The sequence below is a fragment of the Eleginops maclovinus genome, chromosome 8, assembly GCF_036324505.1.
Source record: "Eleginops maclovinus isolate JMC-PN-2008 ecotype Puerto Natales chromosome 8, JC_Emac_rtc_rv5, whole genome shotgun sequence".
Classification (NCBI taxonomy): Eukaryota; Metazoa; Chordata; class Actinopteri; order Perciformes; family Eleginopidae; genus Eleginops; species Eleginops maclovinus.
Genome location: NC_086356.1, coordinates 13,732,789 through 13,853,260, shown reverse-complemented (window position 1 = coordinate 13,853,260; position 120,472 = coordinate 13,732,789). Strand labels below are relative to the sequence as shown.

At 39.8% G+C, this 120,472-nt stretch overlaps 9 protein-coding genes across 19 annotated transcripts; 4 read left to right on the top strand and 5 right to left on the bottom strand.

The window, feature by feature from the left end:
- The first annotated feature begins 478 nt into the window (after window positions 1-478).
- Window positions 479-7,060, top strand: LOC134868115 (prolactin-releasing peptide receptor-like). Of its 2 annotated transcripts, none has more exons than XM_063889006.1 (3): window positions 479-626; window positions 3,435-3,901; window positions 5,263-7,060. In XM_063889006.1, exons 2-3 carry the CDS (start codon window positions 3,462-3,464, stop codon window positions 5,894-5,896), a joined length of 1,074 nt encoding a protein of 357 aa, XP_063745076.1. In that variant the 5' UTR covers window positions 479-626; window positions 3,435-3,461; the 3' UTR covers window positions 5,897-7,060. The 2 variants fall into 2 exon arrangements, with proteins under 2 accessions (XP_063745076.1, XP_063745077.1); XM_063889007.1 differs by having other exon boundaries at window positions 510-626; window positions 3,440-3,901.
- Window positions 7,061-8,080: 1,020 nt separating this feature from the next.
- On the bottom strand, window positions 8,081-11,253 carry brf2 (BRF2 RNA polymerase III transcription initiation factor subunit). The gene is made up of 4 exons (XM_063888874.1): window positions 10,928-11,253; window positions 10,646-10,705; window positions 10,218-10,539; window positions 8,081-9,074 (listed from the first exon to the last, which is right to left on the bottom strand). Exons 1-4 carry the CDS (start codon window positions 11,073-11,075, stop codon window positions 8,243-8,245), a joined length of 1,362 nt encoding a protein of 453 aa, XP_063744944.1. The 5' UTR covers window positions 11,076-11,253; the 3' UTR covers window positions 8,081-8,242.
- Window positions 11,254-11,971: 718 nt separating this feature from the next.
- LOC134868430 (calponin homology domain-containing protein DDB_G0272472-like) lies at window positions 11,972-25,916 on the bottom strand. 2 transcript variants are annotated; one of them, XR_010166285.1, is made up of 6 exons: window positions 25,459-25,916; window positions 18,274-18,695; window positions 15,727-17,749; window positions 13,580-14,428; window positions 13,059-13,216; window positions 11,972-12,861 (listed from the first exon to the last, which is right to left on the bottom strand). XR_010166285.1 is itself a non-coding variant. In XM_063889553.1 (6 exons), the coding sequence occupies exons 1-6, from the start codon at window positions 25,818-25,820 to the stop codon at window positions 12,655-12,657; spliced, it is 3,978 nt and encodes a 1,325-aa protein (XP_063745623.1). In that variant the 5' UTR covers window positions 25,821-25,913; the 3' UTR covers window positions 11,972-12,654. The 2 variants fall into 2 exon arrangements, 1 of the variants encoding a protein (XP_063745623.1); XM_063889553.1 differs by having other exon boundaries at window positions 13,059-13,173; window positions 25,459-25,913.
- A 1,057-nt stretch (window positions 25,917-26,973) lies between these two features.
- gpat4 (glycerol-3-phosphate acyltransferase 4) lies at window positions 26,974-36,229 on the bottom strand. Of its 3 annotated transcripts, XM_063890358.1 has the most exons (15): window positions 36,026-36,229; window positions 35,124-35,202; window positions 34,947-35,020; window positions 33,989-34,058; window positions 33,597-33,894; window positions 33,069-33,143; window positions 32,827-32,916; window positions 32,628-32,721; window positions 32,385-32,500; window positions 32,016-32,071; window positions 31,835-31,920; window positions 31,630-31,758; window positions 30,690-30,769; window positions 30,239-30,354; window positions 26,974-27,370 (listed from the first exon to the last, which is right to left on the bottom strand). In XM_063890358.1, the coding sequence occupies exons 3-15, from the start codon at window positions 34,971-34,973 to the stop codon at window positions 27,336-27,338; spliced, it is 1,272 nt and encodes a 423-aa protein (XP_063746428.1). In that variant the 5' UTR covers window positions 34,974-35,020; window positions 35,124-35,202; window positions 36,026-36,229; the 3' UTR covers window positions 26,974-27,335. The 3 variants fall into 3 exon arrangements, with proteins under 3 accessions (XP_063746428.1, XP_063746426.1, XP_063746427.1); XM_063890356.1 differs by having other exon boundaries at window positions 34,947-35,202; XM_063890357.1 differs by having other exon boundaries at window positions 34,947-35,202; window positions 35,897-36,211.
- LOC134868945 (protein FAM200A-like) lies at window positions 27,363-30,235 on the top strand. The gene is made up of 2 exons (XM_063890355.1): window positions 27,363-29,686; window positions 29,825-30,235. Exon 1 carries the CDS (start codon window positions 27,602-27,604, stop codon window positions 29,681-29,683), a length of 2,082 nt encoding a protein of 693 aa, XP_063746425.1. The 5' UTR covers window positions 27,363-27,601; the 3' UTR covers window positions 29,684-29,686; window positions 29,825-30,235.
- A 770-nt stretch (window positions 36,230-36,999) lies between the features above and the next one.
- cabp1b (calcium binding protein 1b) lies at window positions 37,000-66,848 on the bottom strand. 6 transcript variants are annotated; one of them, XM_063889062.1, is made up of 8 exons: window positions 66,703-66,848; window positions 66,374-66,602; window positions 40,454-40,484; window positions 40,204-40,347; window positions 39,914-40,023; window positions 39,483-39,557; window positions 39,309-39,381; window positions 37,000-38,458 (listed from the first exon to the last, which is right to left on the bottom strand). In XM_063889062.1, the coding sequence occupies exons 1-8, from the start codon at window positions 66,750-66,752 to the stop codon at window positions 38,433-38,435; spliced, it is 738 nt and encodes a 245-aa protein (XP_063745132.1). In that variant the 5' UTR covers window positions 66,753-66,848; the 3' UTR covers window positions 37,000-38,432. The 6 variants fall into 6 exon arrangements, with proteins under 6 accessions (XP_063745132.1, XP_063745130.1, XP_063745133.1 ...); XM_063889060.1 differs by lacking the exons at window positions 66,374-66,602; window positions 66,703-66,848 and adding exons at window positions 41,325-41,492; window positions 50,972-51,738; XM_063889063.1 differs by lacking the exons at window positions 66,374-66,602; window positions 66,703-66,848 and adding exons at window positions 41,325-41,492; window positions 44,164-44,763.
- A 56-nt stretch (window positions 66,849-66,904) lies between these two features.
- Window positions 66,905-75,157, top strand: ggt5b (gamma-glutamyltransferase 5b). Its single transcript, XM_063889058.1, has 12 exons — window positions 66,905-67,193; window positions 69,096-69,223; window positions 69,308-69,403; window positions 69,881-70,076; window positions 71,138-71,298; window positions 71,419-71,565; window positions 71,721-71,851; window positions 72,626-72,813; window positions 72,895-72,986; window positions 73,067-73,176; window positions 73,267-73,377; window positions 73,609-75,157. The coding sequence occupies exons 1-12, from the start codon at window positions 67,021-67,023 to the stop codon at window positions 73,753-73,755; spliced, it is 1,680 nt and encodes a 559-aa protein (XP_063745128.1). The 5' UTR covers window positions 66,905-67,020; the 3' UTR covers window positions 73,756-75,157.
- Window positions 75,158-76,736: 1,579 nt separating this feature from the next.
- On the bottom strand, window positions 76,737-90,141 carry ggt1b (gamma-glutamyltransferase 1b). 2 transcript variants are annotated; one of them, XR_010166250.1, is made up of 12 exons: window positions 89,918-90,141; window positions 88,229-88,427; window positions 87,481-87,611; window positions 87,258-87,347; window positions 86,550-86,742; window positions 86,259-86,419; window positions 85,687-85,836; window positions 83,395-83,531; window positions 81,179-81,366; window positions 80,961-81,088; window positions 78,569-78,897; window positions 76,737-77,923 (listed from the first exon to the last, which is right to left on the bottom strand). XR_010166250.1 is itself a non-coding variant. In XM_063889059.1 (11 exons), the coding sequence occupies exons 2-11, from the start codon at window positions 88,387-88,389 to the stop codon at window positions 80,579-80,581; spliced, it is 1,344 nt and encodes a 447-aa protein (XP_063745129.1). In that variant the 5' UTR covers window positions 88,390-88,427; window positions 89,918-90,141; the 3' UTR covers window positions 80,379-80,578. The 2 variants fall into 2 exon arrangements, 1 of the variants encoding a protein (XP_063745129.1); XM_063889059.1 differs by lacking the exons at window positions 76,737-77,923; window positions 78,569-78,897 and adding an exon at window positions 80,379-80,583.
- A 4,228-nt stretch (window positions 90,142-94,369) lies between these two features.
- On the top strand, window positions 94,370-119,846 carry lrrc75bb (leucine rich repeat containing 75Bb). Its single transcript, XM_063890369.1, has 4 exons — window positions 94,370-94,865; window positions 99,701-99,829; window positions 102,661-102,773; window positions 117,641-119,846. Exons 1-4 carry the CDS (start codon window positions 94,590-94,592, stop codon window positions 118,242-118,244), a joined length of 1,122 nt encoding a protein of 373 aa, XP_063746439.1. The 5' UTR covers window positions 94,370-94,589; the 3' UTR covers window positions 118,245-119,846.
- The last annotated feature ends 626 nt before the right edge of the window (window positions 119,847-120,472 follow it).

Sequence of the window (120,472 nt, the reverse complement as noted above, 5' to 3'; positions counted from 1 at the left end):
ATTTTTCTTTAAAAGCTATTTTTCAGCAAGTGCTTTACATAGATTTTGTTATGAAAAAGGTTTTGATACGGATAATTTGGTCAAATTTTTATGAGGAAGGAACATTTAGATTTTGAAGTTGAAACTGCTTGTGACTAATTTATCTTCTTTTACTGAGCCAAATTGTCAAGCTCACAATAACTATTTAGATTCATATATTTGACGATCAACGACAAAGCTGGTGACATACTTGTGAAAAAGCTTGTGACAAAACTTGTTTAAAAGCGCAACCATAATTAGCTCCATCCATAATTCATTTTCAAGGCACAAGTTCTGAAAAATCTGTGCATGCAACAAACAGTGTCTGCACATTTGAACATTTTTACTCATCCTGACAACCAGCTTATCAATTATGGATCAAACGTCTTCATCAAGTCCAACCTAGACATTTATCTTTTTCGGATCCCTCTGCAATATCATTGGCTAACTGTCATTTTCATAGACATCTCTCTCCCCCCCTCCCCCTTTCTCACTCACTCTGTAATACAGCAGCAGCTTCAGCTCACTCACTGTGCAGTAGCGCGCGAGGAAGGTCCGCTGTTTTCGTACTCAAACACACTCAACTCATCTGAGAAACACCAACACTGGTGAGTTATTGTGTAATTATCACTTGTCATTTATTTATATGAGATGTTTATGTTATTTTGCATTGTTTAGTTCTAAACCTGTGCATGAGTCCTTTCTTCAAGACAGAAGAAAATAAGTCAATAGAAATCTTACTGGTAGAGTAATAAAAATAGTGAATCTTTTCTTGACATTTACAACAACAAACAGCTTCCAGACTGCTTATGAACATCATTGTTCCCTATTTGCATGTTATTCTGGCAAATAGTCAGCGGTTCATTATGTAAAGGAATGAAGTATTTGAACACTCTGGGTAATGCATAACTACTTCAAAATTCCCCCATATATAGGCTTGTATAATTAATCTGGACTATGCAAATCACTTGTGAAATAAATATAAGGGAGAAAGCTTTAAATAATGAGGGAATAGACTCTGTAAGCACCTACTCCAAAGGGAAGTATGTTATTGCTGTACTGTAACATCCAAGTTAATCACATGCTGTGATTTGATTGGAGAACAACAACCAGGAATATATATCGCAGTTGAGACTGAGTTAGGCCCCTTTCGTTACCCTGCTTAAAGGCAAGGAAAATAACTTGCAATCTGCACTTGGTCCATACTTCAGTTTCTAAACCATTTTAAATGAAAATACTGATATGGTTCATAAAGCTGAAAGCATTCAATTTCTTCAGATATGATTACTTTTAAATCCAATTTGATCCGTTTTTTTTTTTTAAATAATTGTTTCTCGGATTAATAACATTTGTTAGTCTATAAGAAGAGAACGGTAAACACAGCATCATCTTAATAACTATGTATAATACATACATGCGCGAACACACAAACACACACACACACACACACACACACACACACACACACACACACACACACACACACACACACACACACACACACACACACACACACACACACACACACACACACACACACACAAGTGAGAGACATATGGAATTGAAGGAAAAAAACAATAACAAATGAAAGTGGGCCAAACCACTGAACAGCTCCTGGATATTTAAAAAATGAACGGACTGCATTTATAAAGTGCTTTTTCACTTTTTAAAATTCAAGATAGCAATTATTAATTCACACACATGTATACATGGCATATTTATTCATGCAGAGAAGTTGACACCTGCTCACACACCATCGGGAGCAATTTGGGGTTAAACATCTTGCCAAAGTACAACCACGGGGCTGGAGATCAAACCACAGAAAAACCAAAGTTGAATGAGATTCTTCATATAAGAATTTGTAGAGTAGTTTATTAGTTTTCTGTTATTCTATTGATGTAATCTGACTCCCCAGGAAGCATTGCATGTGATAAAATATAAAGGCATCACTGTGCTAAATGAGTTATCACGTAGTTAAAGACAGTAAACATAGTATCTTAAAACGTATTTCACATTGTTTTGAAGCAGCATTTTAGTTTTGTTTAGTATATACTTTTCTGCATAAATGTATTATTTATTCTTTATCTTACAATTGAAATCTGAAATACATAGGAGAGTGTTCTCATTCACAGCCAAGATAAAGTTTAAGAAGCTTTTTTTCTGTTGTTGCTTAAAAAAGACTTTTCAGTCAAATTCCAAACATTGCATCAGCACACTGGCTTCAAGCTTTGAGGTCATTTTGCATCAGAGAATTAACGTTTAAATATCTCCTGCCAAAGGGAATATGATGTAACAAACTTACCTTAAAATATTAAAATTGAAGTTTTGACCAAGTGAAGTCGCCACTCTTCTCCTATGTAGGGATAAAGTAGAATCGATCGAAGTAAAGCATTTTCTGATGTTGCACTAGTTTAATGCAATTATCCATGTACTTAATTCTCCACACACCTTCTATTATAACTGTATAAAATGTTTCAAAATCAAGAAAGCCAGTCATGTAACATCGTTGTAAACAGACATCTCTAAACGCAGACACTAGTGACTTGACATTTTCCATTTACACAATTACACAATCGTAGGATGCGAACTGTTGTGTTGCTCATTGTAGTTATTCCTTTGCCTGTAATTATATGCATGCGTCATGTCTTACTGCGAGAAAGCACTGTTGGTGGTAAAAGCATGCTTATTTAATAATGCATTTTTGAAATGTCATGAAGTTGTTTACAGGTACATTTCCATTTGCATGCATCCTAGCATTTAAATGTCCCCCATTACGCAACAAAAAGAACACCTTTTAATGTATTGAATACATAAATGTGTCTCCCCTGTGTGGTAAGAGACTCGGAAAGTTTCATCGAAAAAGGTTGTCTTTCTTTGCTTTCTGATCCAAGTATGTTAAAGTCACTCAACACATGAGTAAGCAAGGTTTCAGGTTCACACTTGACATAGAATGAATCTTTGGTGTCATTTGTGGGTTGTATGGCATTAGCAACAAACCGACCACGGTAAGCCCCGCCAGTCTTACCTGAATCACCTTCCCTGGCACGGAAACGTCGAGCTGCATGCACAAAGTTATAACTTTGGCCTCTGGCTGTTGCTGTTGCTCAGGGTCGGATTTAGGATCATGAATTAACCATTGCCTCGCTGAGTTTCTGCTGGTGAACATTGGGAAACGAGAGAGCCAGAAAAACTTCCTCTAAGGGGCGTGTCCAGCAGTAGCAGCTCATTTGCATTTAAAGCTACAGACACAGAATCAGCACTTTGAAAAGGGGTTTACAACATGCCATAATGCATATTCTGTCCATCATATATTGTTGTAATACAGTATAATCGTGACCTTTAATACTAGTTTGACATTTGGAGAAGTTCTCTTTTGTCCTAACAGCTGCAAACATGTTCTAATGTGTTTTGGACAGATCAGGTACCGGCAGAGTTTTGCTGAAATGGAGGGAAATCACAGTGCCATCACTCAGCCGCCTGAGTCCGCTGAACAGACAGGTGGACACGTTTACGAGGTTGCGGTTCAGAAAAGCTCCACCAACCTCAGTTCCCAGTTTGCAGATGTGGCTCTGCTGCAGTCGTTCAAGTCTCTCATTATTCCCTGCTATGTGCTTGTCGTGGTGGTGGGCGTCTTCGGGAATTATCTGCTCCTGTATGTCATCTGCCGAACCCGCAAGATGCACAATGTCACCAACTTTTTCATCGGGAACCTGGCCTTCTCTGACATGCTCATGTGTGTGACCTGCGTCCCTTTCACTCTCGCCTACGCCTTTAACCCCCACGGTTGGGTGTTTGGCGGCCCGATGTGCTACCTGGTGTTCCTCATCCAGCCGGTCACAGTCTATGTTTCAGTCTTCACGCTCACTGCTATTGCTGTGGACAGGTGAGCGGATTTCTCTGTGCTGAAGGACAGGTGCAACCCAAATAACAAGGAACATTTGGAATATTTACCTTTCAATTAGCTTTAAAAACGAGTTTCTCTGCTGGTTTATAGGATTTCTGGTATTGCACTGCCATAGTGGCCGAGAATTTCTTGAATGACAGTGGTAACCCTTAAGTGACCATCCTGATTAGATAAAGGATAACAAATAATAACACAAAAATAATGAGATCCCCTCTCCATATCTTTTTCCCCCCATTTAAGTACCGTGTGATTAAAGTGAAGATTAATGCAATAAATTAAACAGTTCCAGGAAATGTAATAATTGAAAATTATTTTTAAATTTATAGTAACTTAGAAATGATGGAGATATGGAGATAGATTGAAGAATAACTATATGTGTCACTACGTAATGTATTAATTGCTATAATGACTCATCATGATTCAGTGCATGCTTTATTGTTCGACGCAACAAAATCCCCTTATGACTCAATATGAATAAATGATTAGGTTTTTGTTAGCTCATGTATCGGATGCATGTATTAGAATCTTTGATTAACATTCTAATCATACATTAATCATTCAAAAATACACAGCCCCATAGGCTACTGTAATCAAACTCTCATTTATGTTTCATAATGTGTCTAACGGGCTGTTTTAATCCATTTCTGAAATCATAAACAGATACCAAATGCAAAATAACTGTGTGTATGATGAATGGAAAAAATCCAATTATCCTGCTGTATATTTTGCGCAAAGGAGAAAAAATCAGGTATGTGCAGAAACAGATCTCTATGATCACTGTACTGACAACTCATCAGCATAAGTAAAGGTTTCTGCAGTTTTGCATGTAAATTGTAGAGTTCTCATCCTTCAGGGATGAAGCGAGCATCATAAATGGAGGCTTTTAAAGCAACAGTTGCAAACCTGTCTTAGCTTCTTACTGCCCCACTGCTTTCTTATACGTACACCTCATCTCAAACCTAAAAGTGTTCAAATAAAAATGATTTTATGATATATTTTAAGGTAAGTAAGGTGACATTTAAAGCTCTGTTTTTAATTGCTTTGGTTGCCTTTATGGTACGCACAATGTACTGCATATCCCCCAATGAAAGATGTAATAATACGGCTTTTTATTAAGAATATCATACAGGTTTGTTTTTATTTACTAAACATAGATGTAATACTCTGCTTTGACTACTTGTTTAACTTTAGCTATTCATAAGTTCTTTGAAATTTGAATTTTCATCAGAATTGTGCTGCAGGAGGTCATGATAAATCCTAAATTAATGAATCCATTGGATCATAAGTAGTCATGCGTTTCTGTGCTGTTATTATTAAAGACGGCTCTTTCTTTACTGCAGATATTACGCAACAGTTCATCCCCTGAAGAAGCGTACCTCTGTGGCTACCTGTGCCTCGGTCCTCACTGGCATCTGGCTGCTGTCTTGCGGGCTAGTGACTCCAGCCATCACACACACATACCATGTAGAGTTTAAAGAGGAAGGCTTCACCATCTGTGAGGAATTCTGGTTGGACAAAGAGAAAGAAAGACGTGCTTATGCATACAGCACCCTGCTGGTCACGTACGTCCTGCCGCTGTCAGCTGTCTTTGTGTCTTATCTCTGTATCACTGTCAAACTGAAGAAATGTGTTGCACCAGGCCACAGGACACAAAACCAGACAGGAGCTCAACAGGCTCGAAAGAGAAAGATCTTCCGCCTGGTTGCCCTCCTGGTGACGGCCTTCGCAGTGTGTTGGCTCCCAATTCATGTTTTCAATGTGCTGCGAGACATAGACATCCACCTCATTAACAAGCGTTACTTTTTACTCATCCAACTGCTGTGCCACTTGTGTGCCATGAGCTCATCCTGTTGTAACCCCTTCCTCTATGCATGGCTACACGACCGCTTCCGCACCGAGCTACGAAAGATGTTCAAATGCCATCGTCGCATTGGAGTGCCGGCGAATAACTGTGCACCAAGTGTGGTCTTGTAATTACCTGCTGAAGAGAATCCTTTGCTATTATATCAGTGTAAGTAGGTTGCTCATCTGGAGTGCAAGTGGAGTCTTTGGTAGGTCAAACTAAAGCAACTGGTAAAATCGACGGAAGCTTTAAATTCAGACATTATTCATGTTGAGTATAAAGACGGTCTTTTGGCCAGGGGTGGCTCTTGAAAAAAGGTCAATCTGTTGGGAAACATAAAGGGGTTCAGTCATTTTGAAGGTTATCTCCCCATTATAGTTTGAGATATTAGGAGAACAGGCGGGATTAACCTGGCTAAATGAACAGTACAGAAAAGGTCTTACTCTGAAAAGCTATAAATACCATTAAAAATTGTTAGAGAAACCTGCACTTTTTTGTACATATGCTGCACATTAGAGATGTGATAAATATGTGAAAAAGCTAGATGGGAGTTATGCATGATGAACTCAAGTGTAGTTTTATTGGATATAAATAGAAAATGAACCTGCCAGGTAAGATTGTGTTTAGATATGTTCTGTGCAGATGTGATTCTTCCACCAGGGCACAGAATTAATCCTGGTGTGCCTGTGTAATACATTACATTCATTAACCTGCACCCCTGGGCTTTAATTTTCTTTAAGCCTGTGGTTGATGAATATGCTCCACGACATTATAATTGAGCTAATTATTTCAGAAAGCATTGTAAAATGGCTGTATCAAATCTGTGTTGGTTGAGTCTATGTTACCTGCCTCCTTTCTATTGCTTCTTGAGATTGTATCTAATATGTGCAAGACTGATTTCCATTTCCACTATCTTCATTCCACTTCCATTATTTAGTTTATGTGACATCTGTCATGCCTCGTCTTCTGTATTCTGTTTCGATATCTGTCTCTACCTGCAGACACATGGGACAGATTTATCTTTGCAACAGTGGTAACTCAACAAATACGTTTTTAAGTGCTACCGTCACTCAAATAATCAAGTCTCATCTACAGTGCTACGGATGTAAAACACATGTGCCTTCATGTTTGCTCAATTCCCATCAACATTTGCTTTATGAAGTTATTTAAGTGTTGAGTGCACACTGAACAGGATGTACTGTATACCACATAATGCTGTAAATTGTGTAAATGATTTGTGTGACATGCTAAAAAGACATGTCATCCTGTACTAACAATACAGTGGAATAAAGAGACAGATGTACAATGACCTCTCTTCTTCGATCAATGTGACCGCACGAGTACATTTAATTATATCTGACTTGTTCAGTGTGGTTTCCAGGCAGGATTTACTAATTAAATAACGGGGATGACTGAAGTGTTTTATGCATATCCACTAGACCAGTTTAGGACATTGAGACAAAGTGAGAATTTCTTGATTGTTTTAGCAGGCTAGGTTCTTGCCAACAATGACGTTCATTTCCTGCAGATGAATATTGCAAATTTTATTGAGCCTGTGAAAAGAGTCCCACTCCGTTCCTGTTCATCAAATTAGAATATACACAAGGTGAGTATTTCCTGAATGTCAGCTGCATTTATTATTTCCTGTACTTTTTACGCACAGGGGCTGCATTTTAACATTGTAGAGCATTTCATTGTCGCACTTTTCTTAGAATTTGTCAATGTCATCCCAACCTCTGGAATTGAAAGGAGGTTTTTACTCTGAAAAGATGGATCTCACAGCACAATCATTCAGTTATTATTCACACTGTCATGCAGTAATTTCGTGCAAATTCGTAATGGAGAACTAATATCTTTGATGTTTTTATGCGTTATGAAATGACTCAGATATTCAATCTACACAATAAGGCTTCATTAGAGGCTCGGTATAATAGAGCTTTTTACAAGTTTACATCTTGATTTGTCATAGCTAAAATGGTACGCTTTACTACAGTAATAACATGACGAACATGATGGCTCTGTCCTATTCAAGTGTCCCAGTTAACCATGCCAGGATGCTATTGAGCTAACAAGCACTGCACAGGACCCCGGATAGATTCAGCAATAAGTAATTGCTGTTGCTTTCCTTACGGTCACATTCCAAAATGTGTGTGAAAAAGGCCAATGTAAAGAAAAAAAGGCATCCTACATTGTTGACATATACTTCCATATCAGGCAATTTGATGAGGATGGTCTGCAAAACCAAACAATGTAAAAAATATATATGTATGTACACTTCCTTTAGAAATAAAATAATGCCCAAAATCATCTTTTTTAACAACTTTATTCGAAAGTGCACCAGCAGCAAAAGCAAAAAACAGAATGAGGTATAAACTATATTAAATAGGTTGCAACGTCTCTTATCGTGAACCAAAAGTAACATTTAATTGAATTACCTGAATCCTTATTAGCACAATCTGATTTTTAAGCAGAGCGGGTTACTTTTTCTCACTCTCAGACAACACCTTCTGTGTCAGAGCAAACTCCCGGGCTTCCCGGGGAGTACGGATATACGAGTCAATTTCACTATCTGAGATTTCCTCATCACCAGTCACATCTTTGCACATGGGCTGCTCCGCTCTCCTCCTCTTTGCATGCACCACACACGGGGGAGCAAACAGCACTCTCTTCCCCCAGTTAGGTGCTGGACCTTGGCTCTCCTGAGAGTCAGTGTTCACCTCTGGCACTGTGTGTGGATTATCATTTCCATCTCTGGGTCTCTGGGCGCTCTCAGCATTCAGTTCACATTTTTCTGCAGGGGATTCATTTGAATTTGGCTTTGCATGCTCAGAGACTTGTGAAGAAGCAGACTCCTCAGTTTGACAGTCCTCACTGCTGGCCTCACACTCTGCGAGCATAGCTTCCTCATGCGTTCTCAGGGCCCTCCTCAGCAAGGCGAACCTGTGCTTTAAAATATCATCCAGCTGCCGCATAACATTGTCAGGCGTCACCGCTTCCCTGATCCAAGGAATCTCTCTACCCAGCTTGCAGAGCACCTCCTTCAACTCAGCTATCCTCTTCATAGCAGGCTTCAGTTTATTCACTTTGGCAACCTGACAGAACTTGTCCAGAGTGAATTTCAGGCGTTGCTTGTTGGGTTTCAAGGACTGCCACGACAGATAGATTGACGCCATCATGATGGGGGTGGGATGACGGCCAGTCACGATCCAGGTGTCTGCTGCCAGCTCCGCCAGGGCCACAGCACGTTTCGTCAAGTCCCTTGAGTCTTCTGCCAGTTCTTCAGGAACGTGAAGGGAGCTAATTTTGTACCTGAAAGAAAATGTTCTCATTAACTATAGAACTAACCTTGAATGATTTTAGAAACGCATCATTTAAAGAAATTAAAAACATGTATGATTAAAAGCTCTTTTACTTAGAAAATGAAAGCCAAAAAACGTAGTCTAAATAAATACATGAATACTGTAGGCTGGGCGGTCATATAGACTCTACAACAAGCTTTAACAGTAGTTTAACTACCAGGCAATTTTCTATGAAATGACACTTGTGTGTTGGAAGGAGCAAAAGAGAACAACTGCCGAAGCTCTGATGAGTCAGAATCAGCAGTTTTTCTTATCCGTTGCTATTGCACACTACACAGGGATTAAGAGAGAACACAATCTTCTGAGTAAAATGTTCAAGTCAAGTTACATTCCCACAACTACCATTTGTAAAACCAACTACAGAGGAGATATTAGTCCACGATATCTGCTCAACAAATCACACAAAATTTGAAAAATAATATAAATAAAGTAAGTAAAAAAAGAAAGAAAAAGAAAACAATTTCCCGATTTGGGATAAATGAAGTATTTCTGAAGAGATTTCAGCACATCCAACACTTAACCTTTGCTGCTGGTCTTTAAAAACAGCCTTGAGTTGTGAAAAGACTTTAACCTGTACTTTATTTTTAATACACGTGATCAATAGTGTTTTGAGGGAAGATGCTTTTAAACAGACCTATCTCCAGTTTGCTTGACATCATTTCAGTGCTGCTTTCAATCTATAAAAGAAATGCTTTTACTTGGTTCAATCTTTTAGCCTTACGAATAAACAAGTGTTTCTGTTGATATAACAGAAAAATAACAAATGTTTTAGTTTTGAGTATTTATAGTCTACTGTATATTGTAATAATATGTGTTCATTCTATATTTGTAGATTGCATGGTAACCTTCACCCAAGTAGATTATAGGCCCTTGCAAATCAACAACCTATAACCTGGTAGGACAATTCCCAAGACAATAACACCTGTCAACCCCCACCCATCGGATCTACCGTTATCTCATACAGGGCCTCTCTGGAATCACATTTTCTCTAATCCTGGTGTACAGAGTAAAACAAATAAGGGCGATTTAACTATCCTGTTGTGAATCAAAATCTCCCCCTCAAACCATTCTGATCACACGGTCCTTCACTTACTCCTGACTGTGGGCCTCCATCACATCATAGATGTTGAAGACAGGAGCCTCGATGTTGAGGATCTTGATCATCTCTTGGTAAACCACTCCCACCATGATCGGGTCGGACTCCAGCAGACAGCCGATGGTTCCCATGGTTATGGGCCAATTGAGCAGTCTGCAGCTCACAAGCACGCAGCAACCACCAAGAACCTCTTTCTTCTGGAGGCTCACTCTGATGAAATGTTCATGCTGATAGGATTGGTTGTAATAGGTCCGCGAAAGTTGCTCAATCGCGCAGTTAACTCTGAGAATCCGACAAATGGCCTTAACACGCTGCAGACCTGTAGAGGTGTTACAAAGATATGTGCATTTGAGAGCAGCAGGAGCACCTGTAAGGAGCTATAACAATATCTCTAACAAGCAAATGCTCCAAGAGATGATTCTCACCTTTAATCAGGTTCAAACACGGCTTTCTGGATACCTCTGTGGTTCGCATGTAGCTGATTTCTGTAGTGGAAAATGTATATTAAGTTTGAATAAGTAAATAAATCAACACACTACATTCACAAAACAACAACAAAAGTAAATCACCCACTTCTTTGATAGTTAAAGTAAATGTATATGCAAAAATGTCAGATATTGACCTTTCCAGCGTCTCAGATATGGTTTTCACTGTATAATTTCACTAGGCCTTATAGTTTCATATTTTTTAGCGGCCGCAGTTGATACCTGTATCTCCGGTATAGTCGTTGCTCAGCACTCCCTCCGACACCACCGAGCCGCAGTCCACGCACACCCGCTGGACCTGGCAGTACAGGTTATCATCCACTATGTTGGAGGAGCCGCAGCCCGGGCAACGTGTGAGAGCAGCAGACATACTTCTGATGCCTCCGTGTGCAGTCAAGACGAACACCTCTATATTAATCTGTGCACCTGAAGCACAACAGTCGGCTTGACATACGCATGGACGAAGCTGCTTTAATCAACCGTTCAACAAACGGCGGGTGCGTAAAATGTGTCCGGGTTGATACACACGCTTGGATGTTCGATGGTTCCGCCTGATCCTGATACAAATAAGTAAAGGCAAGGGAGCTTGTCTCTTTTTGACATAAGTCGGTTTTGTGCACAGGAGGGACAAGTACTCAGATCTTGCACTTGAGTAAAAAAAAGTTCCACAGTGTTGAAATACTCTGTTTCAAGTCCAGCAATTAAAGTGTTACTCAAGTAAAAGCACAACAGTATTAGCATCCAAATATACTTCAAGTATCAAAAGTAAAATTACTCATTATACAGATTGACCCATTTCCGAGTCTATTTTATATGTTTTGATTAAAATTATTAGCGAAGCTGGTAAAGATGCAGCTTGTTTTATCTACTTTCTATACTACAGGGTAGCTTGTGAATTGAATCCAGGTGTAACTAAAGTCTGATTTAAGTGTTGTTTATATTTCACATTAGAAACCAAATCTGTAAATAGTACTAATAAATAAAGTACCAATAAATGGAGTGGAGAAAAGTATACAATTTACCTCTGAATTGTAGTGGAATAGAAGTACAAAGTCGCACAATGTTCAGCAAATTTGATCATCTGCAGTGTATTTTGTTTGGAAAAGTAACCTCCTTCAATGTGTTCATGCAATTTGAAATTATTTATAAATCCTGTGCTTTAATAGCTTTTTTTTGTTTTTTGCAGATTTATGCTAATGATCTGCCTTATTTTCTCTCTACTATGATACAGAGAAAGGTTCACTTTATCAATTAGGAAAAACAAAGTTTGTTTATCAGAACTATTTATTTCATTCTGCATATGTTGATAACATATATCAGTACAGCAGTTCAGTGTACATTATGTTAATAGTACAAGCAGGGTAAAGTGCATTTAAGAGTTAGTAGAAACATGTAAACTTTGACATTGACACAAAATAAACATTATCTGCATACCAGGTGCATAGATCTGACAGTGAAATAAGGCTCTTATTCATAACGGAGATAACTGGAAGGTGTTTTTTAAACTTTATTTATTTATTTTTCAAATGAAATACAGTAATTAAGTTTGACATATAAGCAACATTAGACATTTATCAAAGAATCTTATGCTCAACATGAAAACATTCATAACAGATATTCATTCATTAGTCTTACATACTGCAGCAAAGTTTTAAAAACATTACTAAATATTTAGAAAAATGTAAAATGTCTTTGTACTCATTATTATTGGAGAAAAGTTATATAAAAACGCAATAGCTTCTGCAAGATGTCCTTTACAAAATATATTTTAATGTTCGAGATTTATCTGCCAGTATAGGGAACATGAAGTCCAAATTTCAAACCTTGATTCTCCAGCTACCTTTTATAATTTAATCCACAAGAACATCACATTTTATTTTTTGGTAATGCTAGATTACTGGGTCTGAACAGAGAAGGGTACAGATGGAATAAAGTGTCAGATGTAAATCCTAGGCAGTTTTCTTCGCCGAGTTCAAGGACATGAGAATACTTGGCTGCTCCTCTATGATGCGCACAAGCAAGTTGTCGATGTACTGCTCAAGCTCTGATATCTTTTTGTCTCTCTCTGAAAGCTGGTTTTCCTGTTTGAGCACAAGGGAGATGAGTTCCTCCTGAGTAAGCTGAGAGTAGGGCCCTTTCAGACCAGGGGCATTGACCTGTGTGAAGACAAAACATGGGGTTATCATGCATGTATATTAAAAATCATACAGAAGACACAAAACCCAGAAAGAAAATTCAAAGGATGCTGTTTGATGAACCAGCATTTACATACAGTAATTCAGAGATGTTCCTTTGTTCATTAAAATACCTTTAACCACCATATACTTTTAGGTTACAACAAAGAAAGAGATACCTTGGTTTGCTCCTGATCTTCACATCTGATTCTTGAGGATTTGGTATCTCTTTCCCCTTGAACGACTGAAACCGACTGCTGTTCCAGAGCATTAAGGGGTTTCACAGGTTGAAGCCTTCAACGACACAATCAAAAAGAAAGAAAGATGTAGGCACTGGCTGATGAAAGTGAAATGAAATTGAGTATGGATGAAAGTAGAAGTCAGTTGAAAAGCGTCATCAATTTTGGATCTACAAATCACTAAATAAACTGAATAAGATAGTTTGTATTAATGCTCAAATCTCATTGAGCCGCAGTAACTCTATCAGACACAACCCAGCTAATGGAACAAGCAAATATGGATGAATATGAATGATGAATTAAAGTATGAATCATAGAAAAACTCAGCGTTAGAAATGTGGAGAGTGATGAATCTGTTTCTTATGAAAGACACAACATTCCGAGCAAGTGGTGTGTGATGTATAATATATGAAGATATGGCTGCGTTTTATAAATATTCTGTTGAGGAGCTGAACACTCACCTGCGTAAAGGTACAAGAGGCCCGTCTTTCTTCTCACCTGCCGCCTCCCCAATACTCTGCACTGTTGCAGGCTGAGACTCTCGAAGGTTAGCTTCCTGGATATGCAGAGCATTTTTGGCTTCTGACTTGGGGTCACATGGTGCTGTAACATGGTCTCCTTCTGTTTTTTGGTTTATTAAAGTGCTCAATTTGGCAGCTTTCTTTGCAGAGGGTAGAGGAGCACGGGCTTTTGAAGATTGGGTTTTAGTTTGAGAGGCAGCATCTTTATCAGCAGCTTGTGACGCTACTGGAGGCTTTTGTACTGAACCAGTTTCAGCAGAGGGCACTGCTTCATCTTTGGCTGCAATATCATCTTCATCGTCCTCAAATGGATTTAAGCCATAAGCGATTGGGACTTGTTTTGCCACAGAGATGCATTTATGGGAATTGTTGCCATCAGAAGACAGGGTTGTCTTGGGTTTAGATGATGGTTCTTCTTCCACAGATGGAGGTCTCAACGGTGCAGGGCGTTTACTGTGTTTGGCTTCATTTGATGTTTCTTTGGTGGCACTACTTTGTGTCAAGCTCCGGGTGTTGTTTGTGTCTGTGGAAGGCCTACTAAGAGGAGCAATCATTTGCACCGAGCGCTGAGGGAGAACACTGACGGTTTTGATGCCTTTGTCTGAACTCTTCTTGGAAATGTGTGCCAGTTGTTGTGCAGATCCATTCTGCTCCTTCTGACTGGGTCTCTCTTCATGATTCCTTCCTGGAGGCTGAGGAGCAGGCCTCCTCTCCCGCTCAGTACTAATAGGATCCTTTTCATCTGTAGAAATAGCCTTGCTTCCCACCAATGGTGCAGCAGATTGAACCCTGAAAACAAGACACGTATAACTTTAGCAATTACTGGGGTGTCATTGGAGTGACAAAACACCTTTTCTAGTATGGTGAAAAGGATTTTAACATTATTAAATCTATTAAAAACGTGTGCTTCGAAAAATTAAAGAACTAAATGAAGGAGAACACATTGTTCTTATGAGCAGTGTTTAGTAGAAGCAAACCAATGTAGTAAGATGTGGTTATTTATTAAAGCATAAATAATTTTCAAATATCAAGAAAATCACATCCTGTAATCCCTGGAAAATTATCTCAGTGATTATCCATTGTATTCAAGTAGTTTACACTCCCGCTTCATATGTCAGCTGCTGAAATGAGGCAAGACTGTGCAATGAGTCATCTCTTATGTTGAAACATAAATTACCTAACACGCGTATGCATCTGCAAGCTCATACCAAAGCTAACACGCACAGCACAAAGCTATGCAATGTTCATGAGGGTGTTAGGTTGCGTTCAAAAGAGAAGTGCTGAAAGGAGCTGCTGTTCTGACTGAATAAAAAACAGAAGATAAACTACAATAACACCTCTGCACATGTAAATGACTTCATATCATTTTCATCAGGTAATATTCAAAATTCACCCTTCCCTGTTCTGTTCCTTGTTTTGTTATCTATAACTAAGGCAGGTTAAAAGGGGCTTTCATAATTTCACAATTAGATTTTGTGCCTCTACTGTGACTGTGGATTAGTTTGTAGACTAAAGATCTTGTAGAGCATGTACTGTATTATGCTCATTTTCATATTTTGTGCCTCTACTGTTACATGTTTCCATGCTTTAATGGTTATAAAGGTATTAATTTCTCTCATACTGCCTGTGCTGCAGAACCTCGCTTCACCCTCTGTCTGAAACCAGAGCCCAGCCTGCTCTGATGGTTAGCTGGCCAGCTCTGTTGCGATTGGTCGATCCCTTAAATAAGTCCCACCCATAAGCCTATCTCATACAGTTTGTCGGAGTGATAACAGAAGTACAAGTGTTCCAGTACTGTCACTTTATTACTCATGTAAACAAAGTGCAGTTGAGGCGTTTCAAGGGGTGGGAGACAAACTCATATGGCATGAATTTTGGAATTTCAGCCTTTGCAGACCATTTACATGTACAAAAACCTACATAACAAACTACAGGAATGGGAAAACCGCTAAATACTAAACCTAACATAACTCCATTTGCCCTGAAACAACCACAACCTCCACCATTTCCCATAAGTGTATTTCAATTCAGGTTTCAACAATTGATGATGTTTAAGAACATTTTCAAATGCAGCGTGTAAATCTAACCTCTCCTTGATGGTTGACATCTTGTCTGTGCTGCTGTCTGGTCCAGCCGGTGAGACTAGATCCTCTTCAAAGGGATTAGTTGAAAAGTTTGTATCAAACGGATTGGAACAGACTTCTACAGGAATCTCCACAGCCACTTTCTTTCCGGCAGCTTTGTGTCTGTTTTGAGTTTCATCCTTCTTCTTTTGTTTTTCTTCCTGTGTTGCCTTCTCTTCCTTCAGCTTCCTCGCCTGCTTTTCTTCTCTATCCTTCTGAGCGTTCTCCTCCATCCTAATCCTCTCCTCTTCCTCTCGTTTAAATTTCTCCTCTTCCTCAATCCGTTTTGTTTCTTGTCTAATTTGTTCCTCTAACAGTCTTTCATATTCTTCCTTTTCCTTCTTAGCTCTCTGTTCCTCTTTGTTAATCCTTTCCTCTTCATCCCTTTGCCTTTTTTCTTCTTCCTCAATCCTCTTCCTCTCTTGTTCTTCCAGTTGCCGCTTTTCTTCTGTCAACTGCTTGTACTCTTCTTCTTTCCTCCTCATCTCTTTCTCCAATCTTATCATTTCCTCCTCCTCCTGTTTCATTTTTTTCATTTCTTCCTCCTCTCGTCTACATTTTTCCTCATATTCTTCCTTTTCCTTCTCTTCTTTCTTTATTCTTTCCTCTTCCTCCCTTTGCCTCCTTTTGTGTTCCTCATGCTCCTTTTCTTCTCTTCTCAGCATCTCTTCTTTCTCTCGCTGTCTCCCCTCTTCTTCAGCCTTTTCCTTCTCCCTCCTTATCCTCTCCTCTTTCTCCTTTCTTAACATCTCCTGTTTGATTCTTTCTTCCTCTAGTCTTCTCTTTTCCTCTGCTAATGTACACTGTTGTTCTCTCCTTGCTAACTCCTCTTCCTCTTTTCGTCTCCTCTCCTCCTGAGCTCTTTCCTCCTCCATCCTAATCCTGCCCTCTTCCTCCCTTTGCATATTTTCCTGTTCCTCAAGTCTCTTCTTTTCCTCCTCTTGCTTTCTCACCATCTCCTCTTCCACTTGTTTCCTCTTTTCTTCTTCAGCCCTCTCCTGCTTCCTCCTAATACTTTTCTCTTCCTCCTTTCTAAGTTCCTCCTCTTCAATCTGTCTTTGTTCTTCTTCCTCCAGTCTCCTTTTTTCCTCTGCTAATTTACACTCCTCTTCTTGTCTCCTCGCTCTCTCCTTTTCTTCTCGTCTCGTCTCTTCCTCAGCCCTTTCCTCCTCCATCTTAATCCTCTCCTCTTCCTCCTTTCTAACTTTCTCTTCTTCGATCCTTTCTTGTTCCTCTTTTCTCCTCCTTTCCTCCGCTAATCTTTCCCTCTCTTCTTCCTCTTGTAGTCTTCTCTCTTCCTGAGCTCTTTCTTTCTCCTCCATCTTAATCCTCTCCTCTTCCTCCTTTCTAACTTTGTCTTCTTCAATTCTTTCTCGTTCCTCTTGTCTCCTCTTTTCCCCTGCTAATCTTTCTCTCTCTTCTTCCTCTTGTCGTCTCCTCTCTTCATGAGCTCTTTCTTCCTGCTCCCTCCTAATCCTGTCCTCTTCCACCTTTCTAACTCTCTCTTCTTCCCTTCCCTTTTCTTCCCTCCTTTTTTCTTCCTCTTGTCTGTTCTCCTCTGCCAACCTCTCAAGCTCTTGTTCCTGATTCCTAACCCTGTCCTCTTCCTCTTGTTTCTTACGTCTTTCTTCCTCCATCATAATCCTTTCTTCTTCTCCTCTTTGTTCCTCCACATCCTCTTTTAGGTTTTCTTCTTCCTCCTCCTCCTCTGTCCATGGTGAATACTGCCTCACGGCTCTCAGTGAATCAACAGATGGTGGAGAGCTTTCTGGGACATCCTCCATGGACCCGTGTCCTGAGCTGGTTAGGCTGAAGTTTGATCCGATGCGAGACGTCCGGGGCGGAAGATCCTCACAGTAAACATGGCTGCCATTGATGCACAGATTACTCTGTTCAGCAGCAACGTGTTTCTGATGACTGGAGGAGGAGTCTTTACTGTCCGAGCTGCCTGAGCGCTTGTGTATCATGAACTTGAACTTCTTTTTACCTGGAAGGGGATGAGAAGTTAACAGAGAAAATAAATTAATACTAGAACCGCCAATAGGGTTAATTTTACCCCCTTGCTTTTTCAAATACATGTAACTCTGTTAAAATAAAACCCACACATCTCTAATTTCAGGACTTTTCCTAAAATATATTGTATATTAATCAGTTAATCTAAAATTACTAGTTTACATATACGTATTCATTATATTGTTTGTAGAAGCGAACCATTTATTAATTTATTGTAAAATGTATCTGAACATTTTGATCCGTTATGATACAAGCGGTAGCAATTTTTAAATTGCCCCCATTATTTGAGTTTAGATCATTTTTCTTTTTATGTTATATGAAATGATGAAAATGAACAAACTAAATACTTTTAAAAAATGACATCCCTGAGAGTGCTGACACTGTTGCGATAAGTGGCCAAAATGCCCCCCCTCTGCAGTTCAAGGAGGTAATAAGATTGGCAGTTCTATTATTAAACAAAGGTGATGGCGTAAATAAAGATAAACAGTTGCTTCTCACCTTCAGACGAATCCACGTTCAGTCCAGACGACTGGCTGCCGCTCAGCGAGGAGTTCTTCGCGGGCAGAATGGACATGGACTGAGACATGTTCCTCTGCAGGTTGGACTTGGTAGAAAACAAAGACTTCATCTTGTGTTTCTTCTTTTTATCCTCCTTGCCCGCAGTAGCCTCACCGCTCCCCTCCTCCTCGCTGTCTGTCAGGACTTGACTGAAGGACGGCACCACGTTAGACGTAGCGTCGGATTCCTTTTTCTTGCCGCGAACTTTGTCCTTGAACTTGCCGAGACGAGATTTGGATTTGCCGGCAGCAGAGAGGTCGAACATGCTGGCCGTCATGTTGTTTCTCATGAACTGGATGTCCACAAGAACCTCTCCTCTGTCTTTGTCGGCCTTGCCAGTTTTGTCTAGCAACTTGAACCATCTGTAAAAGAAACAAAATGTATAAGTAAAGATACAAAAAAAATAATAAAAGGTATTTTAACAGATAATCCCCAAATCAATTTTTTTTAATGGGCAAACATCATTAAGAAAAAATCACAATTCTATATATTATTTTAGATTTCTTTTTGATGGAGGTTAAAAACGTTCTTATATGTGAAAAACTGTTTTTGAGGCTACTTTAATCAGTAGGAACAAGTCACAAGCCCAATATTCACTCATCTATGCTAGCTTCAGTTTTATTTTCTACTAATAGTAAAACCTGTAGGTCATTTAACTAAACATATAACCAAAAGTCTTTCAATCAAAATGGAATATTTTAAAAATGTAATGTTCCACATACTGAAGGAACAAGATGCCATAGAGGAAAAATGTTTTGTTGGAGTATTTTTTCCGCACAGGCTGTTTTTCACCATAATGTAATACACTTCATGTTGATTTCTGCAGCTTCTTTGTGGAAACTATGATCAATCCAGTAGCAAATGGAGAGTGACTCAGCAGTGACTCTAATGTTTTTGCAAAGTCTTTGAGTAGAAATGGCAAACTAACCAAGAAGGAAAGTTTGAAAAAAATATAAATAATGTTCTGAGCGAGGGAATGAATGCTTTTATTGTGTTTACTTTTTTTGCACCAACATTGGATAACCTTTTCCGCTGAAGTTGCACAGAAGAAAATCATAATAAGTATTACTTTAGAATCAGACTCGTATATATAAAAAAAAGGGTAGATTTATAACTTAGCAGGCTCTCCGATAGCTTGTTACACTCAAGCCTTGAAGATATGCGTAATAAAATCGACCTTCTGCATTTTCTGCACGTTTTCAGAGATCTAACCCTGCAGACAATCAGTAGACCAGTTGGCTCTTTGAAGGAGGGAATTTTAATCCAACAAGCTTAATTTCCATTATCCAAAAAGCTAAAACTAGTCAGGGTTCCTCGGGAAAAATCCTTTGTAATGCCCAACACCTTTTGATGTAGCTTGATAGTAAAAATAGCATTCAAGGAACCCAAAATAAACATTCATTACAACCTGAAACTAGCAATCTAAAATTCAAGCTTTGTAATAACATGTAAAAAACCTAAACAAACTGAGTAAACATCCACGGAGACCTGGTTGAGTCAACTTCTGCATCTGTGTCATGGTCCAGAGGGTTCTCAGAAAAAGCAGAATACTTTAAAAGAACAACGGAAAAGAGCAGTCAGCATAAAAAGTGCCAATCAGGCAGAAATCTGAGGTCAGCTCACCGCTGAACAAACAACTCCAACTGAAATCTGGATTCCTGGGGAAATTAGGAAATGAGGAAGGGGCCGTGGGTGCAATTCTGTGTGTGTGTGTGTGTGTGTGTGTGTGTGTGTGTGTGTGTGTGTGTGTGTGTGTGTATAGAGCATTCTTTTGTGAAGCTTCATAACTGTCCTTCCTTGCAATGTAAAAAAAGAAAAGGTACTTTAGCATTTTGGTAAGAAATATGGGTTTTGAGTCAGAAAAAGCATGACACAACACTGGGCTTGTCTAAATGTTGTATTTCTTTGTGCATATTTTTGGCATAAACTTTACCCCCTCTAATTTTCCCATAACACCCCTCTCTGTGTCTTCCTCTCGCTGATACGGAATGAGATCTCCTCTCCTCCTCCTCCTCCTCCTCCTCCTCGCACAAACATAAGGAGGGAAATGTCTTTTCCTGGAAGTTGTTAAATGGGTGCGACTGCTGTCAGCACTTCTGCCTCCTACTGATGATGAGTAACAGAGCTTGACATTAGAAATATAACACCAGAAATCCTCCATGGTTTGGATGATGTACTTCCTTCTAACAAACATTGCTAGATACATATTGCATGTTTTCCTCATTCAAATCGAGACAGTGTTTGTTGTTATCTCATGCACGTTGATATATTTATGTGGTATGAAGTTACGAAAAAGAATGTTTCATCCAGTCCCTCCGAGGCGTCAAAACATCCGTTTGAATAGGCTAGTTGTCAAAGAACAGTTAAACAATTCAGCCAATATGGCCTCAAAACAAACATTATAAACTGATATCTGATGCTTCACAGCAGTTTGCTGGTCTGTAGAGTCTATATTATTATTGATAGAGCTACAGAAAAATGAAGATTCATATAAATGATGACTTCAAAACTGCATTAAAAATCACAAGATTGATGTGTAATGTTTGTGTTGGAAAACAAAAACCAGCTGACTGCTGTGGCTAAAACCCCTGAGCTCTGTAGAATTGGGTTATCATTCTAATTGGAATATTGATCACAATTAAAGTCAGTGACCTACAAAAAATATTGATTATAGCCTCAAGGACTTTTGCTCAAAAGTTGAGTGTCAAAGCATTTTCTTGAACCTGGTATCTGATCTGAAGCTTTTTAAAATTGACATAAATTAAACTAAGCTCATATTTCACCCTCATTTTAGCTTCACCTGAAGTAAAACTCTCCTTCTATCCATATCAAGATCATACATTTTTAATTTTAACACCCACAATTTCTATTTGAAATATTTTTACTGAGAAGAAGCATACAGGCAATAGTAAAGACTTATTGTGGGTGGAAATCATGCTTCAGAACATCCAACAATAACATCTAAAATGTCAAGCCAAATGTATAAACTCCAGCTCTTTCCAACTCAACTCTATATAAAGTGTCATAGAGCTGAGAGGAGTCTGGTTATTCTGAAGTGTTTAAGTATGAACAACCACTTTCACAAAAGTCATGTAATCCATTCTTAATTAAAAAAAGTATTGATTATAGTAGATTTCACCCCACAAATGACCCAAATGATGATTCTGGATAACCGGTAATTAAAAAACAAACAATTGTGTGCGAAATAAAAGTACACCATAAAGTATTTGTATAAGTATGCAAAAATGTGTCTTAGAAAAGGGATGAACTTTTGGGGAAAATATAAAATTATAACAAAAATGATCATGTTGTATGCGTTGAAATATCTGCCGCAACACAATATTTAATATAATACTGAATTGCATTTTGACAAACAACTTTGATATATTTCAGTACAAATAAAATGTTATCATTGTGCCTAATATAGCATCAATGTATTGTACAAGAAGAGGGTGACTACAAGTATCACATAGTATGTAGTATCATTTATGCATACATAAAAACGATATAGTATAGCACAAAGTGGTATAGTATAGTTTAAGCAAAGTATATCAATTGTGTATTTTACTTTCAATGTACTTCTATGGCCTGTAACACACTAAAGTATTTTAACGCAACAATATGAAGTCCTATAGTGTGCTATACCATAACGTGAAGTGTGTTTACAACCCTGACCTTTGAACAACTACTGCTGCAGCCGGCACATGCCACAAACACAAATACATCCCTTTAGGAAATAATGAAGAGAAGAAGTAGCTAGTTCAGTTTAAACAGAAGGGAAGTTGCAAAAGTGTAAGGGCGTTAACTGGCTTGGGGTAGTAAATGTTGTGCAGGGGGAGGAATAAACTGTGAAAGTGTCTTTCACTTAAAAATGCCTGGAGGATGAAGATGATAACGCCTTTAAACTCAGAAATCTGTCCGTGAACCCTGTGAAGAGAAGAAAGTGTTCTTTTCTGCTGTACAGACACAAACGCAAGAGGATAACGCATGACTAAACATTTTGTAAAATGTATTCTCCTTTCTGCACACACACATCCTTCCTTGTGAAGCCTGAGCAACTGATAAGACAATGCGTGGCTCAGGCCTTATCATTGAGCACAGCTGTGTGAGTGGGAGGAGAGCCGAGTGAGTAAAACAACGCGGCAGTGATAATGTTCAAGGACCAAAACTTTTCAGGGCTTATTGTATCAGCCCGCAGGAAGTCAGTGAACCAAAATGAAGGACTGTACAAAGAAATTCCTTATTTTCACCCAAAATCCATCTCCCGCATCCAAAGGAAAGCAAGGAAAGATGAACTGTAAAGCGGCTTCAAACGACCAAATGCTGTAGACAATCTGAGAAGTTCACACCACATGTTTCTTAATGGGGCGAAGCCTGCGAGCTAATTCAGGCAGTTAACTCAAGCACACATAATACATTTGCACATAACGCCGCTTGCCACTATACTGCTTCTAATAGATAACACATAATAACACTCACTGACACGTGAGTTGTCTGACTGAAATTTCTTTACACTAATTATTCTAAAATCTCAATTTTAGTCTCAATTTACTGCATTTCTGAACAAATGGGGTCACTCTTTTCAGTTGACATGATTCACAGCGCATTGGCTATCAGGCCTAACATTAGCTTTTTGTATTAGAGGCAAAACAGTACATTTCATTCTGTTTGTTATCTGCTTTAAAGATGTAGGAACAATGATGCCTTTGTAGTTAATAGTGTTTTAAGTTAGAAAACAAAAAGTACTACTCCCTTAGCTATTTCAGTACATTTGTTCATTTCCTTCTGGGATGTCTAAATATTTCCAAAGTCTTTTGAGATGTTTGTAGTGCCTTCTTTAGAAAGCAACACATATTCAAAATGAGTGAAACTTGGTGGAAAAAAACAGCTTTCATTTAATCCAGCACCCACCATGTACCTTAAACAGTGGAGCTGTTGTGCAGGCAGCTTATGTTTGTCCATCTGAGGTCAGCAGTACAGACACAGAGGTGTTACTCAGAAAAACTGACCTCTCTAGAATGTGTCTGTTGCCATCACTGTTTGCTTTTCATAGATAAAAACAGTCAGGAATGCAAGGCTGAAGCTGGATTTAACCCTCTGAGTCAAGGTGCACAGCTCACAGAGGGCTACTGAAACATCAACAGAAAAAAACATGCATTTTTATACAATGATTTTTGGACGGACACGTTGCCAAATAGAGCAGATGTGATGCACACACTACAAAACCAGGCACGATTAAGCATGCAGCGTACAGCCAGGTGAGGTTCAGCTTAGCATGCTAAAGAGTTGGACACAGGCCAGGCCCGAAAGCAGATTGATATGAAAAGGCTTGTGGGGCCAAAAGCATTTTTAAAATCACAGCTCACTTCATGCTCTCAGGTCTGATTTGACTATGGATTTTTCACTCAGACGGAAGTGGTTTGACTGCTTGCTCTGTTTTTATAAAAGGTTCATAAAAAGGGTCGTTTGTCACAATCAGTACAGGAAATCAATATTGTTTTATGCTGTACAAAACATGAGCAGTAATGAACATCAACTGCCTCATTACAATTAATCCAATGACCCAATACATCAAACAGAGCTGACAGACCTCAACAACAAACAACCCTGGAAACTGTGTGTGTGTTTAGGATTTTATATAATACCGGTCACACGGCACAGACTAAAATTCTCAGAAACAGCTTAGCACAACAAAAATGTCTCACTCCTACTGAAGTAAAGACATGGCTGAAAGCATTTCTAATTTTATCAATGATACCATGAATTTAAATTTCTTTGAGAAACTTAAGAGCATATTTGAAAATATGTTAATGCTTTCGAGAGCACCATTAGTGAGACCTTACAATATCACCAGCAAGGCCTGTGAACACTGTGCGGCTTCACCTTCCTGGCTCGGTGTGAATGCAGCATTATGAAAATCTGAATGCTTGATGTTTTTATCTTAGCAATTACAAAAACATGCTTCATTGGGCAAAGTGGGGTGGAGTCTGGGTCTTTTTCTTGTAAATTCAGTCAATGAAAGAGTGAATCTTTTGACTGAAGTCTTTCGTCTGAGTAAGTAATGCTGATTGGCATCCATGAAGGCTGCTGCCGAGGGAACAAATCCCCTTAAGCTGCATCGTAGCGAGTAGGCAAAATTCATAAATCAAAGCCACCAAAGTGGGCCTGTGTAGTGATGCGTGGCTATGTGTATGTATGTATGTATGTATGTATGTATGTATGTATGTATGTATGTATGTATGTATGTATGTATGTATGTATGTGTGTATGTGTGTGTGTGTGTGTGTGTGTGTGTGTGTGTGTGTGTGTGTTTAATACCTACAAATATCTCAGAGGGGACTCTCTTCCAAAGCATCTTAATACATTCACAAATTAAGGCAAATATATTCATATGGGAACCCTAATCTACAGTTTTCACAGCTGCTGAATAATTAATATGTTAGGTTGAAAAAAAAAGGTTTGTAATTATTAAAAGGATTTAATAGGGATCATGGATTTTTGTCCTGCAAGAACACAAAGCTTCTGTATGACTGACAGAACCAACAACCAGGAGGTGTCCCCATGTGGGCAGCTTAAAATCAAAGTCTTCATTTAAACCCCCATGATTTCCTCATTTACCTCAGTAACATCTGCCCAAAAAAATGCAAATTGCATATGCAGAACCCACTTATTTACATGTAGTGGATTGGGAAACCCTATGAAAAAGTTGTATTCGAATGGATTTTTAATGAATGCTTGAAAAAAACTATGGCAGAAGTTTTGTCACTCAACAACAAAACCCACACAACAGATCAGATGTGTAAGTGCTTGTGTACTATGTTTGTATAAATGTGGATGGATCAGGTGTCTGTTACAGTTATTGTGTAGTGTAGGGTAGTGTGGCGTAGAACAGAACACGTTTCTGCAGTTGCTTCCAGTTCCTTTAATGAGATTATTTATGGTTTTATGAAATTTCAAATTTTTGGACTGTCTGAGATCTTGGGAAGGGAAATTGTACTATTCTCTGAGAAGAATCACAAAATAACAACTATAAAATAGTTGGTTTCAGATCCAGCCATCAGTTTATTTATATTTCCAATACCTATTCAAACAATGACCCTCTAACTTCCTGCAGTGTGCACTCACTCGGTTTTGTTGCGGGTCTTGTCCTCGCTGAGCTCCAACAGGTTGATGACAGCCTGTCCCAGGAGTTTGTCCGGTCCCACCAGGGCCCGGTGCAAGATGTGGACATGCAGCGTGCCCCGCTCCGTGCCTCCTCTGCCCGCCTGCAGCTGCAGCTGCGGCGGCGGCAGGTCGAAGGCCGCCTCCTCCTTCCACACCGGGGCCACGCTCTTTTCCACCACCGAGGTCTGGAACTTCTCCTTGCCCACTTGCATGATAGCGTACGCATCATTGGTACCGTTTTTCCCCTTTATCCGGAGGCCTCTGGATTGGAGTACCGTTACCTGGACGCTTGTGGGACACCACTGCAGATCCGCTAGAGACATGCTGAGTTGCTGGATCGATATTGCAGAGAAATGAACTCCAAGACGCGGTGAAGTGTATCATGGGTTCACCGTCAGACTGCACTGAAGCGACTGGAGGAAAACTTTTTCCTGTGAGCTCCGGTGACTTTGAGGAAACAGCTGATAGGGCGTGGTTACACCGAGAGGGATCCTTAGTGGAGACGAGACACTCCTCCAGATTAGCAGATTACATGAAACCAATTTGACGCAATGCGTGGCACATTAACTCCACAACAATGATTTACTGGGCCGACAGGCAACGATGCTTGTTGACAGCTGTCAGAGTGCATCAACTGTATTCAAATGACTGATTGATACGGGTAATTGACAGTGTATAATCTGCACGTCATTGGATGGATTATTCTGGTCATCAAAGACATATTTAAGCACATTATTCTTTACACATTTACTGTCAGTTCCATTGTCTTCAGTTTAAAATATTTCTTGAAGGTAAGCTAAAAACATGAGACGTGTGATCCAATTGACACGTGGAGATAGGGCAGGATACCTGACAAGCCTGTGACAGTTGATAGGTTGTATTCAGTTTCACAAGCAGCTCCCGTTGGAATCTTAATCAGGCTGCAGTGCCAGTGTCTGCATCGATTTCAGAATCAGGACTGAATGCCTTGATACATGTGCAATGTGTTTGTTATTTTTTCTGTTTAAATCAGTTAATAAACTCGTCTTTTAAGAATTGTTCCCCTGCATTTAACTCAATATACCCTCAATTCCCATGAGTTTGATTTACGTGTTGGTTTTTCAAGCCAAAATATGTGATGCAGTTTATCTCTAACAACACCGACTCCTGCTGTTGTGAAGAGAGCAAATGAACACATTGCTACAATCTAAAGCTTGAATCCTTCATAAACTATTGTAACAACCTGAGACAAACCATGACATGTTTAACATGGTGTGTCAGGCCTGAAAAATGTTTGGTCTCACTTTCACCTCTCCTTTGGTTTTAAGATTAAGGGCAAAGACACTTATAGAGCCTTGAGCCAATTAACAAGGTGACTCACGAATGTTGGCACTGCCCGTGTCTGACTGACGTAATGACTGTAGTACTTGATACTGAACATTTTTAGACTTTCTTTAGATGAGGATTTGTTTTAATCAGATATACAACAAGCTCACATTAAAGTAAATGAAGGTCACCATCAGACTTTAGTCTATATTCAATCTTTTTTAGAACAAAGACATGACCTTTAAGGTTCTGCATGTCTTTCAACGTTTGAGCTTTCTGTACCGTAAGTGCAACCATTATCTTAGCTTCAATCACACAAACAATGAAAATAAATATACGTTTTACACAAAAATATGAAAAAATAAAAATATTTCCTCCAGTCTGGTAAAAATAACAGTCACAGTAATGATATATATTAATATAGATTTCTACTTGTAATTCACATCCACCATCACGGTATAAGACGTAAGACTCTTTATTTATAATGGCATATATTCTCCGTTTCCTCATTGTTCTTTTGTAGGATCTGGATTTCATTCATCCTCTTCTGGATTTTCATCCTTTAAATCAGGGGTTTTCAACCGGTGGTCCGCGGACCCCTGGTGGTCCGCGGCGGCATTGCATGTGGTCCGTGACAAGAGCCTATGTTGATCAGTTCACCATTGTTTTTTTTTAATATAAATTCGCTTTGATATTTCAACACATTTCCAGAATACCGTTACATATCGTGAAAAATATGTTTAAAATAATATAAAGGAAATTCAAGCTGACAGAATGTAGCCTTGCGCCTATCCAGTCTATGGTAGCCTGTGATTCGCTAATGGTAATGAGTTGCGTCGCTAACCTCACTTATTATTCATTACGTACAGTCTTGCGAGCAAAGTTGACACACATTTATAAGCATAGCCGACGAGAGTATTTTAAGATAGGTTGTAGTACAGCAAACATTTGTTACATATGTACTAGTCTAGCTATATATCTAGCACCAATGGATCGTTTTGTAGTGAGGAAAGTGCCAGAGGGACAGGCTGCCATGACAGAGGGTCAGGCTGCCACGACAGAGGGACAGGCCGCCACGATAGGGCAAGGACAGGCTTCCGAAGCGTCAACTTCGCAAAAAAGACGAAAAAGAAAATACAATGAGGAATATGTTAAATATGGATTCACAGTGACGACAGACAGAGCAGGAGAGGAGGTACCACTGTGTTTCGTATGTTCAACAATTCTCTGTAATGAAGCTATGAAGCCGTCGAAACTTACGCGGCATATGGAGACGCATCACGTCCACTTGAAGGCCAAACCCGTTGAGTACATGCAACAGATGTTGCGTGATTTCAAAGGACAGCAGGCTACCATGAGGAAGAGTGCAAAAATAAATGAAAACGCACTGAAAGCATCGTATCTGGTCGCTCTCAGGGTTGCAAAAAGTAAGAAGCCCCATACCATTGCAGAGCAGCTTATATTGCCAGCAGCCATAGATATGTGCAGAGCTATGGTAAGCGAAGAATGTGCCAACAAATTAAAAACTATTCCGTTGTCAGACAACACAATCGGAAGACGAATTGGGGAAATGGCAAATGATGTCAAAGACCAGCTGATGGCAAAACTTCAGACAGTTCTGTTTTCCCTTCAAATCGACGAGACGACAGATGTTACTAATGATGCGCAACTGTTAACATTTGTGCGATACGAGGACAGTGGCACTATGTGCGAGGAATTTCTTTTTTGCAAACCACTGCCCGGGCGAACTACCGGTGTAGAAATATTTAAAGCACTGGACGATTTTTTCACGGAGCACAATATCTCGTGGCAGAGGTGCGTTGCATTATGCAGCGATGGGGCCCGAGCCATGAGTGGCAGCAAGACTGGACTGTTTGCGCATGTAAGGAGGGTGGCTCCGGGGGTAATTTGGACACACTGCCTGATTCATAGAGAGGCTCTCGCCTCCAAAGATCTCAGTGTTGAGCTCAGTGGTGTGTTTGATGTCGTTGTCAAGACGGTCAACTTCATAAAACGAAACGCATTGAATACACGCCTGTTTTCATCCCTATGCCATGACTTGGGAAGTGAACACAGCTCTCTCCTTTATCATTCAGAGGTGCGTTGGCTGTCTCGCGGCGCTGTGCTCGCCCGTGTGTTTGAACTACGCGGAGCTATCTACGAGTTCTTGTGCGAGAAGCATTCTGATCTGGCTTCCAATTTCAACGATAGTTACTGGTTAACTAAGCTGGCGTACCTCACAGATGTTTTTGCAGAGCTGAACAAGTTGAACAGCTCCATGCAAGGGAGAGATGCAAACGTCATGCAGCTCTACGAGAAGCTCGACGCATTTGTGAAAAAAATGTCAAAGTGGATCGAACGAGTGGAGAGCAATAACTTGGCGATGTTTCCTTCAGTTGAGGAATACCCTGACAGCACTGACATCAACGACACTATATGTGAGCATTTGAGGAAGCTTGTGCGTCAATTCGCAAAGTACTTCACTGATTCGGAAGAGTGGCGCCGTGACAGCAAGTGGATCCTGCTCCCATTCAGTGACGATGCATCAGTAGGGTCAAGTCTGACGGCTGTGGAAGAGGATAAGCTGATTGAGATGTCCACAGACTCTGTCAGGAGGCATATGTACGACACACAGCCCCTTGTTAAATTCTGGATAAGTTGCCAGACAGAATTTCCACAGCTTGCTGCAAAAGCAATGAGGTGTCTTTTGCCCTTTCCAACCACATACCTGTGTGAGAGTGGTTTTTCTACACTGGCGTACTTAAAGAATAAGTACAGGGCTAGGCTTGATCCAGAGAATGACATGAGACTGTCTCTGTCTACCATTTCGCCACGAATAGACAGGCTGTGTGGACTTCACCACGCCCAGATATCACACTGACAGGTAGGCCTAATTCTCCCATGTTTTCACTGTTACGACCCTGGCGGGTTTAGGCCCCGCCCTGTGTTAATGGTAAGCCTGTTCTCTCTCCCTGCTTTTCTCAATCTCTCTCTGCTTTTCTCAATCGCTCTGTCTCTACAGCAGGTGATTGGTGACAGGTCTGTCCTGGCTGGGTTATAAAAGCCCTGACCAGCCAGCAGTTGAGGCTGCCTTGGTCTTCATTTGTTGGATTTTGGTTCTCCGGTGTTGTTTTGTCACACACCTAGACTGACTTTGCATGACATTTTTAGTTACTTTTCCCAATACTGAATTGCACAACACTTTATTATTCTTTATTCTTTCTTTAAAATAATCTTTAATTTAATTTAATTTAATAAATCTACTTTTATTATTATAAAATCTGCGTGGCCTCTCTTTCATGTTTCATGCATTGAGCTATGCATGTAACACCAAATACACACGCGCACGCGCAGGCACATCAGTGGGCCGCGGATTGCTTTCTAGTCCGAATGGTGGTCCCTGGGACAAAACCAGTTGAAAACCCCTGCTTTAAATGGTTGTCGTCGCCTTGGTCCCCCTCGCCCTGCTCACCTAGAAGAACCTTACTGTACAGTTTCTGCTGCTCTTCTTTGAAAACATCTTTGACTTTTGCTCGTTTCAGCCCTCCATCCCTGAAAAGAAACAGGTACGAAAGTAAAAGGAGAGTCACACACGTACTCAACACTGTTATCAGTGTTTTCCAGAAACAACAGTTTCTGTTAAAGCTATGAACTAAAAACAATCTGTTCTGGAAATCAGCCAGAACTGTGTTTTTTTTTAGGCTGGGCTAATTTTAGAAACTGTTTGTGTAACGACAAAGCTTTAGCTAAACATGCTGCTTATCTCAATGAACTAAGTGAAAAAGAAAATGGGCATTTATGTAACAGTCGTGAATGATAGCAAGCATTTTCTTTCTTTTGCTATTTATTTACACTACCTTTGGATGAAAACTTGGCTAACGACTCACCAAATCAGATCCACCATTCCTCCTTGTTCAGCTATGGCTGCTTTCACTCTGTTTGCAAACTGCACCGCATCCTCCCCTTCCTACACAAGGACAATACAAAACAACAGGCTAACAAAAGAAGGGTAAAGTATTCCAGTCAATGAAATAAACAATAGATCATCTGAAAGACCTATCACTGAAGTTTAATCTTTCAAAGTCTTCATTGTCCTCTGCACAATAGCCAAAGCCTAGTTGTTGGCCCAGGCTCCTCCAACAATGCAACACAGAATATTATAGAGAAAAAGCAACCTAAAATAGAGGGAGACAATGGTCAAAAGGAAATTATGGTGCATATGGGAATAAGCAACAAGTAAACTGTATATATAATATAAACACAGTTCATTTTTAATTAAGTCCTGTATATTGTAACTAAATGAATGCTAAAAGCTACACACATTTGTTGCTGAAAATGCAGAAAAAGTTGAATATTAAAAAAAAAAGGTGTCTGAAGCTGCTTTCAGCTACAAAAACCTACTAAGTGTGTTGCAGGATTTAGCGGAAAGATGCAGAAAAGTGAAATCATTTTTAATAAAAAATGTTAAAGCTCAAATGCATTGCACTGACTGTTGGAAATGTAAAATTGACAGAGTAGGAAAAATAGTGATAAAGCATAATAGTTAAAAGAGGTATAAACAACAAAATGTATTGCTGAATAATTTAATAGTTAAATGGTTTCTGTAGCTGAAAGTAGACTGAAGGGTGAAGGGGTACATCAAATGAGCACAGTATTATACTATAAGTACAAGTAGTAGTAGTAGATCTAGAATAATAAACCTTATCCTGAACTTCTTGTTTGGATACAGTGATATTCTAGGGCTTTTATTTTGAAAAGACATCCCTCTTCCTGCGCTCTCTGTAGAACAGCATTCACACAATAATTAGTTGTGACATAGACTTTCACCTCTCTGTTCATCGGTGGCAGGTACCAAACGCTGCAGACAACGGCCCAGCTGCTCATCATCCTCAGCAGATAATACACCATGCCAAACTTACTGCTGTTCCAGAAAGCATCCCCAAACCGAGGATCATACTGCAACATGAAAATAAAGTTATATAGGATGGCAAAATTAGTAGAAAGGAGATAAAGCACAAAATAAAGTTCCTACCTTTATGGCAACTGGATAGACTGTGCAGGCAATTTCAAAGCTGCCCTTTTTGAACATCATCACTGATGTGTTGTTGATGCAAGTACCTGCAGCAGCCATAGCGTGAAGACTTATTGACACAATAATACACAATGCTATGGGCTTTACACGTATACAGTATATAAGATGTACATCATCATACCCTCAGGGAAGATCAGGATAGGCTGTTTCGTTTTGTCAGCAACATGATCACTTAGCCTGAAAGGGCAAAGCATAACATATCAATACATTTTTTTTTTTAAAGACTCTTGCCATTAACCTCTAAGCTACCAGCTAAATTATGTTCAATATTAACCACTACTTGTATAGCAACCAAAATCAGTATAAATGTATACCCTGTGATCTATATCTAGGTAAAATATTACCTGAGTTGATATAAATTGCAGGAAATGTCATTATCTGCATGTGGTTATATTCTTCAATGCCTATAAATGCAATTTGTATCAACAGGAAGCATGTGGAGAAACGGTATGTGTCAGAGCAACACAAACACTGAGAGATGCACTGGTACCTCTTGGCCACTAGGTGTCGGTCTTTGACTTCTGATCGTTCGAACCAAATGTGAGGAGAGGATTTGACCATGGCTCGTTGCATCATTCCCATCAACCCTCCATGTACCTGGCCGACCTGAGAGACGAGTTCAGCACAAGTTCATCTCAAAAACAACATTTCTACTTATCTTTAATTCGTCATAATCATTTACTCTGAAAACACACACATTCACTCACTCGCAGAAACACACACACTTTTCTACCATAGAGTAGAAGCCATCATTGGCCAGGATGATGACATCAATGGGTGTTGTGTGATTGGACACACAGATCCCTCCATTCTTTGGTTTGTTCTCTCTAGAATACGATATGAAAAGCTGTGAATATTACAGTTTGGATGATTATAAAGTTATAATGTTCTATCTTAACTGGTTTGGTTTCTTAATATTAAACATGCTGTACCTGTTATGATAAGTGATGATTGCAGTGAGAGCTCTCACACAGATGCGGTGACACATCAGATGAATCTTCTCACTCAGGTAGAACCTTAACCTAAAAATACAGCATAACAACAATTACTCCCCCCCTGACATTTTAAGCTTTCACTTTGGTCCCAATAGATGTCTCATGTAGCTTTTGGTCATTTAGTTTCTGCCCTTGTAATGTTGACCTTGAACTGTTACTGAGAATTGTGGGAAACTTACTCTCTATTTGGTAAAAAGCCCAGCAAAGTAGTCAGGGCTACAAGGAGACCAATGCCAGTGACTGCCAGAGTAACCCTGCAGAAGAAAGCAGAGCCTATTGTTAGATCTGTAAAGAAAGGTGTGTAGCTTTATTCATGTTACCTTTGTATTTTTACACAGTTGTGGGTAGGCCACATTACTATCATAAGCATTAAACTGTTTGTAGAATGAAATTGTAGTGCTATAGTAGATGTTTGCATTTCTAAAACTCACAAAAGGCTTGTATCAAATGAAATATATTCCAATGGGATTGATCACTTTATTCATGTGGATGATTTTGTTTGATTTCCTTTTTTTCAGGGTGATGAGATCAGAAATATGGCGACTTACATTTACAGCTAATTCGAAACCTCAATAGAAACTTAAAAAGTAAAAGTTATTGGGTACAGCCCTACATTATAAGACTGAACTAGTTGTTAGCCCCTTTTCACGATGAGATGTATTTTATAACTTCCTCGACCCCATGCCCTGCCTGTGTGCTGCTCTGACCTGAGAGGCAGCAGCACTCCATAGCGGACGAGGACTCCGAGGCCCCAGATGACGGTGAGTCTCAGACTGATGTGACGGAAGTTGTAGTTGCTGCGAGTCAACAAGTTCCAGCTATCCAGTTCCTGGGAAGAAAATCGCTTGGTCACCTCATCATCCAGTATGCTCTCCACACCTCTCCGGCAGAAGAAGAAGATGTCGGCCATCTCAAATTGTGGCTCTGAGTGCGGACAGCGGGCAGAACCACGGAGCTCCTGGAGCTCCTGCTGCAAGGACGTTGGTGGTTTTTTGGCTATGATTCCTACAATGGGAACAAGAAGAAGACATGTATTTGACATAATCATCAAAATGATACAGCAGTTATGAGTGAGAAATATAAAATATAACATGTTTACCATTGCTATATGGTTTATAGAGCTGCTGATTCTTCTCTTTTGCTCCTATCTCCATTCGTGAGGTTGCCCACTGTAAGAAAAACACATTTGTATAACTTGAAAACAATGTTACATTTTTTAAGATGAGAGATTCATAGAATATATTTTTCAGATGACTAAACATTGCAGAGATATTTCAGAAACATGATGTGGTCCAATTTCAGTTTCACGCTTCGTCTGATGTGAAATAGGTCACCATTTTGGCCTCTGGGACACATGGGGGAGAAAAGAATCCTCTATGATGTGTGCGTGGAATAAAAACACCAAAGAGTGTTGTGGAATGGCTGTAGCCCATAAAACACAAACTATTCACAATTACTACATACATAAACTCCTACACAATCAACTATATCCAGACTTGCTGCATGAAGCAAAGATAGTTGACACTACTCAATGCATAGAAGCCCTGTAAACAACATAACTGATTCGGTGGTGTAGATAGGTACAAAAAAGAAAAAAGAAAAGCCAGCTTGCTCTACTATTGTCCATCTGGCAATAGTCCTTAACAAATCTAATACAACCTTTGGGAAATTAGTAAAACAGTTAGCAATCTAGTTGCAACCGCAGTACTGTCCCTTATTCTAGTGCCAAAGGGAGTTCTTACAACTCCCTCAGAAACTGAAGGACCCCAGGGGCAGGGCTTGAGGAGAACTCCTTTTGTTCTATGCAGCACATCACAAAAAGTCCTCCAACAATAGATAATAATCGTCCCAGGGGTCGAACTCCCTGCAGTCTCCACAGCACCCTCAGATAACAGTCCCATGGCTAAAAGTGTGTTGCTCCCAGCAATGTGCCCTAAACCACAATCCCTGAGGAAGAGGAGGCAGCAGCATCATGGCCTCTGCCTCTTACAGCCCCCTAATACTTTGATTATGTATCATTCTAATAACATGGTGCAATACACAGAGACCAAGCTCACCTCAAAGATCTTGAGAAGTGTCCTCATGTATAGTCTGCGGATACCAAAAGATATTCCAAGTACGGCCGGCACAATTATGAAGACAATTAGAAGAGTCAACCAGGCAGTGATGAAGACGCAGAGACATCTGCACAGCAGGTTCTCAACAGGAATTGTAAACCAAGCCATGCTGCTCACAAGGCTCCTGGTCAGTCTGAAGAGACGCCGTCCGAAGCCCACAGTGGAACGTACATTAGGAGAAACTCATTGTCGGCGTCTGATAAAGATAGATCATAACATTAAGATTAGTCAATATCAAGATTAAAAGGACAACAATTATACCCCCTTTCAGGTGACCTCTGCAAAACTGTGATTGATTTATCGCTAAAACAATATAATTATTTGCTGTTGACCAATAATGGGTAGGATATTAGACACATAGTTCCACTCATATATTATTCAATGAGACATAATACTATTTAATCCAGCATCAGGGTCTACAGTTTAATGCTAAAAAATCATGATGTCCTTGGTAACCCCCGCCCTCCATTTCATTGTATTTATCTATTTATCGGAGGTCCTTTGTCAGGGAGTCTCTTATTACCAGGGAGTGTCTTATTATGTTGAATTTATTATGTTGAAGTTTATAAAAGGTTGTAAGAAAACTACATTAATATTGTCACTTTCTATGTATTGAATGATAAATAAAAAAAAACCTCGTATAAACCATGTAAACCTCAGAGCAGAGGGATTCAATTGACACAGAAAGGTTTGATAAAAGCTAGTTACTCTTAATAATTGAACGTTATGGTACAACAAGCAGTGCTATCTAGCTACAACCCTTCACAAATGATCATCTGCATTACTGTTATTCTAACATTAATTAGAACTACCAGCAAACAGCTACTGTTTTCTATGCTTCATCACTAGTGTAGCCTACTAGCTAATGTAAATGGGACACGTTAACTTACTCTGCTGCTGTATGCCTTATTTAACAGCAAGTTTCCACGAATTAGTTTGGTAACAAGCTAGCAAGATAGCTGCTAGGTTAATGAAGCTTACTTTGACCAACGGCTAACGGCTAATATTGTCTTAGCTACCTGGTAACGGCTTTTACCGTCCCCCGGTTTTAACGGTAGTATGGTGGCGGAGGAGTGAGGTGACAGACGGTCGACAGGTACAGCAGGTGTTTCTCCATCAGGACAGCCCCGGCTGTAAAATCGGTACATGTATTCGTGTGCAGCTGCTGGCTTTATTTACAGGCTTACCATAGCAACATGACAACAGGTGACCAATGAGAGCCGCCGTCACTGCACTGTGGGCAGGAAGTGCACAGTAATCTGATTACAGAGGGGTGGTCCAAAATGATCTTTCAGAGTTTACATTAAATGAACATAACCTGCTGAATGTCAATTTAATGCGTTCACTATGGAAAAAGTACCAAGAAGACAACAACAAAAAAAATCATTTTTTATCATTTTACTGACGCTTTTATCCAAAAAAATAACTTATTATCATCACATGGACTAGTAGCCTATCCATTATTACTACTAATAAAAATTGATGATGCGCTTGGCATTTATGTTATGAGTTACTTATATCACGTTTACATAAAAAGACAAATCTGTGAAGAAAAAGAACCTTAAACAACAACATTGCGTGCAAGCTGTGAGAGGGTGAAGATGTGTCCTGTTTCTGTTAACTTTACAAAATGAGTCATTAAAGAAAGGACTGTGTGTTTCTATTATTAAGAAGACTTGCCAGAATGTTTTTGCCTCTTTTGTAGAAATTATTACCATGAAAGTTTGATGAAGCTTTTTCATTTTGGCTTTCAAAACATCAAATCTCTTAAAAGGAATGTTTTAATATTGCTGAATTTAACATTACTGTATGCCTGCTGTATTAAACCCACATGGTCCAACACTTTATTCACTTAACTTGTCCAATATGATTGTCCATGGAAATGAATAGATACCTGTCATACAATCGAAACCTTACCTTAGAAATGTTTACACGAAAGATAGACATCCAACCTGGTGATATGTGTCCTCCATTTTATTTAAGACAGACAAGCTCCAATAAAAATCTTTATTTAATCTGCTACAAATGTCAGTTGATTCTTGCATGCATAGTTTCACACACTTAAGACAAGTAAAAACACAAAGTAAGATTTCCCTTTGGAAGAATGTCTCAACATTATAACATGCATATGCCCCAATGTCCATTTATGAACAGTCAAACTATAATTGAGCTGCCCCATCACCCTGGAAGGGCCTTTCAAGCTGCCATTTCAAAATATAAAATCCAATGGATTGTATATTTCTAAAATGCACTGTATACATTTAATACACTGAATAGACTCATATTTTTCTTGTAAACTTTCTTTGGCTTTTTTCATAAAGAAGCAAAAGCGGCTTCTTCACAAGTATAGATAATGATGGCAGAAGGGTAAAATGATATTAGAGTTTATGCTAGGGGCAGTTTAGTGGATGAGGTTGATTGCTCAATTCATCTTGAGGTATTAAAGTTAAAAAAGTGAAAATCACTTCAGGATTGTTTAGACTCACGATACCCCAATAAACAGGCAAAGTTCATAAAGCTCTCTGCAAAAAAATAAAGCATAAAAATAACTTGTTTTTCATGTACAGTTTAGTTTTAACGCTCTGTGGTAGATACTCTGTCAAACTTTGTGTATTAATGCGAGCAGAACTCTGAATAAATAAAACATACGTGTAATAACAAAGGCATATTGCAGTAGTCAAGATTAGAAACTCACTGTAACTCAAGAGAATTTCCTTCAAGGGTTTTTTTGCAGTTGATGCACACGGAAAATGACATTTATCACAGTAAGATAGGCATAATGTTATTAGTCAGAAGAACTGCATTAGTGCTACATAGTACATAATTACAAAACAAATATTGGCTTTCCTTAACCAGGGTATGACAATAGTCTTAGGGGACATATTAAACCTACAGTAGGTTGGAGAGAGACAACAGTAAGCACAAAACACACATCTTTGACAGAATCACATAACATATTTTTATATTGCCATCTTGTGTTTGTGCTTGAGATGTCCTCTGCTGTAGAGAAAAATGTGCAATGTTAGTTCAGATGTTTGCTGGCTAACAGCTGTAGTTAAAAATGTGTATTTAAATGCTACATTTATTAACAGTGTTTGAGCATCTCACCCAAACATCCAGTTTTACCCATTGATTCAACATCAGCATCAAGGATGTTGGTATTATTAAGGAAAATGTGTTTTGAAATAAACTTTGCAAAAGTTACAAATGCAGCTGTTGGCTTTGATTATGTTCTAAAAAAATCAACAGTGTTACTTCTTGGCTGTGGTTAACAGCCTGGTGCTTCAGCATGGCAGTTTCAGGGCGGGGTTGATATGTTTAAGTTTTCATTGAAAGCTCAGTAGTTAGAGATCCATTGGTGCTCCGTGCTGTTATCTTTCCTCGTGCTTTCGTTACCAGAGGCCATGTCGATTTTCTGTCAGGAACTCATCGAGACATCATCCGCACAAACTCTGGGAATTAAATAAAAAACCTCAATAACTACTCCTTAATACATATATGATATAATACTTGTGATGTTTGTTAATGTATAGAGGGTTTCACTTTTGTGCAAAATCTCCATTATCACTTAACTCTGCAGTTGATATCAACTCACAGTTCCAAAACATTTTATAGTTTTCAGTAAAAACAGACACAATAACCCTTTATTTTCTGATATTATTAAATGGTAACATACAATCTCACAAACCACATCGATGACGAACATTTTGACCATGATCTACTTTGCATGAACTCTAGGAATAGGAGTGGACTTACTGTCACAGCGAATAACAAGGGAACACTTAAACATCAGACATAGCACCCGTCTTCACATGGTTTTACAGTAAACGTACACAACATATAGGCATTCATAAGGAATAAAATCAAATTTAGCTCTCACATTATTTCTGATGGGTTGCATATAGAATGCTAGAAAAAGTAAGAAATTATGTCGATGTAAGTATCGTTTTACAACTGAGAGGAGCAGTGGTTTCTAATACTTTCATCCCTGATGTGTTTGCATCTATTTCTCTGTGGGTAATCTGAGAGGTGACATAATCCTTTGGTGTGGAGGTAATCTGACAGACAGACCGAATGTATTGCCTTCATCCCCTAACATCAATATCAGCATGGTGACCAAATATTAGAACACACGCTGGCATTTTACTTGAAGTGTGTCTGTCTGTGTGTTAAAGTGAGAGAGACTAATAGACAAAGAGAAGCTGTAAGCATATTTAATTTCCAGGCTCTGCACGCTGTGAAATTAGTATACTGTACATAAATAGCAAAGCATGATGTGACGTAGTGCATGGGATTCTTTACCTTCAAAGTCCACATGCCCGTCTCCGTTGAGGTCGATGTCTCGTAGGATGTCCTCCAGGTCTCTGTGTCCGACCTGAAAGAGTCAGGTGGGGGGGGTTTGAATAAATGGACAGGATTCAGACAGACACCCTGATTGATAAACAGAGAGGATAGAGACTCTCAGCAGCTCTGTACCTGTTGTCCTAAAAGTTTTTTCATTGCTTCTCTGAGTTCTGCTGTGCTGATCTGGCCGTCACCATTAGTGTCAAACTGAGAGAGAGAAAGAGAGACAAAAATATAATACACAGTTATTACATTAAAATCCTAAATGCTATATTGTGTATATATATGTTATAGTATTTTCCCTTTTCTAATGCTATGCCTGTTTGATTACCTTGAGTGCTATATACAATTAAATGTTTTATGCTATTTCCCCTTTTCTTAAATCTAATCCTAAACTATCAACCACTATCAGCATCACTAAATTACCAAACCACCGGTATAACATCCTTAGATTATTGTCTCTGTTATCGGAAATAATGATGTTTGGTGAGCGCGATATATTGTTGTAATCACACTCAGTTTGCTTCTTTTTTTAAAATGTTTTTACCCATGTCTTTCCTCACCTCCTTGAATGCATCTCTCAGCTCCTTCACCCCAATCATGTCTGCAGTTTCAGCCAGAAGTTTGGGCCCCATGAGTTCAACAAAGTCCTCAAAGTCAACATGTCCCCCCACTGTTGGACAGGTTAAAAAGGATTAAGCTTGGTTAACCTATACGGTTATCTAAGAGTCACAAGATTTATTGCTTTATTACCTGATAGAGTGATAGCGTGCACAACTGATTCTAAATCTTTTTCTGATGAAAAATAAACAGGCCCTTTAATGCACATATAAAAAGGCACAGTTTTACTCACAATTCATGTTGATCTGCTGGCTGAGTTCGATAAGTTCCATCTCTGTTGGCATGTATCCCATAGTTCTCATGCAGTTCCCCAAGTCTTTACAGCCGATAAACCCATCTTTGTCTTTGTCAAACTCCTTAAAAGCCTCACGCAACTCTGAAAGCGAGGGACATGAAGAGAGAATGTGAGGAAGATGTGAAAATGATTCAACAATATCGTGGAAATGTTATATTTACTCCTTTTGTATTTTTACTGAATTTACCATCCATTTCTTCGGGCCTCAACTCTCGGTCCTGTAAAAGATCAGGGAAAGGTCAGGATTCTAACACTGCTGGTATTTTTAAAATCATGCCAAAATGTAGCATTCCACACACAGTATGATACAATAACAGCAGGTATGTGCCGCAGAGTGCCAAGAGTCTGCATGTTTCCTTCCAGTCAGAGGGGAAGAGCTTATCAGTGAGATCACCTGCTGCAGAAAACAAGCACTCCTGGCACTCTGTAACACCCTGTGGAAAAATAACACATTAGGGTTTTGGGAAAGTAAAAATAGCAGGACCAAGATGAAATGCAGAGACATTGGAGGGACGCAAAGCTCACAACAGATCCTCCATTTCCCCGTCCATTAAATCAACATGACTCAATCTCAACCCGTGCATCCGTTACCAACAGCTATCTGAGAGATTGTCTTCAGAAGAGGCAGTAAAACAGCAGTCGTCTACACTGAGGATTCACTGTTATCTTAAATAAAAACACTTTGTCCAAACAAATTAGATTAGTTAGATAATCATGTAGGCCATTACCATAGCCCAGATTTAAGAATCCTCCATCTCACTACAAATGTCCACCATTGTTTATGAGTAATGCTTCCTGGTGCATAAATACACACAGACACACGCCCTTGCCTTCTGCACCCTTGCCTTCTTGCTTTCAAAAGGACTAATAATATTTCATCTTCTAAAATAATAGCCTGAGACTTCAACCACGTTTTTTTTACATGCTGTTAGTGTTGATTTTACAGTGAGAGGTGAGTACAACACACATTCATCACATGTTTTGGTTATTCTGCGTGGACTGTCATGTGTTCTGATCTCTTGCCATGCATGCACATGATATTGTCTGGACTTACGTACAGCCTGCCGGCTCTCAGCGAAGCCTTTGCGTAGAAAGATGCACGCAGGCCCCAGTACGGTGTGCATGCTGGCTCCGTTCTGGGCCAGGGCCACTAGCGGCTCAAGATAGGCCCCCCCAGATCCCCCCTCCTCACAGGACTGCACTGCCTTGTAGTTCTTCTTTTGGTCCTGGGGCAGCATTTGGGATGGGGGGGGCCAGACATGGGAGCAGGAGCAAAGACAGGGGTAGAAGACCGTGACTCAGATTATGGTAGCATGGAGTCAACAGGGAGGTGGGATGGAGGGGGGTGACGGGCATATGTCTGCCAGTCACAGAGAAGTGTGGAGTCAGGTCAGTCATGACCAAGGAAAGCACCGCAGTGAGAGGGAAGAGGGTGTAATTTGTCATGACATGAGGAACTGATGCCATCCATGAATCTGTCCTGCAGGTCACAAGGCTGCACAACAGAACACAACACCAAGCTTCTGTCGCAGGAATTATAAGAAATCTCAATCCCCTAGTGGCAGAACTAACCCTAAACCACCTTAGAAAATGTAACAATTGCCTATAATGCTAATGGTGGAGCTTATGCATAGCAAAAGTAAAATTGCAATGTCCCACAGACAGCCTCACCTAACTGCCCTTTCATTTTCAGCTGCCAATATTCTTGCCTTAAAAGGATGACATTTGACTAACCTTTCTAACGGAGTTTGTAGTTCAAAACAGCACCTTCAAGATCAAAGTCATACAGGGCGATTAAAATAAGACATCAGATGACCATACTAGTATAATTCTAAATAAAAAAACATAGCCGGATTTGTATGATTGATATGTTGCATGCCCCATCCGTCTTTCTTGTGGCAATGCCACTGTACTCCATAATCACACTGACCATAACGTTATATGATACCAACCACAATGCTGACCAGAACCAAGACCAAGTATAAATTGTATTCAGTAATCCACTTACATCTGTTTAAAACAACAGAGTAAACAGTTGAAGACGTTTAACTGCTAGCCTTGGATTCCATCTGATGACACAGTCTACATGTATAGTTAGTTTTATCGGTGGTACAGTGTTTAAAGGTACCAGAACATTTCAAAAGTTTATATCAACAAGAACCATGCTGGTAAGTTACTTCAATTTCAGTTTTTTGTGTCCCCATTATACAACAATTGTGTTGTGCAGAAGTTGAGGCTAAAGTTCAGCCAGCTATTTGATTATAATCACCCATTAGCCAACTAACCAGGGGGCAAAAGTTGTTTCCCCAGCTGTCATCACAATTACAGAGAGAGCTACAGGTTTATTAAAAAACAGCAGTCGCTACTCAAGAGTGGATGTAAAAGCTTCTTCTAAATAAAACCAGACAAGGTCCAAACATTGCACTTCTGACTGCTATTTAAATGAGAGCGAGCAGCTGCCTGATCTTCGGCCGAATGCAGAACAGAAGAGACTATTAGAAAAAAAACGTTGTAATGCTCTGTGACTATCTAATGCAGTAACATCTTTTCTTGTCTAAAAAAATTAGATAATCTCGGTCATGTCTTCAATTATCGCCATGTAACAGCCAACTTAGTGGAGAAAGATCCAGCTAAAGCAAGTAGAGTGGACTCACTGTCAGAGCGAATTACCAAGGGGACCATTTTTCTGCCGCTTTAGACCACACAGACATAGCACCCATCTTTAAATGTTTTTACAGTAAAGGTACAACACCTATATGCATATTTAAGGAACAAATAATTATGCATACATACATATATACTGTACATTATTCTCTACATATGACCTTCACACTCCTAATGCCAGTTCATGCATTGCTTCAGTCCCCACCACCACAGGAACGGATGCCCACTGGGTAATCTGACCAAGTGATGCATGGAGCAGGGCTGTCTGTGGGTATATTGTGCCACAAATATACTATGAAGCCACACGCTTGCACTTATATAACCAAAGGAAGAAACAAAAAAAGGCTGAAGTCAAGCAAGAACTTCTCAAGCACTCCAATTCTGCACAGATGGCATCAACAGTTGCATGTCATATTGTGCTTCCTCAAGGATGTGCAGCTGTGGAAATTAAGGAACATCTATTTGTGGGATTGTCTGTCTGCTACACTGAGTTTATTAAAGCATACGCTGATTCAATGAGGACAGCCAATGTAAGAGATGCGTTGTACAAAACAAAGGTTATCTTCTTGATCTTCTAAAGAGTTTTTCCTTTGTTGATCCTCTACTGCGAACTTGTATTGTTGTCTAAAAGCAGAGCGTAAAGGATCTGATGTAGTTTAGGAGCACACCTGTCTTTCTACCATCACATCCTGCAGGTGCAGCTCAACAGAGTAGAAAGCTACAGCTGGCTGGTAAGGTAGCATCACTGCGGGATTTGACTGATGTTTACTGACATGATCCAAATTCCCCAACTTTTTTCCCCCCCATCAGGTCTGACCAACCCACTCTGAACAAAAGGCTAAAATGTTTTCTTTAGGGATTGTAAAAATGCATTAATGAGCACAGAGGGATCTTAAAAGACAGCATTTGAGAATAGGTCATATTAAAGATGCCCTACTCAGTACATTATGACTTTTCAACATACTCCCAATCGATCAACACAATTACGTTCCTGACTTAAACTACAGGTTCAAATTAAAAACTCTTCTACTTTTACCTCACATGCTAACTCAAGGTGACACAAAACAAGGGAAACGGTTTAAACAGCTTGTTAGTAAAGAGCCAGTCAGACAGTACACAGGGTTCAGTCAGAGCAGGTCCAGTCAGATAGCCTTCAGTCAGGTTGGGACACACACCATGAGACAAACATGCACCAACACTCAGGGGATTCAAGAAGACCACCGCAGATCTTACCTTCTTTCTAAGCGACTTTACAGAGTTGCCCATTGCAAAAGAAAAATCCTCCTTGTTTTAAGTTTTCTCTATAACCGTGACTGTGTTACAGTATGTAAGTGTATGCATGTGTGTTTGCATATGCTCCCGGGCATGCATGGGAATAGGGGTGATTAGAAAGGGGAAGAGGGTTCTGTGGGTCATTGACTAACATAAGAGGACATCTGGGAAAAGGCAGGGAGAGGAGCAGCTATATCATAAGGAGGTAGAGGAGGGAGAGGACGAAGGAGTTGACGGGGAGGACGTAGAGGCAAGGATGCTGGGAGGTACGAGGGGAGGGACACTAAGACAAAGGAAGAAATATGTAAACAAGGACAAAGGACAGATCCAAACAACACAAAGAAAAGAGAGGAAGAGGAAGCATGCATGTGTTCAGAGCGAGATGCAAGCGCCAAGAGTAGAAAAGCAAGATTGCTCATTCATTCCATCCTCTCTGCTACAGCGTGTTGCCTCCTTCCCTCCCCTCTACACTCCCTCTCTCTCCCCCTCTCTCTCTCTCTCTCTGTCCATCTGTCTGTCTCTTGCTCTTTTCCCCCCACTCCTCTCGCCCCTACTCCACAGTTTAAAACCATCTATGCGAATGTGACAGAAGAAGCTCGTTCGGACAAGCATATTACCTTCCCCTGAGCGAGACGCTGGAGACACTAATCCAAACATGCACACACTCAGCACACACACACACACACACACACACACACACACACACGCACACACACACACACACACACACACACACACACACACACACACACACACACACACACACACACACACACACACACACACACACACACACACACACACACAAAATCACACTCAATTAAACACACACGGATGTGGGGCTTTGGAGCTAAAAATATAACACACGCTCTCTCTTCACCCCCTACTCCCCCACATTTTTCACCACTCTTCCCCCAGCATTCAACACACACACACACACACACACACACACACACACACACACACACACACACACACACACACACACACACACACACACACACACACACACACACACACACACACACACACACACCCCTATTGTATGGCTGAGTATGAGTGTCGCTAAAGATCAAACAGCTAAACAGACGCAATTTAGGGGGATTTATGTGTCATTTAGAGATTGTTGTACTATTCATTTCATAGTTATAATACCTTTTACTTTTCCACTACATTTCAGAGAGCTATATTGTAGTTTTTGCTAACATCATTTGTTTACAGTTCACCTCCACAAACTACAGTTAAAATCGGATGCATTCTTAGAAGAGTATAAAAATGTATTGAAGAAGGTTGCATTTCAGTGCAAAACGTCAAATAAAAGAATATTCTAAAAAAAACAGTGTAAAGGTAGCACATCGCTTTGGCTTCGTGCTAAGCATATTTCTGTTGTGATCCGAGCCACAAAAGAAATGAAATGCAAGTATTTTGTGGCGCTTGACTGTATGAATCTGGTATGAAAAAAAAGTGGTGATTTGTCAGCGGTTTAACCAGCTGAGCATTTAAGTTGTATCCATCTTAATGCAATAGTTACAAAAATATCCTACAAAATGATTCAAAACCCTCTAAATCAAGCAATTCTGCACAACAATTTAATTTCACCCATAAATATGATAAAATGACCTTTAACTGCATCTTGTAGTATTGAATGTACTTACATCCCCTCAGAATATAGCTTCTCTTCTATGAATAAGAATTACCTTTCTCAGGGTTTGTGCACTGGAGGCTTCACATTATTCGTTGCACTTGTGTAAGTTGCATATTTATAACTTATATAAAACAAGACAGATTTAAATACACACAGAGAATGAAATTAACATAAAAAGAAACAGTCGCTGGAAACATTATAAAACACAAAGAAGTTACAAAACACAAACAAAATCTCATTGAAGGTGAACAAAGTGTTTCTAAAATGCATTTAAAAGAGCAGGCTGGGTTTGCTGCCCTGATCTCCTCGGGCAGGTTGCTCATTTTAGACATGATTTGCCTCCAAACAAGCTGTGACGTAACACAATCTTGCCTTTTGTTCTAAGTTTAGCAGAGAGAAACGTTTTATCCTCAGATGAATTTGAAGAGAGCCTTCTTGTGTCAAACTGCACATACATCATTCAGCTGATCAAATGTCAAACATCCAATTGAAGTAACACATTTTTAAACAGAGGGGGGCTTTAAAGGATGTGAGTGCTTCTGTCAGCACTGTCTAAAAATACAAAAAGCAAGATGCATTATTAAACCCTCATTTAAGGCTTTTACCAGCACCATTCACTCCTGAGCTAACTTTAACTAAAGCCATTGCGCCACTAATAGATATCCTTATTTCCCTCCCGTTGACCTTGTCCATTCTTTGCCATTTAAATAAACACATTCACGCCGAAGTCGCTTCAGATCTCGCTCCTATTCAATATCTGCGCGGCTCCTCTGTGTTGCTCTGCGGATGATTCACCCAGCCCCTCACCGGAGGCTCATTGTGAACTTCAGAACACATCAGACGTCAGACACAGGGGCCGTCAGCTCTCATAATGTCAGGCCACTATAGTGAGCACGGGCATGAGATCTATATCTCCCCTCTGTGTCCTTCTCCTCACCCTTTCTCAGTCACACACAATTTACTTTACATTACACAACACAATCCTCATTAACATCTCAGAAGAGAATTCAAATGAATAACCAAGGACGCTTTTCCTGGAATCACACACAGATTTCATATTTCATATGAAAACTAATAAATGTACTAGACCGGAATCTCCTTCCATGAGAAAAGCAAATAATTACTTTTGCTTTATTATGAAGATTTTGAGGTCAAATATAATCCTGTTTCATCCACTGCCATGAGTGTGTTAAATCAGCTGAAAGATGTACAGGAGGGGGTAGGACAAGAAAGGATGTAATAACAAGCTCTGAAGCGTTCATCATCAATCTGACATTTGTTCTTTTGTTATTGTACGGAAAACTTGTTCTGTCTCTCTTTTCAATTGCAAAGTAACCTTGTAACCTTGTCACGGTCAAACGTCGTCTGAAAGCAACTGGGTTTACTTTATTCTGCTGCAAAGACAAAGTGATAAAAAGGGTGGCCATGAGTTCTCTCTGTGTGTGTGTGTGTGTGTGTGTGTGTGTGTGTGTGTGTGTGTGTGTGTGTGTGTGTGTGTGTGTGTGTGTGTGTGTGTGTGTGTGTGTGTGTGTGTGTGTGTGTGTGTGTGTGTGTGTGTGTATATTTCTCAGAGGCAGTCTAGGCGATGAAAGAAAATGCAAAGCACACTTGCGTCATCTTCTAGTGCTTGGGTTAAGACGTCACAGTTTTATCCTACGATTGATTCATTTAGCTGAAATATTGAGTGTTCATGCTAGATAATTCTGGAAATTCAGGGCTATTTCAGATAGTTCAAAAATGTTTAATTGGTCTGGTTGAACATCTAATACGTCATCCACTGAAAGATATTGACATTGCCTCATTTGAGTCAATTAAACCCCTGTTGTTTCTCCTCTGACTCATTTATCCCCCGTCCTCTGTCTCTCACTGATTTTCCCTTTCAGCCTCAGGTCTCCATGAATATGTAGCATCACCACGCACATGCACATGCTTTAAACTGCAGCCCGTGCAGTTGAGTGCGCAGGTTTTTACATTTCACTAGCTAATCCTCATCTCAAAAAAGGGATTTAACCAAAGAGTGAATTTCCTGCCTCCTCCTTTGCCAGCGCAGTTATAAAAATATCCAACTGTGTCTAAAAATAGCCTGGTATACTCTAGACATACTGCAGGCATATGCTATGATGAATATGAAGATTTATTTTCCTCTTATTTCCACCCAGCTCTTTTTCCTTATTCCACTCATTTGGTTTCTTGTTGTTTTGCCTACTCTTTTTTTTTACTCCTCAAACATCACCAAGGTCAGTGTGACCCCAGCAAAGGGATGAGGAGATTTTATAAAAGCTAATAGAAGAGGAAAGGGAACAGCAAACAGGAAACGTTATTGGGCGAGAGCGAGATGAATAAAAGGGACAGCAGGCGAGGAAGTGAAGGGCCAATTTGTTTTTGAAGATCTTTCCTTACATTGTCTTCTGATCTTGTCTAGTGGGAGCAGGGAAGTTAGAAGTGTTTGCCTTATATAACAATCATCAGGTTCGCCAGCACTTCTATTTATTCTTTGTCCTCCTCCTGATTTACTTCCTTCCTTCCCTTTCTTCCCCTGCCCTCTCACTCATCCTGTCTCACTGATGTGACACACAGTGGACCATTAATCCCTCTCTTTCACTCATACACACTCTCTGTATTCAGACCTATTAGAGCGAACAGTGCTTGCTCCCTCTGCTGGATCAAACACAATCTTTCATCTCCATTTCATTTGAAAAGAAAATCATCTCCTCGCTAATAGACCTAGATAACAAACCTCTGGTAATAGCTGGTCTGAACCACATTTCCAAATTCCTAATGAGTTGTTTTCAAGCAAGGTCACACAAGAGTGATGTGGTGATTGTGAGGATATCTTAAAATAGAAACAGATTTTCTCCTGGGGCAAAAAATTGCTTATGGTCTGTCCTTAGTCAAGGTGTGTGATATAACCTGGAAGGCCTGAATGTGCAAAAATAATATGGTTTTGTTATATGTGCTTTAAATATCTGCATTTTCTAATAAAAGAGAGCGTTATCTAATGAATCATTGCATCACAATCTATCCGTTACATTGTAGCTGCAAAAGGCATTCAACCAGCTAACCACATCTCACTTTTGTCCTTATTCCAACCCCTACACTAGCCTTTCTGGTAATCATGATTCATCTTATGAATATGAAAGTGCGCAGTATTGGTAGCTTGGCAAAACATAGGCTTACCCGAAGGTAACTTGATCATTTATTCAACCGTTCCTTATATTTGCTCTGTCAGGTGGCAGGCTTGCCAGAGGATTTGAATATTTTTACCATGGAAAAAAAAAAAAAAAGCCACTCTTCCCTCCTCCAGTCTCGTATTCAGGTCTTGATGGGCTATTTTTAGCATCTTCCACTGGCAGCGAACGAGTTCTGTTGGGGTTGTATGCAGATCTTGATGTTATGTAAGAAAATTTGAAATAAGCAATTGTAGTGTGTTATATTTCACTCTGCATTCTGCGTAGTGCTGCCATATCTATTCAATGAGCAGGTATTATGACTGTGTGGTCACTAAAATAAAATAAAACAGCTTGGTGTGAGATGATGTGCAGGTGCAAAAATAACTGTCTCTTCTATCAATTTCTTTCTCGAATATTCAACTTTGACCATTTTTTGTTCTCACACACAAACAATTATGCACGACTGAGTCAAATCACAATTCTATCCTGATAGTTGATATGACTTATCTTCACAGTCACATTACACGAAAACAAACGTCTACCCTTTGAAGAAATAATGATTCAGCTCCAAGATATGCATTCATCATCGCTGAAGAGCTAAACTTTTTGATGTTTTTAATGTGAAGTACAACTGAATAATCCTGTTGTTTGTTTTTTCTGGGTTGATTCCCATCTCTAAAAATATTTCATAGCTACATTTGCTGACTAAACTATATAAAATGATAAATAGTGGAGATAATAAACAGGAACAAGTGCTATTTCCACCAAAATCAGCAGCTCTAGAGATCTGATATAGTACGTCACTGCATGGATTTTGCCTCACTGGAACCCCTAAGACTGATTGAAGCTCTGGCCTGGATTGAGAGGAGTTATTTCTGGAACACATTAGCGTTCGGGGAGGTAATTGTCTCCTCTCCAGCTTTTTTTTTATCATCAACGCAGAGAGAAGGATTTCAATGAAACAAGAAAAGAGAAGGGGGTGGATAGACAACCCTGCTGTACTGTATAAGTGCACGATGTGTCGGAGTCACAGGAGAAGAAGTAAGGAAGAGACGGATGTATTAGTGGACAGGTAATGCAGGGAAGAAGAGAGGCACGGTTTATCTGCAGCTGACCCTCACTCACCAACGTTAGTTCAAACATTTTAAGTGAAGATTATATTTCAGTATACACAATTTTTACTTACCTGCCATTATTGTGTCTGTTTGTGCATGACAAGCTCTCATCACTGAAAAGTTTTCCACACTGAGGGAAAGTTGATCCCCCTGCTGTTATCAGGTGACACGCAAAATGAAAGCGACTGTATTCATATTGGAACGCATGACAGACTGCAGCCCCCCTGCTGTGAAACTGATGGATACCAGATACATACAGAAGTAAGATTGACTGCATGCATGCATCAATTTTTTATCTGCTCAACTGGGGTGACTGGAGGTCTGAACACACATGGCATCCTGCTTCACCTGCACCTCACATGTGACCCTCCACCTGCCATCAGCCATGCAGTTTCTTATAAGCATCAACAAACAGACAATTTGCCAATAATAGCAGAATATCAAAATGTTCCTTTGCCTAAAAACACCACGTCTTTGTTATAATGGGATCTGTGTGAAGATATTAGACTGTATTATTTGTCTGCAATCATTTTGATATGGATTTATACACTCGTTATATTAGTTATTTTAAGTTACCATCCACAGCCCATGTCTCAAATATGTTTGCGCGTCTCCAGGCTTATCACAAACTTTCAAGCTAAACAAATTAAACAGTTCTTATTTTTAAAATTCAGCTTTAGTGTCGTCTTAATATGTGCCAGTTCTCATCAAATGCTAATAACATTTCCAAATGAGGTTCCTCTCATTATGAAACACAGTGAGCATTCTGTAATAAATTAAGTTGACTCCCGTTTCAACAAACAAACTTATTGTCATGCTCAGAAAGTTTCTCCTCTTACCTGCCCAAAGACTGACTTCACTATGGGATGGAGGACGGAGTCAGACGCGGTTATGCTCACTCTCTTAGATGTGCGTCTGGACTTTGCAGGTGCTCTGGTCGCAGGTGGGTCGGAGCTGAGGCTCGAGGAAGACCCGGTAATCACCCTCTCTTTGGGCTCGAAGAAGAAATCCGCATCTTCCTGTCCTTTTGGGTAGGACGGAACCGGAGAAGTCCTGTCTTGCGGGGAGCCGCGCAGGAGCTGCGCTGCGGGAGGCGGCTCACCTCGGGAGGAGTCGTGAGGATGATGCCTGGTCCTGGTGGACTTGCTTCGCTCTTTCTGGAGCCGGCTCGTCCTGTGCCTCGCTTCCTCCTGAGCATACCCCTCATCCTGGAGGCTCGCCTGCCGGTGAGAGTGACTCTTCTGCCCTCGGTGATTTCCTACACTTCGAGACTCTGCGTGTCTAGGCTGGCAAAGAGGTCTCCGCGCACTCTCGCAGTCCTCGGTCCAGCCTGCATCCTCGCCACCGGTTGGGTGATGCTGGACGCGGTGCTGGCTTCGGTGATCCTGTGGACCCGACTTACGGTTAAGCCCCGAGGATCTCAGCAGAGAAGTAGTAGACTCGCTTTTGGGGAAAGGAGAACTCATCGTTCGCTTCCTCTCACGGAATGAGGCTGCTGCAGGCTGGGGGGTGCTTGAAAGCAAAAGAAGGCAGTCCCTTGCCACGTGCAGGTTTTCAGGATCAGTCAGTTGGACTTGACTCTAGTCCACACACCCGAGCATCACTGCAGTTCACAGGAGGGAGAGGAAGTGAATATGAAGCAGTGACGCTCAGCAGGGCTCCGACAACTTTGGATGACACGCACAGTCCACGCGCAAAGTTCATAGGACTCGCGTCACTGTAAACCATTTCCCTCACCATGAGCTTGGATTTATTAAAGTGTTCACAAAAACATAATAACTCACCAGCATCAATGGACCAATGAGACAAACAAACTTAAAACTGTCCCTTTACATTTTCTTAGACTAAATACATTAAACTTATTTTGACTGTGGAACTAAAAGACAAACAAAGGGTTAAAAAGATTTTAGAAAAAGGATGAGAACGTGAAATTAGGCAGCAAGTAGGTATTTTGCTCAATGAATAACATACACACAAAACACTTAGGAAACGTTTAGAACCTGGGAAGAACAAGTAAATACAAAGAACAACTGCATATTACATCAAATCCCCCAAAATAAAACCACATCACTCTCTGGTAAAGGCCTTTTGTCCAAGTTGTCCAAGTTTAATTGTCAGGGTTCCTCATTAAGGAAAGGTTTTGACTTAATTGGTAAAAAGGTATCTTACCTTTCTATTTTTTTTCAATGCCAGCATAACAGCATTCTTCCGTTTAGTTTCATATGATATTTTAATTTACTTTTTAACTAAAAACAATATATTTATAGATACACATTAACACAATGAGCTTTTCAAATTGTACCTATTTGACAGAAAACATGGTTGTTCACAGAATTAATGTCAAAGTCAACATGTTGGGATATTTTACTGTGGCTTACTCAAAATAGAAAGTTCAAAAGAAAACAAACACTGAAAATAAAAGCGTGACAATCTTTAAGCCTCATCCCATCTGCACACCTACGGTCATAATTCTCATAGCAGATGTCCGGGGATGCAGGCAGAGTGTGTAATGATGTCAATACATGGAGCCAATTAGAGACTGGAGCTCTCACGAACTGTGTTTCACAGTGCAGAGCTGAGAAATGAACAGATTTTTCCCCTCCTCTCTCTGGGGAATTTTTGTTCTCTGACATCTGTGTCTCCTCTGCTCCAGGGAGAAGTAAAGTATATCTTCACTCCATCACTCCCATCCTCCCACCTCTTCATCATCGGTCTGCTTAATCTACTCTACCCTTTTCATCATCCGTGCTTCTCATAAAGTGCTGCTGAGCCATTGTCTCTTTCAGGTTTTTCCCTATGCTTTACACTTTAACCATTATTATTATTATGATAACTAATAATATTCAGTGTTTTTAGACATTGGGCTGCAGCAGGGGACACACAGTACAAGCCTGAGGGTGCAATATGGCCCATTTAAGAGAAAGAGAGAGAGAGTGAAAAACTAATTAGCATATTTAAAAACCAACAACATAGAAATAACACCAGAAAAAGGCAACATTTTAGTTTTTTTAAAACTGTTTTTGGGCTCGTGTTACATTCAATTCTTGCATTTATTCCCCAGTCCAACCCAACATCACCATCTCAGAGTGGGGTCAGATGACCAAACCATCTTTTATGGCAAGTGCTGCAAATCTGACAGCTGCTGCCCTATTTCTCCAAACAGCACAGTCTTGGGAATAACATTTCAGTTCACATTTCTCTAAAAGAAAAATAACAGAGGAATTTAATGTATTCAATAGACATTTGGTCGGTGGGTATGTTGGCTGCTAGTGTGTGTGGTGGGTAAGCGCTGGACCAAATATAGCCCTGTCCATTTGTTCTTCGCTAAATAAAAAGGATAAAGCAGGATTTTTACAATGTGAAGGATACGTTTACAAAGACAATTTAGCTCAGGATGGTCCCCTTATTCACTTATTCAACTCAATCAACGCTTCATAAGAAGGTAGTAAGATGGCTTTGACCTGAGATTTATTTTGTAAACTTCTTTTATCAGGTTAAGACTTTTTCAGGGTGAACATTTTATTGGGTTAAACTATTTTGCGCACACCAGAATATTTAAATCTAACCCTAACCCTCAAAAGAAACACCAACATCTTTGATAAAAGTATAAGCACATAAGATAAAGATGTCATAATGAGTAAGTTGAATACTGATTTACCACTTTAAAAGAGAGTACAAAATGGTCTTTGAAAATGTTTTATAAAATAGTAATGTGTTCCTTTCTGTAGCACATTTATGTCAAAAAAGCACTTTGAATGTAGAAAATCACACAAAGCTGACAAGGGAACAATCCATTTTTTGCTGAATAATCGTGTCCCTGATCACACCTTGCAGCCTTATTAACCTCGTCCCCTGCAGACTTATTATATAGAATCAGCAGGGTGAATAATTCACAACATAGCAGCTCTGTGACTACAAGGTGAAGAAAGAGCTCCATCAACTGAATATTCACAACATTTTGCAAACTCATCTAATTAGCACTTTCTGCAGGATGTAATTAATTAGTTAATCTTCTTTTTAAGAAAATGTAAATGTTCGAATAGAAGCATTTCTGTCATCAACAGACTTACATGATGAAGAACTGAATGCTCCATTAAACCATAGCACAAAGCATTTACAAATCAAATGTTTAATCATTCATTCAAAGTTTTGCTATTTACTTTCACAATCATGTGATAGATACATAAACAAATTTTATTCAAGTCCATTTGAAATTTTAATAATCATGTGAAATGATCATGGGTTGAGCATAGTTTACAGAAAAATTCTTACATAATCGGCCCACTTAAATTGTTGTTGTAATATAACTAGTTCAAGAGGAGGATAGTTTACAGAGTGGCCTGAGAAACAGAATACATTTATATACTGTATGAATACCAAAAACACAAATCACTAAGATGAATAAAAAAAGTTAAAAACTTGATCGCATACAGTAGTGTTTGTGTGTGAATGATGACGTTGTGCAAGAATCCTAATTCCTGCAGCTGCCTGTCAGAAAATGCTCAGATGATGTTGTCAGGTTTGTAAGAAAGTAACAAACAACTTTCTGATATTAAAATAATCAAGGGTCCTGGATCTTTATGCATCATTTTGAGCTATAATATTGTCAGTGTACTGTAAGCAGGCATCATTGGTTTTTCGGTAATGCTGTTCTCTTTGTCCCACAGAAACAGGTTATTTTGTCTATTCTGCCTCATTTATGCTTCACACGAATCTCTGGTTTCCTATTAACACACTCTTGCATCGTCTCCTTCCCTTTCTTTCCAAAACATTAGAAGAACAGTCCAATCTCAGAGCGTCCAATCTCAGAGCGCCTGTTAGCAGTTTACCTGATACCTGATCAGTTTGCACTGATGTCACTGCAGCGTTTGGGCACATTAAACAACAAACAAACTATCAAAAACAAAAGCTCCCTTGTTCTTCAAATAGCTTTTTTAATGTTGTGTTCATGTCCTTATTTCCAATCAGCCACGGCTGTATGAGGGAGGCATTAATGCCTTTGAGCCTAAACTGCTTAATTTCCACCCACTCCAATAACGGTTTCATCACCATAAATGTAGGGCTGGTGCAAGTTCAATGAGTGAAAACTGTTACCATACACAGCAGGAGGGTCTCACTTTGAATGTAATGGATAAAGAGAGAAGAGAATAAAGAGTACTGCAACTTACAAATGAATTTAAAAGCGTTCATGAAGAACAAAGACACTAAATGCAGCTGCAATTCAAAGCAGGATTTTCACATCAGTGGGGATTTCACATATTGATCAAAATTATGTTCACAAAATGTATTGATAAAAAAGAGCTGTGTGCAAAATCTACAATCAAGGTATCTTACATTTATACCAACAGAATAAAATCCGTAATCTGCGTGAAAATATAATCGATATTGGAATGCATTTTGTTTTTTCTTATAAAAATGGTACAAGTTTTAAGCATTAGCCAAACATGGACCATAACAAAACAAAGTTAAATAGATTAAATGCACTGAAGATGTATTTTTTGGAATGATGCATTATCTATGAAATCCGTATTCCAAATTATCTTGAATGTATTTGTCAATCTTTACCCAGTGGCCCTCATTTTCCTCTTAAGGGGTGACTATTTACACTTCACAGAAAGAAAATGGTCCCTCCATCTGCCTCCGGGTGAATTATAATGCATTTTAGCAATTATATAATCCAAATTACACATTAAGAAAGAAGAGTTGCTGTTGGGGATCATGAATAATTCTCCTGAAGAACAAAAAGGTTAAAAGTGGCAAAAACAATGAAACATTTCTGCTGCCGTGCTGTAGGCATCCATAACCTTTTATGATGAAAAGAATAGCTCTGTAGGAGCCTAAATGCAGTTTGTTGGTGTTTTGATACACTCATGGGAGGAGTTTCCGGGGTTAATCTGGGGTCAGTCAGGAAATGCAAGAGTGGAGCCACACAGTTTTTTGACCTCTCTCATTCTCTCTTGATCTTTGGATAAACTGTATAACTTTGTAAAAAGACATTATTTTCTGTGCTTATTTTTCTTGAATTGAAGTAAACGGTTGAATTTACCGAGTTGTCCTGTGGATTTTTTGGATTTGGATTACGACGAGGGAGATTGTTACGAGCGTCAAGCTAAGGCTTCATTCACTGGAAAGCTACATTAGTCAAAAAACTAGCTCTGCATGGATTTACGCTACTGGAATTTGGAACGGCTTGACTCGAAACGGATAACGAAAGAAGGAACTTTGCACTGACTTCACGGTGGTATTGAGAAGATAATTCAACAAACCGTAAGTTTTATCTGCCTTTGCTCGGCCGCGGATCGCTAATTGACGCTACTTTACAAGGACGGCAGTGAAGTGCATGCGCGTGCCGTGCCCGTCGTTCGGCTGAATGACGAAGTGGAACGGATTTCAAGCGTAACGCTCACTCTGCGGTGCTTCGACATTTTTACCAAGTAGGCTAAGTGTGGAAAATTCAGCTTGTTATGGATGAACAAGACAGTGGAAAACGAACAGTAAAAATGACTGAGAAGGCTGTAGAGGAACGCAAGGCTAGACAAATCCAAGCACGCAAATGCAAGCTGTCCCAGCTAACTAGCATGATAAAGCAAATTGAGCAATTAATGGAAGACGATGCAAATGTCGACACTGTAAAAAATAAATTGCGTGTTGACTTTAGTATTTTGCATCAAGAGTTGTCCAACCTAAATTCTGGTTTGCAACAATTCATGGATGAGGACCAATATGCTGATAATCAAAAGAATTGGTTTGATCCTAAAGATAAATCAATGGATGATTTCTTCTGGAAATGTGAGGAATGGATGAAAGAGGTCATGAAACGCTCAGTGCAGGCTGAAGAGTGTGATGAACAAGTAACACACACAGATAGGCCTACATCGTCAAAATCGACTACTAAACGTACAAGTAGACGCGGATCACTATTTGGAAGCGAGTGGTCAGCTTCTTCCTCAGTCAGAATAAAGGCAGAAATGGAGCGTGCATCTTTAAATGCAAAGGCTGCTGCTTTAAGGGAGAAGTTGGCCATAGAAAAGGAAGAAGCAGATTGGCATGCAGAAAAGGGATACAGAGAAGCAGAGCACAAAAGAATAGAAGCCGCCATAAAGGCTAGAAAAGAAATGCATGAAATGCAGACTGCTCTTGCTGAGTCAGATGCAAAAATTGAAGTTTTGCAAAAATATGAATACACACAAGCAGGCACGAGCATCAATGACATTGATGAACAGGTTGGCGAAACAGAGGTAAAAACTACTTTTCAACTACCATCACAGCACGTCATAACTAACCCCGACGTTAAACCCATTCTTCAGCCAGCAATGCCTCAAAGAGCCTCAACTGCAAAAGACATGGAACTCAATAGTGGACCTGGGCTTGATAGTCTATGCAAGGCCATCTCTCAGCAAGTCAATGTGACAGAGTATCTGGTGAAGAATCACAACGCTTCATTACTTCCCCATCTCACTATTCCAATATTCAAGGGTGACCCGCTTGAATATAAATCCTTTATCAGATCTATTGAACATGGAGTTGAAGGCCGCACTGGCGACAATCGTGATCGCCTACAATTTTTGCTGCAGTACACAAGTGGACAACCGCACGACTTAGTTAAGAGCTGCATCCACATGGAACCCTCAGCAGGTTATGCTAAAGCAAAACAAATGCTGAAGGAGTTTTTCGGCGACGACTACAAGATAGCAGAAGCTTACATAATGGAGGCTTTGGATTGGCAGACAATTAAGCCAGAAGATGGCGCTGCACTACAGTCCTTCGCATTATTCCTCACTGGATGCTCAAACACAATGACAGATATTAGCTACATGGAAGACTTGGATAACACAGCTAACATAAAGGCATTGGCTAACAAGCTTCCATACAGACTCAAAGAAACCTGGAGAAAGTCTGCCTGCGACCTACAAGAAAAAACAAAGAAAAGAGCGAAGTTCAAGGATTTCGTCAACTTTGTCAACAAGCAGGTTAGATATATGTTACACCCACTCTATGGAAACATAAAAGAAACCACCACAGGCATGAAAGACCCAGTCCGACCAAAACCACAATATGCCGAGACATTCAAACCCAAGAAGGTATTCACAACTGCCGTTGTTCCCGCCGGAATCGAAAACAAAGTCAAGATGGAAAACGACAAGCAAGCAACTTTAAAAACACAACCTGTCACAGTGGACGCAAACAGCAAGCCTTGTGTTTATTGCAAAGGAGAGCAACACAGCCTCACAGTCTGCAGAAAACTCAAGGGCAAGCCACACAAAGAGAAGATCGACTTCTTGAGACGCAAAGGTTTGTGTTTTGCATGTTTGAAACACGGTCACATGAGTAGCAGCTGCAAAGAGAAAGTTCAATGTGAAGAGTGCTCTCGACTGCATCCCACACTGCTGCACATGTACACTAAAGACTTGCAGGGAGAAACTGCAACAGAAAGTCGTGGACAACAATCTTTATCAAGTGCTCTTGTACAAATGACTGAAACTGTTGGCATCATTGGGGCCGGTAAGGAGGATTGTGTCCTTTCCATTATTCCAGTGTGTGTCAAGGCACAAAAAGGAACCAAGGCAGTGAGAACATATGCCTTTTTGGACCCAGGTAGCTCAGCTACTTTCGCTACAGAGTCACTGATAAACCAACTTAACATGAATGGACGCAATGTTAATATCTTGTTGCGTACTATGGGTAATGAATCTGTTGTGAACGCATGCATTGTCACTGGACTGGAAATCAGTAGTCTGGATGGCAACCAGTTTATTGAACTTTCAGAGGTGTATTCACAAAAACACATCCCTGTAACCAAAGATAATATCCCCCGCCAAGAGGATGTTAACAGTTGGCCTCACCTAAAGGAGGTGAAACTTCCCACTATCAAAGCTGGGGTTGGATTACTCATTGGAGCAAATGTTCCCAAGGCGATGGAGCCACTACAAGTGGTCAACAGCGTGGACGATGGACCATACGCCGTGAGAACAATATTAGGCTGGACTGTAAATGGACCGCTCAGGGGTGGAAGTGGTACAATGGAGACAAACAGATTGACAGAAGTCTTTGCTAATCGAATCTCAGTAGCTAAGCTAGAAGAGCTCTGGCAACTGCAGTTCAAGCAGGACTTTCCCGATGCCGGACAAGACGAGGATATCGAAATGTCCAAGGATGATCACAAGTTCGTCAACACGGTGTGTCAATCCGCAAAACTTTCGGACGGTCATTACAGTGTGTGTCTTCCAGTGAGGAACAAGTCATTGTGTATGCCAAACAACAGATCAGTTGCAGCGCAACGGGCTTTGAACTTACGAAAAAGATTCTCTAAAGACGCCAAGTTTTATGCGGAATACGTTGCATTCATGGATGACATACTCAAGAAAGGTCATGCTGTAAAGCTCGACAGTACAGAACAGGAGCCAACTGAAGGGCGGACATGGTATCTGCCTCATCATGGAGTCAGACATCCAGTCAAGCAAAAACTGCGCGTCGTCTTTGACTGTGGAGCAAGCTTTGGAGGGACATCGCTGAACCAACAGCTCCTGCAGGGACCGGACCTGACAAGCTCACTAGTGGGGGTCCTTATGAGGTTCCGACAAGAGACTGTGGCAGTTATGGCTGACGTGGAGGCCATGTTCTACCAGGTCAGGGTCAGCAATGAAGACACGGATCTCCTCAGGTTTCTCTGGTGGCCTGACGGGAACTATGAGCAGGAACTTGTTGAACACAAGATGTTGGTCCACATCTTTGGCGCAACATCATCGCCAAGTGTGGCAACCTTTGCGCTTCAGAAATGTGCAACAGATTTTGAGGAAGAATTCTGTCAGGAAGCTGCCAGAACAGTCAAGAAAAAATTCTACGTAGATGACTGTCTTAAGTCAACTACTGATGAAGACACAGCAATCGCCCTTTGCGCCGACCTGAGGAACATGTTGGCAAAAGGTGGATTTCGACTAACAAAATGGTCAAGCAACAGCCGGAAGTTGCTCAACTCAATACCTGAAGAGGAAAAGGCAAGGGTCGCGCCCTTGAAGTCCCCAACCATACCAAGAATGGAACTGACTGCAGCCACAGTTGCAATCAAAATGGACAAGCTTCTGGAGATAGAGCTCGAACTGGAACTTCACGACTCCATCTTTTGGACAGATAGCACGGCTGTGTTAAAGTACTTGAACAGTGAAAGCACAAGGTTCAAGACTTTCTGGAAACGCTGGTGCAGGGAATACCTCATGCAGCTTCAAGAACGTCAACGATGGTTCACGCCTGGAAGAAACTTCTGCGTCGGTGACGTGGTGCTGATTGTAGACGACACTTCACCCAGAAATTCATGGCCACTTGGAAGAATTGTGGAAACCTTTCCCGACAAGAAAGGCCTGGTTCGTCAGGTGAAAGTCAAGACCAAGACCAATGAGCTTTGTCGTCCAATAACAAAGCTATGTCTTCTGCAAGAATCAGAAGATAATTGATGAACTGTTTTGAAAGACCCGTTTGGACAGGGCGATGAACAAGAATAAGATTTGTTTATATTGTTGTTCTTTAACTACAGTAAAAGTAACATAGCATGTAGGCTCCTTTAATTTAAGTTAAAAGTTTGAGTAATTGTCTTCAAGGGCATTGATTACAATTAGGGGCCGGTAATGTAGGAGCCTAAATGCAGTTTGTTGGTGTTTTGATACACTCATGGGAGGAGTTTCCGGGGTTAATCTGGGGTCAGTCAGGAAATGCAAGAGTGGAGCCACACAGTTTTTTGACCTCTCTCATTCTCTCTTGATCTTTGGATAAACTGTATAACTTTGTAAAAAGACATTATTTTCTGTGCTTATTTTTCTTGAATTGAAGTAAACGGTTGAATTTACCGAGTTGTCCTGTGGATTTTTTGGATTTGGATTACGACGAGGGAGATTGTTACGAGCGTCAAGCTAAGGCTTCATTCACTGGAAAGCTACAAGCTCATTTGGCTGAGACACAAAAGCAACAATAAGTAACACTAATGTGTTTTCTGGCTAGATTTTCTATTTAAAAGGGTCCTACAAAAAGGTCAACAGTCACTCGTAAATATCCATAAATGCTATGTGTCCAATATACATGGATGTAATGGTGTTCTTTACCCAAAGAGAAAGACATATCAATGGTTTTGTTTAAATACTTTAACTTCGGGCAAATCTATGGGAAAGTGTTTCTATGGAAGCCCTGGTTTAAATGATGTCCCTTTGGTGCTTGTTGAGTTGGGCCCGTGGGTCAAAAGGGTCATCAGGAGATGGACGTCCTCTCAATAGCTGGTGCTTGTTGACCACCATCTGAACCAGCACCCACACACTAAAACAATCCAAAAGAGGTCATTATTATCAAGAAGCTAAGACCATGTTATGCTAAACACTGCAAGTCAACCAAACAAGGAGAAATAATAACCCTCAGCTATCTTATTTTTGGCAAGCAGTATTCCCTTTAATGTATTGTATAAATAAAGGTCCTTTTCTTTTCTGCAGCTGTCCCTGACAATTTAGAAAACATCATATAACAGACAGCTGAAATGTATTTATCAAACAATCTTCATAAAGATTTTATAAATATCTGAAAATCATTTCCCCGACATTGCACTCATTTCCCGTAGATCAGTTGCATTAACTGCAGCTATTCAGGTTGCTAGGCGACAGTGCTACGGACCAGCGGGTGTCAGGTGACGCAAACAGAAAGTCCTCTGTAGGCCAGACCGTCTCATTTCGTAGACCGCTCGGGCTGCTGTTCCTTCATTTTATTTTTAGATATATATATATTTATTTTGGACGGAAACTTAGCGTGAGAAAAGGCACGTGTGGGGTGACTGCGTGAGATATGTGTTTATTGCGTGATTCTCCCGCTCAATGCATGAGAGTTGGCAGCCATATGTTAGGCCAGTGGTTCTTAAACTTTTTGTCTGACGACCCCACAAAAAAAACTGGAGAGGTTTGGTGACCCCACTTTCCCAAAAGTGTGTAAGTGTGACGTCACGTTTCCGTAGCAACCGATTTTTTGTTCCAATCCAAACAAATTAACAATGTATGACGATTATTTTATGGAAAAGGAACGATTTTGTGTGAATTAATTTACGAGTTTGCGTCTCCAATGATTTGAGTGATAGTCATACATTTTGAAAGAAACAGCAATGCCATCTGCAGTTTGGTTGTTTGGGGGCGGGCTGTAAATCGCGTTGCCAGGACAACGTTATGCATTGCAAACCCATGGTAACGACTGTCAATCAAGCAAAAACAAATAGGCAATGTGTAAGAAAAGGCCTGGGCGGCAACAATTTATTAACGCAAACAAGAACTGGAACAAACAAAGCAATGAAACAAATGTCCAAATCAAACGGGAGTCAAGAGTCAACAGAGAGTGTGTATGATTGGAACGATCTCACTTCCTCTTATACGGACGCCATGTCAATGAGAAGGATGGGCCTGCTTCCGCGAGCATAGCAGGTCAATTCGGGGATCGATGCTGCTCACAGCAACACGAAGATTCTCCTCCATGCTGTTGAGACGACATCTGTATTTGTTCTTTATGTAGGCCAGGGACGAAAATGTCTTTTCGCACAGATAGGTTGATCCAAACGGCGTGAGGATGTCCATGGCAGCCTTGGACAACCCGGGGTATTCCTGCACAACTGACAGCCAGAATTCATCTAGAGTTTTTGAGGCAAACGACGCCTGCAATGTGCGGTCGCTGGACAGCTCAATCAGCGCATCCTCGAGCTCAGATGGCAGGTTGTTTGAGGAGCAGTTGGTGAATGGTTGTCGTACCCAGTCAAAAGGCTCTACATTCTCCGTGAGGAAATACTTATTGAATTTGTCGAGGAGACTACGAAGATGACAGGTTATTGACTCTTTCAATGAATTGGCATTCATGTCACTCTCCAAAAAGTCGTGCAGCTCCGAGAACATTTCAAAGTCCCCACTCTCTGCACGGGCTGCCCAACGCTGCAATTTTTTTGTGAAAGCATTCACTTTGTCTGAGAGGGTCAGGATGTTTGTGCTGGGGCCTTGTAGTGACAGGTTGAGACTATTTAATTTGTCAAATATGCACGCCAGGTATGCAAGACGTGATAACCATCTCGAGTCAGTGAGATGGTCTGCAAGAGGGGAATGCACGTCTGAGAGGAAGGTGCGCACCTCGCTTCGCAACTCGAACAGGCGTGTAAGAACTTTGCCCCGTGAAAGCCACCTTACCTCTGAATGAAAAAGAAGGGATTCATGTGCAGACCCCATTTCCTGGCAGAGAAGGGCGAAGAGTCGTGAATTTAAAGGGCGCGATTTGATCGAATTCACTATTTGGATTGCTGTTTGAAGAACATTGTTAAGCTCGGGTTCAAGTGTCTTGGATGCCAGGGCCTCCCTATGGATAATGCAGTGTGTGAACTTGACATGTGGTGCAACGCTAAGGACCTTGGCTTTCAGCCCTTTGTGTTTTCCCATCATAGCCCCGGCACCGTCAGTGCATATGCTTATGCATTTATCCCAATCCAGGCCTGTCTCCTCCATCCAACCATTAAGACAGTTAAAAATGTCTCCACCAGTACATCTTCCTTCCATCGGAGAGCAGCACAGCATGTCCTCATGCAGTTTCCCGTCATGACTGTAGCGAATGAAAACCATTAAATGGGCTACATTAGTCAAGTCAGTAGACTCGTCTAACTGCAAAGAAAACCGGCTGTTTTTCACTCTCTCGATGAGCTGGCATTTCATATCATTAGCGATGTCGTTAATGCGTTTGGACATGGTATCATTGGAGAGGGGAATCTGTTTAAGCACACTTGCGATCTTTTCACCATGCATTGCTGTGGTCATCGCAATTGCTGCAGGAAGGATGAGGCTTTCAGCAATTGTGTGTGGCTTTTGTGCTTTGGCTACAAGGTGGGCCACTTTGTATGACGCTGCCAAGGCTTTGGTGGGCACAGTAGCTTGGCTATGCACAACGGTCTTTTGCCCATGCAGCGCAGCTTCTTTTCGTAAAAAAAATGTCATGGGTTTCTGAGCATCATCTGGATGTCGGCTTTCGAGATGTCGTCTCATTTTTGTGGGCTTTAAACTTTCATGTGCCAGAACATCGCCGCAAATAACACACTGTGGGTGGTCGAGCTCATGTTTTACCTGGCACGTGAATCCATATTTAAGAAATTCTTTCAGGTATCGGCGACGCCTCGTTGGTGGGTCTTTTTTATTCTCACCACCGGCCAAACTTGTCCCATCTGAGGATCGCGGAGGAGTAGGTGCACAACTGGAGGTAGATGGCACTTCTGAGCTCAAATCATTGTTTTTTAGCAGCCACCTGTCCATTTTTGATGAAAGTTATAACTAGGCTAGTGGCTAAAAAAGTGGCTAGTATCACAAACGTGGCTAGTAACGTGGCGAGTTAACTATGACGTATTGTAAAAAAACCGGGAAGAAATTGAGTTTGAACAGTGGGCGCAGATTGTTACATTGTTTCTATCATAGGACCAATAAACGATTCGAAAACGCCATTTAAAGCAGGGCAACTTTTTTTTTTCTCTCTCTCTCCCTCTTAACAGCGTGTAGGAATGAGAAAAAGGCAGATTTTCATTGTATTGACATTTTATTTTTCGTTGTTTCACCAGGTGTTATAACAGCTAATTTCCGACTGAAGTAACAAATAATTTTGCGACCCCACGGAAGTTTTTGCCGACCCCGTTTGGGGTCGCGACCCCTAGTTTAAGAATCACTGTGTTAGGCTACCAACATGTCTGGCTAACTAGTAGGCCTGAGAAGCCACACACTGGTCTAAATCACCTGTTTAAACTAGCTAGCACGCTAACAGCACACCATGCCAACTAGCATGCTGCCTGAGCCCAATATAACCTAACAATATTATACAGATACCTTAGCTTGTCAATCAACACATCATAAACTTCTGTTCTTCAACATTAACATACACTTTTAGTTTCACAATAAACCAACAACATGGAGGAACATGGTGATTAAACAGCATGCCAGGCTAGCATTAAGTCATCAGCAGCATGCCACTCAAATCACCAAACACTCATGGGGCACAACACATTAACAAGTTTTGACTTACCTATTTTTATCGTTCACCCTTCTTCTAAACCTAAGAAATTTCTGGATCCGGCTGCAAAGTTGCCCATGTTGTTCACTTCCTGCCTTTAGCTCCACCCTCTTAGATCTAATTAGTAAAAATAAAAATAATTGGGATGACCATGGCTTTTCAGCCACACATCTCCACCTCTGCTTTATAAAGCAATAATCTTACTACAGTACGAAACTGTTTTTTTCTGACAACAACACAAGCAAGTCTTAGATAAGTGGTAGCTGTCCCCTTGGCAAAATATTCATCATGGTTGTTCAAAAAATATCATCTTGATGTCCATTTGCTTTCAATGAGTGAATTGCCAAATACTCTTCAGCATGTTTCGAAATGAAATCCCCCCCACTCTGGCCCTGATTTTCCAGTTTCCTATATGCAGGCTCTGTACAAGCTTCCCATGAGAAAGATGAACCTGTTCTGCAATGTCCCCATGTTGGCCCGAGACAGTTAAGCTGTCTTCTTTGGGTTATACGTAACGTAATTAGTAAAGTAACTAAGTTACTTTTTAAGGAGTAATCAGTAATCAGATTACTTTTTCAAAGTAACTGGCAACACTGATCCCTACACCCTGAAAGTATAAAAATCCAGCCAACTCCTGTTGAATTAATATCAGGGAGCTCCGAAATCCCTTTCACCATGCCTCTACCTGAATGAGGTAGAAATGTAGCGTACCAAAGAAGATACCAGACCTATAGACTTAGACCTATATGGCGATCACGGCAGCCAAGAGGTTTCCTACTAAAATGTACACCACGTCTCCCCCTTGTGTTGAAGTTTCAATTGGCCATCGGCAGTACTGGGCAGAATGCATTTAAAACTGTATTTCCTGCATTAAGGATTATAATCAGAATACCTTTATTAGTCCCACAGAGTGAACATGTTCAAAAGTAACATCCAAGTGCCAAAGACAGCTTATCACGCAAGAAGCATGCATAACAAAACTATTGATATAAAGATAACAAACTATAAATTACACAGAATACAAAATACATATCCATTTCCAACAACAGTTTAGCGAGAGCAGCCAGGTGAGAGTATAAAAGGTGGTAGAATAAATTACACAGCTATTTATGGTGTGTGTGTGTGTATATATATATTGCACATAAGTAGTATTGCACAACAGGAATGTTTTAGTCTTTGTTGTTATGTGTGTGTGGGGGGTCTACCAGGCTGTGAAGTGTGAGTTCTCCGTGAGACACCGAGGGTGAAGCAGCCTGCCACCAAAGGAGCTGCACCGTGCAGACAGTGTCCTGGAGAGGTTGGGAAGTCGCCCGGGGTGTAATTCCATGTAGAACCACCACTGCCCAGGACAGAGCTGGCGTTCTTTTAAGGATCAGCCTTGATGTATGTATGAAGTGTGAACACTTTGGGATCAGCAGGCAGCACCCTATAAAGCTGAAAAGTGTAATAGTTAAATGATATCCTTAGCAGAAAGTAAGCCAAAAAAGTTAATGCAAAAGTGAAATTTCGAAAGAAGAAGTAGTGTGTGACCAACCATGTTGTGACAGCTGCTGAATTCGAATTATCACACTTACTGGAAAACATAAAAATACTGACTGTGATGTCATGTATTTCCCATAATAAAGAATTAGACTGAGTCAGAACGTGAGTGGGATATCAAAGACAGTCAGATTGACACTGTGTGTTTGTGTGTTTGTAAATCCGTCCCTCTGATCCACGTTCAGTTCATAACAGTAGCCAAATGATGAAGGGGAGGGGTATAACTTCAGGATTATGTTCATAGTGAGTGCGCACTGAGCGGCAGCAGCAACAGTTTCCCTGCAACACAAAGTTTGCTCCACAGAAAGTTTAAATGGCCAAATACAAGCCCTGCCTGGTGTGCTGTTACATCTCGGCTGGTTTACTTTGCGCGGTTGCTCTGGTCTGTCTGTGCGTCGTCTCTCTGGTGGACAAAGAGTGTCCGAGCAGCAGCTTCACACGCGCGGCTGTGGCTGCAGACTCGCGACGCTGCTCCGAGATTGGCAGGTAAATCAAGTTTTGTTCAATAGTAAGAAACCAGAGTGGAGTTTTGCTTAACATTTTTTGTGGAAATTGACAGATGTGGAAGAAGTACTTAGATATTGAACCTGAGTAGAAATACCAGAGTATGTTAAAAAAATAAAAATATGTATCTGCATTCGAAATGTTACTTAAGTTAAAGTGCAAAAGTATTACCTTCAAAATATACTTAAAGTACCAAACGTACCAATTATGCATGTCCATTTCGGAATATTTATTATATGTTTTGATTATAATTACTTATGCTTTAATATGTGAAGTAAAGTGCAGCTAGTTTTAATGACTTCTATACTGCAGGGTAGCTTGTGCATTTTACTCCAGGTGTAACTAAAGTCTTACTCAAGTGTTATATTTCACATCATTAATTTAAATCTGTAAAGTAACTAAATGGTATTCAAATAATTTGGTGGTGTAAGATTACAAGACATACCTCTGAATTGTAGAGGGGGAGAAGTAGCAGACGATTGAAAAACTCAAGTAAATTACAAGTCCCTCAAAATTCTACTTAAGTACAGTATTTGAGTAAATCCACTGAGTTACTCTACACCATTGGAGATGGAAGGATGTTAAAAACGTTGTGTTTTTTTATGCATTCCAATCAAATGTATTTGTATTCAGACTTTAGTTATCCAGAGCTCTGTATGCTATCAGACTGCACCTCCCTACTCCTGCAGCTGAGAAGCTGAACTGAGCAATGGGATAAGCAGTTTAAGAGATTTGACAGGCTCTGTTTGAGGAATAGAGATAATGCCTGCAGAAATGTGGGCAGACAAGCCCTGATTCTCCTCACCTCTTGTTAATTTATTTCCTGAACTATCCTGTTATATGTGAATGTAACAGAAAATCCTATCTCGAAACCCACAAACTGATGTCAAACAGTTAAGTTAATACTGAGGATATATATTTATTTTATTTGATGCACTCTTTAATTTATTCAGTGAGCAAAAAAAAATGATGCAACCAATCTGTCATCATGACAACTCCAAATGCAGAATACAAGGTGAAAGTTTTTTTTCAAACAGGAATGTGCATAACGAATCTTCCTGCTTTTGTATTCAGTTGCAGAGATGTTTTTCTTCCTGTCCTTGTGAATGTTTCCAAATTCACACCAGAGACAATGAATGTTCCTCTAATGAGAGAAGGGAAGGGGACTTTTCTTTTGTATCATTAGCATAACACATTCTTCAGGAAAGAAACCGTTGTGCAGCAGTTGCAGTACAAACAGAGTCTCTCTAATCTTTATTCTTTCTCAAACCCACCTTTTACTCACACATATAACAGCTCAGGTTTGACAAAATGCAAACATTTCCACAATACATACAAAGAAATCTCTAAATGTGTTTTGCCGTATCCACAGAGTATACAGTCTACATTTGGTCATGTTTGTATTTCATATAGTCATATCCTCTTCATAACATTGATCCATTTATGATTATCTACTGTAGAAAGACATAAACAATCAACCATGTGTTGTTCTGTCTACAATGTTCACATGAGTATCCTTTAATTGGACTATTGCTATTAGATTCTAGTTTATCATTTGACCTCCTGTGACCTTTTCCACTGTGGAACCAATCAAACTACATGGCAGTATTATATCTTGTCCCTCAGTAAACCAACAAAAGATCCATTGATGTGCTCTTTTGGAGACGCCTCCAACTACTTAGCAGCACATGGTTCAAACTTGCCTTTTGGCAGCTGAGCCACTTTGGAACTGTTAAGCAATAACCCCAGTGTTGCAATCATTTAAAGAACAATACAAAAATCACCTGTGTGCCTGTATGTGGGCCATTACGCAGTGCATTTTTGGGTTGTTGACATTTTGGTGACACATACCTCATGAATCCAGTAAAATTAAATGTTTTCCAGGAACATACTACAGCAAGGCGGATCAGCAGTAGATGGCGCCATTGCAGCTCTTCTGTGCACTTCTGTGATCAATCCTCAGAGCATGGGGATTGGAGGAGGATCTATCTTCACCATAAGAAACAAAAAAGGTGAGTTTCTCATTCATTAGGATGACCTTAAATGATAAAGGTTGATTAATCCGATTTTATTATGAATTCTTATCTTTGTCTTAGGCAACGTTAAAGTGTACAACTTCAGAGAAACCGTCCCAAAGTCTTCTAAAACAAACCTGTTAAAGGACTGTCCCACCTCAATCCAACTGACCACAGGTAGGCAGAATTGTCCTTCAGTTTATAGTGGTTTATAAAGCAAAATCCCTACCCATGCTTCCTCTTATAGTCATAGCAGTATACAGTAATCCCTTAACTCTGTTCGTGTTTTACTTATGGGTTATTTGGCTTATTTTCAACACCATCACCATTTTTTCCCTTTGAAATGTCCTCTAGGTAGTGGACTAAGAGAATAGTAATCCAAACTCCTTCAAACAGAGCACATAGATTTGAGAAAAACACATTTTAAGTTTAAATTTTGCTCAGATGTTTTAAATATCACCAGCAGCAGCTCTTACTGCTGTTGTAAGATGTTGTTTTCTAGCATTAAACATTTTAAATATGGAAATATATTTATTGAGTTACAGCAAATGTTTGCTTTATTGCTCCTCTTTCTTTTTCAAATAAGTCCAGCTCATTTTTGTTTTTTTTCCCCATCATTGATTTCATACAGCTTTATTGTTTTCCACCTTACAGGCAGCCAGTGGATCGGTGTTCCCGGAGAGCTGCGGGGTTACGAAGCAGTTCACAAACAGTATGGGAAGTTGCCTTGGGCCAAGCTGTTTGAACCAACAATTAAACTGGCCAGAGAGGGCTTCACTTTGCCGCTGTATCTGGGGGAACTTCTGCAAATTCCTTTAGTGAAAGTGCATGTGGAAAATTCATCCATCTGGTAGAGCAACTCACTTTCTGCTTATAGTGATAAAGGGCTGTTAAAGGTTTCCAAAAAATGTGGGCAAAAATATAACTTATTAGAATATCTACTTTGTAGCAACACTGATGATCATAAAGGTTTTAGGACACTGAAAAACTATCAGTAAGCCTTTTCTCATCAGTGTCCCTGCAGAAACCCTTGAGCAAAGGGCTTTCCTATAAATCCCAGTTTTAAGTTATTAAATGCTAGTTTATAACCCTGAGTTAACTATTGAATATATAATTGAGTGTTTAAGTTCAGGATTTCATGTTGCATAATAGTTTCACCCAGTCCACATGCTCATTTAAACACTTTTGTGCTCACCTTCTTTTAGAAATGGCTTTGTGAGTTGTTGCTTTATGGAGCTAAATCAGGGTCATAAGTTTTGATCATTCAAAAAATTACAATTTATTTGAAAGCAAAAGAAAAAGAAGTGAAATAAAAAGTGAAACGGAAAAAAGAATCTTCTGAATCTGAAAACGTACAATCAGCAACTGAATAAAATAAGGATTCAAATATGAAAATATGTATAAAAGTGAATTATGAAAATAAATATTTTATTCCCAAAAATTGCTGAACTGAATCAAAATAATATTCAACCTGAAAAAATATTTTAAATACTCATTTTTTGTTTGAACACATCATCGTGTTTTTCAAAGTACAGAATAAAAACTTGATCTTTCAAATAAATTGTATTTTTTGGAATGATCAAAACTTATGACCCTGATTTAGCTCCATATTGCTTTTCCTAAGTGCAAGATTCATAAAGACATTAGCTGGAAGTTTGGTGTAAAAGGCTTGAATGGGCATGATTGCCTCTGCAAAACAAATTCCTTCAGGATATTTGAGACTATTCATTGATGAGTCTGCACAAATAACGTATGTGGTTTAAGATACATTGCATGAAATGCATGCACTATTTGTTAACAAAGGGGACCAGAAAGGCCACAAATAACACAAATAATGAAGTGCAGCATTAATAACTCAAAGGTATACAAATATGTTCTAATTTCTGCTTTTACATGAATTCTCTTTTCCAGTGAAATTTTCTGCAACAAAAACAGAGCCATTCTCAGCACAGGAGACATCGTCAAGTTTCCTAAACTTGCAGAAACCATGGAAACAATTGCCAAGCAGGGGGCAAATGCCTTTTACTCTGGCAAGATAGGACAAGACTTAATCCAAGACATAAAGGCTGCAGGTTGGTGCAATTTCCTCATAAATTGGTGATGATTGAGGTCTACCTTTAAAGTAAATGGACAGAAAAAAAAATACAGCTGGTAAAGAGTTCAAGCTGTTTGTATAAACATGTTTCTTCTAGGTGGGACTATGACGATGGAGGATCTGAAGTCCTTCCAAGTGCGGGTGAAGGATGCATGGACAGTTTCTCTGGGAAACACCAAGATGCATCTCCCTCCACCTCCTTCTGGGGGCCCCCTGCTGGCATTCATACTCAAACTCATGCAAGGTTCATGTATCATAATGACTTTCCTGCAATCCCTTAAACTGACATAGTGTAGCAACTGAATTACATTCTAGCATCTTGCCTCTATACACTGGATTATAAAAAAGTTGTAAAGCATAATATTTTTATAATGTGTTATTTTTTGTGTTTTTTCACAGATTTTCCCTTCAATCAAAACTCCCTGGATGTTGACCAGAAGATTCAGATGTATCATCGCCTAATAGAAGCAACTAAATTTGCTAATGGACAAAAGAGGAGCATCAACGATCCTTATTTTAATGACGGAAAGGTTCGGGTCTGATTTTTTCCCCCCATTATTCTTAGAGCAAAAAGATATTTATAAGATACTATCTAAAATCCTCATGCAGTTTCTGGGCAATCTATATGTAGCAACGGGAGAAAAAACTACCGGAAAGCTTAAAGCTTTCGTGCCTTGAATCATCAACTTGCAGACATATACTATCTGAATAATCCAGCTGTGAAAAGGTTGCGGTCAACAAAAAATACAGTGACCCTCTCACCCTCTCTTCCACACATACCTCACACAGGTGTAGAGGTTATTACATTACCTGTGAGTGCCGCCCATATGCATGTAACCCAACTGATCCAACCCATAATAGATCCAGAAATAATAATAATTTTATAAACAAAGCCCAATGCCAAAATATAAACAATCAAAACCCTTATTAAATCATACACCAGAAATCCCCACACTCACATTCCTGGCTCTTAAACAATGTTGAATGGCCCAAAAATATAAAAATAAAGCAGGTTTATTAAACTTTGGAAATACATTTTCTTAAAAGTTTAATGGAAAGGTTGGTACCTCTTTTATTTGTAAAAGGTATCAATCTTCTCATCTAAAACTTGACAGGTAAATGTCAAAACTGTCTATATAGCTAGTTTGTCTGGTGACCTTGTATGTCATAACCCCCTTCTTTCTCCCTATGCTTCCTGATTTATTTACACAAAAAGATGTACAATTAAGGCAGAAATGACAAAAACTAAACAAATCACCCCAGCTTTTTCCTGATTCATTATGATGTTTTTGTTTTTCTTCCAGAGTGCAGATCATTTGATCAATGACTCCTTCATCAATAACATCGCAGAAAAGATTTTTTCCAACCTCACCCATGAGAACTCCTACTACAACAATGCCAAGCCTTCCCGGGATAGTGTTGGGACGACCCACGTTTCTGTCCTGGATGAAGAAGGACTGGCTGTCTCTGCCACCAGCACCATAAACCAAGTGTAAACACAAAGCCTATTATTTCTACTGTATCTAGTTTATATTATTTAAAGTTGCTAAGTCTACTATGTTTTGTTTTGCAGTTTTGGCGGAGGCATTTACTCTCCAAGAACAGGCATCATTCTGAACAATGAGCTGCTTGACTTCTGTCACAGAGCAGACATAGTGAGGGCAGGTAAAGTCACAAAAACAACGACTTTCAGTTAAAATTTCAATTTCTTCTCAGTCTGATATGGAGTGTGATTGTTGTTGCAGATGAACAGCCTCCTTCCTCAATGACTCCGTTAATACTTGAGTCAAAGTCTGGAGGACTTTTTGTGATTGGTGGATCGGGAGGAAGCTTGATAACCTCCGCAATGGCATCGGTAATTTTGATTAAGCTGTTTGCAAATTGGTTTACTATTTCCCTATCTGTGTGCTTACATGGTTCTTTTTAAAAAAAATTATCTTTGCAGTCTATAATAAACCACCTGTGGCTGGGGATGAATCTGAAAGATGCCATTGCTGCGCCTATAGTGTTTGTCGATTCCAGTAATTACCTGAATTTTGAGCGAGGTTTTAACAAGGTGAGATAATCATGTGCTCCTCCTTACTGACCATTAATTACATTTAGATTCACCAGACTGTGTCGTCGATCTAATGAATAATATCTCTACTTGTGTTAATGTATTCTGACAGAGATAGCCACAACATAATTGTACAAAGTCTGCTTCAATTGACCTGTAATCAGCTTTGGAACCAAGAGTGGGGAGGATAAGTGGTATTAATGTGTGTGTGGGCTTTTTTTGTGCTCTCAGTCAGTGAAAGATGGCCTCATCGCTCTTGGACACAAATCTGGGAACTGGAAATTTTTCCTAAATGTTGTCAATGCTGTGGAAATGGAGAATGGATGCATTGCAGCTGTATCAGACCACAGGAAGCAGGGAGAGTCAGCAGGATACTGACCACGGAAGACCACGAAGACGCACCTTCCTGTAAATATCTGCACTAAAGAATGACTCAACCTTTAGCCTTTCAAATGAATACTTCGCCCCAAAACATTGACCAGTTGTGTGTAAAATACTCACACTATGTTGAATTCTTGAAGAAAACTTTTATTTTCTCACAGAATCCAAAAACTTCTTTTAAGCAGTGCTTAACACGAGTTTGAGAATGTAATGAGATGTGTGAAAGATTATAACCAGATGTGAAATATTTTTGCCATTCGGAAATTGGGCCTTATTTACTTCAATCTATCACAGCCTCTCCTTTTTCTGATTCTTCGTTCACTGCGCAGCCAATACAAGGTAACAGGATGAGTTATTGGTCATTTTAGAGGTGAAGTATTCCTTTAAGAACAAAACTGTGCGTCAATAAATGTGATCCCTTTAAACCTTTGTGCTCGCTTAATACTGAGGCTCTTCAATGATGAGCTACTCAATCAATCAAGACACTTTTAATGATGCCAGTGCTGTCAATGCTTTTTGTTTTTTCTATTTTCTATAGTGTTATAGGCTCTTTTGCACGTAAATGGCCTTCAAAAGCCATTGTTCAAACACTTCTTTTAAACAGTGCTTAACACCCCCCCCTTCCTGAAATGCCTCCATTTGATTCCTTTGTTTACTTCCTGAACATACTGACATCACTATGTAACACTCGCGCTTCTATAGCCTAGCGCTCCAACACATCGTACGTGATAGGTTAAGGGGCAGGTCATCTCTAAGCGGTTCACAATTCACAACTGAGCCGACCAGCTAACCAATCAGAGCAGACTGGGCTCTGGTTTCAGACAGAGGGTGAAAGAGGTGCTGAAGCAGAGGCAGTATGATGAAAAATCATTTTCAGGTTTATATTAGAAAAAATACTAATATAAACCTGAAAATGAGTATAATATATCCTCTTTAAGTGGACTGACACACAATACACATGAAGCTATACTCCTGAGAGTTGCTTGAATGGTCTGTGGGATTACAGTATATTTCGGCAGCAATCCACAAAGGCAACTGTATTTAAATATATATATATATTTAGAGAACCAGTAAGACAGTGATCAGAGAATGTTTTATTTCCTCACTGAACTTTATAATTCTTTCTAGGATTTTTTTATTGAGCCATGTAAACCTTCTTAAGCAACTTCTGACTTAATGTGACCCTAAAAATGTGACTGTATGTGAAACAACCTTATTATCTGGGCACATTTTCTAGTAGCACTGTCTAAAGAAAAATACTTTATTTTCATACCAGCAACATGTAATTTTCTGTGTTTTAATATCTGAAAATGTTATGTTTAGTAGTTACACATTTTTTACAATTATTATCTGTGAATATTTGTGATTTTACAATAAAAAATAATCGGTAAAAAGACGAGTAATTGTCACCAGATGTGCTTTTCAACCAAAGACACTGCTCAGGCTCATTCCTACTGAACATACACGCGTCAGCTTTTCAAACATTAATCCTTTATTGTTAGTATAGTATGATCAGCAATAATCTGCGTCACGTTTTCCTGTTTCCTTGTTTCCGAGCAGCACTTGAGCTGTGAAACAAAGGAAGCAGTAATGAGATACATTTCAGGAGAGAGACCTATGAATTAGTAATGATTTTTTAAGTGGATTCTGCTCCGTTTTCCTTTGAGGCGCTTGATGTAAGTTATGAGAACATGCAAATTTAAGTCTGTGTGAAGCCTCACTTTCCTTGTTGTATGACAAATGAGTTAATCTGGATACATTTTGACTTCATCGCTTCATAAAATGACCATCTTTGTATGAATAACATTCATTTAAAACAACATTTACACTAAGCCAACATTCTCTTTTACTTAAAGCATGAGCGGTGATATAATCCAGTGTTGACTCTCTGACTTTGCTTGTTTTGACACTTTTAGTCACACCCTTGATGTAGTAGATTTTTCTCAGGAGGTATTTGATGTTATTTGATGCAATGTGGTTTAAATTAAGACCACGTAGACATTGACGCACCAACTTTTAGGAGCCTTAAGGGGAAAGTAAATTGTCTTTGTTGCACAACTCAAAAGTTCATTATGACTATGTGGAAGTCAGATTATGCTTAATTGGGCCTTCAAGGAAAATTGTTGTGTGATTGTTCATTTTTGCATTTATCATCTCATATTTCTAGAAAATAATGAGACATCAGCAGGTAGTGCAAGTCACTCATTTTAAAAAGTACTTGCCGATTTCAGGACCAATTCGCATAGCATTTAAAGGGGCCCTATTAAACTTTGTTGTGTGTTATATGGGTTTTTGTGCATGTAAATAGTCTACAAAGGCTAAAATCCTTCCCCTTGTGTTTATCTCGGTAACAGTGACATCACTATTTAACACTTTCTATTGGCTAGCGTTCCAACGCATTGTACGAAATAGGATAAGGGGCGGGCCATCTCTAAGCGGTTGACCGATAACAGAGCCGGCCAGCTAACCAATCAGAGCAGACTGGGCTCTGGTTTCAAACAGAGGGTGAAAGGAGGTGCTGCAGCAGAGGCCGGGTGAGAACAATAAAGAGCTTTTTGAACATTAAAGCATGGAAACATGTCAAAGTAAGGGGGACAAAATACAAAAATGAACCTGAAAATGAGAATAATAGGGCCCCTTAAATATTGATGTACCCAATATGAGTCTGACTGTGGACATTCATTGTACTTTCCGTTGTGTATTAATGTTATAAACTTGCCTTGACTTTATTGCCTCCATTCATTGATCCATAGGAAACACAATAAAAGGAAAAGGAATATAAACATGTTTTCAATCATGTGAGTGCTATCTCATGGCTCTACGGATGAGGAAATCGTTCCGTTGGTTGCTGCTCCACTTTGGTGTCCACTAAAATATCCCAGCTCCTGTGTGAAAGCCCCTTCAGTCTTGTTATTGACAACCTTAGGTTCATGCATGTGGGGATCACCTGATTAAACATTAAAGCTCGAGACCATAAATACTTTTACATAGTCAGTTTGTTTTTATTTATCACAGTATGTTCATTTCAAGTGTTTATTTTGAAGGAAAATAAAATAATCTAGAATAACTCTTCAATTAATTTGATAAAAACAATAAAAAACTATTGTGATCTATAAACATTGAGATTGTAAATAAATATGTGGTGTGAATGTTAAACCTATTTGTGTTATAACAGTTTCTATCACAGGTAAACCAGACATTTCAAGCAAAACTTGGATAAAGGCAGGATCATTTTACACTTTCTTTTACATTTGAATAATTAAGTAACACATTTACATTGCTGCTGAGAAAAGAAGAGCCCTGAATCCCAGCCAGACAGTGAGCAGAGACAGCTGTGATATTGTTATGGGGTCATTACAGGCGATTGCACTCACGGCTACGGGAAATTACTGTACAGTAAGTCATTAGGACTGTTTGTCCCTGAGGTTTTATGATCCTTTATTTAAAAAAAGGGTTATGCCTGCCCTCCCCTTTGTTTGTTCTCACCTCTTATGAACATCCTGGTGAAATATGTTAAAGTCTAAAAGATTATTTAATTTAATTATGTTTAATTGTTGGGAATTACCATGGACGTCACAAATCATACCTTTAAAGGAAAACAAAATGAACAGCTTTACACTGCTAATGATTTACAAAAGTGCTTCATTAACAGGGGTTGGAAACATTTACGGCCGAGGGTGTTAAAAAAAACACTGATGATGGTTAAACTTCTAATGGCTTGTGCAGTTCTTTATCACTTGAAATGATGTTGCATATAAATGCAGTGGACATGAGACTAAATATTCTGAATTAATTTCAGACTGGGTCGTTTTGTTTCACGGTCAAAGTGAGTAAAAGTCAATGTGCTGTTATCTGAGTTGCGTGTCATGAAAAAATGTTCTATCTTAATGAAAGAGCAATTGGTGTAAACGTCGTTTCCTTGTTTTTTATTAAGTCTCTAATCTCTCAGCTCTTACCACTGGTGTCAAAGTTCATGTAGCTACAGGCTCTGTGCATAATCAGAGTTGTTTTTATGATCTCAGTACCCAGCGGCGTACGCCCACTTGCGAGGATCTGATTGAGCGTGGAGTCCGTCATCATAGCGAGCCACCGCCTGCACCACAGCGCCTGTCGATTTGAGGTACTCTACCTCGTGGTTCTTCAATGCCAGACCTTTCAGGATGTACTGCAAACAGGAGCAAATATGAAGAGCATACCTTGTGCAACCCAAAGAAAACTGAATAGATGTGTCATGATGTTTAAGATAAATCTTTTTAGCACACAGCAGAGATCAAAAATGCTGTTCAGAATCTTTTTTCAGAGTCTTGGTTTAAAAACTTTTTGATGATTTCGGAATAATGCCCATTTCAAAAATTCATGTTGAGTAATATATGTGAAAATAAATCTCCAATTAAGTCAGAAATGTGGGATGTGCTGCCCGACACACAATTGATACGATTTCAAAATCATGCAAAATTTAGAGGTAACATCGGAAGCTAAATATTTTATAAATATTTTACATACATGTTTCCATTCATTACCCTCAATGGTACATTTAAAATATATGATAATGAGATGAACAAGTTTGGCAGAAACCCTTCACAAATATAGGAGGATTTGCTTATTTTTTGACAAATTAGGCTATTACCACCACAAAAGTGCCGAAATACTTTTCTCCATTTATTCAGGTAGGTGAAAATAATGAAGAAATTCCTGGGTGTTAGAAGGGCTTTTTGTTAGCTGGGCTTTTGTGTGAGGGATTGTCTCCCTACACACTCACAGCCCTGCCAGTGTTCACATATGTCAGTGTTGTTTTCAGTTTGTGACTCACTTTGTCAAATTGTGGTTCTGCTACAGTGGCATTGGGACTCAGCTGGTTGTGGAGCCTTGGATCCGACACAGCTTTTTTCAGATCATAGTCGAAGAACAGTGCCTCAAAATCACCTACAAAACAGCAGACATTTGAGACAATTATAACCAAACAGCCAAGGAGTAATTACATAGCTGAAATAATACAACTCGTTGATGTAACTTCTTGCAATTTTACCTGAGCGATAGAAGTTGTGATTTTCGTTCCTCCTGAGCCTCCGACCACCATCTTTACTTTGTTGTTTTTATCAAAGAGGATAGCCGGACACATGGAAGACATTGGCCTCTTTCCTTTAAACAGATTTTATATTATATATCAGTGTAAGTTACCCATTAATACAGTGTTTATGTGTTTATGTTCAACATTATTGAAATAATGACATTAACATGGCCCTATGTAGCTAAGATTCAAGTTGTATGTGATAGAAATGAATCACTTTTTAGAATTTATTCCACATTTACCTTCCCAATTGTATTTGTCTGTATGTTGCCATGCTCCTTTGTGTACAAGTGGCTTGTAACTAATTGCCCTTTCGTTCGGATTACTAAGGTTATCACCCATAAAGATAAGCTTTGATTGAATCATTTCCAGAGCGGGGTGGAGACATTTGATAAGACAAACTTTATTTAGAAGGTAAAAACTTAAAGGGCAGTGTTGAGAAAGACAAATCAACCTCTGTGTACGCTACTGTCCAACAGCCAATCTATGTACAGTGGGGCAAAAAAGTATTTAGTCAGCCACCAATTGTGCAAGTTCTCCCATTTAAAAAGATCAGAGAGGCCTGTAATTTGTATCATAGGTATACCTCAACTATGAGAGACAGAATGAGAAAAAAAAATCCAGAAAATCACATTGTAGGATTTTTAAAGAATTTATTTTCAAATGATTGTGGAAAATAAGTATTTGGTCAATAACAAAAGTTCATCTCAATACTTTGTTATATACCCTTTGTTGGCAATGACAGAGGTCAAACGTTTTCTGTAAGTCTTCACAAGGTTTTCACACACTGTTGCTGGTATTTTGGCCCATTCCTCCATGCAGATCTCCTCTAAAGCAGTGATGTTTTGGGGCTGTCGCTGGGCAACACGGACTTTCATCTGGAGATCTGGAGACTGGCTAGGCCACTCCAGGACCTTGAAATGCTTCTTACGAAGCCACTCCTTCGTTGCCCTGGCGGTGTGTTTGGGATCATTGTCATGCTGAAAGACCCAGCCACGCTTCATCTTCAGTGCCCTTGCTGATGGAAGGAGGTTTTCACTCAAAATCTCACGATACATGGCCCCATTCATTCTTTCCTTTACACGGATCAGTCGTCCTGGTCCCTTTGCAGAAAAACAGCCCCAAAGCATGATGTTTCCACCCCCATGCTTCACAGTAGGTATGGTGTTATTTGGATGCAACTCTGCATTCTTTCTCCTCCAAACACGAAGAGTTGAGTTTTTACCAAAAAGTTCTATTTTGGTTTCATCTGACCATATGACATTCTCCCAATCCTCTTCTGGATCATCCAAATGCCCTCTAGCAAACTTCAGACGGGCCTGGACATGTACTGGCTTAAGCAGGGGGACACGTCTGGAACTGCAGGATTTAAGTCCCTGGCGGCGTAGTGTGTTACTGATGGTAGCCTCTGTTACTTTGGTCCCAGCTCTCTGCAGGTCATTCACTAGGTCCCCCCGTGTGGTTCTGGGATTTTTGCCCACCGTTCTTGTGATCATTTTGACCCCACAGGGTGAGATCTTGCGTGGAGCCCCAGATCGAGGGAGATTAGCAGTGGTCTTGTATGTCTTCCATTTTCTAATAATTGCTCCCACAGTTGATTTCTTCACACCAAGCTGCTTACCTATTGCAGATTCAGTTTTCCCAGCCTGGTGCATGTGTACAATATTGTCTCTGGTCTCCTTTGACAGCTCTTTGGTCTTGGCCATAGTGGAGTTTGGAGTATGACTGTTTGAGGTTGTGGACAGGTGTCTTTTATACTGATAACGAGTTCAAAAAGGTGCCATTAATACAGGTAACGAGTGGAGGACAGAGGAGCCTCTTAAAGAAGAAGTTACAGGTCTGTGAGAGCCAGAAATCTTGCTTGTTTGTAGGTGACCAAATACTTATTTTACCGAGGAATTGACCAATTAATTCATTAAAAATCCTACAATGTGATTTCCTGGATTGTTTCCCCCATTCTGTCTCTCATAGTTGAAGTGTACCTATGATGAAAATTACAGGCATCTCTCATCTTTTTAAATGGGAGAACTTGCACAATTGGTGGCTGACTAAATACTTTTTTGCCCCACTGTATATTAAAATGCTACTGGTTTGAGAGCAATTATGTGCATTTCTGTGTGTGTTTTATTCTGACCTGGTATGATGAAGTTGTTGGGTGAAGGAGGCACTCCGAAGCCGTTTGTGATGAGTGGAGAGCTGAAGTCGTCCATCTCATTGTTGAGAATTATCCCCGTTGATCTTGACATAACCTTGGAGCCCAAACTGCATGAGAACAATAACCATTTAAGAAACAGGGGAGGGGAACATGACACATAAACCAACATTTAAAAAGATTTAGTTAGGAGGTCCTACTATTGGTTGATGGTGCTGGTGGCGGCCACGGCGCTTCCATCTTCTGCTACCACAGAGAGGTGAGCGGTCCCGTGGTTTTCAGGCATGTAAAACTCCGGCTCGTAGTAGTTCATGTGGTGTGTGGTGTTATCTGTGATCTTCTCACGAAGGTCATTGGCATAAGAGGTTGAAGTCATATTCTTGATGAGCTTTGGAAAGAGAGACAGGAAAATAATTCATAGGCCATAGATTTAGAGAAAAGTATTTCTCTAGTATTGTTTTTTTGCAGTAAGTACTGATTCATGTTCTGGACAGTTGATCATTGTTCCTGTTAATCCACAACAGGCACAATCTAGTCACTCATGTTTATGGGATTTAGTAGCAGAGATTCACAGACTTTTTCAAAGGGGAATGGCTTTTCATTCTACTAGTGCAAAGAATACAGTAAGTCACACGTTTGATTAAAACTTCTGACTGTGGTGGTTCTGATTCCCTGGATGTGTGCTGATATGGAAAACGTATGAGAACCTAAAAGTAACCACATAGATTGTTTTGGTAATAATTAGAGAAACAAATATAACAAAGGCAAAAAGTACCCTAATAATCATTATGAAATGATCTGAATTTATAATAAAATGCCTCTATGTTAAAAAAAAAAGAAGCCTTTTCAATAATAAAAAAACAACTCTTTAATTTAAGTGGAATATGCATGAAAGGGGATTCAAGAAAAATAAATTAAAAAAACAATAAAGCCTGTGGCATTAGGTGATCATTAGGCAAGCATCAAATAAAAGACAGCAAGAGGTCTCAACGGGGCCTAAAGACAAGACTTTGTGGCTGACAATACTGCATCTGCTGAAATGAGGTCTTCATTAAGTGAAGGATGGGTGTACAATTCCCCAGCTCTCTTAAGCTCTGAAGAAAGGGTGTCGTCACAACCCAATTAGCCAAGAGGGGAAATACACCAAGCTACGCCAGAAATTAAAACCAACACTTTAACTGTCCCCTATTCAGTGTTGCCACAGTTACTTCAAAAAAGTAATCTGATTAGTGATTACAGAGTACTCCTTTAAAAATTAACTTAGTTACTTTACTGATTACTTGATTTTAAAAGTAACTCAGTTAGATTACAAGTTACTTTATTAGTTACTTTCAGCAGCTGCCGACAACAACCCCCCCCCTCCGCCTCAACATAAAAATGAGTCCAACCCACCGCCCGACCAACTTCTTCATCTCTCCTCCACTTAACAGGTTTTGCACCGAGGTCCAGCTTTTGTGGTGTGCGGTGCTGTGACTCCAAATGTTTCTTCACATTTGACGTAGTGTGTTTGAAGCTAGATAGCACTTTGTCTCCAGCACAGAGTACAACGAACCTTAATATTGTCATCTTTAGCTGACTCAAAAACCTCAAAATAGTGATTGTATTTCCAGCTAGAAAACGCACATCTCTCTCCTCCCTCCATTGTTGTTTACGTTTGTGTCTCTGCATGGTATTACACGTGAGTTGTCCTCATGCTGAAAACGTGACTTAATTGTCGCATGGACGTCATTCCCCAAGACGCAAGAAGAAAGCAAACAAAAATAGTAACGCACAGTGACTTGGATAAGTAACCTTAATCTGATTACTGGTTTGGAAATAGTAACGCGTTAGATTACTTGTTACAGAAAAAAGTGGTCAGATTAGAGTAATGCGTTACTCACTGCCCCTATTATATTGTTTTTCAACAATATATTATGGGTCAGATATATACAAAACGTGTCTCTGAAGTGTTTGGCTCGAAATACCAAACACATCATGCATTGTAGCATGCCATAAACTTCACTGTTTCAGCCCTGTTTCAAAAGTGCTGATTCTGTGACCGTAGCTTTATATGCTAATGAGCTGCTGCTGGCCACGCCCCTCTGCAAAGTGTTTTGTTTAAAAAAACATAATGGTTTTCCCAGAAGGAGATTCAGGTGATAAGGTGGGAGGTTGTTACCTTGGTTGGCTTCGGTTAATGGTTGCACAATCCCAAAAAACATGGTGACATCACAAAATGGCCAAACTCTGATCAGCTCATTTTCTGACAGGTTTTTATAAAGATGGATGAGGAAAAAAAGAGAGAGAATATTTTTTCCTGAAACTTTCTGAATCTCTTACACAGAGGGGACACATATTACTGTATTAAAGACGTGAAAAATACATTTTGCATAAAAGGTGACCTTTAAACTGTTTAAAGCAGAGACCAAGACTTTACATTGGTTATGTTGAGGAACTTCGGATCCCCAAGTAAGGTCCTCTTTGCATATGCGAAGCGAAAAGCCTCCACGATGCGATGGTAGGTTAGAATCTTTTTCTCTCTGCTTGACAGACTTTCTGCTGTGAAGTTGTACCCTGTAGAAAATAAAACAATTATCAGTTACACGATTAACTCCACAGCTTCACTCATCTGTCTTCACTCAGATGCTGTTCAGGTATAGGAGAGGAGACAGCTATAATGCACTTGACCTAGCCGTATCCTTCCTTTCCTATGTTATTCTTTAGTCTAAAAGCCGCTGTGACCAGACTATGGGTATTACCCTGAGCTGACAGCCGCAGGGAGAAACAGGAGGGGAGGCTGAGGGAAGAGAGAGTTTTAGTTTGATGGGTTTCAGCTGTCAGACAGGGGCAGGAGTCACGGTAAATCTGCAGGATGAAGGTTTTGGGAAGGCACTGAATTGTGTCCTAGGAGCCTTCACCACTGGACTGTGTCCAATTAGAGGTAAATTGGTAAGATTAGTGTTAGCGTGTGAGGCAGGGGGGCCGCCATGTGTGGGTGGCCGGTCAGAGGAAAGGAAAGGTTCACAGAGATTAATTACTTTAGACGGAAGTTTCTTGTCTTATCCTGGAAGGCAGACACTGTCACTGTACTGAAAATAGCAGAGACAGTGTCTTCAATTTGAAACTCAGAAATGAAAAGCCAACATAGGAGAAAGTTAAACCAGCCAGATATAATTTATGATTATTTGATGGAGATGATGATGGACCAAGTTAGCGATGATTAGATTAGCAACATGCTCATATACTTTGCTGATCACACTCTCAGGTGTGATTACACAGACCGCAATTATCTTTGGATCGTAATAACTTCAATCAAACAAAAGCCCTTCTGTCAGGGTTACACAGTCATTCCCTCAGGTGTTTTAACTTCATTCTCTAAATTGGAGGAAGTAACAAGATATTGTTTTTGTAGCTTATTGGTTTTTTCTATTTTCGAGACACCATCTGTTATTGTTGGAGCATCAACAATCTAAGTCGTCATAACTAAAAAACAAAGTATGTAGTTTGTCCGTGTGCTTGTCATATAAAGTTGTTCTGATCCATCACATATTTTGTAAAATAAATGGTTTGGCATTTTAGGAAATATGCTTATTCCTTTTCTTTTGAATAATTCACACAAAAAAGTGTAGTATGAAATATGGTTACCTTTTGACAGAAGACAGACAAGCTGTTTCCTCGTTTCTAATCGGTATGCTAGGCTATGTTAGCAGATAGTCACACTTAGCATAAAGCTATGTTAGTGGTATCAATCTTGTCCTGAACAAATTCAATTTTCACTTTTCTTGAATTTGTATTGAGCCCACAAACCAGAGCATTTTAGTTTGACTTAATGGCATAGAGCAAAACTTTTAAGATCAAAATTGCCCTTGGAGCTGAGTAAATCACCATAATGAATTGCACCCTAATGACCGCCCTGCATGAATGTCTGTATGTAATGGCAAGCCATCCAATAACTTTTCATATATTTGCCCAGAAGCACATATTTCAGTATGAATGGTGCCGCTGGATGAAATGCGGGGTCAGTAAAGTCATTATAGGAAAGGTTCAACAGTTTCCAAGTCTATCCTAACACAATAATCAGGTTACTTAATGAGGTTTTTGTTGTTATAGTTCCAACTGGTCTTCAAAATATTATTTGAATGTGTTTTTTAAAGGATGAGAGACAAAATCCACCATTCTCTGTGCAAACAATATTCCACAGTGCATCTGTGCCTCCTGATGCACTTTCAATACAAGCATCCCTCATTTAAAAAGCATTTAAAAAATGACCAGTATGAATTTCAAGAAATGAAATTTGCTTCAAGGCTCATATCGGTATCTGACTATCGTTTTAGGGTGGAAAAATTGTGAGCCATGAATTTATGTACCACATAAGAACAACTTTGTTAGGTTGGGAAAGGATTATGGTCACGGTAAAAACATGCAAACATTGACGGTTACACAGCAATATTTTCAGCATGATAACAGTCTCACACCTCTTCTGCCTGATTTAATATGAGAGAAAAAAACTGTTTCTTCATGATGTATGAAATATTATAGTAGTGTGTGCTCTAGATACCCAGTTAGCTAACTTATAGTTAACATGTTTTTATTTTGAGAGTAGATTTACTGTACAGTAGATCAGCATGTTGCTCACAGTGGAGTCTGAGAGAGTGACTGGTAAAGTGAAGGCATCTCACATTAAAGCACTCCCACTCAGGATGTTTTTGGACAAAGCATCAAGACTTACCATTCAAGATGTTTAATATCAGTGAGAGCACAGGGCCGCTAGCGGGGGCATTGGGAACAGCCATGGTGTACTCCCCCACATCCACCTTTAAAGGCTTTTCATCCAAGACAGGCACATAATCCTTGAGATCCTCCATTGTGATGATGCCGCCTAAACACGGATTGACACACACACTGAATGCACACTAAGACACAGCTGGAAAAACAAATCATCCTTAAATGGAAATGAGCTGTGCCAAGAGAGGTGCATGTTAGCATATTTTAATATATCTCCTGAAGCCTTTTGAGCAAATGAGTTTTAGTGATAAGAAACTTGGCAGTAAGGATGATAACCATAATGTCCTTGTGTGTGAGATTACTTTGCTGTGTGGGTAGAGAGGAAGGATATAATCTGCAGAAATAACTATTTTTATTATAAAATAAAGTCAAAAAAATTAAAACTGTTTTACTATGTAGGACAAAAGTGGAAACTTGCTACTATTTATAACAATGACATCAGCAAACCAATATGACATATGATTAAATATATTTATAGTCCATGCTCATCGTCTTTAAAAAAAAAAAAAATACTACCTGCTGCCTGAATATCATCCACAAGGCTCTGGGCCAGTGGTCCATGGTAGAAAGCATCAGGACCCTCTTCTGCTATTTTCCTATATGTTTCTGCAAGCTTGGTAAATCTGATGGTGTCCTTCTCTTTCAGGATGTCCCCATTTTGCCCACAAAACACTTCACTGAAAAGGAGAACAATAAAGATGCAGAGTTTAATGTACCATGCTTTAAAGGAATAATTAGTAGGACTCAGAGGCTTAAGCCAGTGAGGTTATCATAAAATGATATAAGGCTTCTTCAGTTGCCTCTCACCAAAGGGCTGGGTCCTTGATGATGGTATTCCTGTGGCTGGACATAGCAGACGCAAGTGCCCTGCCCAAAGGAAAACCCTTTTCTGCAAGAGCAATGCTCGGCTGGAACAAGTCTTTCCAAGGCAGTTTGCCATGTCGTTTGTGCGCCATTTCATAACCTCGAATCTCCCCCGGTACAGCGATAGCCAATCCTCCTAGGGACCATAGATATGAAAATTTAAATTATTGCCTCATAAGTTATTTGGACAATGTTTAGGCCACTGGTAAAAATACTACAGTGGGATTTGACCTGTAAGACCCAACTGTCGTTGTTTTTCCTGGGCTCAGAGCTCTCCAATAATAAACACATGTCATTTGGCTGACACTTTTATCCAATCTACTTACAATAAGTGCAATAAACAATATAGTTACAAACTCATTACCACAAGGAAAATACTGATAGGAACATTTCAAATAAGCCAAACCACTACAAGTGCTGGTCAATTAGTATTGAATGGACTAAACCCATTAAGTGTTTAAAAATCTGATTATACCCCTAACAGATTTTACAACAGTTTGCAGAAAAATCAAGACAGTCAAGAAGTCTGAATTCTCAAGATGTTCAAGTGCACTTCCTCTTTTGTCTGTTGCTATTACAAGGTCTTTGATAATATTAACCGAAACTTACGTCGGCTCTTTTCTACGTCTGATAGCCCAAGCTAAACATTACCTCTCTGGGATAAATCTGTACTGTTCCCAAACATGTCCTGCGTTGCATTGCGTGGAGCCGTCTCCCTGGCATCAATTGTCTCAACCAGTCCTGCGTACATCACAAATCAGGAATCACATTTAGGATTAAGATGATGAGCAAATCATACAATTTTGTAGCTTCAGTGATAAAGGAAACAGAAGAAGCTTTAATGGTGGTGATGCATGTTTTATTAAAGGTGTACCAGTTTTGGCGTTGTAGATGGTTAGGAAAAGTCCTCCTCCGATGCCCATACTGTGAGCGTTCATAAGTCCAACACATAGTAAAGCAGCTATAGAGGCATCTACTGCAGAACCCCCTTTCATCAGTATGTCTCTGCGGTAACATTTATAAAAACACAAGAAGGGAAGGAGTAGAGGATTATTTTTTACACATACAGTAAGACCACAAAGAGGACAGTAAAGACCTTAAAGAGGACAGTAAAGACCTCAAAGTGGACAGTAAAGACCTTAAAGAGGACAGTAAAGACCTTAAAGAGGACATATGCTCCTTCACAGGTTCATGTTTTTATTTTGGGCCTCTACTGCTTACATTCTTCAAAGTTCATAAAGTGCTTTACTTTTCTCATACTGCCTGTGCTGCAGCACCTCATTTCACTTTCTGTCTGAGATTGATGCTAGCCAATAGAAGTGTGTGTTACATAGTGATGTCATTATGTAACTGAAGTAATAAAAGAGGCCACGCTGGGATTTTAGTCTTTGCAGATCATTTACATGAACTAAACCTATATAACACACTACAAAGGGAAAACCACAAAGGGGCCCCTTTAAGACCCTTTGTTGGCAAAGAATAAAACAAGTTCACGTGGATTTGCATGGTGATGGCTATATGTGCAAGCAGCTTTCATGCCTCCGTGTTTGTGCATGTATGAGTCAGTTTACAGAAGAGCAACATGTCTGCCCTTGAGGATGTTCGAGTATGTAAGCTCTCACCTGCCAACCTCTGAACACGGCCCAGCGTCGGCTGCCACTGCTGCCTTCAGGTACACCTGCTCAGCCGGTATCCTCTCCACACCATAGAACACACCCAAGAATGTGGTGACTGATGCAAGCAGCAGCAATGCCAGGGCCAAAATTATTGTTGTCTTTGCCATTTTTGTAGCGCAGGAACAATAAATGCTTTATTAAATACCTGTCAGGAAGCACACATATTGTATAATAAATTAAACATGTCAATTACAATGTATGCAAACGTAGCTTCAAAGAGCTGAATTTTACATCTGAAACAAAGCAACTCAATATCACAAAATAATATTGTATATCAGTTCAAATGGGAACATTTTGTATTTACAAATTAATGCCAGGATTTTTCTTTTTATCATTGCATCATAACACCCTAATGAAATAACTTTGCCAAAATGTTGCTGTCTGAATCATGACAAAATTAAGGACATTTGAAGAATAAACCATTTAAGATGTTTGACCAGAAGGTTTTCTTTAAACTGTCATTCCCCTGAAGTCAAACATCAGCTTATTACCAGGGAGTTGGATCTCTGTGTTATGTTACAGCATGGGTCAACAGGTGAAAAAAATCAGTAGTAAGTCAGTAACAAATATGAGTTGTGGACTCATTAACACGCAGTCATGGCTCACTACTCGTCTTAACTATTGTGAAAGAGAATGACACATACAGTATAATGATTGTGGAGATGGAGCCATTGAGTCTATATTTCAGCCTCACCTAGTTAGGTTTTAAGAACATAAAATTAGCACACAAGCCAGTATGTGTTATGTTTGTAGTGGATAATGTAGCCTCTAGCCAATTATTTTCAAACAGACATGATGAGTCGGCTACAGAGGTGTGGTAAGCTCACCTTTAATGCCACTCACATTCAAGTAACTTGTTTGAATCAGTGAACAGGTTTGGTTATCTGAGATGTTCTTATTGTGATGCAGTGACAGCAGCCAATAAGACCAATAAAAAGCAGAAGAAGAAGAAGAGTTTTCTGATCCGCTGGATCTATAGTGTCCGTTAGTGCTGGAAGCCATGTTCTGTTTGCCTTTGCTACAACTAGCAGGAAGTTACGAACAGGATGATGTTTGCATATTTGCCAAAGGCAACGCAAATGAAAGTCATCACAGAAAAAGGCCTTGGGCTGAAGCAAACAGGACGTATGTACAGTAAACAATGAGTAACCTGCATTTCAATTTTGTAACAGTAACATAATCACCCGGCATTGGTGAGTTATTTTTTTGTACAACTTATTTAGTTATTGTTTTTGGCATCCAAATTCATCATCCATTCATCCCCTGTGCTGTTCATTGGTCAGAAAGTTCAGAGAATGGCTGTTAATTACATTATAGTCCTCGGTGGTATTTCAAACAACCAGGATAGTTTGTAAAATATTAGACTTTCCTATTCTGAGCCTCTCTCACCTATTATTAAATCAGCTAAAAAAAAAACATTGTTCCGAACCCTAAAGCCTACTGTCATGCACACGTTTGGGTCGGCCAAAGGCAAGTCTACACAAACCATTAAAGTAACCTGCCTTCAGATCTCAAAGGACAAAGTTCCTTCTGCAATTAAAAGCTACAACGAGTTAAAACAAGAACTGAGAATCCCTTTTACCACGCAAATGATAAAGATAAAGAATCCTGTTCATTTATAATAATTGATCTTACCTTTATTCCTCTCGGGCCGTCAGCAACAGGCTGCTCACTGCGTGCGTACACCAGGATCTGCGGCTGTTGATAGGTAAAAGGCTTACTGCGGTTCTTCATATGTAACTATCACAAAGTCATTAAACGTTAACCCAGACTATCATAAAAACAACTATCTTATGTTACCAAGTTGAGAAAAAAAAGGTGCTGTCTGACACAGGAAATACACCTTGAGATGTTATCCCTTTAATAAGGAAACAACAAATGATTGGATAAATAGTCATTTATCTGCAGAGGCACTTATCTGTGACAAAGATTAACTCACAGGTGGTTTGTTTCAAATAGATGACATATGACATGACACAAAATGACAAAGAAGGGCTCTGTTTCAAAGCTATGATGCAAAGCAGCTCTAGAATAAACACTGTTGTTTTTTCCTCATGAAGGCTCAGAAAACCTTTGATATTTAAGTTTTTAAATAAAGTGCCTCCTCACCAGGAATATGAAGCCTTTCAGGGCTGCGAGGGAGAAAAAAATCACATCTGCCAAGAGGGGAGGGAAGAACACTAAGAACAAACTGCAGGGGAACAGTGTGCGGAGCTGAGGGAGAAGGGTCAGTTAAATAATCAGCCAGGCCAATAGGTGGAGGCCAACAGGGAAAGGACAAATGACTTACTAAACTCTGACAGAGTACCCCAGGAAACGCTTAAACAGGTTATCCCAGAAAACCTACTGCAACCTATTCAAGTCTCCTTTAAATTGGCCGTCTAAACTTCCACTGCAGCCTCCAATTAAAAAAATCAGATATCCAGATAGTCTGAAGGCACCCAAGGAGGCATTTGCAATTTGATTTAAAACAGCCAGCCGGCCTTGAATATAGTTCCCCATCGAATATTCAGGTAAGGTTGTAGTAACTTGCGTTATCAAAATATGTTTTTCCCTAAATAATGATGCAATGGAGCTGAAACAGCAAATTATATTATAGCAAATTCTAAAATGTATATTATTTTACATATACAAAACAAACGTATAAAAGCACCATTCAAGGATTCTTCATAATTGCAGTTTTTATTCACAAAAGTGGTCCCTGCATTGCACATTTACAGCTGTGAAAACATCAACACTGAATGTTGATGTTTTCACAGCTGTAGTCCATCAGCTGTACAAAATATCAAAAGGGCGAGTGACACAGCTTTATTTCCAACAAAAACTTAAAGAAGAGCATAGCATGTAGGCAAACATAGCACTTATCTTGCCACCCACAAGCTGGAATACTGTTTCAGTTTCTGTTCAAGTGACAAGTAGATTTAATGGACACTTTTTAGGAAATGCATCCTCTATTTCACAAGACTGGGGCTAATGAGTACGAGAGGCCACTGTTGCTTTATTCTAAGCCTCCATCTGGCCAGCTGTGTACAAACATTAATGGCAAACAGTTAGTAATTTTAGCTTTAAGTTAGAGTCAGTTACTGTGTTTGTGTTTTTCTTCTTCTCTTGTTAACACAATGACTCTGGTACTTAAAGAATGCAAGTCACAGCTTGCTTATATATGACACATCTGTGCTGTCCCGGTGCTAAGACAATCAACAGGCTGTATATAAGTGATCATGCTGCCACCACTGAAACACCTCAACAGAAATGTAGCTCTACTTTTAACTTAACACTGCATGGTGCACCACTTTACTCAGTACCATGAGGATTAAATAAACATTTAGTCAGTTATTCTCACTTGATACACCTTGAATGGTTGTAATCTCATCAACCACAGAGTGACACTGACGTGACACATGCAGAGAGGCAGGACAGGGGGAGAACTAGCATTCTAGGATAAAATACTTCATCAAAAATAAAATGTTTCTTACACAACATGCTTGCTCCTGGGAAATCCTTCCGACTGTCAACCCTGACACCTCCTGCACCAAAACCTCCCGGAGTTCACTGCATCTGTCTGGAAACAAGAATATTAAAAAGGTTAAACTGTTCACTATAAAGTAAACAAACACCTTTGTTTACTATATAGTGAACAGTGTATAGTGTACTCATTGACTGCTGATCTTTTGCACAAACATTAGCAAACAGATAAGTGTTTACTACATTATACTGTAGTTTATTTACTTTTGTTGGCGGTACATTAGTTTGCAATTTTTAAGAGCAAGTCCACTTCTGTACAGTCACACTTTAGTTTGTCTCTGGTTAAGTTTGTCTTTAGTTGTTCTAATTTCTGTTTCTTTGAGTTACCAGTGCTGAGGGTGACACCGCTTCTGGCTGCTGCTGCTGCTGCTGCTGGATTTACATCTTGTCAGGCCAGAGCAGCCCCTCAAACAGAGCTGTTAAATACAGGAAGTAGCCAATCAGGATGTACCAAGTCATGGGGGGGATTGGGATTTCTAGTTTTGAGATGTTCTTTATTTCTGTAACACAACATCAGTTTTGGTGGTGCTTTCCTTGGTGGGCCTCTGTAATTGTATTTGTATCTAAGTTATCGTCTTTGTGTTACGCCTTTTTTTTTAAAAATTGTTGGTTCAGCCATTTTAAATGTTACCCTTTGTGGTCATTTTTGGCCAATGATAGGTCGATTTAGTGTTTTTGTATTACGTTAGCGTGATATGTTTGCCAGCATCATATTTGGGGAAATAAAACCCTCCTTTTGTAAACCCATGACTCCTCATGTATTGCCAGCTCGGCCCTCCAGAGGGAATGGTGACCATTAACCATGGTGCATAACTCTAAATAACCCAGAAAGACAGCGTAAATTGGTACAAACCTTTTGTGAAACCTTCTGTACTTTCTGTATTAGACTTTCTTAAATGCAGAATCTGCTGCCAGCTCAAATCAAGAAAAAAAAGGAAATCATTGACCCTGAGAATGAGGTGGGCAGCAAAATCCAGACGGAGCCAGTAAGAGCAATTAGACTTTAGCACCAGCATGATGGGGATACATCAGGTGATGATGGATGAATATCTCTCTCTCTGCTCAACAATAGAGCCATCGTTTCTATGGCTTTCATTCAGGCTGGGAGCTGATGCAACTTATTACATTCTATCCCACTGTGGTTGTTTGGTGATTTAAGAGCACTGTTATATCACACAGGGCTGACAGTGGATCAGGTCTGAAAGCTCTGGCTCTAACTCATCTCTACCTACTGAGAGACACCAATCCTCCCCATGCTTTAAGATGGTGAACAAGATGCATCTCTGTCAATGACAGTAGATGCACTTTAGAGTTTGAGGAAGGTAGAGATATAAGCATGGTGTCTCACTGTGTATATTGTCTCACTTAGCTCCCCTGTAGTTTAATTTCTCTGCCTGGAGCAAGACTCAGCAGTCTTTTTTTCCTATTAATGTTGTTTTTATGAACTAATGTGCAAATCATGTAGATGAAGGTTCATGGTGGGAGTCTTAATCTTAGAGATTTACCAGCAGTAGGCATCGGGGGGAGTGGGGATGGCCTCCTGTTAGTATATTGATCAATGCTAACTGGAATGCATGCGAATGACATTTTCCACTTGCAGTCTGCACTGTTGCACCTGTTACTAAAGCTGCAAAACAAGTCAACTAAACGATTACTTGATCAACAGAAAAGATATTCACCACTTGATATTCGAGCAATCATTAATTCATGCTAAAATTGCATAATGTTATGTTCAGCCTCAAATGTGGAGATTTCCTGCCTTTCTCAGTGGTATTCTTTGGGTTTTGAACTAACAAACCAAGTCATGTAAAGACACCACTTTGGACTTTGAGATGGACAATTTAATGCATTTTCTGACATTTTATAGACAAAACGATAATCAATCAATCCAGAAAATAGTTGCAGATAAATCAATAATGAAAATAACCTTAAATTGCAGCTCTACACCCTGCAGTAATGTCACATGCAGTCTACTGACACACCTTGGAGTACACACATTACATCACTGCAATCATTACAAGTTTAACCTGCTGCCTGATGTTTTTTAGAGATGTACCACAACCAATCCATTACTCTAAAATAATTTCCCTTTCTTTCTGATGCTTAAATGTATAGGTTTTGTTTCACAGCATTTGAAAAAATCGGTCAAAACATCTATCTTGGTAAATCAATAATGTTCCTTATTTAATCTACACCCACATGTTAAACTATTCGTAAAACTGATGCAAATACTTTAGCTGCAGACCATTTTGCTTTTTAGACGGGAGTTTGAATGTTATTCCTGCAGCTTCAGCAGCTACATTTATCTATGGCATTTTGACACTACTGGATTAATGTATTGTTACATAAGACTCTAAAATGGGCCATAATAACACGGGATTAAACACTCTCTCTGATTTACTACGAGTCAAGTAAACAACCTGTGCGTTGTGACCCCTGGTCCAGTAAGGAAACTAAGCTGGGATCAGTTTGACTGTGACTCTCACTCTCAGGCTGTGCAGAAAACCTTCGATGTGATTGGCTGAGGAGCGCAGGAGCTCTGAGTAAAGCAAAGGATGCCAGAGTGCTCAGGCAGTGCATGGACGGATGCAAGCAGGGGGACGACGGCGAGACACGTTGTTGTTATTGTAATTATAAATATGCTGCTTTACATTTCAAAGTAGCCGTCAAACTTTAATTTCACCAAGTGGAGCAAGTTAAGTGTGATGTTTTGGCTGCTTGTTGTAAAATCCCTTTCAACAACAACAACAACACCACCTCCGACACCATCCTCTCAGGAGTGATGGGCTCCAAATTGACCAGACAGAGAAGTCTCGATTTTGAAACCAAAGTGTCCAAGAGGAGACGCCAGAGGAATGACAGCCCGGGAGAGAGCGAGAGGAGCGGAGACTTCTTGTTTACCTCCCTGATGCTAAAGTCCGACAAGCTGCCCGGGATGCTGCGGAAAACAAACCACAGCCCGTATGTGAGGAGGGTAGCGTGGATCCGGGATATCCAGAGACTTCTCCGGGATCAGAAGATGGAACAAGCTGCCGAAGTGCTCAAATTGCTGAGGAAGGTAAAGGGATTACATTATTTTTGGATAATTTCTCAGGAAAACTTCTTTAATTTAACATCTTATTAGAGGTGGTTATTTGACGCTGCAAGTGTTTTTGATTGGTGAACACGTGGGCCAAAAGTTCAATACGTTACATTTCTTTGCAAGTTTTTGTTTTTTATATATATATTTAGAGGTTTATGTGTTGAATTAAGTCCAGATTGTTGAAAATGTAGGTGCATTTATTCCAGTTGTGTACTTTATCTCACAGGTATTGTCCATGATGATAGAATGCATGCTATATGAAAAGCAGATTGAAGTGATGGCTGTCAATGGTTTTGTTTATATTTGCTGAGAAACAAGTTCATGTTAGAATCTAAGTGCAGACCGTGAAAAATGTATCATAGATGAACAGATATTTTAATTGTGTCCTTATTTTATTAAGTCTGTATTGTTCATGATGGTAGCCTACAGTACATACCTGCTGTATTTATCCAGCAAAAGCAGATTTAAGTGATGGCTCCCATTGGAGAAATTCCCACTTTTCATGGCAAACGTGTATCTGCAGGTGTCAGTGCTAATGGTTTAAAAGTTAAAGGCATGTAATCATTAACTTTTTTTAAAAGTTCACTTCAATGATTCCCAGTAAAGAAGAATTTCTGACCCAAACACTGCACTCTGTCGCCTTCTTTTAATACAAAAAAAAAAAAAAAAGGATGCGAAGGAAGCAGTACGAGTGTCTGGTTTAAATCAACCACCTGTTTTGTCTGAAAGGAAATGGCTAGCCAGCGATGGTTCATGTTCTGAATATTAAATCAGCTTCAAACACTGAGTCTATTCTCTGTTAGAAAAAGGCTTTGGTTTCTTTCATTGTTTTGTGAGAAACTATGGGATCTTATGAAAAAGACCAATATATTTTTTTCTCATCAATGAAATACTTTCCTGCTGCCTTTTTTGCTGCTACAAAGTAAAATATTGAGTAGGCTAAATAACATATATATATGTCTTGTTCTGCCATTGTTCACAGTTTCCTACATGTGAAGGAAACACCAGAAGGTATTAAAATATATAAATCCACAAAGGAATAAGTGCTTTATACTACTCACTTAACGCTGTATTGTTGAAAATCTCTAATCTGTCCCCTGTTGAACGGTATGATGCGAATAGACATAATAAAATAGCCCCCCAATATAGGTAATATATTTCATTTAGGTCTTATCTGTTACACCTTCCCTGGTTTAATCCTCACTTTCTGAAGCGTTATCCAAACTAAAGACGAGTTCTAGTTTTTGGAGCTCAGCTTGAGCTTTCCACTTCACTCTGGTTGCTGTGCATTGATCAAAGAAGAGTTTCGAAGTACAGACAAAAGCAGTTCTCATCAAGAAGGACCCCTGTCATGCAAACTCCCTGCCCATCTGTACGGTGCCGTAGAATAAATTACACAGAAGTGTGCAGATTTAAGCAGGAATCAATGCTGAGGAGTCTGAATTGAAGACTGATTTTCAGGTATCTATTATTCTCTGCACATAATCCATAAACCGAGCATATAATAGCTATGGGGTGAATTCAAATTTAATTGTAAAGTATATTCATGCTTGAGTGAAGCAGTAGGGATATAAATGATGCATATTCCTTTAAGACTTCCATGTGTCTGTCTCTGTTTGTTAATGCAGTCCATCACATCTAATAGGACATAAGATTTTTAAGATCAACATGTACATTTGTCGGTCATGAGCGGGAGCAACTTTCTCCACAGCTCGGCATTTAAACTGCTCACGAAGCACGAATACGCTCTCCATCACTCACTGATGTGAAGCCAGAGAGCTGCTGTATGTCTTTGGGGCTGGAGCCAAGTGTCTGACTAACAGTTCTTCAAGACGGGGGGAAAAACTAGCAGGAGAGCTCCTGTTGTTGTTCTCCATCTGCAAAGCAGCTTTTCCTCTCAGAGACGGATGGATTTGGAGATAATCACCTTGGGATGATGAATGCTGGAACATGTTTCTTTTGCACAGAGGAAGCATAACAAAGAGGAGCCAATAACACTGCCCCCACGCTGTATCTCCAAGGCAGATCTGCCTCCAGGGCCATTAAGTTAATTAGTTTGGGATCTCCTACATATTCATTAGTAAACAAAGAATCAGCAACTCTTATCAATTACGCTCTGCAACATGCACACTGAGTAACCAATGTGCAGTGATGGAGAAGACACTAATGAAGAGGTTTTTCTCTGTCATATATATATATATATATATATTATATATATATATATATATATATATGCTGTATATATATGCGGTATGTATATATAGATATATATGGAGCTATATATATCTATATATCTTTATATATACACCATAATAGACTATTCTAAAGTCTGAAGTCAGCTGTCACAATCAACCTTTTTTTAATTCAACTTTAAATACACATTAACTACTTGTCAGATATTAACCATTTGTTAGGTTTTGGGTTAGGTTGAGGATAACCTAACCTAGGCTGACCTAACCTTCCTTCTGGCCTTATCTTCATATCGCCATACAGACATGAGAGTGGTATCAATCTTCTCATTAACTCATGAACTCTCAGCAACCAAGTAAACGTATTTATTAATAATTCAAAAACAGGTCAAATATTTTTCATATAAAGTAGAACTATTCCTAAAATGCTCTTCTGGTATGCTTCTCAAAAACTGAGATCATTTGGCAAAGGTCATGTTTTTGGCACTTGCTGCATGCAAGCCTGTATCTGCGGCACAATTATCATAACAGTCCCAAATAAAATAAGTAAGTAAACAAAACTGGACACCTGACAGCTGCTACATGTTATTACACCAAAGTCGAAAACTGTCGGACTGGATTTGGCACACTGCAATATACTTAATTGGATTCTGATGAACTACATGTTGTTTTGAGGTTTGTAGCATGACGTTATATTCAGACTTTTTTGTGACGAGGCTGACGTCAGATTAGATATGCAGCTTTCCTGAGGACATTGATTTGAGGGCACACAGGCTTCCACATAAAAAACATTTCCTGCCTTTTAAAAAAATTAGGAATCAGTCAAATTAATCCACAGGATCAGATCTCTGTGTGTTTTGAAGACAAAATCCCCTAATTTCTCCTGCTGCAGCTGCACTACACAGTTAGGGCGTTTCATCATCATAAAACAATCTTCAAATTCCTCTGTGCCTCCATTTATGGGGTTGTCTTATCCTCATGCATCTGTGCTAAATGAGGTTTATTGAAGTGAGAGCTGGTCTGGAGGGTAGTCCAGTGTCAGGGAATCCCAAAGAGCTCCCCTGTAATAAATCAACTCAAAAGCTGGAGGAGGAGAAAATGCTGATGGGAGTTTTCCTCTTTGCTTCCACTGCGTCCCTAAGTGTTAGAGCTGTCTGTGTTAGAGCGTGTACAGCACGTTTTACACTGATTCAACCTCAAGCTTTCTGAGAAGCTTTTCAATGCATATAAAATGACTGTATTTACCCTTCAGCTGCTCAGCTTCTAGTTTTACAGTAGGCTGAGGGTGCAGTGAGACATGTTTGTAAGGAGCTGCCGCAGTTATGTCAGCGTTTAAACAGCATGTATGAGAAGAGGAAATCATCTTTTAACAGTTGTTATGGATTATAAAAGATATACAGCTTTATGCTTTAGGAGAGGAGAGTTCCTTTGACTTTCTTTCCACTTATTCACAACCTTTCATCTTCTGTTTATTTTGTTTCATCTGCTCAGTTTCAAGTCTTCCTGACTGTTTTATTTTCCTCCTATGTGTGTTTGCGTCACCCCTGAAAATGCGGTGGCTGCCACGTGAGGCTCAAACGATGGCTCTTAAAGACACGTCAGCACTCAAAGCATTACCCAAAGATGCACAGACATTGTCACTTCAAATAGAAATGTCAGGATGATGAAGAAATATTGTCAACAACAGGGTTCCTGGTTTCTAGTTTCATTGAACTGTTCTCCATGTCACACAATCTTTCACTGAGGAATGCCTTGGATTAGAAAGCTAGAAAGCAGAATTGCCTTTAACTGGAATCAAAAAGTATTTCCCACATATGGTTGAGAGTTATGTTTGGAGAAAATTATAGAAAATCCTGTGGGGAAATCCTGTGGGTTTCATCTTACAAATGTGGTGGTGGCAAAGGTGTCAGGGCATGGCCTTGGAACTGGAAGGTCACCAGTTCATCCTGAAAGACCAAGTGCTACCGTGGTGTCCCTGAGCAAGGCACTAAACTGCTCCCCGGGCGCCGAACATATGGCAGCCCACTGCTCCTAACACTACGATGGGTCAAATGCAGAATTCTCGAATTTCCCCACGGGGATTAATAAAAGTACATCTTTAAAAATGAGAAAAAAAAACAGGAAAGAGTCTTATACTCTTCACTAGAGAGTAGCTGTAATATTTGCAGAAAAATCACACCACTACATATGTAAACTTTACTCCCAATGTCACACACACACACACACACACACACACACACACACACACACACACACACACACACACACACACACACACACACACACACACACACACACACACACACACACACACTTATAAAGTATACAGTATGCATGGTATGCACACAGAAACCTCTCCACCCCCTAATCACTGGATGTTAACGCAGCAAAACCTTATCAGCTCTTACAAGATAAGAGGGCAACATGAAAGGCGACAATAAAGAAAGCTCATAAACATTGATCATCTATTTTCATTAAACTATCCACTGAACGACACTTGAATATCAAATTAAGTGGGCTTTATACATGGCAGTTTTAATCAAATTAATTCCAAAGTCAACAGTCTATACTGTTAGTTTTAAAAGCAGTTAACTACATATTTTTCCTTTTTCTTCCTCTCAGGATTTGGGACTCCAGGGGTCGTCACTCAATGACATTTTGTACAAGAACGCAGCTTTTCTCAACCTGGTGGACCCCATTTCTCACGAGCTGCTGCTCAGTCTCGCCCGGGACCTGCAGTGTCCAAAAAGGGTGAGAATCCAGAATGATCCGGTTTGTCTTAACTGTTCATGAATACTGAAAAACAATCTCTACAGACTTCACATTAATTAGCGAGACCACGGCTACAATTGTAAACAGAAGAGAGGCAAGCTGCAGCATGTCCGCATTTATTAGCCATGCCTAAGTGCATGTGTCATATTGTTGCTGTTGTGACAGCAAGGAACTGCCAGTTGTCTCCATACAAAAACTGCAGAAGCCAGAAGCCATGAGCATAATAGATCTCTAAGCATGTCTACAGTTCTCTAAAATAAGTTCAATATTAGATGATGTGTTATCTTGTTTTATGTGGGCATCCTGCATGATATTCACAGATTCCATATGAGGAGCTGGCTCATGTTTTACAAGGAAAATGTGAGAGGCTCATACATTTTTACTCAAGTAGTCTTTTATTTACAGCCCTAATTCAGAGATTTGCTCAACGAGCTTTACAGGATGACTCCAGTTAGATAATGTAAATATCAAGAAAAACTGATAAGAAATCAAATAATCCAAATGATTTATTGCATTATCATCACAAGAATGTTTTTATGGGCATCTTTTTGTCAAATCATGTTTTAATTTTTGAGCCTGCATGTGGAAGAACTGCATTTAGATGACAAATTGAGGTTGAAATGAGAGTTACCACACAGCCACAGCGACAAAGAGACACCTGCACACTGAAGGGTGGTGGAGGGTAAGGATTAATGTGTGGGCCAAAATGTGGCAGTGGGTCAGCGTTTGGCTCCGCAGTGGCACCATGTGGTCCGTCTTCCTTGCTGCTCGTGTGCTCTTTCAGCACATTGGCAAACGATAGCAGCTGTGCTCCAGAACCTGCAGGTGTGTGAGAGTACCTGCTTAGGCTGCTTCATACTGGGAAGCGTAGGCAGGAAACCCAGCGATCATCAGGCCGAGGTCAACGAGGCGGGCAGCCACGGTCAATAGCAGAGAGGATTGGGGGCTTTAGCACTTACAATGAGAGCACTTTGAGGATCTGACAGGTGGCAGGTGGGATCAAAGTGGAGTCCACTGTGAAGTCTATTGTGTCCCAACTAACAGACACCTCTCCGTAAGGGATCATACGAAAAATTCATATAATTTTTCGTATGATCCCTTGTCATTTCTTTTTGTGGCTTAATTTAGATCATGGTTTTCCCTTCCTAAATTTCAATCTTATTTCAGCCTCCCTTTGCAATAAATTGCTATGTAATAGTCAAGAAGACAGCTTCCCTTTGAGCAATGGATCATAATGATGCACCTTGCAGGAGAACATTTCTTTATCTTCTGTATTATGACTTACAGAAAAAGCAAAAAATATAAGTTTAAGGACTAAAGTAGGGCACACAAAAATAAAAAAGCTTTATCGACTTCTTTGCTATCACTCTCAAATTAAATTACAGATATTTCTGATATCAAACAACCTTTTAAAGCATCAAAAACATTTATAATGTACATCCAGTTGTCTAATATTAGTTTTACCTTTCAATTTGCTAGACACACTCTTTCATTATGCATGTACGTTAAGTTGTGATTGATATGTTCAATAAAACATATAAATCATGAGTTAACCAGGCTGGGAGTCAGCTCTTCCACTTTACCACAAAATACAAATCCAAGATGATACAATTCAAATAACATTTCAATCTGGTTGATGCGGCTGAATACAGTAGCAGCTCAGAGTTGATGTAAAACTCAAGCCCAGCAGCCATAACACTTATCAAAAGTCTTTATCTCTTTTAGGAAAAGATGGGTTGCTTTAAGATAAAGTCACTGAGGTCTTGCTTTTACTTACCGAGTCAAGATGATAATCACCTGTGGGAAACTTTAATCTTATCGCTGTTTGCTTTTTGCGGGGGAAGCCCAGAAAGACCTGGGGGGGGGGGAGTGAGGAGCTGGCAGCGATCTCCCGACTGTCTGACGACCCGTGGCAGGACACTCTGTCAGACGTGAGGTGGATGTAGAGAGGCAATGTGCTGGGTTGAATGCCCGGCAGCTGCTTCTTTGCCCAGTGTTTTCCACCACTCTGAGACTTATTCACATTATATATTCAAGGACATATTGAGGCTAAAAGATAAATCATTTGTGAAGCTCATGGTCATCAGTTTCACAATTTAATTTATGTTTTGATGCACTCAGCTTTACAGACGCGTGATTAACATCCAGGAATGCTTTAGTGATCCTTCCAGTCAACAGACTAACATTTTCTAAGAATACTTCCACATTGCGAATCAGTATGCGCAGCTGTAACGTCGTGTTCAGTCACTCGAGGAGCTGAAACAGCAGCACTGCATGTTTTGAAGTATGAGACATGGTTGTTTGTGGCCAGAGAAAAGAAGTGGCAGTGGGAATAGTTAATCGCCTTAAGGTAAATTGCCCCTGTCTTTTTTTCCCTCTCGCCACACTGCCTCTTTCTTGTTGTCGTGTTGTACCATTAATTAGATTTACCCTGCTCAGCTAAACCCATTGCATTTAAAGTCTTTGACGGATGTGGGAGAGAGAAACGAGAAGGCAGAGAGGAAGGGACACATGAAGCAAGAGGGAGGAAAAAGGGGAAAAATAAATGAATGTTTCTGTGTAGAGAATCTTTGAAGCCGCTGTTTTCAAAGGACAAGAAAGAAACACTTTGTGACTGTGGGAAAATCAGTCCATCTGTAGTTAGCAGGAAGAAAGAAATGTAGAAGACATCAAACATTTATAAATGTCTTTAACAGCTTGTTTTTGAATTTGTCATGTGGGATTTGTATATGAACAATCATGTTTGTTTGTTTTTTATTTCTAGTATGAACTAAATTCTTGTCCATCATTCGTCCTTTGTGTGTGTGAAGGACACTGACTCATTCAAGTCCACCAACAAGATCTGCCGCCAGCTGATTTACCATCTGACCCCTCACTCCAAGTGGACGAGACAGAGCGTGCCCAGGAGGAAGTCTCAGGCCTGGTGAGTGTGTCCTCTTCGCTGCTGGCAGACGCTGTCCGTCACTCTGAGGAAGGACAGTCCCTGCTGCAGTAAACAGATACTCATCATAAGCATCAGTAAAACTCTTAAATCACCACAGAGCCTCTCTGAAAGGTGCAAGATTTTCCTTCAATATGTCCAGGTTATATTTTTAATAACGCGTTCAATAGGGTTTATGGTTGTCTTGTGATGTTAAAATCATTACTTCCTGAGGAAAATATTACCCCTTTTTCAGGAATTTATAAAAAAATGTATTCTGGATTTATTATGTGGTGGTTAAAAACTCCCTCTTTATTGAGACCATCTTTGAAGTAGAAAACTAAAATTTGAGGACCACACAGAACACTGTTTTCAACTGTATCATGATTTTTACGTATGAGTGGCTGTGACCGTCTTTATTTGGCTGAACTGAGTTTATTGCTGCTGCAGCGTAAGCATTTTTGGTTGGAGGGTCATGGCATCTTTTGTTGCTGTCTAGAGAGCAATAAGAGGGAGGCAACAAAGGTAGAAAACACAACATTTGTTCATTCTCTCACAGACCTTTAATGCGTGCATGTTATCCGTCGTAGTAAGGTAGCACCATACATAGGGTCCCATGACCTTTAAAGAGTATTACAAACAAAGCCGTAAAACACATTCCCGTTCCAGGTGCATCTCATACAAGCAGGTGATCTCTTTATCTATGTGCCATAAAACAATTAGGTGACCTGATGGTTATTGGAGTCATTTCACAAAGCCCCACATCCTCTCCTCCCCCAGATACACCGGTGTTATCTTCATTACATATACAGGCCTACAACATGTGATTCCTAAAGTTTAATGAAGATTAAATACATTTTAAATACCATATTCTCACAATAAAGTCTACATAATTGACTCACGTGTGGAAGAGTTTGTGTAGTTTACTCTTCAGTATCACCATATACATTATATATTTCCAATATCTTCCAGTTGGTATTCATCCTTTCAAATCTTGGTCATAATAACCAGGAAACAACAGGATGTGACTAGAATTATTAATCCGTACCAAATTACGCCGCATCTTCAGTGTAGAAGAGTTATTTCACGCTAATTGATTCACATTTGAACTTAAATTGTGCTGCATTATGTAGATCCTCCCACTTCTTTATTTAGGCTTTTCTTTAATGTAAATGTACCTTTTTTTTATCAATATTTTACATAAATACACACTTTTATTTACAGAAACATCAATGTTTACATACTCAAACTATAGTCAGGATTTATGGTCATGCCAACCTTTCAATTTCCACACCTTCTTCTCAGCAGTAAACACACTTCCTGCCTGCTATTGGGACAAAATCAGCCTCACACCATCTTCCAACACCATCCGTTATGAGTGTGATCTCCTTGGAGAGATTTAATTGTTTGTATATATTTACAAACTGTGTCCAAGAATGATCATGGAGCAAACAGGAAACTATGACTGTAGAATGAAGTGAAGCAGTTGACACCAAATTGCGGGTCTGATACTGATTTGAATAAACAAACAGCAACAGAAAGGACAATGATTACAACTATAACTCTGTTTGAAACAATGAAATGCTCCCCAACTCAAACTAAGTAACAGGTACATTTGTGGAGAGGTTATGAAAGAAACAACTTCTCTACTGATGATCACGAGGCTCCCTCTCCCTGAGCAATTAACCCAGATCGAAAGATTTTTTGACAGCTCGAGTTAACTTCCCGCCCCTGTCTCTTGGTTGCCATATTTTGAAATAACACTCAACAGAACAACAAGGCAGACTCTCCCAGAGTGCTCATTAGCAAACTCTGTCTGCTTCTTTGCCTCTACTGCAAGCATCAGGCAGCGGCGCTTACTGCGGGACTCTGTGAATATGACACGCTCTGAAATGAGCTGAAATTAATGTCTACGGTTGAAATGAAGCTTTAGGATACATGGTTTCAGAAGCTTTTCTGTTATGGATCTTTTCATTATAAACCCTTTGTCTATTTCTTCTCAGTCTGTCTCATCCCTTCTTCCTTTCCTTCCCCCGGCCTCTCCATTTCTTCTATTTTAAAATCCCTTCCTTGCATTGATTTTCCTCCTCTCCTCTCCTGTGGGATTTTGTCTCCTTCTTGGGAGAGTCCATTTTGTTCAACAGTTGCCACACAGAGCGGATCTGCAGTTTGAGCCGAGACTCTGGGGAAACGCTCTGTCAGACAGAGAGAAAAAGGGGGAGGCGGATTCACTGCAAGGTTGCAGATTAGAAGTCGCCTATTTACCTCTTTCTTCCTGCCTCGCTTCACATCGATTGTAAATGTTATCTCTTCATATTAGGGAATGCAAAAGCATCAGCTATCCTTTAACCGTTTATTGCATTCTTACCGTCTTATTTTCTTCAAGTGATTTTGAAGTCTATTTTGATCAATTTAGATATGTGTAGCCTGCTCTCCATCCGGGGCTCAAATTGAATATGTTTTATGGAAAATGTGCAATTGGTTGCAAATTTTTAAGAGATAACGCATCAATCTTGATTCGAGCATTACTACTTCAGCGTGCTATGCTTTCATAACACTGCACAGTAACTGCAAAGCAAGAGTGTCACTTTATATATTATCAAGGCATCATTTTTTCTCTGCGGCTGCATGTGATAGGTTTCAGAGAAAGTACTGTATATCTACGTCCCCACAGGAGTTCCTAATGTTATTGTAATTGGTATTGAATTTCAGATTAATCAAACTCATATTTTTTTATGATGGTGAAATTGCCCTTCCAGCACATTTTGAAGAAATTGGATTCAGATTTCAGATGCTGTTTCATTGCCTGTCTTTTTAACTGCAAGGCTGTAACTGATGCGAGGCTGTTACAGCAGCTATTACAGACATCTTCAGTTCATTTAAAGAAAGTGCTGTGGTTCAATAAGACAACTGAATTATTGTATTATTCCGCTTAGTACACATGTATTGAAGGAGATCTAAGTGCATCTGTTGTGTTTGTTGTTGAACAGAGAAGCTGCAGGATTTAGTTAATATCAGTTGTGCTGCTCATTTTGACTGTATGAAGATTAGAGTGAAACAAAACAGATGTTTGGGCAGGTGTTATCAGTGTGTGTGATTTTTCAAATTTGACCCAGACTGTTGATCAGGGCAGCGCAAAGCAATACAAACAGTACGAAACTCTGCATTGAAGTCAAAACAGGATCTGACAAACACCAACAGAAACAACAACAGCTGAGTGAAACACTTAAGGAAAACAGTTGTAAATACTTTTGCTTAGAAGGGGCATTTTGGGAATTTCCCTTTCCTGTAGTGTGTTATACAGGTGTTAAATGGTCTGCAAAGGCTAGAATCCCTATGTTCGCTGAAATGCCTCAATTGTACTCCTTTGTTTACTTCCTGGACATAATGACATCACTATGTAACACATGTTCTATTGGATAGCCCTCAAACACAGTGTACTTGATAGGCTAAGGGGCAGGACCACTCTAAGCGGTTGACCAATCACAACAGAGCCGGTGAACTAACTAATCAGAGCAAACTAGGCTCTGGTTTCAGACAGAGGATGAACAGAGGTGCTGCAGCACAGGCAGTATGAGAAAAATAAAGAGCTTTTTGTCATCATGTCAATCATGTAAACACATCAAAGTAAAGGCACAAAATACAAATATACTGTAAGCCTGAAAATGAGCATAACATGGCCCCTTTAAGACAGCAATTGGTGAAATTCTGATGACAACAGAAAATGTTGCCCCTGTGTTGCATTTGCAGGTCAAACTTGCAACTTGCAGCTTTGCAAGCCCCAACTTTTTTTAAAGACAAAGAATAAATTGTTCTGCTCTTCTCATTGGTCTTATTATCTTGCTTGCCCTGACAGCTAATGCAGCTAACCAACTAACCATACTTTTTTCTCACTACTCGATAACTCTTTAAATCCTCTCCTTTCTCCAGTATTGGAAATCACTCCTTGGTTGGCTCTTGAAACACTCTACGAATATGCAGTTGTCCTCAGCCTTAACACACATCAAACCGTGCTCTGCTCTTTGGGTGGTTTCCTGCAGCTGCTCAGATTTTCAAATTGCATGACGCAACAAGCATGCTGGTAGCCAGAACTCAACACAGGTCATTTTACACATCTCTTTGTCCTTTATTTTCAGTGTTGGAATATCCTTCCCACTTCAGACAGATAACCACACTTCTCATATCTTTACTCTCACTTCTGAATCATACCTGGCAAGCATATATAAGCCAGAGAAAAGCCGTCTAGGCATCTTGGCAATAACTATATTTGGTTGAGCAGTGAAAGTTTCTTAGACAGCTGTGTTATAGTCTGGATGCTTATGAGCACTTTTTTAAAACTGTATTTCTGGTTCAGATCCCCAGACAGCTTTCACCGGCTAATCACCAGAAATGCTCTCTGGGATTCTCTCTCCAGTTTCTCCCTCTGCTCAGGCTAATTTGCTCTAAGCTTTGAAGAAATCCCCTCTACCTCTCTTCTTTGCTGTCATTTGAGCCTGTCTCCCTTACAAACATATTGTAAAGGCAATGCACCTCTCACATTTGTAGCCTTTAATATTGTACATGTTCGTAACCTATGCATTTCAGCTGCTGTCCAATCCTCTAAGGCCATGTCTATGTTAATGTCATTTAAACCCTATTTGACACAAGTTTTTTTTTTTGGTCTTCCACCCCAAATAAACTGGCATACTCAACTCTTAGTAATGTATATTACGACACCTATTTGTTTGACAATTTTTTAATCTTTTTAGTAGACATCATTTGCAGTGAACAATGCCAGAATAAATGGAGGAGAAACATCCTGTTAACGTGCACAACAGCCTAGCAACACTGGCCATGAACTGAAAAAGAAAGATGGCAAAGCTGTTGTTTGATTGGTTCCATTAACAGTAGACAAGATTGTGTTTTCTTATCATGTGGGAAGTCTTTCTACCTACGTGTACTCTTTGTGTGGCAGGGTCATTGAGTTGTTTGGTGTCAACTGAAATATCTCAATAACTATTGGATGGATTGCCATGAGTTTTTGAACAAACATTCATGGGTTCTTGTTGAACTCTCTTACTGAGTTTAGTGACCTCTGAATTATCCTCTTTGGTGACTGCTTAACTATGACCACCTTTATTTATTTAGCTAAAAGCACCAGCCTTACCAGGACGACTCATTATCCTATTTTGCGGCTCTGTTTGTTGGATTTAGTTTTGTTTGGCTGGCCAAGACGTCTTCATTCCTTTTTGTCCTCTTTGGCAATGCCTCCAGACTTTTTCATAACTTTTATTTATATATAAAATCCTTTCGCTTTTCTCAAACTTTTGGGTATGAAGTCTTTTGTCGCTGGACACAAGATTGAGCCAAATGTTTATTTTTTGTGGCCGTACAATATGCAGGAGTCAAAGCATTTGTCCATTTAAAACAATGAACTTCACCACTCAGTAATTACCTTGATGTGAACTCCCCATCATAATAATAATGATTGAAATAGTTATAAGCTTTCACCTAAAATCATTAGTACCTGCTCTCTGTGACACAGCTGCCGCGTCGTATCTGGAATAATGAAACAGATGATTCTTTACTGTACGTGTGGCATGTGTATTTGACACATGTACAGTATGGCCTATTTCTGCAGCAAAGTCATCCCCCTGAGGTTACACTGGAAGGCAGAGCAGGATCTGAGTTGGCAGTCCTGACCTCTGACTAACCCACTATATCAACTCCTAAGGCGAGGGCAAAATGTAACACACAGAGAATCTGTGTGTTTTAGAGGACACGATCACAGATGTCTGGTTTTTGCTTTCTCTGCTCATATTTCTATTCATACATTAAGTTTTCTAATTGCACACTTCACTCAGTCTGCTCAATCTGCTGTCTAGTTGACCTCCACTTTTAATAGAGACATAAAGATCCAGTCACCATCCTCGTCGATGAATAATTGAGGACTTCCCGCGGTACAGACGGAGATCCTGGAGGATGAGGGGGAGGAGGAAGAGATGCTCAGTATCCATTGCTGCAACTCCTCAGGACAAGGGCTATAATGAAATAATTTAAAAGATTGGACGTGTTGTTCGGTAAACACAGTGTTTGAGGTGTTTTTAATCAAGCAGACATTTTGAAACTTGAGGCCAACAGCTTCAATAAAAGCCTTTCCAGACTTCTTTGTTTTTTATCCAGGGATTGAAGCTCTCTTAACCTCTCATTGATTGGATTTAACTGTGAGTCTGAGATAAGGCTGCTGCTGCTCGAGAATTAAAGGAACACGGATTGTTGTGCTTCAGATGATATGCGGGTCTCATTTCTTTAAGGCTGATACAGATCACTCCCCAACAATCAAGCCCTTCGGTCTGTGTTTGGAGCCTTGAATTTTAATGTTGATTTCATATCTGTGCCTCGACTTAGTATAGAAGACACAGACGTACTCGTCCATGCTATAGCGTTATGTAACACAAACTGTTTTCTGTGTTCTGTTGCAGTATTCTTTTCTCCTAAGCATCCAGTTTGTCACATCGAATCAAATCAAGAGAGAATTTATAGCTCAACCGTGGAGTACATTTTGCATTTTACACGCTGCACATTTGCATTATGGTACACTCTGTGCCGAGAGGATTTATAATTATTGGCACAGCAGCGCAAATATGCTTTTATCTTTATTTGGAAGTAACATATTGAGTATTAATCATTCCTGTTTGTGTTATTTCTGGTGTGCGTAGAGGTATCATAAGTACAATTTATAAAAGACTAAAGGACATCTTCCTCCTTTTCTTTCTTACACTTTTCTGTAGAAAATGTCATTCCTGTTTTTGTGCAACATGTTTCCCACATTCGTGTCTAAGGGCGCCCATGAGTCTTGCATGACGGAGTGGCTGAAAGCCAGTAGAGGATGTACAGCACTCGACGACTGATGGGAATAATGGTGCAATGTCTTCAAGGACTTTTTGACTCTGATGTTTGCAAATTGGGTATTTGGACCATTTGTTTAACGAATTGTGACTGATGCTATTACATTCCATCACCGCTGTCAGTTCACTTAGTGTTGACTTCAACATTATTACTTTCCCCAAAACTCAGAATTCAAAGTTTCAAAGAACCAAGTGACTGATCTGAGATTGCTGCTGCGGCATTGACGCCGTGCAATAGAGCCAGGCTTTATCAGCACATCCACTAATGTTTCACTGAAATATAATCCAAAGCCAAATTAGCTTTGGGGCTATTTTTTCCTTCATAGAAAATGTGCTATTATCCTCATGAAACTAGAGGACACTGGATGGTGTGTTTAGTTTCTGCTTTCATGTTTCCCACTTCCGTATCTTCAGTACCGTAGTATCAGTGTGACAGATTTAACTTGCTATAAAGGATTCTCATTAACACAAGCAACACTTTAGAAAAGCACTCATTGATGCTTAAACTAAGTTGAGTCAAACAAACTGGTTCAGGAAATGTTCAGCATTGTTGCCGCAGTCTGAGGCCTGCAGTCATATTCAGATGATGCACAGAAAACATGAGCAGTTCCTTACTAGCCCAATTCTCAAGGATGAGCTTTTACATTAGACTCTCTCTCCCACGGACGGGCCGTGCATGTATTATACAGAAGCCCGAAGGCAAAACAGCTTATATCGATCCGATGAATAAACAGGTTGAGACCAAAGCGTTGATGAAGCAGACATTGATCTGACCAACCCCACGCGTCCCTGGAACAGCATCCACATCCAATGTTTCTCAAGTGCTTTTATTTCATTTCCCTGAAACAAGTCAAGTGACTCCTTGCAGGATCAGCAGAAAGAACATCTGAATTTTGTCTTGCAAGCTGATTTACCATGTTACATTATCTGTGATCTAATGTTTGCAGATGGGCAACAGATTTAGCAAAAACAAGTAACTATTACTAAAATATCAAAACAGAAAGAAGATATGGATATTTTCTCACCCTTTACTATCAAGCTACAGCTTATGAGTTGTACGGTATTTATTAATGGTTGATCAATGGTTATTAAATATTTTATCAATGCTTTAGAGATCAGTAATAGATATTACAACAATAGCCCTAAATAAGATCATCTTTTTTTTAACCCAGGTCGTTGTATTTAATATTAATTATTTGTATTACTTTAAACATAACTTTTCTAGCTAGCTACATGCTGGCACTGGCTTCGTATTTAAAAGACATTCTGACTGGTTTTATTCTTCTCATTAATGTCTCATGGTGAAACATATCGGCATTTCATCAAATCCTTTAAATTGTTTTGTATTTTAAGCTGATTTCCTAATAATTTGTATATAAAGCTGACTATGCGATTATATGATGTTGCTATTTCAAGTTTCAAGTAACAAACCATTTACAAATGTCCTCTTTTAATAGATACCGTATCATCTAACTGCAGCCCCAGTGAACTGCGATTGTTTAGGCAGAAATAAAAAGGTTGAAAAGTTAAAAGTTATTTATTTCACCAAACAAGAAAGCATTATAGCATACACCAACTATTGTTATAATGAATCCCACAGTAAAGGGAACATGAAAAATATATGGCGTCAAACACTCCCTCTGTCTCTTGATGTATTACTGATTCATGAGAGTGAATGAAGGGGAACATGTATTCTAGGTAGGCGGATGGATTACATGTTTTGTCCTGCCATTTCCTTTTAACTCTCACCTCTTTGGCAGAATATTCAAGGGCTGTAAGATTCTCCTGATAAAAATGTCACAGGATCTAGAAGATGTAGGCTCTTCCCTCTCTGCCCTTTTTTCGAAAATGTTCAACTATCAAGCACTTCGTCTTATTTCTAGTTTAAGTTAAGAAGGTTTGGTTGCATTCGAGCGGAAATTGATTAGCAGAATGGTAACGTAGGAAGGCTGCTGACTAATGCTGAACGTGGGCACTCAAATTGTGTAACTTTAGGATACTATGAGTGGAGTTTCACCTGACACTTAGGCACACTTAGGTGGTTTGGAAAATGAGTGAATACAGACATTAATGGACCTTCAATAAAGAGGCTTTCGTGTTGGATGTTTAGTAGAAAAGGATAAAGACTTCTCACTCTTCCCTTTCACACAAAGAAGAGCTGAATCTCACTAAATTGTCCCTTCCTTCTCCCGGAGAGAACCAAAACAGGGATTTACTAATCTCACTAATTTGACTCAATCATGAGTGCTAATAAATGAAATGGCAGGACAGGATTATTTTCCACATTGAGTTGAAGTATCTCTTACAGTTCTTCTGAAAAATGGAAAGCAAAAGTATGATTACGAATAAAATGGAAGCAGGATAAGAAGTAAAAGGGGATCTTGGACAGAGTTGTGTGGTTCTCCACAGTTGAGTGGGACATCAGATGAGCCAAAAACACCCAGATTAACTTCTATCAGCTATTTTAGAGGTCGAGGTGTCTGCATATACTACAATGTTACTGAGACAAAAAATTAGGGAGGGAAAGGAAATCAAGCCCAAATTCAGTATAAAAGAAGGAAGGCAGGCTCAAAAGTATTAACAAAAGCAAGATTTATTCAATGAAAGCTGGTAGAAAAAAACGCAAAACTAATAGAGCAGGTTAGGTAATCAAAAGGAAAGTAGGAAACTTTGAATGATTGATGACGGACTGACAAAGAACACTTGGACAGACAGCCATATATAGAGACAGGTCTAATAACATTGACAAGATGTGTAAAGTGGAAAAAGTTAGGGCAGGGCAAACAATTAGAAAAGGCTGGAACAAACACAAAGACAGGAAGACACAAATAGAAGAATATATTATAAAATAGAAAGGTAACACGTAACACAAAAATGAAGATCATGACTGATCTACTGATTCAAATGCCAAGCTTAAGTAACAGAAAATGTGTGCGCACCTCAAGCTTCAGCAGTAGGTAGGACAAAATAGTTTACACTAAGTAGAACAGTCTCAGACAACCCTTCCTAATCTCTTTAGTGGAAGTGGAAACGGTTTACATTTAGTCAGAAATTAGATGTGTACTTCTTACTTATTTCTTAACAGGTTTTCACTCTTGCTTTGGCAAAAGGCCGCTGGAGCAGAAGAGCTTTGTGTGCATTTGTTGCTGGGCTTTCTGAGTAAATATCTGCAGCCTGTAAGATCAAACTATTCTAGGTAACTAGTATGTTCTCTAACTGTTAAAATATAAACACAGGTTCAATCACTGATTCTTGAGCAGCTTTTATTTTAAACACTGTTTCATTAAACAGTTCATAAAGGACACATTTTAGGATTTTGTTCTGACCTTTTCTGTAAGTTTGACCTCTTTGTCCACACTTAATTTTAACATCACAAAAACACAGATGTGTTATTTCCCACTTCTGGGATTTACATCACTTCATAACACCAAGGACCCTTGTGTGTAAAAGTGAACAAAATCCCGGCGGAAAGACACCCTATAAAAAGCAATTAGACAACCTTCCTGAGCCCACATTACGCAGCCAATCGTTTGACATACTCTGCTCGTATTAGATTCCTGCACTGTAGTATCAGTTGGTTCTCGAGATGCCAATAAATTGATTTGCTCTTTTAAATGACTCCCAATGCAGGGTCGCTGTTGTTTCCTATCATATACAGTATGCAGGCGTACTATCCTTTGAAGTTGTTTTTGTCTAAACTGGTCCAAAAAGATATGCACCACATCAGAGGGAGCAGATGAGGCATGTTGTTGTTTATGTTGTTATCATTTCATGGTGATGGACTACAGTGCTCACTGTGGCTTTAGAAATGCTCGCTGTGCCCCCGGGCTTGCAGCCAGCTGAGCAGCCTGTGGGTGGAGTTGAGCCCACAGAGCTCGGAGGCAGAAGATTTGGAAGAGAGACTGAATTTGTCTTTACTCCGCCTCATTAGAAGCACATTAGAGCCCACCATACACCACCCACTCAGCTACACTGCCTGACCTGTTCTCAGCAGCTCTTTCTACACATGCATCGGTTAACAGGTAAAAGGGCAGGGCTCCAGCACCAGCTGAAAAACCCTCCTATAAATAAGTCCAGGAGAAAGTCGATGCCCATGATCGGTTTCATTACAGGAAAGTGCAGAAGAGCGCAGTGGTACAGTAAAAGTCACAGGAGTGGTCGAGTGTGCCAAAACACTGCAAATGCAGTCAGACTTTCCTTGCCTTTTTAGATGCTACAGTCAAAGTCAATAATGTGTGAGTGCTGAAACGATTAGTCAGTGAACACATTAGTCAAATCAAAATAAAATGTAACAGTTAATTAATAATTTAAGGAATTTGTAAAGCAATAAAAGTCAAATATGTAGTAGTTTCAGCTTCTGGGTGTTACATTTGCTGCTTATAACATTGTCTTTTAAATAGCTCTGTCAGATAAAACAAGCTATTTTATAGGGGTCATTTTTGGCAACATCTGTCACTATTTTATGAGGACTAAATTATTGCATTTTTGGGCATAGTTTACAAAGCATTGAATTGATCATGAAAACAAACCTTATGATCAGGATTTGCATGCAGAACTTTCCTATGATTAATCATCTTGACTATTTAAACTGAAATAGGAAAGACTTGGCTGCTAAAGCAGGATTTGTAATACAGTTTCAAATCCTGTACACTATTCATAAGAGAAAATTAAAGTGTGGCTACACGTGCTTCAGAGGATCAGTTTTAAAACAATAAAAACGGTACAATGTATAAGACTGTGAGAAAAAAAAGAAAATAGGCCAAGAAACCGAAAGAGCAAGAAAGTGAGAGGCAGTGAGCGAGAGTGAGGATAAGAAGGAGGGCGAGATGAATTATAGCCTACTCCTGGAATCAATAATCTTGCGAATCACAGCCTCGGTGTGCTACAGATCTTTTTTTTTTTCCTTAACCGAGCAGAAAGGGTGACAGATGTAGAGAGCAGAGCCTGAGGATGTTTCAGGCTCCCAGACAAACAGAGAGCGGAGAGAGATGCAGGGAAAATCCTTGCTGGGTCTGAAGACGCAGAGGGACGAGTGAAGGCAAACAGACTAAGACAAAGACAGAATAAACCTTAAACAGAACATTTCTCTCCTGTTTGTCACATTTTTTTCAAACAAAGTCTCCCACGTCTCTTGCTTGTTTTACATTTGTTTGGCAGATGTCTTCGTTGTGAGTCTTCATGCCAGTGAAAACAAAAGGAGTCTAAGGCCCCGTGCCCACGACAACGGTAACGACAGATAAACGTAGAACATTTCGACAGATGTGCCTATCGTGCACACGGCGACGGCGTTTTTAGGAGTTGAAAACGGAGAAAACGCAAACGCCCCTCAAAGTGGAGATCTTGAAAACGTTCCAGTCTCTCGTCGCCGTAGGAACAGTTCAAAACGCAGAAGTGCGTTTTTTGCACAGGTTTTTTTTTTGCACAGGCATCTGGAAGTGACGTTCTAGCGCCAAATTTGAGCCTGCCCTTTGATAAACATGGATGAACGTGTAGCAGTAGCCGCGTTGAATGGTATGCATGCAGGCCAACAAATGGCGAGACTCTTTACCGAGAGTCATTTAGACCATAGGAGACGATACCAACGGATATTGGACATTATTGACGCACCGGAGGAGGAGACACGACGAAGTGAGAGACGAGTGTGGACGAGGCCAGGGAGAAGCTCCGAGTGGTGGGAGAACTTCGTTAATGATGTGGTGGACGAGCAAGCGTGGTACGAAAATTTCCGCATGACCAAAGACTCCCTTTATGCCCTGACTGACCTACTTCGTCCTCACATCGAGGGTCAATCGACTAATATGCGACAGCCAGTGCTGCCTCTGAAGAAGGTGGCATGTACACTGTACTATCTTAGCGATGAGGGGCGCCTCCGCAAAACAGCAAATTCATTTGGTCTGGGGAGATCTACGGTGTCGAGGATCGTACGAGACACGTGCCGTGCAATTACGGTTCATCTCGGACCCAAATATATAAAGCTGCCATTCACTGTCCCGGATACTGAGGAGCTAGTGGCTGGGTTCCTAGAAGACCATGGGATGCCCCAGTGTCTAGGAGCAGTAGACGGGACACACATCGATATCAAACAGCCGCCTGTGAACGCCACTGACTACATAAACAGGAAGAGAAGATACTCGCCTCGAAAGAGTTTCTCCGCCCGGCTCCGAAGATGAGCTGTCCTCCTGCACCGATTCTTCTGCTTCTGCTAGTTCTACACCGCCCAGCTCTGCTGCCCCATCATTTACGTCTGCCGTTTCGAGGCCATGCTCTACTGTTGTGGAGGCAGGGGTGGTACCCCAAATTTCATCACATAGCTCGAAAAACAAAGACACCACCCTCCCGTGCCCACTACGGCTCTGGGTGTCCACAGCATGCCTATATTTTATGCGCACGGCTTTAATTTTGGTTGCAACATGACCTTTGCTAACCTGGTCCTTAGCATGAGGGTACTTTGGGTCGTTTAGTGGGTAGTTCTCCATGAACGACTCCCATATTTCAGTATATTTGTTTTGGACACTCTCCCAATCAACATTATCCACTGCCTTCCTGGCTTTGTAGTTTAAAGTTGTGTTTAGCAGCAACTGGACCTCCTCATCTGTCCAAACAAAGTTTGAACTAGGCGTACTGTTATTGCCGCCGCGCTTCGCCATTTTCTTCTAACTGACGCGGAGGAAGTAGCCACAAAACAGGCATTTGGTATTGTTGCTACTGCCACCTACGTCCGGGGCGTGCTTACTTCATCGGCAAACTGCGAGTATTATGAGTTTTATACGTTTTCCCTGTTCCCATGGATAGACAGATATCCACCCCCAAAACGCTCGTGAGAACGCAGATAAACGCAGATAAATTGTGGAGGGGAAAAACGGACATCTGCGTTTTTGCTTCAGAGCGTTGTCGTGGGCACGTAGCCTAATGCGCTGCAGCTGTATCTCCCTCTACAGCGCTATGACATGCATGCAGCTTCCTTATAGCTCTCTGTTGCATTTTTAACCACACTTTGCAATCTGAGACCAAATGCTCTCCATATAGCAGAGTGCTATCAGAAGCAGTGAGGAATACAATGATCCAACCTGACAAGTGAAATAGTTATAGTGATATTTTTTCCCTATGAGGGATTCACCTCACAAATGTTGACTGAAGTCATTTCGACTGAAATAGATGATCACTTGCCTCCATTGCTCCTTATTATTATCCATTATTCTCCCTTTATAGTGTTTTTGCCCATCCATCATCTACACTTATATCCTCCTTTATCACAATCTGACTTCACCTAAAGGACTGCTAGGTAGCAGTTAGTAGTAGTGTACGTTTTATTATAAATCAATGGCAAAGACATCATTTTTAACTGTCCATCAATACAGAGTTGACTGGCTGCAACATAACTGTTTGTTTGTTTTTTATTTGTTCATCTGCCTGTGTGTCATCATCAGACAGATGTGACCTGATTTTATAAATCCCCAAAAAAAAGATGCATCTGTGTCCTGAATCCCTGTTTGCAAATGACCCTTTTCCCAAGGTTCAAAACTACAAACTATCTAAAACGAGGCAATACTTTTTTTGCCTTGTGCAATAATTTGTTGGTATATTTATTGTCTTTAATGGTTGTTTCAGTATTAAGGACATTAAGCTGGCTGAGAGATAGCTTGTCAGAGAATAGGGACACCTTAAACTGAAAGCAGCTGGTTCTTTTTGTTGGAGGACAGAATTGACTTGGACCGAGACACATTTAGATGCAAATTCTCTTCTTTACAATATTGATTGCAACACTCACACTTTACTGTTTTCTTTTTCTGAACGCTTTGCAGTTACCCTGTACTTGAGGGACAGTGTGGCACCTCATTAGAGAGCCCTTCAAAATCAATAAAAGAACGTTTGTTATCATTTTTGTTTACACACTTTTGAAACTGCCAGTGCTAAAGATATTTTGTGTTTTTTGAGCAACAACCTGAACACAATTTGATGGTGTTTTTCTCTTCTTTCACACAGTCTGAAGACCACCCTGAAGAAGAAGGTTACCGGTGACCTCGTCAACCTGTCAGGCATCCCACTGTCCGGCCGAGACATCCACCGCGTGGCTTTCTACCTGCAGAGCAGCAGCGATGCGGTGTCCACGGTGGACCTGAGCTTCACCGAGCTGCGGGACGAGAACTTACGGCTGCTGCTGCCCAACCTCGGCTGCCTGCCCAAACTCGCCATACTGGCCATGAATGGCAATCGCCTGACGATGGCCATCCTGAAAGACCTCACGGATGCAGTGAAGGATCCCAAAAAGTTCCCCAGCCTGGCCTGGGTTGACCTGGGTAACAACGTAGACATCTTCACCGTGCCGCAGCCACTGCTCGTGGCTCTACGGCGCCGTTTCGGCTTACGCAGCAGCCTCCCGACCATTTATGAGTACAGGGAGGCGCAGACGTTTAGCGGATACAACCCAAACTTGGAGACGTCCGTGGAGGAGCCCAGTCTATGCGAGGAGGGAGATTTAGAGGAGGAAGAGAAAGAGGAGGAAGAGGACAGGCTGGAGCTACGAGCATGGGGCTGTAGAGAAGGAAACACGTCAAAAAATATGCCGCTGCACTTCAGTGTGAGGTGATCGTCAGTAGCTGCTTTCTTTAGACTGGCTGCCCCTTACATCCCTAAGTATCACCTGGCCCCCTGCTAGCAGCTGTCATTGTGGCAGATGCTAGCTCGTTTCCTAAAATAACTTTAAAATAGATATCTGTGTTGTGTCCCTATGGATGCTCCGACTATTGAAACTCTACAATGTGAAGCTCTGTGGTCCTACAACGTTTTTATTTATATATATTAAGTTTAACTGAACATGTTTGCTGGTTCCCAGTGCTTGATACACCTTGATACTTCTCATTATTCTCCTCTGTAGCAGCTGGGGGTTAAGTGCCTTGCACAAGGGCAACTCAACAGAAGATCTTGAGGAAAGAGGGGGAGGTTAATAATTCATTTTTCCCAAGCACATTTTACCCAGCTGGTCCCTCTTTACCCCTGCTGCCCCATTTCTGTGAAACAAAGTCTGAATAAGTCAAAGTAACTAAATATCTTGCTTACAACATGTTTGCTCTGATGTGTATGTCTTCAGACAGAACTCAACTGCAGGGAGATTTTGTTCACGTTAAATATGCGTCCAGTTTTCTTCTGTTGACAGTTATTTTACAGAAATAAATAATGAGTCATAGTAAGTAAACGACACATCCTGAATCCGTTTTAATTCAAACGTCCAGGGTTGATGCTGCAGGAGTGTTTGATGAACTGATTTCTGCCTCCATCAGTTCTTGTTAGTCTCCTTTAGTCACAGATGGTGAGAAAAAGATCTATTTTTTCTCAGTAAATAGGACTAGCCCTAGATAATTTGGTCCACTGCTGGTTTGTGAATGAGTGTATTTATGTATCAGCACCAAGAAATAAGCCCACTCTGTTTTAAAGGCAGACAATGAAACAGTTAATAACACCTCTGCTTTTATCTTCTGTGTTGCTACAGCATGAACATACATTTGTTTTGGCATGAGTAAACTGCAACAGTTTTTTAGCTTCTTTTTAAGGTTGTGCTGTTCTCATCCTTTAGTTGTTATTTTTTAAACGGGCCTAATGTCAACTTCAGATCCCACAGACAAAGAGCATGTTTACAATAAATGTGATTTCTTTTTTGGGGGGGGATTTGATAAGAATTGCTGCATGTAAACACAACGTCCCAACTTAATTTTTCCTACAGATGTTAATTTGGTCTGTTCTCTTTCCATGCCATGCTATTATTCAGGAAAATATGATTATTTGTGTTTACAGGATGTTAATGAACAGGAAGTGAGTGTGTCTGGTGTGTGTTTGAGAGCCTAATTAGAGTGTTTGCCTGTGTGCATGAGTGTGTTGTGGACATGCAGAGTAAATTACTACCTTTGATCGTAGAAAATACATTTTTACTCATTTGCACTTTAAGGATGAATACGTCCCTCAATGCACACGCTTTGTCTTCAATGGGTGGTTGTTTATGTAAAAATAAATGTACTGAGTCACCCACATTCTAATTAAAAATGTGAATTTCAATGTTTTGGTTTATACAATTCATCTACCTGTCTATAAATCACTGTCGTGGAAAAATCAGTTGTAGTTCATTAATATTTTGGCTCGTTAAACCATGGCTGGCTTTTTGAAGTAAAAGTGTTGTTGACCTGCTGTTGCTTTCAGAATAAACACGATTTGAATAAAATGTTCTTTCTGTGGAGTTTTTTAAAATCCTTTAAACATTTGCAGTGACACTGAAGTAAAAACAGTGGAGAGCATAAAGATATTTGTAATAATGAGGAATTTCTATCATTTCTTATGAGATACTCAAACTTTAACAAGTGAAAAAGTTAATGAGAGGATGTAAGCACGTCTGAGGAATAAGCACTATTAGCTTTGATTATTTTTTCAGTCAATAATTTGATCCTGTGAGATCAGGATTACATCTTCAAATGTCACCCTTTACACCCTCCTGAAGATGATTTATTGCTGTGAATTGTTCCTTAATTATGTTTATTTAAGAAGATAATCTAAACATAAATCCATCAAAATGTATCAAAAGAGGATATATTCTCCCATTTTGAGGTTCAAATTTGAGCCATAACTGTGACATGTTGAAATGCTTCAATGTTCCTAAAATGCTTAAAAAACTCCCTCTGGACAGAACAAAAAAGGGATTTTAGCCTTTGCAGACCATTAACATGCACAAAAAAAACGATATAATACACTACAGAAAAGGGAAAACCCCAAACAGCATAATCAGGGCCCTCAAATGTTAATATTCCTTCTTCTCGATGATTTAAATAAAGT

Coding starts and splice junctions, on each gene's coding strand:
- brf2 (XM_063888874.1), bottom strand. CDS start 11,075: ATGTCTGCTGCTCTCACACGTTGCCCGGGCTGCGGCTCCTCCAACATA. Junction 10,540..10,645: donor GTGTTTGAACCTGATTAAAG/GTGAGAATCATC, acceptor ACACCTCTACAG/GTCTGCAGCGTGTTAAGGCC. Junction 9,075..10,217: donor ATGGAGGCCCACAGTCAGGA/GTAAGTGAAGGA, acceptor ATTTTCTTTCAG/GTACAAAATTAGCTCCCTTC.
- lrrc75bb (XM_063890369.1), top strand. CDS start 94,590: ATGGGCTCCAAATTGACCAGACAGAGAAGTCTCGATTTTGAAACCAAA. Junction 94,866..99,700: donor TGCTCAAATTGCTGAGGAAG/GTAAAGGGATTA, acceptor TCTTCCTCTCAG/GATTTGGGACTCCAGGGGTC. Junction 99,830..102,660: donor ACCTGCAGTGTCCAAAAAGG/GTGAGAATCCAG, acceptor GTGTGTGTGAAG/GACACTGACTCATTCAAGTC.
- ggt1b (XM_063889059.1), bottom strand. CDS start 88,389: ATGGCAAAGACAACAATAATTTTGGCCCTGGCATTGCTGCTGCTTGCA. Junction 86,743..87,257: donor TACAGATTTATCCCAGAGAG/GTAATGTTTAGC, acceptor TATGGTCCCTAG/GAGGATTGGCTATCGCTGTA. Junction 86,420..86,549: donor ATCAAGGACCCAGCCCTTTG/GTGAGAGGCAAC, acceptor TCTCCTTTTCAG/TGAAGTGTTTTGTGGGCAAA.
- LOC134868945 (XM_063890355.1), top strand. CDS start 27,602: ATGGTAGCCTGTGATTCGCTAATGGTAATGAGTTGCGTCGCTAACCTC.
- gpat4 (XM_063890356.1), bottom strand. CDS start 35,114: ATGGCTTGGTTTACAATTCCTGTTGAGAACCTGCTGTGCAGATGTCTC. Junction 34,059..34,946: donor CACTTCTCAAGATCTTTGAG/GTGAGCTTGGTC, acceptor TTTTTCTTACAG/TGGGCAACCTCACGAATGGA. Junction 31,759..31,834: donor TCTATCCAGTTGCCATAAAG/GTAGGAACTTTA, acceptor TTCATGTTGCAG/TATGATCCTCGGTTTGGGGA.
- LOC134868115 (XM_063889006.1), top strand. CDS start 3,462: ATGGAGGGAAATCACAGTGCCATCACTCAGCCGCCTGAGTCCGCTGAA. Junction 3,902..5,262: donor ACTGCTATTGCTGTGGACAG/GTGAGCGGATTT, acceptor TCTTTACTGCAG/ATATTACGCAACAGTTCATC.
- cabp1b (XM_063889060.1), bottom strand. CDS start 51,598: ATGAGTTCTCCTTTCCCCAAAAGCGAGTCTACTACTTCTCTGCTGAGA. Junction 40,348..40,453: donor GAGGCCCGAAGAAATGGATG/GTAAATTCAGTA, acceptor CCTCGCTTTCAG/AGTTGCGTGAGGCTTTTAAG. Junction 40,024..40,203: donor CCAGCAGATCAACATGAATT/GTGAGTAAAACT, acceptor CCTGTCCAACAG/TGGGGGGACATGTTGACTTT.
- LOC134868430 (XM_063889553.1), bottom strand. CDS start 25,820: ATGTCTCTAGCGGATCTGCAGTGGTGTCCCACAAGCGTCCAGGTAACG. Junction 13,174..13,579: donor CCTCTTGTACCTTTACGCAG/GTGAGTGTTCAG, acceptor GTGTCGTTGAAG/GCTTCAACCTGTGAAACCCC. Junction 12,862..13,058: donor AAGATCAGGAGCAAACCAAG/GTATCTCTTTCT, acceptor GTCTTCACACAG/GTCAATGCCCCTGGTCTGAA.
- ggt5b (XM_063889058.1), top strand. CDS start 67,021: ATGGCCAAATACAAGCCCTGCCTGGTGTGCTGTTACATCTCGGCTGGT. Junction 72,987..73,066: donor AGCAGACATAGTGAGGGCAG/GTAAAGTCACAA, acceptor TTGTTGTTGCAG/ATGAACAGCCTCCTTCCTCA. Junction 73,177..73,266: donor TAACCTCCGCAATGGCATCG/GTAATTTTGATT, acceptor TTATCTTTGCAG/TCTATAATAAACCACCTGTG.